The sequence below is a fragment of the Phycodurus eques genome, chromosome 13 (assembly GCF_024500275.1).
Source record: "Phycodurus eques isolate BA_2022a chromosome 13, UOR_Pequ_1.1, whole genome shotgun sequence".
Taxonomy (NCBI): domain Eukaryota; kingdom Metazoa; phylum Chordata; class Actinopteri; order Syngnathiformes; family Syngnathidae; genus Phycodurus; species Phycodurus eques.
The window spans coordinates 18,491,446-18,613,341 of record NC_084537.1 but is presented as its reverse complement, the minus strand read 5'-3'; the positions used below and the strand labels follow the sequence as shown (position 1 = coordinate 18,613,341).

Sequence of the window (121,896 nt, the reverse complement as noted above, 5' to 3'; positions counted from 1 at the left end):
CAGTCAGCTTTAGAATAGATTTTAAAGTTCTGCTATTGCTCTATAAATCACTAAATGGTTTAGCTGAATAAGCTCTTTTTTTTTTTCTTTGTTTATAAATTATTTGAATCAGGTAAAGCACATTGCGTTACCTTGTGTATGAAATGTGCTATATGAATACATTTGCTTTGCTTTGTGTTCAAATCATGGTTTGAAGTCAGGGTTAAGGCTTAAAGGTTTCAAATTAAGGATTCAAGGCCAATGTGTGTGTGTGGGGGGGGGGGGGGGGGGGGTTGTGTGTGTGTGCTGACCTGGCAGTGAACCCGTCCCTTCCTTCATTTCTTCTTCCCTCCGCCCTTCCCTGTTTCCTTCCAACCACCCTACTGTCCTATCATACCATCCTTGTTTCCTTCCCTTCTCCCTTCCTTCCACCTCACCTGATCCAGTGTGTGTGTATATATATATAATTCAGTTACTTACTTCTTATTAGTTTCTTTTCTTGCTACTACTTACAGGCTACCTCCTCTTTTTCACATCTGTGACCAATTCATCAAAGTCACAAGGTGATTATCGTGAGCTTAAATTTCTGTCTGAAATTGTGTTCCACCCAGGTGCGTTTGGTTTATTCTCCGTGTTCCGACACGTTGGCTAAAGGGCTGACAAAAAAAAAAAAAAAAAAAAAAAAAAGCCTGGCAGTTAACTTGGAGGCGTCTACAGCTGACATGTGTAACTCTTAAGCGTGAAATGAACATCCCCGCTGTTCATCTCCGTGCCAACAAGACAATAATAAAGGTGATGTAAGTACAGTGCTCCCTGCCCCTTCATTTTTATTTTTTTTTTCAATTTCCTGCTTCACTGGGCATCCTATGGAGGCAAGGGGGAAACACCTATTCCGGGGAAATATACTCCCCAATGTGACATCACACTTACAGTATAATGCAACACATATGAGTTTGTGCGTGGGAATGTGTGGACGCTGACCAAAAATAAATGAAGTCGTCTCAGGCGGGTCATTATGGGCCATCGGCTGTGAAGAAATGAAATGATGGAGCCGGGGTCATTAAATGAACGGGACCAGATAAAATAACGGCAATATTCCAGTCAGTATCCCTAATGGAGATCATAATTAAAGTTGTGACAGCAACAGAAAGGCCTTTGCACCCACGTTTTCATGGCAAATCCTCGTAACGATCATGAAACTTTTCCCATAAGGGGTTTGTTAAATTACGAGCCCCGGAATTTTTTTAATTTTGAGCATAGGTCCTTGAGACTTTTTCGTGCGTCTTGTCATGACAGACAACACAATTCCGTGTTGATTCAAATTCTCACATGGGTCCTTGAAACTTTTTCATGTGTCCTGTTATGATTGGACATGTCCACCCACTGTCAATTGGGGTTGGGGGCTGAATTCTATTAAACATTCATTCCCATTTTCATGGCAAATCCTCAAAATGATCATCAGTCAACCTTTGATGCCCTGCTCCAACCACATTAGACAGCGTGGACAAAAAAGCTTGGTGCAAAGGAACTATGTCAAAATTAGTTGAGGAGCTTAATTTAGACAAAAGCAGTGGTTTGCCACCATCTTATGGCTCATTCGAGTGGTCCAGTGTGGTCCAGTGTACAATAATCATGATACGTTTACATGAATATTTCATGCGAGCTGAACGGTGTCAATTATTCATGTTTACAGTAACAGCATCTCCACACGGCAGCTTGGACTCCTGGTTGCCATGACGACAAAACTTGTTTATAACGTGCCAAAACTAACATACCTCTGCAAGGGATAGTTTATTTCTTAAATCATAGCTTCCCTATGTTGTTTCGAAGACTTCTAACGCAAACAACCCTGGACTGGTTGCCAGCCAATCACAGGGCACATATAGAAAAACAGCCATTTACACAGGAAGGCCGAGTTTCAAACTCAGGACCTTTCAACTGTGAGCCAGACAAGCTAACCACTTGAGCAATGAACACTTTTTCCATTTAATTTTATTTTTAAAATTTGTTTTATTTTTTTTTATTTATTTTTTTTAGCCACCATCAGTCGGGAAGCTGATTTGTGTTTAAGTCTGTTTTGCTGTTGTTGCCGGGGATTATTTTCCTAATGTGTGGGATTTTGAATGCAGGAAAGGCTGAGTGAGATTTAAAGTGACATCCGTTTGCATGCCGGCTTCCCACACACACAAGCTCATGATGCTGCGTTTGGATATTTAAACTCTGGCTTTTGGCGTCTCTTTCGGCAACACTTTATGCGCGTGGCGTCGCCACAATGACATGTGACAAAGTGCAGTGATTGCTTTTGCCGCATAGCCACCGACACCGTCCCCCATCATATTATTACCACTGCTGCCGAGCATTAACCTTTTCCATTCCTTCTCATACGCTGCCCGTTCTGTGATTAATTCGCCTTTGCTGTTGTGTTTTTTTAAGCAACTTGGAAAAGTAGCGATTTACAGCAAACTTTCAGAAAACAACTCTTTTTGTTTTTTTTTTCCTTTTCTGGCTCCGACCAAGAGGCCTGATGTTTGTGGAAGGTATTCCTGGACCTGTGTTTATTTGCAAAATGCATTTTTTCTTTTTCACAACTTGAAAAATGTTTTTGACATTCCAGCAAAAAAAAAAAAAAAAATCACTTTTCCAACACTTTGTAAACCTGGACCTTAACGTGGGATTTTTAAATATTTTAAAAAATTTTGATTTTGCGACAGGCAAAGCTGTCGATTTTTTTAAGTTAAAATTTTGAAAAATTAAAAAAAAAAAAAAATAGCGTTTTTTCCAAGTTAATGAAAAACGTTTTTGTCCAAGATTGCCATGAAACCTACAACAAACACAACAGGTACACTTCCTTGTCTCTTCTTCCCGCTCCACTGTTAATATAGTGGTTCCACTGCATAATTTACTCCACAGATATCCCGTCAATGTTTTCCACAGGGTTTGATTATCTCTCAGCTGTTTATTCACGCGTCATGCAGGCAGGCAGATTAGTCGAGCCTTTGTACGGGCACGGTGTACAAAACACACGTTTTGTTTTCACCAGGAAATATCTGATGGATTACACTAGCAAAGCCTGGTCTAATGAGCCAGGAAATGTCACACAATAATGCGGCTTGTTTCCTGGTGGTGGGCAACGTGTTTGGTCAGATTAGCAGAGAAGCAACAGCTCGAATGAGGCGAAATCCCCCTGGTGGGATTGCTTATGTATTTATATATGCACATATACCGTATAAGGTGGTGCAATGCAGAGAGATGTGCACAGTGTTGTGTTCATGCAGCTGGTCGCTCCCCTGAGACTGCAGGTGTTCATCTTACTATTAACCATAAGAAAACATGGAAAGTGAATGAATTCATCAAAACTTGATCAATTGTGCAATATAAAGTCAAATTTGAAGTGCCATACAAGTGCAAAAAGATGTTCTTATTCAACAAAAATAAAAACAATATTACTTTCTCTTTGAAGAAAAAATAAATATATGTACAGTATATTTAATTGAGAAACAAAGTTAATTTTAAAAATACAATTGCAGATGCCAGGGTGACAACAGTTGAGAACCGCTGCTCTATAATATTGTACTTTATAATAACAGTCATTACACAATTAAATAGAATGTTAAGAATAACAAACAAAAAAATAATAATTGTTTTGCTTCAATTCAGTGGGCATTGTGCTACTTCATATGATGTGCACACCATCGCGACCTGGAAGCAATATACACGAATATATACATACCGATATACATGGACACATTCACAGCTTCTCGATAAGCCACAGTAATGGTAGTCATTTTTCGCAAAGGATAAAGACAATATGCCTGTGAGTGTTCTTATATAATGTCTACATGTGCTGCTTCACCGTTTGTGTTCAAATACCCTTTGCTTAAAGAGTTCTAACTAATAACACTGTGACACCGACGCCATTCGTTAGCCTGTCGATGGCGTTTTGCATTGAGTGTTAGCAATATGCTAGCATACCTTCTTCTGGCAAGGTTATGTAGGCAGACTTAAATACGCAATGCGTAATTCTCTTTGTTTTATGGTTAGTTTGACAGTAAACCTCAACTGGGTGTGGTATTAAACAGTTTGAAGCCTCTTTTTCAAAGAACTGTTCACTATAAGCCGAACTGCAGCTTGTGGCGGAAGAACATGTTTGGTAGCCTTAGCATCCATCTGCCCTTATATCGCTATCCAACGTTGTGACAAAGGCCACACGACAATTTTCAAGTGGCTGCCCTGCAATTGTCTGTGGCCGTCGCCGTCATGCCACCCCGCATCAACTTCATCGTCCAATTACTTGAACGAAATCGCGTGTGAATATTCATGCCGGGATCATCGGACGCCATCTCGTAACGCCGCATCGTGAGTCACACGAGCGGACGCCACTCAGAACCGCGCCAGTGGGCACACTCGTACTCACTCCGTGTTCCACGTTTTGAAGGAGGACACTTCGATTGTCGCGTCGTCGGGTGAGCACTCATTTTAACATTCAAATCAGACTTTTTTCCCCCCCTACCAAATCAACACAACCACCTGCATTTAGTAGCCAGATTTTAGCTTTAATGTTTTCTGTATGAACATATATATATATTTTTCACTATATTATCATTATTTTGCAAAATATTTTGGCCAAATGATTTGTAAAGCAAGGTATTTGTACCGCTCATTCCCTTCTTTTTTCTGCTACAATGCAAAACAATCAAAAAAATAATAATTTCCAAAAGTGTTGTTTACATTGTAGTTACTCATGCACACCTTTTGTTTTGTGTTCATTTATTTGACAAAGTACACATTTGTTGTACGGTATTTACAGTTTTGTACCATTTGTAAGACCTTTGAAGAGCAAAATTAAAGGCTAAGTGACATTTGTAAGGACAATTCAGGCAATTGTTTCGGCCACTCAGACTTTTTACACACAAGTGTCCGCTGTCGTGACTGATGCACTATGTGTACATTGCAAAACAAGTTAAAATTCCTTCAATTCTTTATAATTTGAAATATTGTTTGCGTGACATTTTAAAGACCTTTGAACAGCAGAATGAAGCACAAAGTGATTTTTTTAAGGACGATCATCGCCTTCTTTTTTGAAAATCCTGACTTTTTAAGACTCGCATTATTAAAGAGACAAATGGGATTTGACTGCTTGTTGTCATGCATACGCACGTTCGTGTGTGCACTGTGGTAGTGTGAGCTCTGGCATTTTCCAGATATTTAGCATTACACGAGTTGATAAATAGCTTCTGTTAGCGGTTGACATTTGACTAAATACTTCCCAAACGTGTACAATGTGTGCGTATGAATGCAGATGGCTGCCGGACACCTCCGATGACTTTTCTCGCTGCAGCCAGGTAGATGAAAATATCAGCGTGTGCGTGTCACAGGAGCAGAAAGTACACGGTTAGGACACCTTGGAGAACCATCGCTGTGCTATTTGTGTCTTGAAATGTTGTTTTTTTGTGCTGCTTTGCAGCCGCCTGGACAGCTGATGCCAGCAGTTAGCCAGTACCGCCATTTCACTCTTTGACATTTAAAAGGATGTGGAATTAACATTTTCCTATTTAGAGTCAAATTAACTTTTTAATTTGTCCCCCCCCCCACCCCACCTCCAAAAAAGAAACCATAACAGAGCCGTAAAAGCCCTACTTAAAAATAAATGACATTATTATGACACAGATTATTTGATTACTAAGAAAATGCACCAGAAGTGCACGTTTACATGTACGTGCGTCCAGGACTCCGTAATTTCCCCTAACAACCCAGGTTAAACATAGCTCCTCACCGGCATCCAAAGATTTGAGTCCCTCAGTCGACATGTATCACTTGAAACATCCTTCATTGACACAACGGATGAATGGGTGGATGGATGACAGCTAGAGATGGATGACAGAAAAAGATGGATGGATGAACAAAGATAGAGATGGATGGATGACAATGAATTGGCGACAGATAGCAAAAAATGAACAGACGGACAACGAGAGATCAATAGATGGACGGCTGCAACCATTCATTACTAGTCATCTTTTCGTCAATATTTTTATTATTATTTTTTTTTTTTTTAGCTTACGGCCCTAATTTTGCAAACTGTGTTTTGTGTGTATCCTGTACATATTGTTTTTGTTTTTTTCGCCACTCCTGCAGCTACATTGTGATATATATTTTGAGCCCACTCCTACATACAGTATAAAATTCAATAAAAGTGGGCTTTAAAAGGTCTTAAATCCGGCTTCCTTTACCCCGCAGAGTATGTAAGGCATCTTATGTAGCCGTGTGTACAATAACACTTCAAAAATATTCAATTAGGCTCCATGTGATGTAAGTATATCACTCAAGCCCTCCCCTCCTTTGGTTTATTTTGGAGTCATTTCCAGCCCATTTGTTTCTGGAGTATTTACTCGAGGTGATCTAATTTGCCCCCCAGCGCCCCCCTCCCCCGCCCCAAACAGTTGCCCATATCTTTCCACAACACATTTCAACTGCTGCCCCGCCACACATCCGTATCCTTGAACAATGCCGAGCTTTTCTTGCTTTTCTTTCTCTCAGGGAGGACGGAATTTAAATTCATAGGCAGCCGAGTAACTTCCAGGAATTTCTTTGTGTGCGTAGGGGGGTAAAAAAAAATAAAAATAAAATCAAAGATGACTTATTTTAATCACATTCTTATTTATTTCAGCTTGACTTGTAAGGAGCTGCTGATGCATGAACGATTTTATAAAGAGAAAAAAAAAAACCTCAGGCCTTCTTGTCATCATGATGCAACAGCGCCATCTACCATGGTAAGTTGAGTATCACCTGGGTTTGTGTTTTTTTCCCCCCCAAAGAACCCTGAATTCGTTTAGTGAGTACTGTGCGGTGGAAAACGTACTTTCCCCAAAGGAAATAATGTAAATAGAGTCCCAGAATCAAAACTGTTGCCATCATACAACTTTTATTAACTCTACAGAGAATATCTTTAAAGGTGAAATCCATCCATCCATCCATTTTCTGTACCGCTTATCCTCACTAGGGTCGCGGGCATGCTGGAGCCTACCTATCCCAGCTATCTTCATATGAGAGAAAATTGACTGTTTAATGCCTCGTCTACAGTTTCAAGATGAAACACTATCAAGCACAGGCACTTTCATGACGAAAAACTAACATCCCCTCAGGCGTGTGACGCCCCTGCGGTTGAGTCAAAGCCAATAGGTAAGGAAAGCCGCAGAGCTTTATTGGACGCATGCATTAGCAACACAATGTAGCGTATGAAGTGCTGCCTCCACGAGTGAAAATGCTTTTATTGTCTATACGGGCTGTCATTGTCAAAAGCATACAGGTGAATGAAATGAAACCTGGATCAATACATGTAATGAAAGAAAACCACAGGCCAGAGCCAGAGGCTGAACTGCACTGTAGTTGTTTACGGAGTAGCCGTGTGGCCCCTACCAAATATGGTCCACGTGAGGAACATGCGTTCTGTGCTGTTGTCTCTCTCTCTTCAATAGAGGTTATTAAAAATGTACACTGTCCCAACAAGCCGCCCCCTGTCATTAAAATTTAGTGGAGGTGGCCTCAGGTGGGTTTCAGGTTGGGAATGAATTTTTTAGGAGCTACACAAGGCATCAGCAGCTCAGGCCTGTGGAGGCCCGTCATCATCATGCTGCTGCTGCTTCTGCCGCCACCTTTGTTATTCTAATGCTGACTTTATGTGTGGCAAAAAAGTCAGCGTCGGCTATAAGATGATGCTCAGGGTGGCCTCACTTGTTTGTTTCCTGCTGCTTGTCGACACAAAGGCGGATCAAAAAGGTGAGTTTAAACATAGCTTGCACACACGCTCTGCAAGGTTGCGCCTGCATCCGTTTGGGATTTTGATGTGAAAGATGAATTCTGATCCTGCTAGAAAAGTGTTATAATGAAGCACTATGACAGAAAAGACTTGGAATTGAAGTGTACAGTAACTATGTTCAATTCAAATAAAAACAAACAAAAACAAACAAAACAAAAACTTAAAGTGAATATTCCGATTATTAGATCACATTTAAAAAAGTTTTTCAGGGTACATGTCTTTTCCCAATAAAAATAACAAATAAATATAATTAGTGGCTCTAAGTAAAATAATATAATACAATTTAATTTTGTCTTTTAAGGTGTAAAATGTGGCGGCATCCTCTCTGCGCCATCCGGCAACCTGTCCAGTCCAAATTTCCCGGGCCTTTACCCGTATAACATCCACTGCTCCTGGCTCATTGTGATGCCGGAAGGTTCCTCGGTGCTGCTTACCTTTCATCACTTTGAGCTGGAGTACCACACCAGCTGCGCTTATGACCATGTGAAGATCTACAACGGCGTGGCCGGCGACGAGGGCAACCTGCTGGGCACCTTCTGCGGCGACGCCCCCCCACCGGCCTTCTCCTCATCCTGGAACGTCATGTCGGTCATCTTCCGCTCAGACCGTCACGTGGCGCACACAGGCTTCAGTTTGGGCTACAGGAAAGGTATGTCAGTGATCATTAGGATTTGACTATTTATTTTTTGGTTGTTTGGGTCAGGGTGTTGAAAGGAAAGGGAAAAGATGGACAGATAGAGATGAACAGATATACATGTAGATATATGAAAGGATGGATGGACAAAAAGAGATGGATGGATGGATGGAGGGAGGGATGGAGGGACATGGATGTCGGGAGGGAGGGAGGGATTGACATGGATGTAGGTAGGGAGGGAAGGAGGGACAAATAGAAATGGAGGATGGATGGATGGATGGATGGACAAATAGAGATGGCTGGATAGATAGATAGATAGATAGATAGATAGATAGATAGATAGATAGATAGATAGATAGATAGATAGATAGATAGATAGATAGATAGATAGATAGATAGATAGATAGATAGATAGATAGATAAATAGATAGATAGATGAGGGAGGGGCGGAGGGATGGGTGGATGGGTGGATGGATGGATGGATGGACAAATAGAGATGGATCAACAGGCATGCACAGATGGCTGGATGGATGGATGGATAATGGACAAATAGAAATGGATGGATGGATAGATGGATGGATGGATGGAGACACAAATAGAGATGGATCAACAGGCATGGATAGATGGCTGGATGGATGGACAAATAGCGATGGATGGATGGAGGGAGGGAGGGGATGGGTGGATGGTGGGTGTAGATAAACTGTATATCCATATATATTGTAGTTGTCCATCCATCCTTCCATCCATATATATATCCATCCATCCATATATAATCCAAATATATATATATATATATGCTACGGATATGCTACGGATGGCTGATGTTGAATAGATGGACAGACGGGCGTGACGGACAGAATGGATGTCGTGATAGTGTACAGCTGTTCCTAATGTTGTGGTTGCATTTTTTTTTCTTTTTTTGGTGCAGACACGTGCGGCGGGGTGCTGACGGGACTGTCGGGCGTCATCTCCAGCCCGGGTTACCCGGCGGAGTACAGCAACGACGCCGACTGCACGTGGCTTATCCACCTGTCCAACAGCAGCGCAGTCACTCTTCTCTTCTTGGACTTCCAGATGGAAAACAACGAGGGCTGCCACTTCGACTACGTGGCCCTGTTCGACGGGCCCACCGTGGCGCACCGCCACCTGGGTACGTACTGCGGGGCCGACAAGCCCCCTGCCGTCGTCACCACAGCCAGCCAGCTGTTGCTCGTCTTCAAATCTGACTTCAACATCGGGGGGCGGGGCTTCAAGGCGCACTACTTCTCAGGTAACTCATGCAGATTTCACAAAAAGGATACACCCCAGATGGGACACAAACCCACAATCCCTCGCGAAGGAGGCCAGTGCCTTATCCATTCGGCCACTGGGGCCACATGTGACCTGTGTACATCTGTGCCTGTCACATTCAGTCATAAGCAAGCTCCGAATGAATATTTGTATATATAATATACATTCACTTCTTTAGAAGTCAAATGTCCATTTTTTGCAAGTGACAGACGAGAGTGAACATGGGGCCACATGTAAACTGTGTCCATCTGTGCATATCACATTAAGTCATAACCAAGCTCCGAATTTGAAAAATATTTGTCAGGCGAACACTTAACATTCACTGCCATTGATGGCTTGAGAAGTCAAATATCCATTTTAACTGGCCAGAGCAATCAAAGAGGTTTCCCTCTGAAATGACTTGGCATGGAATTAATCCACTGTCACCCAAAAACAAAGTTATATTCTTGTTTTTAACTCATCAGGAAGGTTTACCAGAACCGATGCACCCCAGATAGGACTCGAACCCACAATCCCTGGCTTAGGAGGCCAGTGCCTTATCCATTAGGCCACTGGGGCCACATGGGACCTGTAGACATCTGTGCATATCCCATTCAGTCATAAGCAAGCTCCGAAAAAAATTGTCTGGTGAACACTTAACATTCACTGCTTTCGAATTCAAATATCTATTTTTTGCAAGTGACAGACGAGAGTGAACATGGGGCAACGTGAACTGTGTCCATCTGTGCATATAACATTCAGTCATAAGCAAGCTCTGAAATTGAAAAATATTGGTCAGGTGAACACAACATTCACTGCTTTAGAAGTCAAACATCCATTTTAACTGGCCAAAGCAATCAAATAAGTTTCCCATTGAAATTAATTGGTATAGAATTAAGCCATTGTAACCCACAATCACTGATTTAGGAGGCCAGTGCCTTATCCATTAGGCTACTGGGGCAAGTATGAACTGTGTCCATCTGTGCATATCACATTCAGTCATAACAAAGCTCTTGTCAGGTGAATACAACATTCACTGCCATTGACGGCTTCAGAAGTCAAATATCCATTTTAACTGGGAAGGCTGGCAGTGAATGAGTTCATTTGTTCTGACACCCTTTCCAAACTGAAGCAATCAAAGAAGTTTCCCATTGAAATTAATTGGTATGGAATTAATCCATTGTAGCCCGAGAACAAAGTTATATTCGTTGTTTGTAACTCATCATGAAGGTTTACCAAAGTCGAGGCACCCCAGATGGGACTCGAACCCACAATCCCTGGCTTAGGAGGCCAGTGCCTTATCCATTAGGCCACTGGGGCCACATATCAACTGTGTCCATCTGTGCATATCACATTAAGTCATAACCAAGCTCCGAATTCGAAAAATATTTGTCAGGCGAACACTTTACATTCACTGCCATTGACGGCTTCAGAAGTCAAATATCCATTTTAACTGGCCAGAGCAATCAAATAAGTTTCCCACTTTAACTACTTGGCATGGAATTAATCCATCGTAGCCTGCGAACACAGTTACATTCCTTGCTTGTAACTCATCATGAAGGTGTACCAGAACCGATGTACCCCAGATGGGACTCGAACCCACAATCCCTGGCTTAGGAGGCCAATGCCTTATCCATTAGGCCACTGGGGCCACACGTGACTAGTACACATCCGTGCGTATAACATTCAGTCATAAGCAAGCTCCGAAATTGAAAAGTATTGGTCAGGTGAACACAACATTCACTGCTTCCGAAGTCAAACATCCCTTTTTACTGGCCAAAGCAATCAAAGAAGTTTCCCATTGAAATATAATTAATCAATTATAGCCCTAGAACAAAGTTATATTCACCCTGTTTGTAACTCATCATGTAGATTTACCAGACTCAATGCACCCCAGATGGGACTTGAACCCACAACCCCTGGCTTCGGAGGCCAGTGCCTTATCCATTAGGCCACTGGGGCCACATGTGACCTGTACACTTCCGTGCATATAAAAGTCAATCATAAGCAAGCTCTGAAATTGAAAAATATTTGTCAGGTGAACACTGAACATTCACTGCCATTGATGGTTTTAGAAGTCAAATATCCATTTTAACTGGCCGAAGCACTCAAAGAAGTTTCACATTGAAATTATTTGTTATGGAATTAAGCCATTGTAACCCACAATCGCTGGTTTAGGAGGCCAGTGCCTTATCCATTAGGCTACTGGGGCACATATGAACTGTGTCCATCTGTGCATATCACATTCAGTCATAACAAAGCTCTTGTCAGGTGAATACAACATTCACTGCCATTGACGGCTTCAGAAGTCAAATATCCATTTTAACTGGGAAGGCTGGCAGTGAATGAGTTCATTTGTTCTGACACTCTTTCCAAACTGAAGCAATCAAAGAAGTTTCCCATTGAAATTATTTGGTATGGAATTAATCCATTGTAGCCCGAGAACAAAGTTTTTTTCGTTGAATGTAACTCATCATGAAGGTTTACCAAGAGCAATGCACCCCAGATGGGACTCGAACCCACAATCCCTGGCTTAGGAGGCCAGTGCCTTATCCATTAGGCCACTGGGGCCACATATCAACTGTGTCCAACTGTGCATATCACATTAAGTCATAACCAAGCTCCGAATTCGAAAAATATTTGTCAGGCGAACACTTTACATTCACTGCCATTGACGGCTTCAGAAGTCAAATATCCATTTTAACTGGCCAGAGCAATCAAAGAAGTTTCCCACTGAAACGACTTGGCATGGAATTAATCCATTGTAGCCTGCGAACACAGTTACATTCCTTGCTTGTAACTCATCATGAAGGTGTACCAGAAACGATGTACCCCAGATGGGACTCGAACCCACAATCCCTGGCTTAGGAGGCCAATGCCTTATCCATTAGGCCACTGGGGCCACATGTGACTAGTACACATCTGTGCATATAACATTCAGTCATAAGCAAGCTCCGAAATTGAAAAGTATTGGTCAGGTGAACACAACATTCACTGCTTCCAAAGTCAAACATCCCTTTTTACTGGCCAAAGCAATCAAAGAAGTTTCCCATTGAAATATAATTAATCAATTATAGCCCTAGAGCAAAGTTATATTCACCCTGTTTGTAACTCATCATGTAGATTTACCAGACTCAATGCACCCCAGATGGGACTTGAACCCACAACCCCTGGCTTCGGAGGCCAGTGCCTTATCCATTAGGCCACTGGGGCCACATGTGAGCTGTACACTTCCGTGCATATAAAAGTCAATCATAAGCAAGCTCTGAAATTGAAAAATATTTGTCAGGTGAACACTGAACATTCACTGCCATTGATGGTTTTAGAAGTCAAATATCCATTTTAACTGGCCGAAGCACTCAAAGAAGTTTCACATTGAAATTATTTGTTATGGAATTAAGCCATTGTAACCCACAATCGCTGGTTTAGGAGGCCAGTGCCTTATCCATTAGGCTACTGGGGCACATTTGAACTGTGTCCATCTGTGCATATCACATTCAGTCATAACAAAGCTCTTGTCAGGTGAATACAACATTCACTGCCATTGACGGCTTCAGAAGTCAAATATCCATTTTAACTGGGAAGGCTGGCAGTGAATGAGTTCATTTTTTCTGACACTCTTTCCAAACTGAAGCAATCAAAGAAGTTTCCCATTGAAATTATTTGGTATGGAATTAGTCCATTGTAGCCCAAGAACAAAGTTTTTTTCGTTGAATGTAACTCATCATGAAGGTTTACCAAGAGCAATGCACCCCAGATGGGACTCGAACCCACAATCCCTGGCTTAGGAGGCCAGTGCCTTATCCATTAGGCCACTGGGGCCACATATCAACTGTGTCCAACTGTGCATATCACATTAAGTCATAACCAAGCTCCGAATTCGAAAAATATTTGTCAGGCGAACACTTTACATTCACTGCCATTGACGGCTTCAGAAGTCAAATATCCATTTTAACTGGCCAGAGCAATCAAATAAGTTTCCCACTGAAACGACTTGGCATGGAATTAATCCATTGTAGCCTGCGAACACAGTTACATTCCTTGCTTGTAACTCATCATGAAGGTGTACCAGAACCGATGTACCCCAGATGGGACTCGAACCCACAATCCCTGGCTTAGGAGGCCAATGCCTTATCCATTAGGCCACTGGGGCCACATGTGACTAGTACACATCCGTGCATATAACATTCAGTCATAAGCAAGCTCCGAAATTGAAAAGTATTGGTCAGGTGAACACAACATTCACTGCTTCCGAAGTCAAACATCCCTTTTTACTGGCCAAAGCAATCAAAGAAGTTTCCCATTGAAATTCATTGATATATAATTAATCAATTATAGCCCTAGAACAAAGTTATATTCACCCTGTTTGTAACTCATCATGTAGAATTACCAGACTCAATGCAACCCAGATGGGACTTGAACCCACAACCCCTGGCTTCGGAGGACAGTGCCTTATCCACTAGGCCACTGGGGCCACATGTGACCTGTACACTTCCGTGCATATAAAAGTCAATCATAAGCAAGCTCTGAAATTGAAAAATATTTGTCAGGTGAACACTGAACATTCACTGCCATTGATGGTTTTAGAAGTCAAATATCCATTTTAACTGGCCGAAGCAATCAAAGACGTTTCACATTGAAATTATTTGGTATGGAATTAAGCCATTGTAACCCACAATCGCTGGTTTAGGAGGCCAGTGCCTTATCCATTAGGCTACTGGGGCACATATGAACTGTGTCCATCTGTGCATATCACATTCAGTCATAACAAAGCTCTTGTCAGGTGAATACAACATTCACTGCCATTGACGGCTTCTGAAGTCAAATATCCATTTTAACTTGGAAGGCTGGCAGTGAATGAGTTCATTTGTTCTGACACCCTTTCCAAACTGAAGCAATCAAAGAGGTTTCCCACTGAAATAAATTGTTATGGAATTAATCCATTGTAGCCCGAGAACAAAGTTATGTTCGTTGTTTGTAACTCATCATGAAGGTTTACCAAAGTCGATGCACCCCAGATGGGACTCGAACCCACAATCCCTGGCTTAGGAGGCCAGTGCCTTATCCATTAGGCCACTGGGGCCACATGTGACTAGTACACATCCGTGCATATAACATTCAGTCATAAGCAAGCTCCGAAATTGAAAAGTATTGGTCAGGTGAACACAACATTCACTGCTTCCGAAGTCAAACATCCCTTTTTACTGGCCAAAGCAATCAAAGAAGTTTCCCATTGAAATATAATTAATCAATTAAAGCCCTAGAACAAAGTTATATTCACCCTGTTTGTAACTCATCATGTAGATTTACCAGACTCAATGCACCCCAGATGGGACTTGAACCCACAACCCCTGGCTTCGGAGGCCAGTGCCTTATCCATTAGGCCACTGGGGCCACATGTGACCTGTACACTTCCGTGCATATAAAAGTCAATCATAAGCAAGCTCTGAAATTGAAAAATATTTGTCAGGTGAACACTGAACATTCACTGCCATTGATGGTTTTAGAAGTCAAATATCCATTTTAACTGGCCGAAGCACTCAAAGAAGTTTCACATTGAAATTATTTGTTATGGAATTAAGCCATTGTAACCCACAATCGCTGGTTTAGGAGGCCAGTGCCTTATCCATTAGGCTACTGGGGCACATATGAACTGTGTCCATCTGTGCATATCACATTCAGTCATAACAAAGCTCTTGTCAGGTGAATACAACATTCACTGCCATTGACGGCTTCTGAAGTCAAATATCTATTTTAACTGGGAAGGCTGGCAGTGAATGAGTTCATTTGTTCTGACACTCTTTCCAAACTGAAGCAATCAAAGAAGTTTCCCATTGAAATTATTTGGTATGGAATTAATCCATTGTAGCCCAAGAACAAAGTTTTTTTCGTTGAATGTAACTCATCATGAAGGTTTACCAAGAGCAATGCACCCCAGATGGGACTCGAACCCACAATCCCTGGCTTAGGAGGCCAGTGCCTTATCCATTAGGCCACTGGGGCCACATATCAACTGTGTCCAACTGTGCATATCACATTAAGTCATAACCAAGCTCCGAATTCGAAAAATATTTGTCAGGCGAACACTTTACATTCACTGCCATTGACGGCTTCAGAAGTCAAATATCCATTTTAACTGGCCAGAGCAATCAAATAAGTTTCCCACTGAAACGACTTGGCATGGAATTAATCCATTGTAGCCTGCGAACACAGTTACATTCCTTGCTTGTAACTCATCATGAAGGTGTACCAGAACCGATGTACCCCAGATGGGACTCGAACCCACAATCCCTGGCTTAGGAGGCCAATGCCTTATCCATTAGGCCACTGGGGCCACATGTGACTAGTACACATCCGTGCATATAACATTCAGTCATAAGCAAGCTCCGAAATTGAAAAGTATTGGTCAGGTGAACACAACATTCACTGCTTCCGAAGTCAAACATCCCTTTTTACTGGCCAAAGCAATCAAAGAAGTTTCCCATTGAAATTATTTGGTATGGAATTAATCCATTGTTGCCCGAGAACACAGTTGTATTCATCCTGTTTGTCAAATATTCATTTTAACTGGGAAGGATGGCAGTGAATGAGTTAATTTGTATCGAGACTCTTCACAAGCCAAAGCAATTTCCCATTGAAATTAATTGGTATATAATTAATCCATTGTAGCCCTTGGATAAATATTTGTCAGGCGAACACTTAACAATCACTGCCATTGACGGCTTTTGAAGTCAAACATCCATTTTAACTGGCCAAAGCAATCAAAGAAGTTTCCCATTGAAATAAATTGGTATAGAATTAAGCCATTGTAACCCACAACCGCTGGTTTAGGAGGCCAGTGCCTTATCCATTAGACCACTGGGGCCACATATGAATTGTGTCCGTCTGTGCATATCACATTCAGTCATAACAAATCTCATACTTGTCAGGTGAACACAACATTCACTGCCATTGACGGCTTTAGAAGTCAAATATCCATTTTAACTGGGAAGGCTGGTTGTGAATGAGTTCATTTGTTCCCGAGACTCTTCACAAGTTCACAAGTTTTTCGTAAACTCGGGCATTCGTGAGCCAAGGTTCCAGTATACTTGTTAGATTGCTTTCAACGCAACAGGACGGGATACTAGCTCTGTAGGTGCCAAATATATCTGCCTTTCAGACAGCGACTCCAACATTTAGATCATTCAATGATGTCATCGTCCTGTGTGACGTACAAAAGGCTTTGCTTTCAACACGGATTAAGAGTTGGGAACGTCCTGTTCCAAGTATCGATAAACAATTGTATGTTTGACCAACTTCTGCCCCGCCAGGCGAATGCCAGCAAGTGCTGTCAGACGTGGGCGGCAATTTCAGTAGCCCCAACTACCCACAGATCTACCCAAACAACATCAAATGCCACTGGAGTATCTCGCTGGCAGCCGGCTACCGCATCAAGCTTTTCTTCCCCATCATGGACCTGGAAGGCCGCAACAGCCTGACGGACACATGCGACTATGACTGGGTGGCCGTGTATGACGGCGACGGCCAGGAGGCGGAAGGGCTGATGGGACGCTGGTGCGGAGCCGAAAAGCCGACTTCGCTTGTCTCCCGGGGCAACAAGATGCTGGTGGTGCTGAGCACGGACAGGGACGAGGCGCACAAAGGCTTCACCGCTTCTTATCTCGGAGGTAAATCTTAAGCCAAGACGCTTGCTGAAGCCATGTGGGGTCCATTTTGATTCAAGTTTGTGCAACCACGGTTCCTTAGCCTCTGAAATTCTACATAAAAATATAATAACATTTAAAACTTAAGTTAATCTAAAATGTATTTTAGGAGCTCTGTGTCTTTATGAAGATTTAAAACGATCTCTTACTTGCTGATTGCCTTGGAGGTTTTATATTGTTATACTGTCATAGAACGAGGCGAGTTTATCTCATCAAATATGATTCCTTGCCCTATAAAATTGTGACATTGAAAACAGGTTTTAAATATATACTTTAAGACAGTCACACCGTTAAATATGTGATAGGCAACTGCCTAAGGAGTGACATGGTGTCAATTTTGACTTGTTTAAGTTGCTAAATATGGTCCCATACCCTCTAAAACCATGGAAAGTTATTTTTGGAATAAAAATTGTTTATACATACTCTATGTATTTTTAGTAAATATATTTCAAGAATTTGTAACTTTATAAATATCTAGTTTTTTTCTGATGGGTCCGGTATTATTCGGAGACATCTGTCCATTAAGCAACCAGAGTTCCTTGCCCTTCAAATATTTTTTTTTAAACTGGGGCCATGAGTGGTTAACAAGGCCGTCTCACAGTTCTGAGATTGGGAGTATGAATCTGGGCTCCCACCTTCCTATGTGAAGTATTACATGGGCAGATGTTCTCCCTTTGCTTGAATGGGTTTTCTGCAGATACTCTGGCTTCCTCCCACATTCCAAAAATATTATTTCTTCGGTTAATTGAAGACTCTTCATTGAATTGGATAGATGGATTTTAAAAACGATGACAGTGAAAACAAAAAGTTTCTAGTATTTATTTTAGGATTTATTTTACGACTTAATCAATATTTTTTTCTTTCCCGGTCATGTACTTTAGTGGTGCCCATGAACGTGAGCTGCACCAGGTCGGAGTTCACCATCCTGATACCCCAGCAGTCGTTACCGCAGCTGGAGCGCGAGCGCATCTACCTGGGCAACCCGTTGTGCACCGCCCAGCTGACGGCCACCTCTTACAAGATCCTCGCCCAGTTCGTCAACTGCGGCACGGCCAGTCAGAAGCACCGCAACGTCACCATGCTGGTCAACAAGCTCTACATCGACTTCTCCGACGGAGAGCGGCGCAACGTGCAGGAGTACAAGGTGCAGTGCGACGCCATGCGCAAGGTGGCCTCTGCGTCCATCGTCTCGGCCGAAGAACGCCGGCTGGAGCAGGAGGCCATGCGGGGCGACGCCGCCGGCGGAGGCGGAGAAGCGGGGCGTGCCGATGCCAAACCCCGCGACCTCAGCGATATCGTTTTCATAAGCATCTGCGTCCTGGCTGTCATCCTCATGGTGATTGCCATCGTCTGGCTCGTGTTGCTTTAGCCACAACATTAGGTACAATTAGTGCTGTCAGTGTCAGTCAAGAGGGATGCAGTATGAAGTGGAGTGACACGATTGATGAAGCTGTAGTAAAGTGGTCAAACTGGTTAACCGTATTAAATGTCGATTATTGCTCTTTTCAAGTACCGTAAAAGTGTTGAGATGATACACTTGTTATATAATAATCATTCATTTAAAAAAGATTTGGGGACATTATTTCGCTCAGGTAAATGGATAGTTTCCTCAAATTACACTTTTCAGTTGATAATTAACATGAATATTCAAAATCCCCACAAATTGGCTTGCCTTGGGTTCGCAAACAACTAAATACGCCCCTGCCAACTGGTCACAACATTGGGAACACAATCAAATAAGCTCCAATGCAGGGGACTGTATCAAAAATTCTGCTTTTACTCAGGAAACAAAATACAAAGTGGGTCCAATGTAAAATGGTTTCATGTTATTACTTTTACACTTGTTTTCCTGGCATCTTTTCCTTCCTGAAACTGCTTCCTCCCCTCAAGGTTGCTTTTCATTCTTGCATCCTTACTTCCATCCCTCCTTTAATGAAATGACTGAAACATTTTTGCCTTTCTTCTAACATCCTTCCATCCTCAGACCTACTTTTTTTTCCTGGCATCTTTTTCTCCCTAACCTGCCTCCTTCCTTTCTTCCCTCAGAGTTGCTTTTTATTCTTGCATCCTTACTTCCATCCTTCCTTTGCTGAAATGACAAACAGTTCTGCCGTTCTTCCAACCATCCCTCCTTCCTGCATTCCTTCCCCTCAGACACACTTTTTGTTTATGCATCCTTATATTCTTCCTTTGATTTAACCAACTTTTTTCATTCATTCAGTCACATTTTTTATTCATCTATCCTTGCATCCATCCTTTGCTTAAACATACTTTCCCCCCGTCCATATTTACCACCAAGGCACGCTCCCATTGTATACAATTTCAAAGTTTTAATTCACATTTTCAATACAGTATAAAAACAAAACACCAATCAATAATAATGAAAAAAATACATCACCAGTAATAATAAACTGCCTATTTACATTCAATACAATAAAGACAATGCCGACTGGTTAGAGCGTCTGCCTCACAGTTCTGTGGACCAGGGTTCAATCCCCGGCCCCCCCTGTGTGAAGTTTTTTCCCTGTGCCTTTTCTCCGGGTACTCCGGTTTCCTCCCAAAAACATGCATGGTAGGTTAATTGAAGACTCTAAATTGCCCGTAGGTGTGAATGTGAGTGCGAATGGTTGTTTGTTTATATGTGCCCTGCGATTGGCTGGCAACCAGTTCAGGGTGTACCCCGCCTCCTGCCTGTTGATAGCTGGGATAGGCTCCAGCACTCCCACGACCCTTGTGAGTATAAGCGGCTCAGAAAATGGATGGATGGATGGACAATAAAGACATTAGGTGCATAAAAAGCAAGTGTTAACGATCAGAGATTCATCTCTTATACTTGGACACCAGCTGGGCGACCGAGGCGGCGTCCCGCTTCAGCTGAGCTCCGAGCTCGGGCTGCCGTCTGAAGGCAAACACCAGCGCTCGCACCGTCCTCCGGTACGAGCCGCTGACTCCCCGGCCGTTCTGGTGGAACACCTCCCTCTCCGTGTTGTCCACGAGGCCGCAGTCCTCCTGGCAGTCACAAGTTGGGCAAAAGAAAGCGTAGTGAATGTGTATTATACCGCCGTTCTTTTATTTTGAAGGCCTCACTTTTGACGCTCACTCAACGAGAAACAAAGGCAGATTGAGTCTCGAGCATATCACATAGTGCATTAACTACAAAATGAATGTCTGAGTCACACATTTTTGTGGTTGTGCGAAAACGGACAAGATTTTGACGAAAAAAAGCCGAAGAATCATACGAAAACCGAGGTTCCATTGTATTCCCTGGTTGACTTCCTCCCACCAATTCTGTATTGGTGCTATTGTTGAATATCCTTTAACACAGAAGGTGCCCCACCTCTATTACAGCTCTGATATTACCTCCAAAATGGGACAATTCCAGGGTCGACTTCACCACCCGCCCCATTCTGAGCCCTTTATACACGACAGCGACACAGAAAGAAATTGTGAAAATGACAGCTTCTACTTTATATTACTTTGCACCACACCTTGAGCTCAAGTGCCTCGGCCAGGAGTCTTCTGGCGTTGCTCCTGAGCCCTTCCGATTGCTTGTCCGAGCGCACTTCGATGGACGGCTTGTTGGAATTCTCCTCCACGAACGTCCTCCAAGCCGTGTACACCCTGGCGGCCGCCGAGCTCACCTCGGGCTGCGGGTGCCTCCGCAGTTTGTTGACGGTGTGACCTAAGGAAGAAGGCAGGGTACATCATGTCGAGATCTAAAGAAATTCAAGAAAAAAAAAAAAAGAAAAAGTCATTGAGCTCTATCAGTGTGGAAAGGCTCAACCGGTCATTGCTAAAGCTTTGCGGCTCCAGCAAGCCACAGTGAGAGCCATTATCCACAAATGGCGAAAACATTGAACAGTGGTGAATTTTCCCCTGAGTGGCGGGCCGACCAAAACTACCCCAAGAGCACAGTGACGTCTTATCCAAGAGGTCACAAAAGACCCCTCAGCAACATCAAAAGAACTGCAGGCCTCACTTGCCTCAGTTAAGGTGAGTGTTCATGACTCCAACATAAGAAAAAGACTGTGGGGAAAATGGCCCGCATGGAAGAATTGCAAGATGGAAACCACTGCTGAGCAAAAACAACATTTAGGCTCATCTCAATTTTGCCAGAAGACATGTCGATGATCTCCAAGACTTTGGGGAAAATACTCTGTGGTCTGACGAGACAAAAGTCCAACATTTTTGAAGGTGTGTGTCCCATTACATCTGGCGTAAAAGTAACACTGCATTTCAGAAAAAGAGCATCATACCAACAGTAAAATATGGCAGTGGTAGTGTATTGGTCTGGGGATGTTTTTCCACTTTAGGACCTGGAAGACTTGCTGTGATAAATGGAACCATGAATTGTGCTGTCTACCAAAAAATCCTGAAGGAGAACATCCAGCCATCTATTCGTGACCTCAGACTGAAATGAACTCGGGTTCTGCAGCAGGCCAATGATCCATAACGCACCAACAAGTCCACCTCCGAATGGCTGAAGAAAAACAAAATGAATGTAAGAGACTCATTGAAAGTTATCGCAAACACTTGATTGCAGATGTTGCCGTAAAGTGTGGCCCAACCAATTATTACATTTAGGGGGCAATCACTTTTTCACACAGGGCCATGTAAGTTTGTAATTTTTTTCCTCCCTTCCTCCCTTCTTAAAAGTTTGTTTTAAAGTGAATGAACTGAATATTGTTCAATGGCCCAGTCAGTGAAAGGCTTGGGACTCCCTACACTGGTAAGTCAAAATTGTCCGTAATGCATAAAATTACCTATTTTAGTGGACTTCAGCACCTCCTTGGAGGGCATCTTTTTGCTCAGCTCGGCCAAGGCACTCAGCAAGTTGTCACTGTTCTGTCCTGGCAGCTCCAGTGTGGATTTACAGCGCAAAATGTCTTCAATGACGACCACTCTCTAGAGGGGAAAAGTCTCATTAGGTGGCTTATACTCTGCTTTCTTGAATGGAAAGCCCCGTTAAACTCACCCGTAAGGATTCTATGGTGGTTTGCTTGTAAACCTTCTCGGTGCTCCTCGAGGTCTGAGGCGTCTTTTTCTTTGGGAGCCGCACGACAAACTTGTCCATCTCGAGAGTGCTTTAAGAAATGTTATTTTGAGAACCGTTGCCGATAAAACAGAAGCAAAACATCTGCCGCTAAAGCTAGCAGTAGCTCGCAACGCAGAGTTACTTATGATGCATTTAAGCACATCTCGTAAATACAAGTCTCACTAGAGTAGAACGCTCGAGCTGCCCGATAATATTTTTTAGGTTTTGTTAAATTTCCAATCGGAATAAAACAATAAAATCCTTACCGAGTATTTTATATACAACGTTGTATTATTTCATTCTGAGATACAGGTGAAACAAACAGTATTCGATGAAAGACACACATTTTCTGAATTAAATGCCGCGGTCTTTCTGGCTTATTTTTTCATTAACATAGTGAAGACCTACTTCAGGTTAGATGCATATTTGACTCACAATTCGGCTTATCTTGGCACGAAACCTGCAGAATTTGAAAATTTCCGAGCTTTTCCCGAGTTCTTAAAATCGCGAGAATCCTTTTGGTGCTACCTATGTTGCGTTTACATGTTGTAAGAAGTAAAACTTTCACAAGAGTAGGACACGAGATTCCCGATTTTTTAAATTTTATTTTGTTATTTTTAAAGTCGTTTTGTTACATTCTCAGCCTGATTTAAATAACAATATATACATTGCATATTTTATATTCATTCATATTTTATATATGTGTATCCCGGTACATTAAACTGTATATACAACGGACACTGATGAAACGGAGTAAGTATTCGACCCATTCTCTGAATTAAATGGTGGTATTATTTTTCTAGCCAAATAAAATATTTTATTAACATGATCAAAACCTTATTCTACACAACCACAAATTCCCGGGTTATTAAATGCAACAAATGGTAGGTAAATTCTCGCGAGGACTTGATCCGATTAAGTAGGAAGAGGAAGCGATTTTGTTATTTGTTTTGTTTGGGCTTTGTTTTCGTTGCGAACGTAAAATGGGCACCGCTTACGGCTTCGTGTGCTTTTTGGGACTCTTTGGTACTATGGTGGCGACGTCGTCGGACGTGTTTGACAGCGTGTTGGGAAGCACGGCGTCCTGCCATCGTTCATGTGAAATGACATACACTTTACACACGTACCCGAGGGTGAGTGAGTACTAGCTAAAAAAAATTGTCTAGCTTAGCAAAATTATCTGTTAGTTTTGAACTGACGACACGTCTCCAAAGCGCGTGTTAAAGGTACTTTTTGGGTGTTGTGCTGTGTTCGTAGGAAGGGGAACTCTACGCTTGTCAGCGAGGCTGTCGGTTGTTCTCCATTTGCCAATTTGTTCGTGATGGTAAAGACTTGAATCGCACCACAGCTGACTGTCAATCAAGTGAGATAAAATGGCCGACGTTGATGTTATTGTACTTTATTTACTCGGCTCCTTTGGAGACATTTCCTGTCTTGTCTGCCTCTAACCCCTTTTTTAATTTTTTTTAATATAAATAATATAAAATAAAAAAACATCTGTTACAGCCTGTCACGAAGCCTACACCCATGTTAACGAGCAGTATGCGTGCAACCTGGGCTGCCACAGCCAGCTTCCTTTTGCCGAACAGCGCCATGAACAGGTGCACATTGTATATCTTTCAAGAGATTCAAGATTACAAAAATGCACCCCCCCCCCCCCCGTTAATCAATACTATTTTCTTCATTAAAAACAAACAAAAAAAATGTTTTGAGGCGAGGGGTGGAACAGATTAATAGCCTTTCCATGCAATTCAATAGATTGAGATTAGTGATTTGAGTTACAAGTGTGATCATGGAATTAATTATTGATAGTCTCCACGGGGGGAGAAAACCCCAAATAGGTGAATTAGAGGTCTGCACTCTCTTATACTTGTTACATCTAGCTGGAAGCTATGGTGCCGAAGATTCACTTGCTCTTCCCGCTGATGTTGGTGCGAGGCTTCTGGGAGGACATGATGAGTCAGGCGCACAGCTTCATCACCTCCACGTGGACTTTCTATCTCCAGGCCGACGACGGCAAAGTGGTCATTTTCCAGGTGTGCCACGCTATAATGTAAAACCTCCAAGATAACGTAACAGCTTGTAAACAAGATGTGACATTGTGTGTGTCCTTGTTCTGTGCGTTAGACTGAACCCCAATTTAATTCAGCTTTTCTCCCAGTTTGAAACAGAGCAAGACGACGACCAGGACGTACAAAAGATGAGTAAGTGCACATTTACTAGAAACAAAATTAATTTAGGTGATGGCTATTTTTATTTTTTTCGGTCTCCTTTCTAGTCTCTGATGAAAGCAGCCCCATTTACAAAGACTACCAGCGCACGCTCATCCAAGAGAGGGACCGTGACATGAGCGCTGACAGCAGCTACGACTTCTTCAGCTGCCTCTCAAGGTTTAATACAACCACTTAAATACAGAGTAGACCATGAAATGTCAAATAATAGCACACTTGAATCCATAGTACAGTGAACCCTGGCTATTTGCCAGGAATAAGTATTGAGGCCTGCTGCGAATAGTGCAAATCTGTAAGTAATTGACACATCCCAAAAAGGTTTGTAATTGCCCATAGATACCACAAGATGACTGCAAATCACTCCTTCTTTAAATGAAAGTCCTTAACTCACATCAACATAAGTCCTTGACACCAAGATGCCACCAAATTGGTGTGGCCTAAGCACCAAGACAGCAAATATCAATAAAAAAGGATAGGTCACCCCCGAAATTTGAGAATGCTGAACGGCAGATATTCGAGGGTTCACTGTACTCAAAAAAAAAAAATATATATATATATAATTGCACATTTAATACCACTCTTATACAAATTAGGGCTGGGCGAGTAATTGAAATTTAATCGTGATTTCTATTTAGGTTTCTCGTGATTATAAGCCTTTATAATTGAAGAAAAATGAAAACAAAAAAAACACAAAGTAAACAACACAAAAATAAAATGAAATTTTTTTTTTTGTATGTGTGTCGGCAACAGAAACATCTATAACCATGTCTTTCTTCAGTGGCGAAGAGCTGATTTTAGCCAAGGCAATGTTTACAAAAACTGTATATTATATATATAGTCTTAGTTTTTGACATGGCCTGAGTGGACCTTAACCAAATTGAAACATTTGCACCTTAGGAATCCCCGGCTGCCGGGCTGGATTCTCACCACCACCCTGGTGCTGTCCGTGCTGGTCCTCATCTGGATCTGCTGTGCCACTGTGGCCACCGCCGTCGACCAGTATGTGCCGGCTGAGGTCAGTTCTTGTGAGAAATTTGGGGACTGTAAGCCCACTTACCGGTATACGTGCGACAATCTTTTTTTTTTTTTTTAACCAGCGAAATGGCACACAATATTCAGAGGTACCGTCTCATATCTTCATCACAAATGCAGACAGGCTTCAATGATAATAGAAAAATATAACAGCCGTCTGCCGCAACTAAAATCCATATATCTTCCTGAGAACCCCTTCACTGACCAACAAGGTGCCTGAGACATAAAAATAAACCAAGCTCAGCAATGTCTTAGCAATACATGCACAAAACGCAGCAAAAATAGTGAATTTAGAACAATTGCCTCTTCCTAAGAATCCATCTTTTTTTTTCTCCCCACTGACTGTCTTTCAAAACAGAATCATCTACATACTAGGGCCTACTGTCATTTGTTTTTACCCCACTAATTACAGCTAGCTTTTTAAAAAATAACATTGGAGCACTTGTTAGTCAAGCTACTACTGTACTGTAAATACATCATTAAATGTGTGTCAATAGACAATCCCAGCCCATCATCGCATCGTACATGCTTTCATGAAGATAATTAACGGTAGGTATTTAGATGCAAGATGCATTTTTCCCCAGAAATTGAACATCGATGGTGACAGGGATTTCCTCACCGAGCAGAAGCTCAAGCTCATTCCCTATCCGGCGTCCTCCCTGCTTGTCATCACCTCCAAAGGGCCAGGAGCAGATGACGAGGAGGCAGGGCCTCTTCCTCCCAAAGTCAACCTCAGCCAGTCGGACATCTAAAAAACGAAATCTGTCAAGAGTGGTGAGGTAACTTTTGATTCCACTTGTGTGTCTTGTGCAATAAGAGAAACTTGTAAAATGTTTCTATAATTAATTCCTTTTGACCCTTTCAATGCTTTTCAAATGGACGCATTATGGTTCTATAATGCCAGTACAAAACTAATAGGTTTGGGGTCAGTGGCTGTGCTTATTTTATTAAAAAAATGGTGTGACTTTGAGGTGCTTTCATCCTGACACTCAACACTTTTGTGATATATGCAATGCGGTAGCCAAACTCCCAACTTTATGTTCTCGTGTTCCCACCGCTGAACTCTGTAGATGACATCAGAGTTTAACAATAAAAAGATTTCCTCTTAATTCAACGGTGACTGTGGGTGCTTCTGTTCTCAGTGTAATGGATCAAGGCAAGAGCCTTCTTCATTTCAAAGAGTTGTTAAATGGGCAGCATGGTGGTCTTGTGGTTAGCACACAGAGACACTTAGGTTTCAATCTCAGCTCCGGCCTTCGTGTGTGGAGTTTGCATGTCCTCCCCGTGCTCCTTCTGCAATAGGTTTTCTCCAGGTAGTGAGTTCCTCCCACATTTATTACAAAAATAAATAAATAAAATACATGCATTGAAACTCTAATAAAATGAAAAATGAAGAAAAAAAGTTTTAAGTTGACTAATTTATTAACAGAAAATTAAATGAACAATTTTAATAAGACAATTATAGGGGGGGAAAATGCTCAACAGATTAATGACCGGACCATAATTTGCCCACGCCTGCTTGAAACTGTCTAAATTAACTGTAAAAAAAACACTTACAAAATAGCTTTATTCATAAAACATTACTGAACCAAACGACTGTACAAATACTGGTGCTGATATCTCAGTATTGATCCAACAAGTCCATGTCTTCAGCAGTCAGCACCGACGGGGTCGCGCGTTTCGCCAGAGGGCTCGTCCTCGAAACGTCACCGCACTTTTCCGACGGCCCTTTCCTTTTGCTTGTGGCGTTCCAGAATGTCGGATCACAGGCGGCGTTTGTGGCGTTGCCCACTGGAGGTTTGTAGAAGTGCAACCGTTGCTGATCCTCGCTTATTGCGGCGATGTCGTGAGACAACGGCGCTTTGTTCAACACCTCTCGGACAAACCTTTGCCTGCCAACTGAAGAAAAAAGAAACTTTACCAACAGTGAAAGTACTTTTTTAAATTGATTGTTTCTTGAGGGCCGGCACGGTGGGCGACTGGTTAGCACATCTGCCTCACAGTTCTTGGGACCGGGGTTCAAATCCCGGCCCCGCCTGTGTGGAGTTTGCATGTTCTCCACGTGCCTGGGTGGGTTTTCTCCGGGCACTCCGGTTTCCTCCCACATCCCAAAAACATGCGTGGTAGGTTGATTGGAGACTAAATTGCCCGTTGGTGTGAATGTGAGTGCGACTGGTTGCCTGTTTCTATGTGCCCTGCGATTGGCTGGTGACCGGTTCAGGGTGTACCCCGCCTCCCGCCCGAAGATAGCTGGGATAGGCTCCAGAAGCCCGCGACCCTAGTGAGGAGAAGCGATAAAGAAAATGGAAGGGTGGATGGATGTTTCTTGAGGCAAAATGGTGTTCTAATTGGCTGCGACAAGTTTGTGCTTGCATTTTTTTTCTTAATTGTTGAAATGGTATTTTTTAATATAATTTGATCAAAAATTATTCCAAATGTTCTTCGAAGGAAGTGATGTGGAAAAACTTTTATTTACACGTTTTTTTAATCACATTGTAAAAACCTCAATAGTAACATTTAATTTAAACGAAACTTTTCTACCATCTAAAATCTGTTAAAAAAAGGCAATTTTAGTATTTTAGCCATCTGAAGTCAACTTAAAAGCATGAATAGATATAAAACAAGTATATTTTGAATAAAAGAATTACATCTATGAATTAATATTTTAAATGTAATTATTGAAAGAAATCAGTTTCGTTTCTGCCATAAAATTTTTTTACAAACTTGTAAAAATCAAAATATTACATAAATATTCTTCAAATTGTTCTTTTTAATTGTACTTTTTTAAAAATATAAACAAATGATTAAACTTTTAATAAAATGTCCACTTAGTTGATCAAGCACATTTGACAAAATGCCTGTAACTAACTCAGCATTGTTGAGTACTTTATGAATATAAATGAACACTTACAAAAGCGAAGTGCTGATATTCTGGACTCATCAAGTTTCTTCTGTTTTGGCATTTGCGCGCCATTGGTTTCCCACTGGTTTACCACCTGAGAACCACAGACATTTGCATATGAGACATCACAGAACAAACAACAACACAAAAGAATGACACACCCCTATTTATTTATGACCTGTTCCGCCCATCCTTGTGTTTTACATCCGGAGTGGTCAAAGGCTTCCAGCGCTTTCTCAGAAAAAGTCAGGCCCAGCAGCTCCCACATGGTAGACTTCAGTCTTGTACCAAACTGGAGGGAACAAATGACTTTATTTAATAATAATAATAAGCTAAGTGCTAGGAAGAGCTATCTGTGGGCAAACGTCATGTCTTTATTTGCAACTTGTTTAGGTCCTCACTCCTATGTTCACATGTTAGCGCCTCCCACCAGAGATCACATCAAGGAATACAACAGCGAGGGTGGAGGGACAATTTGTTTACAGCACATACTTGTAGGGACTTATGTTTATACGTGTTAATATGTTGCTAATGTATTATGTGGAATGTAAAAATGTACAAACAAAAAACTAAATTGCTGTGGCCAGTTCTGTCTACGATCCGGCTTGGAGGTGGCCATCTTTATACGTCACTGTCAAGGACCTAAAAAAAACTTTTGCATAGGCTATATCAGTGTTCCCTCGATTTTTGCCAGTCCATGGAACCTCCTCGATGCTTAAGACAACTGAACTGCGCCTTGATATGACGGCGTTACAGCAATTTCCGGGTTGCAGTCGAAGTGTCGAGGAGTGGGGAGCGAGGAACCTTGCAATTAACAGAGAATGAGATCCACCCAGTGCGTGCTTCAATCACCTTCATGCCGGTGCCAGATGCATCCAGTTTTTCAAGCTTAGGGAGACAGTTGAGGTAGCGGAGAGCCCTTTCGGAGATAGGGTTGTCTGAATTAAAGAGGAAATTGTTAGAGGTTATCTTTTTATTCAGCTTTTTTAGTAACCTTATTCCAAGATAAAGAAAGGAGAATATACACGGGAAGTTACATCCAAGTAGGCCAGTATCGATGCAAGTATCGGAGGCGATACTCGTAAAAATGCTCCAATACTAGGAGACCGACACCACCTTACCAGCCTGATATACCTTCCCGGCAGATGGAGTAGAAAGCCGTGTGTAGATGCTTTAAGATAAACGCGGACAACAACACTACTGCTGATTGCAAATTATGCTCCGCAAAATGGATGATGAAGTCGGCTTAGGCGAGGGAGGCCGGTTATCAAGTATCGGTACTTGGTATCGGTGAGTACAGTACTTGCATTCGGTCTGATTAAAAGTGGTATCTTTTCACTAGTCCCAATGGGAATAATGGCAACTTACATGAAACATCCAGGCACTGAAGACAGTCCAGTCCTTTCCTCATCATCCTCACAGGCGCCGTCAGTCGTTGCAGGCCGACGTCCGACAGGCCGTTGCCGCCGATGAAAAGCTGAATCAAGCAGCTAAAAGAGGAGAAGGCAACAAAAGCAAATTCGGGGCGTCTTTTCAACACAGACGCCAGAGCGGTGCGTCACCTCGCCAGCGAGGCGGACGTCAGGTGTTGGAAGATCTCGTGGTCGTCGCCCAGTCGGCAGCCAAACAGGTCCAAACGTTTCAAACTATGGAAGGTCTTGATGTCAGCCATGCGCTCGCTCAGTAGAGGAAACCTAAAGGGCGCACGGATCACAACATCATCACCTTATTGCGCTTACACGAGGGGGAGGCAAAATATTAGGAACAACCCTCACAACTGCAAACAACATCCAGTGTTAATAATTGAATAAAAATGAATCCATCAATAAATTAACAAAAAAGATAAACTAAATTATCAAAACATTTTTAAAATAAAATTAAAATCAATCCATAAATTAATGTTAATGGGGGAAACATTTATTGTAAATCATATAAATAATATACATCACTAAAACTAATTAAAAAACAAATCTGAAGCATTAACCAATTATACTTGAAATTTAAAAAACTATAATTGACACACAGTATATTATTAAAATGTATAGAATACTGGATTCGATGATTAAAATAAAGTTTAACAATGAGCATTACAAAATGTAATACAGAAAAACGTATATAAAATCAACATATATTACAATTTAAAAGAAAAAAATACAGCAATAAACAAACAGAAAAAAAAATCCTAATTTTTCCACGTGAAATAATTCAATATATTTTTTGGACAATTTTTAATGGTAAAAATGGACTGGACCTGTTCCTGAGGCAGAGGGATCCGAGCACCATGTCTCCATAGGCGTCGCAGAAGAGCCGCAAGGCTTTGGGGGACACGTCCGGCTTCAAGAACACGCGGTTCTCCTCGGCCGCGGCGAACAGCCTGTCGCCGATCTGCTCCGGGAAGCCCACCAGCGAGTCGACGTGGTGCACGTTGCCGGCCACGAAGAGCAGCGCGAGGTCGAACAGCGACTTGCTGCTGTAGCGCAGGCTGCCCTCCGCGTTGTACGTGAACACGAAGTGCTCCTTACGAAGCACCAGCGGGTTGGTCCGCCGGCACGAACTTGAAGGCGAGGAGGGCACCGGCTTGAGGACGATGTCGCTGCTGACACGACGCAGCTTGCCTCTTTCCCGCACGTACACGCCGCTGGCGTCCATTGTTGCTGTCGACTGTCATAACACCATCGAGTTGATGTGTGATTCTGTCAGAGAGCTGAGCCAACATTCGACCTGAGTGAGATTAGCGTGTTTTCTTTTTGCTGGTGTCAAAATAAAAGCTCCTCGACGAGAAACATCGCTGTTTTATCCTGAACACACGCAAATTCCGAAGCTAAATAGGGCGTATTAAATATAGTACGTATTTAAGTACACCCGAGTTAGCGTTTCGCTACATTTTAGTAAGAGTAAAACACATTGGGGACGATTATTTCGAAAAATCACAAACAGGAAGCCGGGATAACACGTCCGGTGGCATCATAAATAGCATTTTGCGTTTATTTAATTTTTATTTTTTGTGTGTGTCAAAATTAAAGTGCCTCGACGAGGAACATCACTGTTTTATCATGAACATACGGTAAATACGACATTAACTTTTGTATTTTTCCTTTAAATATATATTTAAACATATCTTTGTTAGCATTTGCTAGAGTTTAAGATACCAGCGAGCAGAAGCAGCCCGGCTAACCGACGTGCCTGCGTGGCTGCCATCTTGGAGAGGTCAAGGTTCCCATCCAAGGCAATGCGTGGACAGAGAAATTAAGTCGTAACTTGCTCATTTCTCAACCGATTTTTGGTTGAGAAATTGAGGACCCAGAAGAAGCGGACTGCAATCTATCTGGATGCGCTGGCCGAATCTAAATGAGTTTCGATTCTGAATAAGTCAGTGAAACTTGGACAGCTGGAAAGAAAGAAGAACGTTAGGCGGAAAGATCTTGGAGATGAGCTGGAGAAAAAACAGGCAGATCGAAAATATCCTAAAGGAACTACTTGAAGAAGAACACTGCAGTGAGCGAACTGGCCAGGATCTTGAAACTGGATCTCGAAAAAAAGACCAATTGGAAAAATTGATTCAATTTCTCACAGCAAAATCACTAGTGGTTTGCCCTGTATTTGCCACACTTGGTACAAAGAGATGATGTGCAATGATAAAATAGAGAAACTACAACGATGCAACGTTGACCTGACAGTTGACTTAGGACAATTCATTTTTCTATTTTAAGAAACTGCCAAAATGTGCTCACTTGAAAAATGAAGCAAAGCTTTATTTTATCCACTTTTATACAGTATATCCTATATATATATATATATATATATATATATATATATATATATATGGTCAAATAAAACGTTTGAGAGTCTTGAGTCTGATTGACTTTGAGTCTTGTTGAGGCTTAAATTTAGCGTCAACATTGGTGGATAAGTCTTCATCAAAGGTTTTAACATTGTTTTCAGATATTTATACTGTGAAACATTGCTGCGTGATCTCCAAAACTAGGCTGGCTGGATGAACCTTGGCCCATGATACATGATACATTTTAAGACTTATCTTTACCACCTTTACAAAATTTCAGCACTGAAAACAGATCTGCATCTCAGATGTCATTAAGTTATCTTGATTAACAAGGTCTTTTGGCATTAAATGTCCCGTTTTCAGTCACAAAAGGCTCCTTAATTACCATTTTCAAAAATTACGACAAAAAAAAAGCTTGTCATTTCTTTATTACTCAAGATGTGTCCATAATTTTGATGCCACTTAAAGGGTTTTCCAAGCCCTTCCCAATGGAACAAGTTTCTTTGAAATTGGAGCAACTTGAACATCCATCCATCCATTTTCTGAGCCGCTTATCCTCACAAGGGTCGCGGGAGTGCTGGAGCCTATCCCAGCTACCTTCGGGCAGGAGGCGGGGTGCACCCCGAACTGGTCGCCACCCAATCGCAGGGCACATATAAAGAAATGACCATTCGTGCACACTTTCACAACTAAGGTCAATATAGAGTTTCTAATCAACCTATCACACATGTTTTTTTGGGATGTGGGAGGAAACCGGAGTGCCCGGAGAAAAAACACACAGGCACGGGGAGAACATGCAAACTCCACACAGGTGGGACCGGGATTTGAACCAAGTTCCTCAGAACTGTGAGGCAGATGTGCTACCCAGTTGTCTACCATGCTGACGACTTGAAGATTTTCTACCTATACTAAGTGCACTATTTTATCATGAATACACTAAATATGACACTAAATATTGCATATTTTCCTTTAATCCATATTGAAATACATCCACATTAGCCTTTTTCAATAGAAACAATTATTTTGAATAATATGAGACCGTAAACTGGGCTAACACAGCCGCATATCATTGTAAATAACAGGGGGGACCTGATGTTTGTAAAATATTGTATGTTTTTTAATAAATACATGATCAATTAAAATAAAAACACGTAATTATTTTGAAAAGACTCAAACAGGAAGCCGGGCCAACACACCGCGATTTCAGTGTCAATTACGTGGTGCCAAAATAAAGTAAGTAAACTAAGAAACATTGTTGTTTTATCATGAACGCAGGCTAAAAATTACAATAAATGAGAAATATATCGTCGTTGGCCTTTCATGAAATATGCATTGTATTTACGATTATAGCAAATAATTCATACTTATTTTGAATAACCACTAACAGGAAGTCAGTGTGTTTACAAGGCTGACACATCTGGTTCCTGCTTCCGTCAACGTAAGCTAGTAGCTGGGACCTGATTTTTGGACGCTTTCATGGTTAAAGTGAGCATTTTATTTACGTTTGTCAAATATTTACGTCAGGCTTTCTTGTACATACGAGGATAAGAGTTTCTTTCGCTTTAACATGCTTATGTAACGTAGCGTCCTCGTTTCCGGCATTTAGACGTGCTAAATAGTAGCCAACTTGTAACGCTGGCTTGTTAGCTTAGTTGTCGAGTGTTCCTTTATGTTGACACAAAAGTCACCTATGAAACGTGTTTGTTTGTATTTCCTCACAGCAAAAGCACAACTTTTCTTTCTCCTGAACCGATAAGCCGATAACTTCCTAACTGACTGGTTGGCCCTGTACGTCCGCTTAAATGGCGTCAGCGAACGACCCATTTCAATTTCAAGGTGGGTGACGTCATTCATCAACACTTAGTATCAGCAGTGTTCAGTTTCTTTAACCGATCAGATTTCAAACTCGCCTCAGAGGGCCAGCTAGCTGGCGTGCAATGACGTCAGCTCCCCCTCCCCCCTCCTCTGATTGGTCGGTCAGCGCAAGCTAACTTCGACTAGCGAAATATGTCTGGAGCGGCGTACACACATTAATACATGTAATAATCAGCATGTATTGGTGAGTGTGAGATCTTTGATTAAAAATTGCATTTTTGTCATATTACTAGGCAAATTGTGATTCCAAACTGCTACAGATAATTTACAGTATGTGGCACATTTGCAAGCTGTTATATTGCCTTTTTGAATCGTATTAATGGTTTCTATAATTGCAATGTTATTTATGGTGGCATTATTAAGAGGTGGATTTAGTCAGGTAAATCCCCACTGAAGGCCAAGGTACCAAATGAATGGCCTGCCAATCGTGTGGCTTAATTTTAGTATTGTTAATGTTGTGCTAATGTGTTTTTGATGTCATTATTTAAGAATTTGAAGAGAGCAATCTGATGGCAGATGACAGAGATTCAACCACCATCAACATCGAGGATGATTTTGTAAACCAGAAGTCCCCCGGTGGTTTCACTCCCAATGTCGATAATGAAGACCCCATGGCTGAAGATGATAAAGCTGAGGCAAGATGGTTAAGGTTATGAAATTATTTTTTTAAAAATTTTGATTAAATTATTATTTTTTTCAACTTTAAAGCTTCTTTCTGGGGAGAAGAAAAACACCCCCTTCTGGACTTTTGAGTACTACCAACAGTTTTTCGACGTTGACACGAGCCATGTATGTATGTCTTCTTTTAATTGCAATTTAAAAAGAGCAAGTAATAATGTAAGTAGAATAGGTAACAGACTGTAAAGAGGGACGCAAATGCACCACTTCAGTTACGGAAGATCCAAATCAAAGGCCCCTGTTCACAAAAAGCTTTACTATACCAGCTACAGTTGAGAGTCAAGCCAATGGGAATGGAAATAAAAACAAGTAACAGGTCATATAGATAGACTCAAATGTACAATACCAGTCACAAAAGACTCACAGCCAAGTACTTTGTTGACAAACAAATTTTTCCATGTATGGTCCACTTATATAACGTCTGACAATTTGACATTTTTCTCAGGTAAAGGAAAGAATCGTCGGATCAGTGCTGCCCTGGCCGGGAAAGAACTTCATTCACGTGTACCTTCGCAGAAATCCCGATTTCTATGGTCAGCATGCAAACACACATTCATTTTCAGTTTCTAGGGCAAATATAAGATATTACTAATTGAGCTGATGTTCTAATACACTCATGCCTCCTCTCAGGACCGTTTTGGATCTGCACCACTCTTGTGTTTGCCATCGCCATCAGTGGAAACATCTCCACCTTTCTGGTGAACCTGAACAAGCCAAACTACAAGTATACACCCGAGTTTGGGAAAGGTAAGCGCCATAAAAATGTATTGTCCTGTAAAAATGTAATTATCTATTTTATTTTGTCAGCTAGACAGTAGTGATGGTGAGATGAAGCCTTATGAGGCATCATATATATTTGTGCCAGCAGGCTGTTGGTAGTAAAAAACAAAAAGCCGTAGTCATGAGCAGTCCGCCTTTAATAAAAGGTAAATAGCGTGCTGATTTGGTTTAAACTGTAACTGTAAATGGTTTTAATAGATTTCTAATGCTCAGTGCATCATCACCACCAGTAGTATAGTCATAGTACATGCAAAGAAGTCCTGACTGTAAGTGTCGTTTTTCCCATTAGCATGTTGGCCGGCGTCCGGGTTGACAACGTGATTGTCGAAGGGGAAATCGTTGGAACTGCAACTGAATTTAGCATGGCTTGAACTATGCCAGTGTATCCACTACTTTCTGCTAAATGGTTCAGAAAATAAATAACTTACCCCCCCGGCAGACAGATTGCAAATCTCATATTTGCAAATTTCTTTTGTTTTCATCAATGCATGTGGACGGAGCATGGCAGCGAAGTTTGTGACTCTGTGAGACGAAGGACCCACCCTGAAGCGATTTATAGGTGTCCCCTATTTGCAGAAATGTACATGCTTGTAGCTTTATTCTGATTATTTTTTTTATCCCCCAGTGACCATAGCTGCGACAGCCATCTTCACCTACGCTTGGCTAGTCCCTCTCGCCATGTGGGGTTTCTTGCTATGGAGGAACAACAAGATAATGAACTTGGTGTCATATTCCTTCATGGAGGTTGTCTGCGTGTACGGATACTCCCTTTCTATATACATTCCCGCGGTGGTAAGTTTTCCTTCTGAATACACTGTGAAACTAATACACCGAAGGTCAAAGTCCTTTTTTTAACAAAAAGCTGGTCAATAATATGATATATCTTCTCTCTGAGATCATGTTCCCTCGTTTGTTTTTGTTTTCCCACACAAGGTTCTGTGGATCTTCCCGTTCGAGTGGCTGCGGTGGCTCTCCATCCTGGTGGCGCTGCTCCTGTCCGGCTCTGTCCTGGTCATCACCTTCTGGCCCGCCGTCCGTGACGACCAGCCCAAAATTATCGCGGCAGTCATGTCGGCCATCGTGGTGTTCAATGTCCTGCTCGCCGTCGGGTGCAAAGTAAACACGCTCTCTAACTCTGTTCAGTTATCCACTTGACTCAGTTCTATAGCCGAAATCAGAAATCCTTTAAGAAATGCCCAGCCAGTGTTTTAAGTAGCATTACTGACATACACAGAACTTAACCTGTGTTATATGAACATGTTGAAAACAAGACAACGCTCTTAAAATGAATGACTAATGAGGAGACATAACGAACGTCGCTGAACTGTAGCTACATTGCTGTCTAGCAGTTAGTCGCAAAAAGCTAACAAAACGGTCTACATCTTCACTCTGTACTCCTCATCAAATGTCGACACTGGTCAAAACCACCTCCCACTAAGACTACCATGGCAACAAAAACAGATAATCTACCAAAATCAAACCAATAACAGCACAAACAGATAGTCTCAAATGCTCAACACCAGATAGAAATGATCTCAATCAAAGTCCTTTAGTCCTCAAAAAGCTGGTAAATACCATCTCTGGCTGAAAGTTCTACGAAGGGAACAAAAACAGGAAGTAGAAGCCTACGCCAAGAAAAGTCCAACTCAGAAGGCCTTTTTCATACAAAGTTAGTCTGACTGAGACAACAATGCTGTCAAAAACAGGAAGTGGAAATCCAAAATAAAAGCACAAAAAGATGGTCTCAAAATCAAGCCAGTAAGAGCGCAGACGGATGGACTCAAATGCTCAACAAAAGATGCAGATTATGAAAAGTTAAGTCTTCTTCCACACAAAAAAGACAGCTCAAAGTCCAAATGTCAAATATGTATATAGTCACTGACGCATTGAAGCTTTAGATTCATTACACTTGGTTTGTGCGGAAATGACAGTGTCACGCTGGTCATGGGGAAAATGACGATGTCCACTGTCAAGATCCCGCGCGAGGGGTGTCGCGTGTCCGCTCCCATCGGCGTAATTGGTCTCCTCCGTTAATGCCGATGTCTGCTTGGTTGACCCGCCGTTTACTTCTTTGTTGTGTTCCTCCATATTAGGCGTATTTCTTCAGCGAAGCAGAACCGGTGCCAGCGCCCGACAAACTGACGGCGACAGCAGTGGTCCACCCGCACACGACATGAGAAGGTGTTTCAAGGTACATACATAAAAAATTTTTTCACCCCCCTTTCATGCCCCAGCGGCCTACTGTTTCACGTCCTTAGTGTTTGAACACGCACAACATCCGACACGGCACTTCCTCGACATGATTTCTCCTTGCCAAAGCAAGTGTCCACTATGTGTTGTGTTTCTTTCCCTCTCCCAAATTGCAGCGTCTCCTGTTGCCTTAATCGAGAGAATCGGGTTGCGGTGTGGCGATGAAGTCATGGGCCGTCTGGATTTCACCTCATAATCTACTGTGAGGGGTGGGCTTAGTGCACCGCTACCAAGTATGTTCTTTCTAATGGGGACGGGGTGTGGTGTGACAATATGGATTTCCATTTATAGCCAAAACGCGACAAAATAAATTTTGGGTGAATATTATGGTTGCGGGATTTGGACAGCAGACCATGGAATTGTCCATACTGAATGGATGTATTTAATTTTCTTTACTAGTACTATTAATGTCGACAAAAGTATGGAAGTGTATTAGGGCCACACTGAAGCAATGACAAGTGTAAATCGGAATTATAGAAAAAAGTTGTCATAACTTTGAGGAAAAAAGTCACAATGTTGCAGAAAAAAAGGTTGTGAGAGTAAAATCATATTACCAGGATAAAGTTGTAATTTTTGAAGAATAAACTTGTAATATGAAGATGAATGTCAAAGTCGGAATTCTACAAGGAGATTTTTTTTCCGCACCTTTATGACAACGTTATCCTTCTAATATTTCAACTTTATTCTTGTAATGTCTTTTTTTTTCTTAAAAAATACATAATTTTTTTTGCTTGATTATATTCTCTGTACTTGACTTTATTGCTTTATAGTGGTAATATTCCCATTATATAAAGTCAGAATTACAAGAATAAAGTCCTAATTTTACAAGAGTAAAGATGTAATAATACAAGAAAGATTTAATTTTACATTAATTAAGTCATAATCCGACAAGAAGTCATATTATTACGGTGATTTGTAATTACAAGAAAAAAAGTTTACTCAAATTTAAAACTGGGAATTTTTCCTTATATTGCGACTATGTTTGTACATTCCGGTTTTGTTTTTTCATAAAAATACAACATCGTGATCCATTATTTACTTATTTTTTGTAAAAAAAAAAAAAAAAAAAAAATCTTTTATTTTCTTACTTATTTTCTGTAATATTACAACTTAAGTCTTGGAATATTCTGACTTTACTCTTGTAACATTGACTTTTTTCAGATTTTTTGTTTTGTTTTTGTTTTGTTGTTCTTTTCTGTGTTGGCCTTATACATGTTCACACGAAAAGCAATTGTAAATTTGCATCTTTTATTTAATAATTCACATTTGCTGATTGAAGGACTACATTTTTTTAAAAACATATGGACTAGCTAATGGAAATGTTCAATTTATAAATCAGAAGTTACAAATAAATATCTATCATTGTGACTGCAGTTTTAGACACCAGTGACTTGGACAGTTGCATCAAATAAACACTAAGTCAAATGAATAACAGGCTAAGTGACTCGTCCTTGTTAATCAGCAGCAGCCGAGTGCATCTAAGACCGCAGGGACATTTCAACATTTTAAATATTTAGGCGAGCGCCTGTAAGTCGTAGCTTATAAATGTGACATTTGCCGGTTGCTGCTTGTATGCTCATCCATCTTAACTGCCAACGCACCATCTGAGGGCATGTGGTGTGTGCCACAACAAGGCTTCCTGGAGAGAATATTTTCACTCTCAGCCATTGGATGCAATTAAATGTTTTGTTTTTGGTGAGCAAAAAAAAGAACAACAACAACAAAACCTACAAGAATTAAGTCAAATAGCATTTTTAAAGAATAGTCATTAGTTTATCTGGATTTTTTTTTTTTTTACTCCGTAAATAATGATAAAATGTGCGAGAACAAAATGTTTAATTTTACAACAATACAGTTAGCATTCTATGAGATTAAAGTAAACATTTTACAAGAAAATATTATGACTCGTAGCGGAATGAACTGAAATATGAGAAAAAAGTGACATTTTTAGGTGTAAAGTCTTAATTTTGCAAGATTAAAAAAAAAAAATTAAAAAAGTTATTATACAAGAATGCCGTTGTAATTTTACAATTGTTAAGTATTCATTGTACAGGAATACAATTGAGAATAATATGAAGAATATTTTTAAATAAGAAAACAGTTTAATAGTTGTCACATCATTTTTGAATTTAGGTAATTTACTACAAAAATATTAAAGTTAATTTAATTTCATTTTTATAATTTAAGGTACATTTCATGAGACTAATGGAAAATATTGTATTATGATGAGAAAAGTCACAATTTTTATGTTAAAGTTGTAATGTTACAAGGATTAAGTATTCATTTTAAGAAGAAAAAATAAGTAATTTTACAACAATATTTGTAATTTAATGAAGAAAAATATGAATTCAACAAAAACAAGTCTATGAGATTTAACAATTGTCATGGTGCAAGAATCAAGTTGTAATTTCTTATTACTTCATGGAAGAATGTTATAATTGTTATGTTGGATGCTCCCTGTGTAGAAGAATGTCAGCACTCTGAGGCTCCCAGACCTGCTTCAGACTAAATTTAATAATTTTTACGTTTTTGGGCTCCATTAGGCAAATAGGAAAAATAAATGGTGTGACTGGAAACGTCAGCGTAGGAAGCTGGCGGCCTAATTAGCGGTCATCCTAGCCACCAGCTTTGAGTTACACACGGCAGCTCGGCACAAACCCCGTGAGAGCAATCCCAAGCGCCTCTGTGTCGAGCTCGCGGGTGACCACTTGAGGAGTTTTTGTAAGAAGCAAAATTTGTACTACAGAAGCTCAAGACCCTGACGGCGGACAACAAGGAGCTGAGGAAGCAAGTCAAGGCCCTCCGCAAGGAGATCGGCCTCGAGTGCAGCACCAGGTTCCACGGCAAGACCACCAAGGACGTCGTCAACGACCCGCACGAGAAGGAGCGGGCGTGCGACGTCCTGATAGAGAAGGCGGCCGAGCTGAGCCTGACCGTGGACGAATTGACGTCCGAGCTGGCAAACGCCGTCACGTCCAAGACGCTGCTGGAGGAGTGGGTTGCCTCTCTGCAGCAGAACCGCAAGGACATGACCAATAACCAGCGGCGTCTGCTCAAGCTGTGGGAGGACAAGAGGCTCCAGCGGGAGCAGCAGGCCCTGCCCGCCATCCCGCAGAAAAACTTTTCACCCAGAAGGCTGTTCAGACGGATATGTCCATCAGTGCCTCCCAAAAGCTTCCGGTCGATGCCTTCGAGACCAAGACTGGCGACGCAAAGACCGCATTGGATAGACCGAGCTTTGCCACTTATCATAACGACAACAAGTCTTTAATGCTTGATGAAAGTACAACTAATTCATAAATAGTGGGGATGCTTGATACTACTTTTTTCAGACTGATCAGTACGAATATTCACTTGAGTACTCGCCCATACCCAGTACTGGTATGATTACTTGTCAACTAATCCATTTTTAAATTAATGGAGAACTATTTTGATAATGAATCATTAGGCAGCATTGCTGAACTTTAAATTGTCCAAATCCTCTTCATTTCAGCCTCTCAACAGTAAATATTTTCAGATTTCTGTAGTGAAAGCAGACTGCATCATTTTCTTTGCGGTTAATAAAAAACAAAAATGCAAACATCTGCTTTTACTTTGAAAAACAAAGATCCACTTTTTGGTCTATTTTCTGACATGTTACAGACCAAATCGGGAACTAGATCAAAATCAATTTATGATTGTTCATTTTCTGCACTGACTTCTGTTTGAATAAAGCGGTGGAAATGAAAAATTCATCAAAATAATAAACAGAATAATCAATATGAAAACAATTGTTAGCTGCCGCACTACTTGTGATACATAACATTTCTATTAACACAATGACAGGCAATTGAACAAAGACCGTGTCTATAAACCACCAGCTTCTGTGGAGGGATTAACCACTGATTCATGAATAAAGCATCTCCCATTGTCTAGAAATGTAGTAAATTGCCTTATGATTTAAACAGCAGTTTTTATTTGTGTATGCTTTTCGCGATGCCTTGTGTAAAAAGTTAGTGAAATATCACAAATGTACCGTTACTTGTAAAAACTATAAAACACTTTCTTCAAACTGGTCTCGACATGCCTCAAGGTAGTCCTTACATCATCCTTATGATAATAAAAACGGTATTTAAAGGTCGCTTTTAAGCAGGCAGATATGTGGAAACCTTCGCGGAGATGGGGTCCTTCTGGAGGTCCTTTGAACGAAAGTGGCGCGGCGGCATGATGGAAACTTGGAAGTTTTGATGAAGAAAGAAGAAGTAACTTAACGCTCTCCGCAATGTTTTCTGCGGGTCAAAGTTGTTGGTTTGTTCGCAAGGTGAGTCGCTTTGTGTCATAAAAAGCCCAGCTTTTGTTTCTTAATACGAACCGCGTTCGCTAACATGCTAGCCAGTAGACTAATGTATGTGTTTTTGCTAGTATAGGTGAGTTATCCGAGTGGAAGCTCAACACTACAGTCATTTCGCGTCTTTTAAGTGTATATTTCACCGCCTGACATTGCAGAAATATACCAGATGTCGGACAGTCTTTGACGGTTTTGCTAGGAAAGATAATTTAAGTAAGTAGCGTTGCACTAGCTGTCATGAAGTTGTCAAGTCAGGTTTATGTATACTAAACCCTCAAGAATCTGAAACAAAAGACATCAAAGACCCAGCGTTCGCTAAAATCAACTCTGGCCAACAACCCACATCCGGGCAAGGAAACACTCAGAAAACCTATTTGAAACCTTATCCATTGTTTACAATCCTAACCCTGGTATGAAACCATGGTAACCCCAACTGCTAACCTCAAACCAGGCTAGAAATCCTGTTTTGAAACCCTAATTCCGTCACCAATCTGAAAACCTATTTGAAACCTTATCCATCATTTACAATCCTAACCCTGGTATGAAACCATGGTAAAACCCAACTACAAACCTTAAACCAGGCTAGAAATCCTGTTTTGAAACCCTAATTCTGCCACGATGAAATCTTAGAATTAAATTTAATAAAAGAAAACATTTTTACGACTACTTTTGGTGAACCCTGTACTGTATATAGGTGATTTGTTGGAGAGCTGCAGCCAGCATAGCCTGGACCGTATTGCTGTTGCCGCCCACCACAGCAGTTTTTGTCATCCTCAGCAGATTCAGTCCTCTCCACCCCATCCAGACACTATCAGGTGAGTCAGTCACCATTTATTATTATTTTTTAAACATCCCAGCTGTCATTTATAACCTCTGTAACATCAAAATGTCTTCCCCGTTCAGAATGTGTGTCCTTCATGGGAACCGCCAGCGGCATTTTCTCCTTCATCCTGCTTTGCGGTGTCACCACCATGGTGGGCTTCTTGATCTTTGAGTATTATACAGGTGAGCGGGGTTCAAATCTGACAATGTGATGTGACAGTGTGAATGAATGTGAATTGTGTCTTGTGTATGTGTCTGTTTATCAGACATCTTCTATTGGGGTTTGCAGCTTAAAATAAAATATAAAAAATATTCACCCTCTGAAGACAGACGCTTAATGGAAAGGTCATTTCTATGCTAGTTTTAGCTTTCGTATACAAGCTAGTTACGTTGGCATTCACTTAGTAATGTTGATCTGTGTATGTAATGGAATTAATTGTGCTTCTGGAATTATATTTCATGAAAATAAATTATGGTGTAATTTTCCATGATTGTTATTATTTTTTTAATTGTACGGAAATAGTTGTAATTCTATGATCGGAAAGTCATTTATGAAAAAAAGTATCAATTGTAGAACTATTACTTGGATAGATTGTAGTGTTAGTTTTTTTTTTTAGATAAAATTGAGAATTTTTTTTAAACTGAACAGCTACATTAGTTTAATTTTAGGACAAAAATCAATTGTACATAAATTACATAATGCTACACTAAGGTTTAATTTTGAGGAAAATGTCTAAATTTTAATGAGAGAAAATTAGAGAAAAGTTCAAATTTCATGAGATTTAGATTTTTTTTAAAACTATGTAATAAGTTTAAAAAAAAAAAAATATTGTACAGGAATTGTCATTTTGAGAGGAAAATATTTTTCAAGAAAAAATTATTAACTGTACAAGAATGAAATGTGTAGTCACAAGAGTAAATACGAGAATAAAGTCATAATTTGACTGAAAATAAAGTTGTGATTTTATAAATGTCCTCAAGGGTAAAAGTATTACTTTTAGATCGATAAAGTAATATTGTAAAAAGAAAGTTGTAATATTTATGGCCCCAAAAAAAAACATTATTCTACAGTAAGTAAGTCATATTTGTTGTTAGTATTTTTACAATGATCAAGTTGTAATATTGCAAGAAGTGATAGAAATGACTGAGAGAAAAAATGTTTAAAAGAAAAAGATTTTATGAGAAAATTCATAACTTTACAAGGATTTTTGTTGCTTAAAAGATAAAAAAATGATAGGTTTAAGTTTTTGGGAGGAGGAAAAAACGTAATTTTAGCGAGAACGGTTGTCATTTTTTAAAGTTTTTCAAATCAATTATGTGAGAAAGATTATTGTAGAGAATTAGTTATCATTACACTTTTTTCGACTTGGTTACCATCACCGGTACGCTCCTGTAGTAGTTTCTCACACACACACAGAAAAGAGCGAAGACCAAAAAGCCAAAGAAAAAGCAAAACGTCCTTGTGGATGTCGATTTGTGTTCCGCTTGCTCTTAGTCATCCCCACCGTCGCCTGCTCCAAAATCGCCTTGTTGGGTCAGCTGCTGCACCCGCGTCATGTGGCCAACTCCCTGCTCCACTGCGTAATGGGCATCATCGTAGCCTGGTGTGCCGCCGTCACCATCGGGGGGCGCTACGAGGTTCTGGGCTACCCGTGCGGCCTCAGCGACGGGTAGGTCAATCGCACCGCCACGCGTAAGCTAGCCGCTAACACGTCACTAATAAGCGTCCTTCAGTCCCCCTCAGGTGTGTCTGAACGAATACCACCTCATCCTGCTGCTGGCGGGCGCTTTTGTGGGCTTCTCCCACACTCTGTTTGGCGTCGTCCACAACATGAACTATGTGTCGTTCCACACGGTTCAGGTACGTGTACCGTTGGACAAGTCTTGACAAAGTTTGTATCCACTATTTGAATCCTCCCTTTGCTCTTCAGCAATACAAGTACCTTCGTTTTAAGGGATCCTTGCCGCTGGTGGTAAAGTGCAGCGCCACCCAAGCGCTTTACTCCATCAGGAACTACATTGTCGCCTATTTCTTTTTGGGTAAGTTACCTCTCTTCACTCATTGTGTGAGTTTACAACAGGTAAATGTAATTCTCTGAACACCAAACTCCACCTAAATTCAAAATAAGTGAAAATTATAAATATGTTTTTGGATTAAGTGGTATTATTTTAACTTAATTATTTCCACTATGATACCTTTACTTTATTAAAATAAAAAGTATTATTTAACTGACTTTGTCTTACTCCTTTTGAGTTATGGTTATTATGATATATGTATTTTTTGTATTTTATGACATAGAATACAAACTAAAAACATTTTTAATTAACAATCCTAAATTTGAAAACAAATTAAAATGTTGCATTTAGTGGTAACACTTTTGTTTTTTATTGGTAAAATTATTTCACACCCCTGGTCCTGAATTTAATTGTGGGATTTTGTGGGTGTGGTTTTTTTTCCCTTTTAATTTTCTTATTATGCTCCTATTAAACACATCATAATAATAATGTATATTTAACTGTACACAATAATGTTAAATGTTATGTTAAAGTTCTTTTTTTTTTTTTTTTTTTTTTTTTTTTTTTTTTTTTTTTTTATAAATACCTGAAATTACAGAAAAATAATTTTTACCGTTTTTTTAAAATGAAATGTCCCTCAAAACTTGTTGCTTCGGCACCATTCTGATATAATGCCATTTTTTAAAAAAGTTATTTTTTTTCTTTTCTTTTTGTAAATAACAAACACTTTATATTGTCACTGCCTTGTTCTTCTATTTGTTGACAGGATACATCCCGAGAGAGTGGATCTGTAAAATGTTTAACCTTCACGTGACCAGGTCAGCGCATTTTCTCAACGGTCGCCCTCGCACAGTGCTTATTAATATTCACGAATCTTCGCTTTCCCCCCTTCAGTTCTTCCCACCTACTGGACACCATCGGTGGACTACTGGACTTGTCCCTGCTCTACCACCTGTGGATCAGCGCCACCTTCCTCCTCTTCACCTGGTACATCGCCCTGCTCCTCTTCAGGATTTTTATCACTGAGGTGTGTGTATGTGTATTTGGGTGCCACTGCATTATTCACGACATCTAATTATCTGATGGCAGGGTGCCATAGTGGCAGTACACAGTCCTGCCTTCACTGGGTTCTATGTAGAAGGCACAGGCTGTACTTGTTGGTCCAACCACACAATAGTGCTGCAAAAGTTCTTAGGGTAAAGTTCCTGTTTTTGTTCAAGAGGCTCTTGTCATTTGACACTGGGGGTAATATCAGGCAATGTTACAATGTTCTGCCGTAGTCACCTTAATGATTGAACAGAAATGACATGAATCCCACTTTATTTCCTCTGTGCTTGCAGGACTACAGTTTCCCAGTGCAGTCATCTTTCACAGAGGACGTGCGCCAGTGTCTTCCCAGAGTTCTGTCTGACCCACAGCCGGCCATATTAAAAGTATCCCATCAGCTTTCCTCCAGAAGCCCTTTGGCATATTTGGAATTTAACCTCAAGTCTCTCTGCCAAACAGTTCCTCGCCCTACAGGACTTGGCGCTGCTCTCTCAGCATTCACCATTACGACGCGGCGAGGTGTTCAGTCTGAGTCAGCCAGGTTTGTTTCTGCACAATGATTTATTATTATCCCCCCCCCGGCCCCCACACACTTTTTTTTCTAGTTTTTAACGTAATCTACCATGATGAAAATGACCATCCTGTTACCTCTTTCCGTCAGGTGGACATCCACACAACTGGAACGCCATCAGCAAGGAGTGTCAGTCGCTTCTGACCGACCTGACCCAGCGACTCGTGGCGTACCACGACAGCGTGGCCACCAACGGCAGGGCCAAGTCGCTTTCGTCGGGAAGCGAACTGAAGACCTCGTCCGGCTCGTCGTCGGGTACGTCGTCTCTTGGCCTGTCAAGTTTTTTTAGGGCCATTTATTTTCCCGAAAACTTTCACCATAAATGATAGTATTGTTGTTGTTGTTTTTTATGCCACTGATATAATGGTATTAGAGCACAATAATTGAAGCACATCCTTTTTAAGTACAGTTCACTTTGAACTATAAAGCATATTGAACATTGCCATTAAAATGTAGGACAAAACATATATATTTTAGATAAATTAGAAAAAAATCTAAGCTTGCCAAATTTAAATGAATAAAAAAAAATCACCATGTATGTAAAATAAGACTCTGAAATCATGACAAATAAGGCCCGCCTTTGAGCAGGAGGACAGTTTGTGTCGTCCTGAACATTTGTAGTTCCAGGAAACGTTGGAAGTTTCAGCGATTTATTGTTCCAAGAACTTTTCATTCTTGGTACTTATAGTTCCATGGACCTTTTGTTGTTAATACTTGTGGTTTCAGGGAGTTGTAGTTCATTGTATGTGTAGTTCTTCAGTCTTTTACTTTGTGGTATGTGTAGTTCTACTCATAGTTACAGGGATTTTTTTTTGTAGTTCTAGGGACTTTTAGTTCTTGGTACTTGTAGTTCCTGCAACTATAGGGTTCCTATTTGATGTGTTCAGTGTTGTTGGGCCTCTCTAAAGTACTCCTCCCTCCACTGGGGTCTTCTTTTGGGCATCCATTGGACATAATCTGTGTAAAGACTTGTACTTGTCTTCTTTTTAAACTGTAAAAGTTTCTTCTGGTGTGGAGGATCTGATAAGTCCAAGGCCCACCAGCTTCCTGGTCAAGACGCCAGGGTCGGTCTTTGCCCGGACTGCGCCGAGCCCCCTGACTGCTCCTTTCACCCCGCCAATCCTGGACAGCCCTTTCGCCTCGCCCGGTCTGCGGCGTCTCACTGCGCCCGTGGACCAGGGCTCGCCGTGGCACGGTGCCGTGCAAAGCCCCCACGTCATGAGGAGGGCCCCCAGGCTGTGGTCCACCTCCACAGGTAAGGGGATGTACACGGCGGAGCTCGCGGTTAACTTGTATTCATTCCGCCACCTTCTCCGTCCAGATTCCCAGTCCAACAGCAGCCCGCAGCTCTGTGCAGCCCCAGCGCCCACTCCCAAGCAAGAAGCCCCCCAACCCAGTCTTTTGGCCCAGTTCCTCCATAACAGGAAAGAACAGGTACATACTTTAGTTCTTCCTTGCATTCTACTGGGGCCACATCACTTTAGATGAGTATAAACGTACTTTAGCAAATCTTCACTGCCATCACCTTTTCACGTAGTTCCCCCCCCCGTCCGTATTTGTTACTGCCTTTCCTCCGCTGTAATTTATGGAATTGGCAGACAAGGTATTTATAAAATGTTGTTGTGAATCACACAAAATGGCTGCGGTGACCTTTTTATACATGAAAAGCCATTACATCTCCATTTAAACGCTAATCTTGCCCCATCCAGATTAAGATCTTCCTGTCCAAGCGTGTGCTGGTAGCATATTTGTTCAACAAGGTGAGCTCAGGACATTACACCACTATTCACTATCTTTCACGGGAATGCTGAAGGTTCTTTGTTTTGCAGCTTCCAGAAGCCTCCAGTGAAGCGCTCTTTGCCGACAGCCAGGCCCACATTTGGGCGTTGGAAGGTAAACGATAACGTTTTCACCTCCCGGTCAACATGGATGACACACGATGTTTACCATGTGATTGATCGCTTTCCAGGACTGTCCTACCTGGTGCAAGCCTCCTTCTCAGAGGACCACTTTGGCGTGGTGCAGACGACGTTACCCAGCATCCTTAGCTGTATGCTGCTCCTGCAAGAGGTCAGCTTTCTAGCTACTAGACGAGGGGCGTTCTTTAATCTGGCATTTACATTGTGAGTCTTGAAATATTTGTTGCATCATTGATTTAGCTTTTTTTTAATTAAAAAAAAAATTTTTTTAATTAAAGCTGGTTGCTTAAAATGTATTCATGTATAAAAAAATATTGGAAATAAAAATACAAGTTAAAAAATAATTTTACAGAAACTTTGAATTTACTTTTTTTAAATAATAAGTTTGTTTATTGTAAAGAATAACATAAAGCAACAAAGTAAACAATTTTATGTACTGGACATTTAATATTTATTTGCGGTCATACAAATGTAAGGAGAAGGTAATCGCCTCATTGTAAAACAAAAACAAAAAAAATAAAACTACTCACCCTTTGAAGAAGCCTGAGAGACATGGAGAGAGAACACCACTGGCAGTTTCTGATATGTGCGGCCGCACAAGGCTGCATCCCTCAAAACGATTTTTATAGGTTTGGCATCGTGAAATGTGAATCATTGGCATTTGTCCGGGGAATTCAAGAAAACAGCACTTGAGTTTCTAAATCACTACTCTGCATTACATATAAAATGTCAACGTTTCTGTCACACAGGTGTAAAGCTAGGACTTATTTTATTTATTTAAATAGAAACAAGTGTCAAAAGCAACCCCACGATTTGTCCGCAGGCAGTGGACCGACACTTTAAGCTGCCTCACGCCTCCACTAAGCCCGTGAGGACGGCAGGCGGCATGGGCGAGCTGGCCTACAAGACGCTGCGCTTCGCTCTCAGGGCCGCGCTCAAGACAGCCATATACCGAATCACCACCACCTTCGGAGATCACCTGAAGTGAGTCGCTTTTCTGTCAGTACTGTAGTCTTTCCGCACGTACATAGTAACGTGTTACTTTTGCGCCCCTTCAGTGCCATTGACATGTCCGCAGAGCACCGCAAGAGGTTGCAGCACTTCCTGCACTACAAGGAGTAACTTTTTAATATTCATCTATCTCCATCATGCTGTCAAGGAGCACACGTTGGATGCTTTTATTTGTACGAGAGAGCAGGGAATAGTAAGCTCACAGGTCAGACACCTGATTGTACATACTAGCTTAGTTGTTTTTGATTTGTTAAATAAAAAGGATGTTAAAAAAAAATGCGTTTTCAGGTTTCATTGCAAATATTAAATGAGGTATGGGGTCTTAATGGTCCGTGTTTCAATAAATTGATTTTATGTTTTGTTGTTTTTTTTGTTCAACAAAGGGAAACTGGAGGTCATTTCCAATAATACCAAATCTAAAAATATAATAATAACTAATTGTCTCAGGAAAACCCCTTTTTCATCACCAAATCTATTAACGTCCTAATGCGGTCGACTTCATAGTTTTTCACAAAATGTATACAATTGGTCTGTCCACATGTCATCTGTAGCCATTAACCAAGTTAGTGGTAAAAATAGCTTGAGGACAAAATTATTAACTGTTGAATGCGTCGGTGTCTGAAAAGTGACCGTAACAGTGCAGCATTTTGACGCCTCAAGATTGAAAGTCTGGATGGGTTTTTTTTTGTTTTGAAGACAATAGTGAACAGCTAGATTAGAGACCACATTATCCTTCCTCTTGGCCAAGTTACAGCACTCTGGACATTAGTGGTAGTGCACTGGAGTGGTTTAGGTCCTATCTGGCGAACAGAACTGCGTATGTGTATGAGTTGGTAGTTCCACACGGCTCCACTGCCCTATGCAGCTCCACAGGGTTCAATTTTGGGTCCACTCCTCCTCATATTTGCTGCCCTTAGGTTCCATCCTGAAAATGTGTGGATTTTCCTTTCACTGTTATGCTGATGACAGATTTGTTCCATTGAAAAAGAAATATGCTTTCTCAGTAATAGTACTTCTATTATGTCTCGAAGACATTAAAACCTGGAAGGCCTTGAAATTTTAATGACAAAAAAAAACTAAACTGAAGTGGCCCTTGTGAATCCTCGCTAGTTGGCTTGGGGCCCTTTGATGCAATATGCAAAGCTAACAGTCTCAAATTTGGGTTTTGAAACTGGATCGGCAAATTAGTGCAGTCGTCAAATCCAGCTTCTTTTATTAGGTACCTGGCAAAGGTAAAACTAGTGATGGTGAGATGAAGCTTCATGAAGCATTGTAACACTTCAGCCATTGGTTGGACTAATGGTTAATTTCTTGATGCTTCATTCCAGAGGGTAGCGGTCAGCCACAAAGGAAAGTGCGTACAGATTCATGTCTGCATATCACACAACTTTTTCACCTTCTTAATTTACTGCATCTATCATGGCTTTTTTTTTTTATTTTTTATTCTGAATTCCTTTAAAATAACACCTAGCAACAGGAATCTCATCACTATTACATCAGTCAGTTTAATGAGACATTTGTGTAATACCAAACAGGATGACAAGTAGCATCAAGAGTACCGTTTTTGTTTTATTGCACAAATTCTTCAACAGAATTCCAACAGAATCAGATCTATGATAAGCCTGTGGATGGGATAGTTTGAATTCAGTTCTCAAAATGAAACACAGTACTGTTTACAATGGAACCTTTCTTTAATACTGTAAAGGACAGTTAGAACATAAGGGTGCATGTTGGCTCTGTATCCAATATAAACATCTGCAGTGTTAACCAATCAACCTTGTGTGACATCAAACAGCGTCTTCTAAATGTTTATTTTTTTTTATACAGTTTTCATATTTATATATGTACAATTCGACTAAGAGTTCTCAGAAAACGAGAAAAAAAAAAGCCGCGCTTCAATCGCTCTCACACCACAAAGAACGGGCAAGCACACTGTCCAAAGAGACCACCTCCCTCCCTAAAATCCCCTGCCCCCAATTCCAGCCTATCAGCTGCTTGTAATTTAGCAACTGGGGGCCGTACGTGACCCACCTTCTCAAGGTTTACCAAATCCGATCCGTGGTGTATGCAGTGAAGGAGGCGAGCGGAACTTCCTGTCAAAAGATGGAGGCAACAGGAAGAAGCTTAAGTAGGGGGAAAAGAAATACAAGTGTTGCGAAACAAAAAGACCCCCGACAAAACAGAAAAATCACTCTTTTTAGTGCATGTGTCAAACTGCAACATCCCTGATTCAAAGTGCACTCAGTAGTTTGGGGGGGGGGGGACAGCAATGTGGCAGGGATCGAACTTGATCACTCCGATGGGAAGGAGGGCGGCTACGTGCTGGTGAACATTTGGAGGCAGCAGTCAGAAAAACGAGACATCGGAAACAACTTGACGTCTTCGTACAGCGGCCAGCGTCCTGCGCCATCACTATGGCTGATTTGTATGTGTGCCAGTGTGTAAAAGAGTGAATTTATGTATCATGGTTGTCCAATGAAAAGCATGTAGCGCCCAAGTTTAGTGGGGGGGGTAAAAAAAAAAAAAAAAAAAAAAAAAAAAAATTCCATTGTCCCAAATATGTGTGTGGTGATAAAATATTCCGTCTCCGTCACGCCCCCCTTACGGGCCGAAACATTTTTGGACAAAAATCACAACCATTTTTCTGTTTTGTATTCATAAATTGCCTGAAACATTATTGTGTTTTTTGGGAGTGGACTCAAAATCTAGACATACATGATTTTAATGGACAGCGACGACGATGCAGTAATCCTTGCCTGTGTTCAACAATTTCAGGGCAAACGAAATTGCACTGTATAATCCAATATATGTATCCTCACTGTCAAATGAAAAACATGCATCTCCAAATTTAGATTTTTATTTATTTATTTATTTAAAGAGAAAAATTACAAATTCGAGATGCAAACTACCATATTTGGACAGCAAATTTTGTCTTTTTTTCCCCTCTTATTGCCCAAAACATTCTTTTGGACACAAAATCACCAGTCCCCCCATTCCTTTCTTTTTGTAGTTTTGGATTCAATAAAACAAAAACACAAAATTTGCTAATTTATTTTCTTATTGTCTAAAACATATTTGTTGGGGGGTTTATTTATACACAAAACACTTTTTTCTGTTATGTTTTTCTCTTAAATCTATGGTCTGAAACATTTTGTTTTGTTTATACGGACAAACAATTTGTCTTTTTTTGTTTTTTTTAAAGACACAATCAATCACAAAATTTGTACACCAAATTTTGAATTGTCTTCATTGTCCAAAACATTTTTGTATTTTTTTTCCTGACCCAAAAATCACAAAATTTGTTCAACAAATTTGCTGGGGTGGGGTTCTACTTGTCCAACTTTTAGTGGATTTTTTTCCCTTGTTATCAAAAGCATTTCTGTTGGGGGTTTTTTTTTTTTGGGGGACACAAAACGTGGACATACCTGCTTTTTATCGGACAGTGTCTGTAGTATATATGAGCGTGTGTGCGTGTGTGGCTCATGAGGACATGCACTGGACATGGTCCGGACCCCCCTCCTCTTCATCGGAGGTGTCCGGCGAGCTCCAGGACTCGTCTGTGTCAGCGTCGGCCCCCTCGCGCCGGGTCTGGATGGAGACGAGACGACAGAAAGCGAGCCGGGTGAGCTCATTTATACGGATATATGGACATTTCGTTAGGTACACCAGTAGAACGTGGCAAAGAATCTCCTCTGGCTCACCCTCGGGGGCCGTCGGTTCCTCATGTGTCTCATCAGGAACCACAGCAGCTGGGTGTCGTACTGGTCGCCGTGCCGCACGCTATCCTCGTCGCGCTCTCGCTTGTTCTTCTTCATCACCTTCAGGTGCGCCACAAACAAAGCCCCGTTTGGGTTCAAGTGCAGGTGGTTAAATGAACCTCAGGTGAGAAGCCGATACCTCTTTGAGGCCCTTGAGTCCAGTGGGGCTCTCGGCGGTGGGGGCCCACAGCTTGATGTCGTGGTCCAGGCCGCTGGTGGCCATGCCGGGCAGGTGGGGGTGCGGCTCCAAGCAGTTCACCTGTGCAAAATCGCAAAACAAAAAAATTGGGGAAAACTGAACCGTTCTTATCCAAAACATTTTTATTCCTTTAAACACAAAAATTGACATTTGGACAATATATTTATTTTGATGTACCTTTGTAACAGAAACTTTAGGGGCATTACTTCGGAAACAAAATTAAAAGCAAAAAATATCTTTTTTTTCATTATTGTCAAAAATATTTTAGTTTTCTTCTTTTTTTTTTTTTTGGACACAAAGATTACAAACTTTGGACAACAAATTTATGTTCTTTTCCCTTTTTATCCAAAATTTTTTTTGCTTATAAAAGTGAATGAACTGGATGACAAGGATATATAAAATATGCAATTAAAAATAACAAATACATGTACCTTTATGAAAACGATATAATTAGAATTTATAAATTAAAAATAGAAATATTGAATGTATATGTTCATGTTAAATATATTTGAAAAAATTCATTTAAAATCAAATTAAATACAAATAACATTGTTATTTGATGAAATTAAAAATATAAAATAAATCCTCATTTATTCAACATGACTTAAAATGATTAAAAAAAGCTTTAAATAAGCAAAAAAGCTTTTTTCATATAAATATTTAAAATTAAAATTGAATTAACTCCAATAAATTCAACTAAAAGAAGAAAATACATACATTTAAAAAACATTAAAATTAAAATAATACAACTTATTGAATTGAAAAAAATAGTATTTTTTTTAATATAATCATATTAAAAATGTATGAGTCAAAGTTATGAGTCATATTTCAAAATGTAAAAATAAAATTAGACGAATGAACGGATGATTTAGCTTAAGAAAATATTAATCTACGGATGTTTTTGTATTTTAGCTCAAATATATTCATTAAAACCTACGACACTAATGAGGAGAATCAGTTTTACAACAGTAAAACTGATGGAAATAATTTTACAAAACTTAATTTAAATCTACAAAAACAAACAAAAGAAATGCTCTGGTAATGGAGTGCTACACGGTGCTGCCTTTCCTGCAGGTGCCGTGAATCCCAATCCTGCATCAACAGGTGGGCTCCGTCAGGACGGTCGTACCGAAACCACCCTGGCGTTAGTACTTTAATATAAACAGCATGGTGCGACTTTTACCCATAATCCCTCATGGTAATGGGACAGGCTATGCTCACCACTCCGCCTCTGTCGCCTTCCATGAACTGGACGATGCGGGCCGAGTGTTTGTCCCACAGGTAAATGTGTCCGCAGTCGCTGCCGCTCACCACAAACTCGCTGCACGGCCCGTAGAAGTTGACGCCCTTCACTGCAAAAAACAACAACAAAAACAAAATGTGAGTTGAAGGCTACTGATACGCGTTTGGGTGGACGTGTCGCCTCACCTGTGGCATTGTTGCGGTGTCCCTTGTATCTTCTGCAGTAGTCTGCGCCGTCGCTGTGGTTGGAGTCAAACAGATAGATGTCCTCGTCGTTGTAACTCGTTAGCAGCTCTAAATAAAAGATAATAAAGTGTGAAGCCCTGCATATTTACTCTTCGGCATTCGCAGATTTGCTAAACAATACTATTGATGAGCCTTATGTGAAGGTGGTTTGTTTGTCTTGAATAAGTGAACTACTGAATACAGTCATTTATGTAACATAGGTTCAAGATCGCGTGCATGCTAGATGCATGGTGTTGATGCTTTGCTGATAATTCTTTGTGTTTTTATAGACCACAGTAAATAAATCAATCCAAACGGGGTTCAGTGTAAAACCATCATTTTTCCATTTACATACTGTACTGTCCGTGTTTTTTCGGGGTGTGTACCTGTGCCGTCGTGACTGTACACCAGACAGGTGATGTTGGTTTTGGACTCGCTGGACACCAGATGCGACGGGCAGAACTTCTTCAGCACGCCATTGTTGTCGTTCTCGTTGATCTTCCTCTGGTCGTAAATCCTACGGAACAACAATGACGTCGAGGGCAGTGATCCTAACCACCGTGCCGCGGCACATTCGTGCGTGAAAATGATCCAGTTACAATTAATTGGTCTGAAAAGGATTATTTATTTGCTACAAATAATATATCTTTGTTCCTTTATGGATCTAAAGCACTTTTTTTTTCGATTAGACAATTTTACAGCCTGACTAAAAGAAAACTTCAACATAGGTCCTTGTCACCAAGTTGCCACAAGATAGTGCCAAAGCAATATTTTTACATTAGACATAGCTTTGGCCTGAGCACACTGGGCTAAGGGCTGCATTCTTACATCATCATGGCAGCGTCCAATAAGCATACGTACCGGACATACTGATCCCTCCCACCGACCGCAAAGTGCTGCGTCTTGGCCGGGTTGACGAAGATGGTGTAGAGGCCCACTTTTTTGTCACCCTCCTTCACCACCGCAAGCTTGCTGTCAACCAAAGCGAAGGGGAGGGAAGTTTTAACAGTTGTTAGCCCATCAAACTCATTCCTTTGCCTTCATAAAGTCCTTTAGCTAAATGCTAACAAACAATGTAAAACAACATAGACGGGCTAACAAATAGTATCGGTGTCATGGCATTGTAACAATTTAGCTAACAGCTATTTGAACACAAATGGTGGCGCAATATATGTATAGTGGTAATATAGCAATACCCACAGGCATACAGTATATTCTTTATCCATTGCAAAAAATGACTAATAATATTACCGAAGCTTACCGAGTCAATTTGTGAATCTCTGTCTGTATTATACTGCCCCAAGGGGGCAAAGGCGCACACACCAGAAGGAGCAGCATAATGTCAATGTTTAATTCTTTACATTCTATTTAATTATGTCATTACTGTATGTCTTTGCAAAGTACAATAATACAGAGTGTTATTTTCCTTATTAAAAAAGACATGACCATTTTTTTTGGGGCGGGGCTGGAGTGAATTAATGGCATTTTCCTTCATTTCAATGGGGGGGGGGGAATCATGTCGTGATGAAGCTTTTTTTTTTTTTGCTCGTGGGCGACACGAGAAAAACACTGTTTCAGATGACACACCAGCACTCACTTGGCGGGGCGGTCGAGCCGCAGATCGATTCCGAACACCATGGCGTCCTCTCCCGCAGACAGGAAGGAGCACGGAGAGTCGGGCTCCAGGGCCAACTGATACAAAAACAAAAGAAACGATCAGAGACAACGTCTTGTCGGCACGTTCCGAAATGTGGGCGGAGGTGCAACTGGACCTTGTGTGCGGCCCCTTTGTGCTGCGCCACCCTCTTGGTGTTCTTGCAGCGCTGGGTGGCGGACAGCTCTGCCACACGGATCTGACCGTCCCGGGCGCACATGGCCAGGGTGGAGTCGCCACTGTGAGGTAGGAACTTCGCCTGGAGAAAAATAAATAAATAAATAAATAAGTACGTGCGATGTCCAAATCTGAGACTTGACTAAGCATCTCTAAAGGATTAACTCTACAAGTACTTCTTTTTCTGCAACGCTAACACAATAAGTTAGCAGTGCTGGAAACGAGGACTTGTGTCATGATAATATAAACCCAGAAATGGAACTTGTCCTGATGTAGAAAAGTCTCTTCAAATGGCGAGCAGTGTTGCTTTATATTAGTCTGATAATACACCACACAACGTATTCTATAAATACAGATAAAACGCCTCTAAGTGAGCTTCCTGTTCCCTCTCTATCATAAACACACAACAAAATAATTACACACATTATATATTTAAACACAACACTACATTTTAGAAACATTGCCAGCTTAATGCTAACACGTAATGGAAAACCCTATAGACAGACTAACAAAAATGTTGCATTAGAAGCGATGAATATTTGGGTTTACTAATCAGTATTGCAATTTTTCTTATTATTTTTCCCGTAATCGTCCAGGCATAGATTTTTTTTTTTGGTAATTGAATCATTGTCAAATCAGTCAAGTTTTCTTGTAATAGTTACAGCCCGACAATATACTACATTAATTCCAGCAACAGCTATAAAACACTACTAGGTCACATTATCACTCTGCAAACACCTTAGTGGATGTAGAAATAAATGAATTACATGTAATTTACCTTAAGAAATATTAGAATACAATTTAAACTATATTAAAACAAAAGTAAAATGCTATATGTGAAATTATAATTGAGTTAAATGACAATCAAAATGTACATTTTAAAAAATTGCAACATCTGTCAAAGGGCATGTAGCTTTGCTTTATTTTGGTTACTTCTATATCGTTATACAAATGTGGCTTTTGACAGTCTTGACATTTCTTTGCTCTCCTTACCCAGCACAGGTTCAAGACACCCCATGTTGGATTTTTAGAAAAGCAGCACCGGAAGCTAACGGAGCCTGCAGTTTGTTTCACAGTAGGCACAGTGTTCTTTTCTTCGTACACACGGCACAGGCAAAACTGTTGGTACTCTTTTGTTGAAGAAAGAAAAATCCACAACCGTCACAAAAACATTCTCCCAGAAGAATTGCGGCTTTTAGCAAATTCCAGTCTCGTCAGTTTCAAGTTACTTTGTTGAGGATTGTGGGTTTGACTTTTTTTAAAGGCATGTACTATCCAGAGGTTACCTCCTGTTTGTGTTCAATTGTGAGCCTTGTGTCTTGTAGAGCCAATGAAGGTGTTCCGCCCCCTCACCTGAAAGACGTTGCTCTTGTGCCCGCTGTCGAACTCCAGCTCGGCACGCCGGATGGCCCAGTCCCAGATGACCACGCGGAGGTCGTCGCTGCCGGACGCCAGGCGCGTGCCCGACGGGTTGAAGTGCAACGTGTTGACGCAGCCCGAGTGCCTCTCCAGCCGGCCCTGCAACTCCAGCCTCTGCACCAGGCCGCGGGCGCCGCACACGCGCCTCACGAACTGCCGCGAGTCCCGGCCAATCTCACGGCAGCGCAGCGAGGGGATGGCGCGCCACGCCGGCCCGCGCAGGTCCCGCAGCTCGGCGCCCAGCCATGCCTCCATCGCCTCGTCGTTGTCCTCCTCGTCCTCCTCTTCCTCCTCGTCTTTCAGCTCCTCTTCGTCGTCCTCGTCCGAGCTGGAGGACCGATTGTTGTTGTTGCCGGCACCACCGCCGCAGGGTCTGTTCCTCTTCCGGGCGGCCCTTCTTCCGCCATCCTTCGCCCTCTCTGGTCCGCCTCCCTCGCTCTCTCGTTCGCCGTCCTCAGTCAGGGAAAAGAGGCCGCTGCCATCCATGCTGTCTGTCTCTTCCTCCTCCTCGTTTTCCTCCTCATCCAGCTCGCTTTCTAGCGCGATCCCGTCACCCGACGCCTCTCCATTGTCTTAAAGTAAAACAATACAAATGGAGGTTAGTGCTGCATTCATGAAAGTTGGACATTTCAGTGTTGGGCTCAGAAAAGAAACGCAGTGAAAATATAGTGGTGTGTGCCTGGGAGATGAGTCTCTTTACATCTGCACTAAACACAGCTGACTTGGCAGTGTAGTTTTTGCTTGTTTTTAATCTTTAACGTTCACGGTTTACCTTTGAAATGTGACGTTCTTACTATAGAAATACTGATTACTGACAGGGCCTAATATCGGCCAATATTCTGCATTTTTTTAATACGAAGCCCAATAAGAACTCAATTTACAACTGGGTAAACTTCAGGGAATTATTGATTTAAAGTCTCAGTTAACTTTATGAGCAGTTGCTAACCTGTGGCACTCCCTACGTTTTTAGTTTTGTTTGAATTTGAAATTGAAACTGAAACAAAGAAAAAGTAAAACTTCAGTAATATTGAATTTTTGGGAAAACCACTGGAGAAAACTTTAGGGAGCTATTTATTGGTTTATGTTTTCATTGAGCTTTATAAGACGTGCTCCTAAGATTGGGAACTCAGTGTACTTTTTGTTTCATTGTGAAAACAAAGATGTTTGGTGTTTATTTATTTAAAAAAAAAAAAAAAAAAAAAAAAAAAAAAACATTTGCAAATCCGAAAAGCTGTTTAAAAAAACATACGCTTTAGAGCATTTAAATGAAGTTGGGAGTTTGTATGTCATTTGTAAATTGTAATTTGCAGAAAAATAGGAGTCCAATAAAATGGGATTTACCAGTGTGTTTGGCCCCATCTTTGCTCCCACAGGCTTCCCCGTCTTTCTGTTGATCTCCCCCGGCTTCTTCCTCCCCAGAGGCCCCTATAAAAAGGACCAAAAAGCGGTCGGAAACGAGCCTAAAAGGCCACCACAGGTGGTTTTGCAGTCGACTTACCGTTGAGCGCTGCAGATTTGCCTTCAGTTTCCGCCATGACGTCCGTGAAGGCGAGTCTGTTACACACGTCAGAGGAGGGCAAAGTCATCCAGGTGTGTCAAAAGTGCTCAAGTGGACTTTAAAAAGTCAAGCATTGTCACCCCCGTTGTGTGTGTGCGTGTGTGTGTGCGTGCGAAGGCGCATGCAGTCTGCTAGTCGGGCTAACCAAGCGGGCTAATTCCATCCAATTTATCCTCGCACTCTTTGTGACGGCATCGTTAAAACTCGGTTTGACGTTTTCAGGCCCGCTGATGTTAGCATGTAGCTAGTTAGCCTCCGCGCGGGTGGCAAAATAGCGACTAAAACGCAGCTGTCATTTCTGTTGTTGTTGCAAACACCTGTTTGGTCACACAACACGCACACGCTGCAGCTAACTTAGCTTTAGCATTTTTTTTTTTTTTACCTCGACTCGCAGGCCCGACAGCGTAGTTCTTCTTTTTTTTCTCTCTTTCAGCTCAGTCCTTTTAATCTTTTATTTGGCAGCTTAGCGATCGTCACACCGCGCCTCGGCCGGTCAGAATGTGGCACAAAAGACGCCGCATTGTGCGTCAAGTTCTCAGAAAACCAATGAAGCGGCGTTCAAACAAGGTCGACTGCTCTGTTTATGTTTTGACGGTTTTGCTTCTATTTTGAGGAGCGGGGGGGGGAGACTTCCGATGACGTAGTACATGATGTTTTGCCTAAACCCGGAAGTAGCAGCTGCGAAAGTGAAGGAAAAAGACAAAAAAGAACCCGTGGTTTATTGTTTTTTTTCGGTCTGAATTTTATTTTCCACAACATAAAAAAACCTAATTATTTTTATGTTTTGGTAATTCAGCGTCTATTATTGGAGTTGTTTTTAAACCCGGAAGTAGCAATTGAAAAGCGGAAATCCATCGGTTACTCTTTTTTTCCTCATTTGATTTCATCGTAAAATGTAATAATTGATAGTATAAATCCAACGTCGCTGCTGTGGGAAAAACATATAAAAATGTAACACAAACAGGAAGTGATTAAATGACTTCAAACTCGTGTAAAAATCGCTAACAACTGCAGTTTGACGTGAACACTTCACTTTAACTTTTCTTTTTATATTGACTTTTACACAAAAAAAGAGTAAGTTATTAGATTAAGAAAACCATTTCAACAAATCTTGATAATAGCTCACGGTTACTTAGTTCTTTTTCGCCTTTTAACTACGTTTATGATCACGTGTCATGTTTAATGCACACCATTAGGTCGCGGTATAACTGCACGAGTATTTTTTAATTTAATTTTTTAATCGACTTCTGTTCATGTTTTGAAAGTTCAGTTTTCATTTTATTTTGGTTGGTTTCCGGTTACCGACTCAAAATGTTTCTACCCGAAAGTAGCAGCAGAATACATACGAGCAAGTTTAAAAATAAAAGCTCTAGTATTGCTAATTCTGGTTTCCTTCCCGTCTCTTTCTCTTTAAGTCATTTATTTTGTATACGCTCGCCTGTCACAACACTAGATACACACGCGCGAGCGTTTGTTTAGTGACTTCTGTTTTGTTTTGACGATTTAGTTAATTTTATTTTGGTTGGACTTTTTTTTTTTTCAAGGGACCCCAAAACTTTGAGCAATAATTAATGGGGGGGGATTACAATCTCTGTGTGTGTTTGTGTGCTCATGTTAGAGAAAATACGTATTTAACAATAACCATATCTCCTGGGACAGCCCCGACCGTTATCTGAGCAAATCGAGGAGGAAAAATCACTCTGAACACGCCCACACCACACAAAATCTCAACTCACGAGACTTTATTTGTACAGCGCTTTCAAAAGCAACTGCAACTGAAACAATGTGCATCGTAAAACACATCAATAAAATAGAACTTGAAACACCAATAATAATATGTGTTAAACAAATAAATGAATGAAATATTCTTTCATACTTATTTTTATTTTTTTTAATATAAAACCAGTCGCTGTTTTTTGACCAAACTTTCTTCGTGTGTTTCGACCAAACTGTCCACATGTTGGCCGCCTGCTGTTCCACCAACGGCCTAATGGTGGTCCCAAGGCGTATGAAGTTGTGATCAGATTCCCCAGAGGACGGAGAGAAGAAGAGCCGTATGCTCCCTTCCATATTTGAATACAGGAGGCCCAGAGTTTTATACCCTCTGCTTTCACAGTCTACATGGGTGAAGTTGTCATAGATGAGGGATAGGAACATGATTGACGTCTCCACTGACCAGCATGAAGGCACCGGGATGCTGAAATTCTAATTTTGGCGATGACAGATCGCATGATATTACTCTCGTCGGCTGCAGCATTTGATGGTTGAATGTAAACCAACAAATGCGTTTTCGAACAGCCTTCGGTTTGTCGGTTGGCGAGTAAAGCTTGGTACACACGATGATTTAAAAATCCTAAAAAGATCATTTATCTATGACAGACTCCACAAAATGACATTAAAAGAGGAGGAATGTAACAGTTTTGGTTGTACTGTGTGTAGTGCGCTCCGATAATCTCAACACAAAACACCACACACATAAAGATTCTGTTCCACCGATGATCTCGAATCTAATTCTCCAAGACAGAAGTCATGCGTGCGCAAACATTATCTAACAAAAAAAAATTAAGAAGAAACACTACTGCATCAACACCAGATTATTTTATGTTTTAAAAGATTATCCTATGAAATTATCTTTTGATCGGAGGTGTATTAAGAGTGGATTTGTCGCGATAATAGAGTTCGAAACGGGTCGGGGCTGACCATCCTAAATATGAAAGAATTTCAATATTTACGATAATATAATCATCACGTGTGTGGGGAAATCGGACTAATCCTGAGTTAAGACTCCGTGAATTGTGATTCCAAATGGAATGTAGCCAATCAAGAAGCGATCTGACAGATGAACAAGGAAGTGACCATAAATAAAATCAAACAGGTCCTACCCAATTTCATATTTTGTATAAGTGGATTTACCAGAAAGAAGTACTTTTCAAACCAAGTCTTTATTGACGAGATCACCATTCTAGAAACACTCCCGACTACGATCCCTTCGACAACACTTAGGAAACATCAGCGCAACAATTATGGTAGTGTTTCTTTGTCATTTTTGTTGTATCAATTTTGATCACGCAAGATTTCTGTCTTGGACTAGATTTGAGATCGGCGCGGGAACAGAATCTTTGTGCGTGGTGTTCTGTGTTGAGATTATCTGAGCACACCACACACAGGATGACCAAAAATGTTAAATGCCTGATTTTTCATATTTTTTTTATTTTGAGTTCTGTAAGAGATTTACCGTCTTTTAAGATGTGAAAAATTCTTATATGTGTACCGGGTCTTTTACAAAATACGGCATCGGGTAGGACGTTTGTTTTGATTTACGTGCGGTTCCTTGTTCCTCAGTCAGGTTGCTTCTTGATTGGCTACATTCCGTTTCACATCACAATGCGAGGAGTCATTTTCCCAGACACGAAGATTTTTGCTCGTAAATATTGTACACCTTTAATATTTAAGATGGTCTTCCACGACTCCTATTGGACCCTATATTATCAGTTCAAATTCACACTTAACACACCTCAGACCGTTGGATAATCATTTAGGATAATCTTATAAAACATAAGATCGTCTGGTGTTTGACGTCTTTAGTTGGGAAGGGGAAATATCGGGACCAAAACAACCCGATTACACTGGGGAACAATTTGAAAAAAATTAAAAAATCTGTTGAGTCAGATTTTTATGCTGTTTAAAACTAAAATTGGCATGCTGATTCCAAAATTGCAGTTAGTTTTTTTTCTAGGACGTCAAGTTTTTTTCTCCACGGCTTACCCTCCAGATAAGCAAGATTCCATTTATTAGCTGTCGTAAGAATTGCCATCTGATTACGATTGGACTCATCTATAGCTACATGGCAACTTCTTTGTGCAGTCACAATTGAGACAGTGCGGTAAGAGGGGTGTGCAGCTCCCAATAGGTCAGTAGTATCAATATCTGCATACAGAAAGCTAGCATAGTAGGAATTAAGAGGATTTGTGCAGGCTTTTCTCTTAACCTTGTAACCATAGGCATACCATTGTAAAACGGTATGCTTAACGGCGTGTAACTATTCCATCTGTGTATGGTATGTATGTATATGTATACCTATGTTTTATTTACTTAGGTATACATATATTTCCTTTGTTCCACTTTGTTCAAAAACTTGACGTGATAGAGAAAAACTGAAATTGGATTCCGCACCCAAAAATGAGTAAAAAATAGGTGTCAGACCTAACGCAACAAAAATTGTGTTCCCCAGTGATTGTCTTTGTGTGTACCAAGCCACTTTCCCCATACTGATCAATGGAAGGTTCCAATCTCTTGTCCCGTTTAGTCCCTCTCTTCACTTAAGCCTTCTGCATATCTCCTCTTGGATGCATTCTTCGCCGAGGTGAAAAACGGCAGTAGCTCCTCGCGGTTGGAGGAGAAGCATCGTAAACAGGAGGGAGCAATGTCTCCTAGCGTTGATATATTCTCTGGCAATGCATCTTGGACTAAAAAAAAATAAAATAAAAATTATGAACAGGGATTGTCAGCTGTCTCTAAAAGGTTGTTCTGGAAGATTGTCCTCTGGGGTGGGGTGTGTTAAGCATCATTTGTTTCTCTCTACAAAAATTAAATCTGGTTTGACCAGGAGACGAAAATAGCAAACACCAACTAAATAATATTTCTCGAATAGTTGTGTGAACGGGAAATAACCGCACGCACTGTAATGGTCATTCATTCCGATGTAAATACTAAAACATCCGGTTTAAGACAAGATGGCTTCCTTCCTGTGTTTATGTCAGGGTCTTAATGATCCCACCGCATGGGGAACTCTCTTTCTTTCCTGCATGCTTACAGGAACTCAAGTTTTATCTCACTATCAAATATGCGTAAGGGTAAATAATGGGTTAAGAATTCTGAGCGGAACTTGTGCATATTCTTGCTTGAGCGTTACTGGCCCGTCTAGGTGCCAATCATTACACAGAAAAGCCAAGTAAAGTGCAAACTACATTTGTCCTTTAAAATAATAATAAAGAAATGTTAGACAGGAGATGAAACATCACAAATTTAAAATAAATTCAATGCTGACACTTGATTCCTGGTGAACATTTTGTTCTTCATTGCAAAAAAAGAAGACACATATACACAAAAAAGAGGAAAATGCAAAATAAACATCCTTTAAAATGAAAATTAAAATGTTACACAAAAATAATCAAAAGAATTAAAAAATGATTTAAAAAATATTCTATTCTATTCTACGTTAATGATTTTAAGTGTCCTTTGCTATGTAAATTACAAATAAACATTATTAAAATAAAAACAATTCACTTTTTTTTTACTGTAAACTAAAAGTTTTTTAAACTGTTGACATTGTTAATTAAAATGTAACATTTAAATAACATTTTAGTTAAAAAAAAGTAAAACAAAAAATACATAAAATCCGTTATTCTTTGTAGATGAGAGAGAGAGAGAGGCACATGATAGAAGTCTTTTTTTTAAACAAACCAAATGTTAAATATATAAAATTTACCTATGTACAAATGTTTTCAAAGATTAGATTGAGTCATTCCTTTAAGCCAAACCTATGGTTTATTTGTTTCCATTTATTGCCATAACATCCACACATACTGTAAATGAAGCATAAACAGTCCTGTTTAAAAAAAAAAGAGTCAGTCAGCAAATTCAACAAATATGAATAATTAATACAAGCACATTTTCTTGTAGTATGTATAGCTTGTCATCTATAATATGTTTGTTCTTCCCGGAGAGAGACGACCACCTCCGTGGAAATATCACTTGAAGATGGAAGAACGGGGAGGGGGAAAGCTTTGCCCACTTTTGACCCACATCACTTAAATTGCGCCTGTCGTGCGTTTCCTCCTTCCACTTGCGCCGCTGCCGGTTCGGCTGTCGTCATGCGCCGCTTTTCTTTCTGCGTGTAAACTTTGTCTCTTTCTCCCCCCCCCCCCCCCCAACCTCCGTGCGTCATGGAGTACTGGAGGCAGTGCACCGCGTGGCTCATCGGCTGCAAGGTGCTGCCGGTCAACCATCGCGTCACGGCGGACACGGCGCAAGTGTTCGACCTGGCGCAGACGCTGCGCGACGGCGTGCTGCTTTGCCAGCTGCTCAACAACCTCAGGCCGCGCAGTTTCGACCTGAAACACATCAACCTCCGGCCGCAGATGTCCCAGGTACCAACACAGCAGCCCACTTCATTATAGCACCAAAGCTTTGGTCTCCATAGAAACAAGAACGCTGTTATTACCAACGTATTTCACGGACAAGATCGATAATATCACAATACAGCTATTGCACAGTAATCGATAAGAAAACCATTCATATATATGCATACGGTATGATAAAATCCAGTCGTTCGTCGTTTATCGCGAGGGTTCGTTTCCAGGCCACCCCGCAATAGATGAAATCCGCGAAGTAGCGACCCCCCCCCCCCCCCATATTTTAAAGCTTAATGAACCTCCCCAGACTCTTATTAATCTTCCCCACACTCCTCTTATAAACACTTCCTATACTCTTAAACACCTTTTAAACTCTTAAACATACATCAATGCACAGTAGTACTGTACACTATGTACATTTTGTTCCATGTAATATGTGCTTTAATTACTTTTTGAAGTCGTTTTGTTTTCATTTACCACACACACAAAAATTACAGCATACACTCAAAGTCCTGCAATATGACAAATTATGTGCGGAAATTCTGCAATGTATTTTTGAAGTAACATTTAAAATAAAATATGATACTGTGATATTTTTCTAACAATATTGAATAGTACCATGTTGCAGCGATTGCAAGAAGCCATGACATGATATACACGATCCAGTTATATTGATACTGTATGATACGATCTGATATTGTCGCAGTTCTTCCCAACGATATCACTAGTGTCACGATGCAGTGATTGCTCGATAATTGATATATTGCAAGAAAACTATGATTCGATTCATAAAAATGTGTATGATGCAGTTGTATCAATGCTGGAAAATATATGATATCACAGCACTTGCATAGTGCATAGATAGCACTTGCGCAATAATAGATATATTGGAAGAAAGACAAAATATGTATGATCGAGTTGTATCGTTACGGTACAATTACAATATGGTATTGCAGTATTTTTCCACCAATATCATAGTATCACAGCGCAATAAATACATGGAAATTATGGGACACATGATGTCTCAGTAACTATGAAACTTAGACAGAAAATGAGACGATACTATGACAAGCATCACAGGCTGCTTTTTTTAAGACGCCCAAATACTGTATAATACATGATCGTGAACAAATTTCCAATGTTACTGATATTATCATGCTGTCATTGTTTGCATGATAATTGATATATTGGAAGAAAACCAAAAAAAAAAAAAAAAAAAAAAAGTCAAATAAAAAGCTGGTATTGGCCACCGTATAATATAATACAGTTATGTAGACATAAGAGTTTCATTCGACGACTGTAAGTGACTCAGCAATCTGCATTAATATTAGTTGTTTTTTGGAGAATACAGTATATTCCCTTTGAGTATTTTTATATTGTCTGTCTTCATGTGTTGGAGCAATGTTTGTGTTCAAATATCCGTTGATTAAAACGTCATAATGCCGCCACATAGATGTTATTTTTTTAGCCCAACTATGGCATTTCGCATTATGTGTTGGCTTTAACAAGTCAAAATCCTCAATGTCAATAAGGTGACTTCAAGTATAATGTTGTTGTTGTTTTCTTGAAATGCCCAGTTTTTCAACTGGATCCCTTCTACTTTGTCCCGCGGCCTCTCAGGGGGTGCTGATAACATCCTGACTTTGATCCACCAGTTTGGAGGGAGCTCATAAAATCTCTTAAAGAGTCAATCCTCATTTGTCGCAGGGGTTGTGTTCCAGAAATACGTAGAGACCAAGTAGAAACCAAATGATTTATTATATTACTACATACATCCACAAATTTCATTTCTGTATTTCAATGCTAATTTTTGAAACTGCACTGCAGAGAGAGATGCAGGTATTTTATTTGGACACTTGAGGTCACCATCCACACATACAACAAAAGCACATTCCTAATGGGCATGTCTTGCATAAATGACATGCACAACATGGTGTGAACAGGAGATTTCCTGATTAAACTGTTTGCACCATTCCTCACACTGACGGTCCTGGCAATTTAGTCAGCAAAAAGCATTATGGGTACCCAGATTTCATTGCGGTGAAGTATTTTTTTTCTAACTACAGTACTGTAGTTGTAGAATATCAAGCTAAACATTGCTCTTTACTTGCATTTGTTCCTGCCAATATTGTTATGAGTGTGTACATTAGCTATTCATTGGGCTAAGGTTGGTGCTTTTGAATTTATTTATTAAAACTCTTGACTGTGGCTTGTGTTTGAAATGGGTAAGATACTGAGAGATGTGCAATAAATCTGCGATGCACTGAACCAGCAGTAAATTAACCGCAATTTAGCGAGGGATTTTTGTACTTCCTATGAGCCGGCCGTGTTAAATGGGATATGTGCATTTGTGCGATAATTAACTTGTCAGGAGATGACGTGAAATCGTGTGGTCAGTTAAATGGACGCCGCGGCAAGGTTTTTAGTGCGGCCCTGTTTGTGTGTACCCACTAGACTGTGATGGCAAAACAGTAGGATAGCTCGCAGCTGTAGGTCAAAAAAAAAAAAAAGCAAACCTGCGCGGCCCCTTTTCACGGTGACCTGCTGACCCGCTAGCTCCCTGCGTGGAGAGCGTGGCATCAGGGTCAATGGAGCGCAGTATTGTGGGACAAACAAGCCGCCCTCCGGTGCTGTTTTCAGTGCGCTGCGTACGCGCAACGCTGGCACTTTTCTTTGTACGAGTCCAAACATGCGCGCAACTATGGCAAGCTGTTTATTCGAGATTGCTTCACTCGTACTGACATTATAAAATTCTCTTAGTTAAGAAGCATTTGTACTACTAATCTCACAGAGGTCTATATAGTGGCAATAATTTCTACAAGTACTACTACTGCTTCCACAACTACTAAAATGAGTTACTATTACTAGTTATACCACTACTTACTAATACTTCCATTACGATGACTACTACTACTTCCACTAGTACTAATATTAATACTACTCCTGCTATTCCTACTGGTTCTTATACTTCTATGACTGCTACTTCCACTACGACATACCACCACTACTACTACTTCTACTACTACAATTACCGCTACTTTGAATACAACTAGTAACTACTTGCAGTTGTAGGCTACTACAACAGGTGTAGTAGTACACCCAGCTACTTCCACTGCTACCACTAGTAACTACTACTAGTTGCTACTACTAGTAACAATACTTCCACTATACACTAGTTCCACTACAACAACTACTACTACTCTATTACTTTAGTAGTCCTGCTTGCTGCTCTGCCTCACTGAAGACACTGGAATCAAAATTTGTGTACAAATATACTATTGGTGCTATGATGGTGTCACATGGATGACATCATTTATTACATGCAGCACATTTGATATTTTTCTATTTAATTTGTATTATGTAGCCTCTTTATAAAACTTTGATTCTCTGCACTGAACTCTGAACACTTTTGTCATATCAGAAAATGGAGACAACAATAAGATCCCGAGTTTGGGATTTCACCATTTTATTGTGTGTTTTTTAAAAAATCTTATTTTTTTTAATCTCCTGGTTTTCACCGTTACAGTTCCTGTGTTTGAAGAACATACGCACCTTCCTGACGTGCTGCTGCGACGTGTTCGGCATGAAGAAAAGCGACCTGTTCGACGCCTTTGACCTGTTTGACGTGCGCGACTTCGGAAAGGTGACATTAAGATTTGTATTTTTTTATATGACCACCGAACAGCATGTACAGTATCTCCAAAGGGTAGTCACGGCTTTTAACGCTGAATGCTATAGCATGTGGTTCCCGTACAAACTATTTTCTTTCAGTTGAAATGAGGTCCAAAGAAGCTTCCACTTAATCTGATAATCCCACACATTGCAAATATGAACTGTACCAGGCATCTTGTACAGGACTGTATAATCTCAGTCAAACAACCTTCTGGCAAGGCATCAACAACACTGTCACCATTCAGTGTGTCATGTTCATCGTGGATGGATGAGATCCAGCCCTTCTTGTTTACAACTTGAAGAAGTGGAAATGTTTTTTTTTTTTTTGGTCTCCAGAAGGGAAGATGCGAAAAATCCGAGTCAGGATAATCCACTTTTTGTCACTGGTGCCAACTGGAGGACGAGAAGATGCAGCATTACAACACTGATAACAAACATGACTAACCTACATTACACTGACCACTGAAAAACATGCTTCGTTCTCTTACTAACTAACCACTGCTATTACCACTATTACAACACTCCTACACTATAACTACTACTATTACTCCTACAGCTATTCCAGCTACTTCTACCACCACATACTACTAATGTACGGCAACCCATTTGAGTATTTATTTGTAATGCTTGATGTCCAGTTTAAGGTCCAATGCTATTACACATTACAATAACTGCTTTAAATTTGTATTTTTTTTACTATATGACATTTCTACACACTGGTAGGACAACATGAACGAAAACTCCTGCACTGCAAATAAGTGCTCAAATGGCTTTTGAGGATTTATTTAATACCCTTGATGTCCAGTTTAAGGTCCATGTTCTAGTACGCCCTTTGTGCTCACTAGTAGGACTAGTTCGGCACACTAGTATGAAAACAACTACTGTACATGTTACTTGTGAGGCAAAACATTTGGAGCACACTAGTTTTCATTCAGAATTCAAAGAACATACTTCATGTGACAACTTCTCTGACTATAACAACTCCTTCTCCTACAAATATAATAATAATACTATCACTACTACTACTCTACACTACCACTTTTACAGCCTTTACTACTTTTTGCTATATACTACTACTACTAGTGCCTACACTACTACTACAACTTATATGACTATCACTACTGCTGCTACTATTACTAGTACTGTACTATCTACATTCCTTACTCCTACTGCTAGTACTTGTACTGCTACGACTGCAGCAACAACTACTACTACTACACTCCTACATAACCATTACAGCTTTGTGTCTTCCCATAAAATGGAGTCATTCCCTATTATTACTGCGTTTGTGCATGTATTTTTCGGCGTGTGAGTTTTACATGAGGCACCTCGTTGGGCAGCTAAGGGGTCCTCGGAAAGAGATTTTGGTTGTTTGTGGCAGTTATTATTATTATGGTTTTCGTTTACACAATTATTGTATAATTATTTACAAACGCAAAATTTTGTATTTTTAGTGATTTTTATTTAAAACATTTTTTTCTGTTTACAAAAGACAACGGGTCACGCTCCGCCCCTTGACGCGTTAAACGCGTCATTTCCCTGCCGTCGTTTGTGCTACGTCATTCTCTGTGCGCCACCAAGTGGGCTAGTGCGGGAAATGAATCGGGCATTCGCCAAATATATTTATATATAAATAAAATACTTAAAATGAGGCAAGACGTTAGATGAGCTGATCAGCATAGTAGTACTAGTAGTGGCTTGGGTGAAAAAAAAAATTGTTACATAGTCCAGGTTTAAAAACATTCACAGCAGGGGGCTGACTTCACTTCTTTTGGCAGTTTATCCCATTTATGTGGCGTATAACAGCTAAATGATGCTTCACCACTACCTCCACCTACTACTACTAGTACTACTATTTCTACCATCCACCAACATCACTGATAGTGACACTATTACTACTATTCTTACTACTCCAAACCAACCCTTTCATTGATGAATAATCCATTAAGAGATGTGTCCCAATACTTTTGTGCGCACAGCGATGGCCTTGAGAGAAGAAGTTCATCCAGATTGCTGGTAAATAACATTTTCTCACTTCACAGGGGAGATGCCCCTCCCCAATCCCACCCTCTGTATTTAATGAGTGTCACACCGCAAAGAGGACACACTGCAAGTGCACCTGGTGGACAAGAAGCCACGGCGGTATTCACACAGGAAGCTGCACGCAGCCAGCCTGTTAAACGTAAACCTCATTAACCGCCTCTTCAACTCAGCTCTTAGTCTCTTCAAAGTTTGAGAGCCTTTGAAGAAATTTAGCAGAAGACCGTGAGACAGACTCCGGTTAATTTTGTTTTCGAATGCTACGGGTTGACTTTTTTCGAAATTGATGCTAATATTTATTATTGAAGTTGCTGTGTCGTGTGAATTATAATATATATATATATATATATATATATATAAACTGTTATTGAGGGTTAGGGTAATTAATTCACTCTACAGCCCCCAAACAATATTTTTTTACTAAGCAACTGTCCTTTTTTGCATGAAATCCTCCTAATTTCTGTGATGTTTTAGTTGGAAATTGTACAAAAATGAAGGGATCCTATTTGGTAACTTGGTACCAAAAAACAGTCATGATGAAAAAAAATTCAATGAAGTAAAATTTATAATATATAATATAACATTGTTGAAAATGTTTCAAATTCCAATTTTTCGCAAAAGTAAAAAGAAAATATTTTAACGTAGTACAATAATCGTTTTAAAAAATACATTATTTGTACTAATTAGCATAGTAAATATTATCAAAATAAGCACCATATTAAATTACTATACTGTACTGTGGATACTGTACTTAAGTACTCATACCCACACTTGAAAACAATACTCCGATACTACACACACCGATATCAGTTTACCAGCCTGACAGATACCTTTGTTAGCTGTGTGAAGACATTTTAAGGTAAAAATTGTTACTCGAAACTTGCACAACATAATGCCATGTTCAAGAAAGGTTTTGTTTTTCTGAACAATAGTTTATTAATAAAACATTTTCATCACAATTGCAAGATGTAATGGCATTATGAAGCATTGGCGAGCACTCAAATGTAAGTAAGTACTTGTACTCATAATTGGTCTGAAAAACGTGGTATTGGTGCATCCTTATCAAACAACAACAACAATTGGACTATTTCACAATAGCATGTCGAAGCGCACAAACTCCTGCTGCAACATACTATTATACAAAACTAAACATAAACAAATCAGTATTATGGTGTTATCACCATCAATATTTACATTTGAAATTTTATTTTATTTTATTTTTGGGGTCAGGGTCATTCATTCATTCAACACCCCTTGAAATATACAAATGTTAAAAATATTACTAAGCGAAATGCATTTATTTGCATGAAATCCTGCTAATTCCCTTGATAGCATGCTTGTTTATCACATAAGAGTACGGTTGTAGTCCCCCCCCCCCCCCCCCCCCCCCCCTTAACAGTTCTTTTCACTGATGATAACAATCCCAGTATTGCAGGTAGTGCACTGGAAAGCCTACGTATTTCCCCGTACTTTGGTTTAAGAGTTTGGTGGTTTTCAAGTACAAAATGTGACAAAAAACAGTCCTTCTTCCAACTTATAAAGTTGCTAGCTATAAAGTTTTTTGACTTTAATTTATGTATTAAACGCATTTAAAAACAATCCATCAAGGAATTAAGTGTTGTTTTGATATTTTTGAAAAACTGCTGGGTCAAAGTTTTCTGTTACATTTGATAAAGCAAATAGTTTTGTTTTTTTTCTTCTGGTTTTTGGGGTGTATCTCACTCGAATAGATTTGCCGCTGAGCAGCATCCGAATCCCAAAATGAGCAATTTCTAGTAAGCTGACACCTTTTGAAGCTGTTACTTGAGGACCAATAATGTGATATGTTTACAAATTGAAACTTAACATGGAGCAGAAAGTGTAAGAAACCATTTTTGCTTCTGAAACGGAATTAACTTTATTCACCGTTCTGGAGGAAATGTATTACTCACTGCTCTGACATGATACTTGGTGTGTTTCACCAGGTGATGGACACTCTATCCAAGCTCTCGTACACAGCAATAGCACAGCAAGGAGGATTCAAGTAAGTTGTCCCGGCACTCATTTTCCCTACTACACCCTCACCGCATATGGCTTGGATCTCACCATCCTAACTCACGTACACATTTTAACCTGCTTCTCACATAGTTTATGGAAAAAACATTTCCCTTTGCCTTGAACGTTTTCTTTGTCATTTTCAGGCCTTTCCCCACAGAGGAGAGTCTAAAGGACGAGGATATTTACAATCACCTGGAAGACCTGATTGAGTATGTATGAGGCGTCTCCCGGCTCTCTCTCTGAGGGTCCATTACTGCTGTTGATAGAACATAATTATGTCAGCGCGTGTCAGAACCGGCTCGGCCCATCATCTCGGCTCTCCGGGGCTCTGCTGTGTTTATCTGCTATTATCAAAGGAAATTAATGAGTTTGCATGACATACCTATTAAAAACCGTCGATCAGTGGGGGTGGGCGACCGACGGCCCACCGGAATGTTTAATGCTTCTTTATGTCCAGTTATGCCAGTAGGGGGCGCACACGACCTACTTCATGGTTGGACGTTCCTCACACAAGTTTTGTCAGGGTCTCTGACCTTATGCAGCTTGATTTAGTTTTGTGTTTTATAGCGAGACATCAGACTCGCACAATTACAAAACCTGTAATCACTTGTAATTTAGCGTTATCTATGTGTCTGGTATTTGTAGCTCACATTTGGTAATAATATCTCTAGGACAAGTATGTCTTTGATGGACCCCTGGAAATGGCTGAAATGACCCTAACCAAAATGGCCGACTCGCTATGTCTTTTCGTGCATGGCTTCTTGAGACTTTTCAGTGGGTCTACTCAAGATAGACATGCCCACCAAATTTCATGTTGCTAAGTAAATCTGGCTTCAGGGGTTGAATTAAAAAAAAAAAAAAAAAAAAGAATCCAGCCAATGTGACCAAATTTAAAATTTCACTGAAATGGCCTTTAAAAGGCTCCTTCCAACTAAAATGGCAGACTTCCTGTGTCTTTTTGGGCTTGGCTTCTTGATACTTTTCTGTGGGTCTGCTCGTAATAGACATACCTACCAAATTTCTTGTTGTAAATTAAAACTCGCTTTGGGGGCTGGATTTCCCCAAAAATTCCAGGAATACTACCTAGTGTAAATGTTCATCAAAATCACCCTAAAATGGGCACTTTGAACGAAAATGGCAACCTACCTTTTTTGCTTCTCAACCTTCTTGAGACTTTTTTGTAGGTCTACTCATGATAGACATGCCTACCAAATTTCACGTTTCTTAGTAATACTTGCTTTAGGGGCTGGCATTACAAAACATTCAGGGATACAAACAAGTGTAAATGTTGACCAAAATGACCCTAAAATGGGCACTTCGAACCAAAATGGCAGCCGTCCTGTGTCTTTTCAGGCATGACTTGTTGAGACTTTTCTTTAGGTCTACTCATGATAGACATGCCTACCAAATTTCACGTTCCAAAGTAAACCTTTCTTTTGGGGCTAGATTTTAAAAACATTTATACATTTTCACCAAAAGGACCCTAAAATGGGCGCTTTGTACCAAAATGGCAGATTTCCTGTGTCTTTACACGCATTGCTCCTTGAGACATTTTTCTTGGGTCTACGAATTTTGTGTTGCAAAGTGAATCTGGCTTTTGGGGCTGAATTTTCAAAAAAATCCAGCGTAACACTACCAAATTAAAATCATAAGGATTGGTTTTGTGTGGGTCATAGTGAAAATGCTTTGGAGAATGAGGAGGATTTGTATGCAGCGCTGTACAGCCTAGAAGAAGACTATGTAGGCGGAGAGATTTACGAAGACCTCATGAGGACCGAGCAGCAGGTACGCACACACACAATGACTATACTGTATCACTGTATTAGAAGCTTGCTGAAAGTACTTTTTATCCCTTCGTTAAGATTCACAGCGAGACACGTTTATTTCCAGAAGCAGGTCGAGATGTCAGATGTTCGCAGCTGCTGCCTCTCCGAGATCAAGCAGACGGAGGAGAAGTACACGGAGACGCTGGAATCCATCGAGAAGGTACACGCGCCGCCATCTGATCTCGCAGGGACATGATCAAACTTCCCAAGAGCGCTATGTTGACATCAATTATTGATTGGCGGACACAATTGAGACAATATTTTTGATTGACTTGAGACTTGTGGAAAAATGGAAGTATTCCACTAGATACAATTACGTTTGACATCACATTTCGCCTACTTTACATCAGACCGCCCCCCATACTGAGTTTCTCCGTCCATGACTTGATAGGTAGGCCGGGCGAAAATTTGCCATTTTCAAGCCACAGCCGGACAACACTTACGGGATTAATAAAGTGTCCGTCTCTCTGACCTGACCCTAGCTACCTATCCACTAGGGGTTGAACGACACAACTGCAGGGTCGCTACTCGTTATAATATAAGATCATAGTATGAAATTAAGAAAAATACTAAAGGATGCTTTGCAATGATGTGTTGTAGCAAACCTGCAGTTGTGTTGCGTGGATTGTTGCAAGAGTTTTTATAAAATCCGACCGTCTGTGAGACCATGAAGTTATCTGAGTGTGATTTGTGATTGGCTGGCTGAGTTGGGGGATGGAGTGACTGGAAGGCGGAAGAAGTGGATGTCTTTCCGGATGGGCGTTCAGAGCACTTGTGCTTTTGTTATATTTGAGGATAGACTTGCATATTTTGCAAGGGACTGTGCCACTGGTGTCATTCTTTTAGTCACTTGAGGAACTGCTGCTAGTTTGTTGCGCGGACCGACCACCGTGTACAAGGCCTTTCACGCGCAAGTCAGCTGGGATAGGCTCCATTTCACCCAAGACCCAAAGCCGTAGAAAATTAATGTATGGATGCTAACTTTGTTGATGTTTATTGGATCTATTGGTCTATGACCGTGCCTTTCTATCTATGGCACTTTTTCTGTCTTTTATGTAAATTTCCCACTCTTGCAGCCCCAATTTGCAATTCCACCGCCCTCCGTTTGAGTCCTGTTATGAATTAACACGCATTAACATTCATATTGTCGCCAGGAGGTTGCATAATGACATCCGTGTGTGTGTCTTCTCACAGTATTTCCTCAACCCGCTCAAGAAGTTATTCTCCGTGGCCGAAATCGACCAAGTGTTTGTCAACATCCCAGTGAGTTTTCATCTTGTGTATTATGATTGTTATCATCTTGATGATGATGATTCTTGTTCATATTATTTTAAACATTTTATTGCCTTCATACTCACCGCAGGACTTGGTGAGGGTTCACAAGAGCCTAATGGCGGACATTCAGGATTCCATCCTCAACAAGAACGCTTTAAATCTCTACCAGATCTTCATCAACTACAAAGAGAGGTATTCAACTTTCATTTATTTATTTATGAGTCATTTTTCCCCGCAGTTTAAAACTGTTCCCAGGTGTCTTAATCTTAATCTTATTCACTGCCATTGATGGACTTAGAATCCAAAATATCCATATTAACTGGGAGGGCTGGCAGTCTTTTTTTTTGTCGAAATACCCCAAGGATCAAGAAATATGTAACACTTCATGCAGCCTATTTCTTGTCTTGCTAACGTTAGCCTGTTTAGAGGGGGCGGTTCTGTCACGTGCAAGTGAGCAACTGCTAACCCCGCTCCATATACTGCTGGGCCAATGGGGAGTCTGACTTCTGTTACCCCGACGACCGGGGTTAACGGCTAAAGCTGTAAAGATGATAAAACCGTTTTAGCTCATGAAGGCAGTAGTTCATACCCTTCGCCATGTGTATGTGGCGCAAGGACATATCACCAAACACAAATACCCTCCTCCCCTCGCGTAGCCACCACATCAACAACTTTACCCGGAAATCAAGTAATTTCACACTTCAAAAACATAAGTTTCTGTGGTCTCGCAGACTTCTCATCTACGGTGTCTACTGCAGCCGAGTGGAGATTGCCATCGCCGTGCTGGACCTCATCTGCAAGGAGAAGGAGGACGTCCGACTCAAGCTGGAGGTCAGGATTTCACAAGCTCTCCGAAATAAAAAGTAAAGTCAAGTCAAACCACTCATCCAGGTGGCATGTAATTGCATTGCACTAGAAGGTTCCAGAAGCTCCCTTTCCCTTTCTATAGGTATCATCAAGCTTATTTTTATCATCACTCCTGTGTTCCAGGAGTGTTCCAAGAGGGCCAACAACGGCAAGTTTACCCTGCGGGACCTGCTGGTGGTCCCCATGCAGAGGGTCCTCAAGTACCACCTTCTGCTCCAGGTATGACATTTTCAATGCACCTTTTTTACTTCCTGCAAGGAGGTGATGTTTTTGCGCACTCTCTTTAAGCAGGGTATGTACTGTATACTATGTCAGATGAGTACATAGGGGAAAAGGAACCACATTTGGTGACTTACACGCTTCAGTATAAGGCAGATAAAAGGTGACTTCACAGCCAATCAACTGTCTAATTTTACCATCTTGTTCACTTTTACTTTATAAAATACTACTATTACTACTACAAATAATAATATAACAAAGTATATTCTACAATTTTATATTTATTTTATTTTATTTATGAATTTATTCATGTATTGTTTCTGGGCAACCTTGGAGACAGTACAAAGCATAAATAACGACACTAAAACTATTAAAAAAGAACACAAAAAAGGTCCATAAAATTGATCAATAAAAATGCATAAAACACCAATTTAAAAAAATGTAAGTATTTATTCACCCTATTTTCTGCAGGTTTTTTTTTTTTTTTTGAATTTTTTTTAGATAAGTGCCTAAAAAATTCAATATATTATACATGTATATATATACATATATATATATATATATATATATATATACATATATATATATATAATGAGATTTTTTTTAAAATTATGTTTTGAATAAAATATGTAAAAAATGTCAAAGACAATAGTGAAAAAAAGCAAACAAGGCAGTGGGTGTAGGTGATACCACTCTACCTTTAACCACTGGGGGGAGACTTTCTCCGCATTTTGGCTCACGGTCTCAGTAGGACCGTATACATGCAAATGTACGTTTTAGTATTGAATACCTGTTTGTCCTTCAATAAATTAAATGCCATAATTCCATGCTATCCTCTGTTGATCCATCTGCCATTTTGTGTAGCCGCGATGTTTCTGTAAGAAACCAGTATCGTCCAAGGAGGAGCTTTCAAAGTGCAAGAAAATAGAGTAAATTCTCCCCTGGTGGGCTCGTTCATTTGCTTTGCCCTTCACAAAGTCGTCCTCAGGTGTCGTCAACAGATGGCCGCCCCGCCTTCTGATTGCTCGAGAGGACGGCGCGTGCACGCGTGCACTTAAATGCTATTTTAAATGCAAATTCCCTCCGCATCTAAAGGATTACCTCCACAAGTGTGTTTTGTCTTGTTTTTGGCTTTTTGGGAGAACGGTGTGTATTTTGGAAAAGTTTTAATTTTAGCACATTCAAGTAGAGAAAAAAACCTTTTTTTTTTTTCTTTTTTTTTCTTGCGTAAACAAAGTTTTATGAGTCTTTTTTTGTGGGAGAAAAAAGACATCATTTTATGAGAATTGTTTGTTTGTTTCATCCTTGGAGAATATAGTTGTTTTTATGGAAAATTTCCATGCAATTACAAGAATGTTTTTTTTTTTTTAATTCATTGGAAAAAAAAGTTTGTCATTATAGGATATTGAAGTTGACATTTTTCTGGAAAAAAAGTTGTAATTTCATGAGCATATATTTTTTTAATTTATCTATTTTTGGGGAAAAAATAAAGTCAGGATTTCAACAGCAAAAAACGTAAGAAAGTTGGAATTTTAGGAGATTAATGTCAGATTTTCTTTCTGTAAATTTTTTTTTGCAATGTTAGGGTAATAAATTTGCCTTATTTTTTTAGATAATAATAATAAATTAGGACTTTTATTTATAATATTACGAAAAAATATTTTAAAGGAAAAAGTTGTGATTTTGGAGTTTAAAGTCAAGTAAAGAAGCCCTTTTTATTACAATTTTGAAAAAAAATAAAATATAATCCTAGCACAAGACCCAGGACCGAGAAGAAAGTCAGAATTTTAGGAGAAAAACTTGGAGGGGGGGAAAAAAAGATGATGTTTTTGGGCGTTTAGAGCGACGGCTGTGTGGTTAAAAAGGGTTCCACGATGACCACGGTTTGACCCTAGAACAGATGAATTGTTTCCTTGCTCCCTCAGGAGCTGGTGAAACACACTCACGACACCACGGACAACAGCAACCTGAAGGTGGCGCTGGAAGCCATGAAAGTAAGTAGAAAGATGGACAGATGGTGGGATCTTGGTGCCAAGCAACAATGTTGGACTGAGGGGAGGATCTTCATTCAATCAGGCCACAGCCTTGTCGAACAAAAAAATGTGCTTTGCCGCCATCCTGTGGCATCTGTAGGCAGTTATAAACCTTTTTTGGGTGGGAGTCGATTACTTACGGATTTTTCGCCATTTGTTGCTGGGCTCTGTCAAAACAGCTGTACCTAATATTGTGGCCGATGTCATCATTTTGGCATCAGTTCATCCTCTCCTGCGGTTAACACCAAATACGCTGTGTCCTGCGTGTGTACGCCTTTCAGGACCTGGCTCAGTTTGTCAACGAGGTGAAGAGAGACAACGAGACTCTACGCGAGATGGACCAGTACCAGCGCTCCATCGAGAACCTGGTACAACGTCACATGAAACATTTCCATAACATCAATTTGTATAGTGGAAAAAAATACAAATTGCGCTCAGGGTCGCTCTGTCAAAATGTTTTCATCGAGAAAGTAACCATCAGCTGATGATAACAATACTGTGATTGTTGCTGGCAGCATCTAAGGAGACAAAGGCCAGCGTTCCCGGCAAAGGCATATCAACCAATTAAATATTCATTATAGGATGTTTCTTTTAATTATTATGTGTTTTAATTATGCAGAGGAATGTCAGCGCCACGCTGAAAATAAAACAAAACACTAAGTAAGGTCGTAGGAATATTTTTTTTTATTTCACTAGAATACAATTAGATTTTTTAAAAATAGAATAATAATCCTATGAGAATAAAGACATAATTTTAGGAGAATCTTTTTTTAGTTTTTTTCAGAAAAAAGCCTGGGATTTTTTTTCTGACATGAAAAGTTGTAATTTTACAAGAGTAAAGTCAATTAATTTTTTTTTTTTATGAGACTAAAGGCATCATTTTAGGAGACAAAAAAGACTTTACGCAATTAAAGTCACGAGCAAAGTAGTATTTGTGTTGGGAATTTAAAAAAAAATATTTGAATGAATGTAGCTATTTTACAAAGGAAAAACATAAACAAATGTTAAGCATAATTCCACAAGAAAAAGGAAAACAAAAATTTTGTCGGGGAAAAGTCATAATTTTAGGAGAGGAAAAAGTCAGAATATTTTGAAAAGAGTAATTTTAATAGAATTAGGTTTTCTGAGAAAACAAAGTTGTAATAGTATAAGAGTTCACACTCACTAAGGTTTTAAATCTTTTTAAAGAAAAAATAAATGTTTCGAAAAACTTCAAAAATATTTTTTCCCAAATTTGTTATTAAATGAGTGTTTTATTGTTTTTGTTTTCATTATATGTAATGTTTATTGTTGTTCTTGATTTCATGTATTATTTAGAATTTTTTTGTAAATCATAATTTTTCTTTTTTTTAAATTGTTGTATTGCGTCACAATTTACGACTGTATTTTATGACTTAATGAAACCACAGCAATTTTAACAGACGCATCAGTTTTTGAGTAAGTCTGTTATTGGTATCTATATCTTCTGATAACAACCAAAATAATCTGATGTTTTTCCTCAAAGAATCAGCCTCTAATGCGCTACGGTCGCCCGCGAGGAGACGGAGAGGTTCGCATGGTGTCCAACTTTGACCGCAGGAAACTGGACAGGTTCGGGAAGCGGACATTTTGTCTGCATCGGAACACTCGCACCCACTTAATTGCCATCGGCTGGTTTTCAGACACCTGTTCCTGTTCGACGTGGCCGCCGTGGTGTGCAAGCGACGCGGCGACAATTACGAGATGAAGGACGTGCTCGACCTCAACGTCTTCAAGATCACCGACAACCCCGTGTCGGACAAAGAGGGCAAGAAGGTGGGCTCCAATTCAGTTTACAACGTGGTCATTTGATTAGGTACACCTGCACTATATAATACAGTCAAGAAGAATGAGAATGGGGGTTGTATGGAAATTTTCTGTGTAGACCGTGAGGACCATGTTTTTCACCAAACAAAAAATTTAATCACTGCATGTAGTGTAGTCTGTTAGCTGGTCAAATTGGCGTTTTGCATGATTGCGTCCTCATATGTGGCATTTTATCAAAACTAATGGCACATCTTGTAAGCCCTCATCAAGACCTTTAATTTGAGGTGCGACACGAGGGGGTTTATCATGTATACATTTTTGACTAACGACCTTCGCCAAGCCTCAACCATTTTATTGGCCTGACTCCCAGCCATCTTCTTTTTTGTGTTTTTTAGAGAAAAAAAAGCATAGTCAGATTTTTTTTTGTGGGGGGGTGAACTTCATTTTAATAAAGCCATAATGTTGCGCAAACAAAATATTTTACAAAAATAAAATTGTCATATGAGGACAAAAAGTTATATTTCATTAAGTTGTAAAGTTGGAGATTAACGTCTTTGGCAAAAAAAACTTTGTAATATTACGAGAAAAAGTTATCCTTGTTTTTAATCTCGAAAGAAAGTTGCAATCTTACAAGACTAAAGTAATTTCATGAGAATGCAGAAAAAAAGTTGCATTATTGTGAGGAAAAAGTCTTTTCCAACAATCATTTTTATTATTAAAATAAATTCAAAACTAGCAAGAGGAAAATATTTCACAAAAAGTTGTAATTTTAGGAGATTAAAGTAAAGAAACAAACTGTTTGTCAGGCAAAACAGTAGTTTTAAGATGATGAAGCCCTATTAATATATATATATATATATATATATATATATTAATAGGGCTTCATCATACCTACCTTCATCATCATTCCTACAGGCATAAAGTCAAAATTTTACAAGAATTTTTTTTTTTGGTCTTAGTCCCTTTTTTTTTTTTAAATTATGACGTGCCGCGCTGTAGCTGACCCCTGGTTCCCAATTCTAGTGCACCTTTAAACGACCAACGCAGTATCACAGAAAAGAAAAAGACCAAGCTTGCCTGCCTGCCTTCCGCCAGCACAGCACGCCGCATGGCCGCCGCGCTAATACCGGGTGATGAATGCGCGCGGTGGTCCGAGGCTGGTCACAGCGATGTATCATTCGCCGCTGAGCTTCACAGCGCGAATGCGAATGCGAAGTAGCGGCGGCGCTGAGTTAATGCTTGGCGGAGCTCTAAAACACTTGTGGAGTTCACGGGGGCCGCAAACAATGGCGGGCGGCGGCGAAGGTTGATTTGATCAGATGTGACACGACAAGCTGAAGTACATTAGGGCTCGAGAGAAACCTTGCGCTTTGGGAACACCTTGGAAATTGATCCTGAATGCGTCTGTTGGGGGGGACGTGTTGGACCACACTGGAGAACCTTCAGAACGTATCTATTTTTTGTTCTTTAAGTAATGTGTTGAAATTAGGGTGGCGCAATACAGCACGTGTGCACAATAGTCACATCGCAGGGTCCTGCACAATCTTGCCGCCTTGATATACAGTCACTGAACTGTAATATTAATAAGTGACCAGCAAAGGGACCTGGTTGGACATGCTAATGAGATTAGCACCGATGTTATGCTAAATTATTACCCATCAAACAGCCCAGTGTTATATACCTATTTTTATATGATAACTATTAAGGAGGACACAAAAAACAGTTACATGCCTGCATTTACTGGATCTCTCTTCAGAATGTGCCAAAACAATGCATGTCGCAACAAATTACGCTCGTGGGGGAGGGGGTGAGCCATGGCATTATTGAAGGGACAAACTTCATGAGTGGTTTGCTTAAACTAATGCACTCAAATATAGAAATACAAGTGCATATGTTAAAACATACGTGTAAAATAACAGATTGATTAAAAACAAATGAAAAGTGTTAGGAATGTGCTAATGACTCTGCAGTATAACTAGGCGTGAAAAGAAATGATTTTAACTTCATGTCTCGCTGGACAGGTAGACTTCATACAAATGACTCCGTATACTTTTGTGCTAGATCTACTTAGTATACTTTTTCTCGAGAGGGAGGAAAAAGAAAAATGTGTGCTGGTTTTCACATGTTACAGGCACAGTTAGCCTGTGTAAACACTTGTTGCCACAATAGAATAGTGTGTTTGTGTTCATTAGGTTTTTCACACTCAAGGCAATTTGTGAGTAAATCCAGACAAGATCGTAATTATTTCAGTAGACAATAAACTCTTGTTATTTGTAAGTAACAAAAAATTTAGTAATTGACACGACCCTAAAAGGGTTTGTAAAGATGCCACAAGATGGCAACAAAGGACTACTTTTGTTTAAATGAAACTTCAAATTGTTTTCTTGACACCAACTTGCCACCAGATAGCGCCAAAGCAATACTGTTATGACGTTCAAAAAAGCAAATAGGTGAGTTTTCTGTAAATTACAGAGGATAAATTCCCCCCAAATCTACAAATAGGCATAGCTGCAAATGCCGAATTGTGAAAAAAGTGGTAATTATCATTAAATTAAAAAACTATAAAAGTATTTTTATTGCATTTTTGTAGAATGAAAAAGGTAGGAAAACTGTTTAATTGTATGAGATTAAAGTCATATTTCTTTCAAGAAAAAAGCCGCAATTTTATGAGAAAGATGGCAGCTTTCTTTTTAAATAAGTTTCATGAGAATAAAATTGTAATATTACGAGATTGTCTTTTCGGAAAAAAAACTCTAATAGGGTATTATAATCCAGAATAAAATTTTTGCCATTTTAGGAGAACAAAGTCACAAATGTACAAGACTAAAGTTGTAATACTGCAGCAAAAAAAGCTTTCTTTCTTTCTTAAACTCAACTATAAAGTAATATTTTCTTCAAGAAAAATAATGTTTTACAAGAATAAAGTAATATTTAAAAAGGAATAAACAATCTGAGAGAAAAACAGCATATATATAATAATATTTTCTTTTTCAGAAAAAGATATACAGTACACGTGAGTGTTGGTTGTGAGGAAAATGTCATATTTTGGGAATTTAAAAAAATAGTTATTGTTAAGTCAGTTTGTTACAACAAAAACAAAGTGGTATTTTGAAAAAAAAATTTTTTTGTGTGTGATTGTGTTGTTGTGTGTTGCGCTCACTCAGTGGTGTTACGGCTTCTACGTGACACACCAGCAGGGTCACATGGGCTTTGAACTCTTCTTCAAGACCAAAGAGCTGAAGAAGAAATGGCTGGATCAGTTTGAAATGGCTGTGTAGGTATTATTTGTTAAATTACATTTACGTGTGCGTGCGTGTGTGTGTGTGTGTTTGACATTGTTTGCATGCTGGCCGAGTGTATGCGTTTGTGTGTGTTGACGCTTTCATGCACACTGTGTTTGATCAGGTCTTAGCTGTAATCAAGCGCGGACACTGCTGACAACAGTGCGATAACACACAGGCGCATATACACACTCCATATACATACACACACGCACACATCAGAAACTACAAACAAGTAAGTCACTTCCTCGGTTTGTTTTATGGGTTTTCGTTTTGTAGGTTTGGAAAAACCTTTTATCCGCACTCAAGCTGTGTGTGTGTGTGCAAATGTGTATGTTTTATAATCATAATAACTTTGACTATGAGGTACTCCTATGTGGCCCCTATTTGATGGCGCTCTGCTTTTTGACTGTTATGTATTCAGACCTAAATTTTATTTATTTGTTATATCATTTATTGATTTAGATTTTTAAATGTTATTTATTTGTGATATTTGTCAAATGCCAGCTCAACAAATCCGCCTCACCATTACTTAGACGAGTGATTCTCAAAGTGTGGTAAGGGTACCACTTGTGGTACGCGGGCTTCCTCTAGCGGTACGCGAAAGAATCCCTGCCAAGTAGTTCAGTTGTATTTAACTTTTAAGTTTAATGCATTTGTGTTTAATCTTTAAAAACGGATGAATCAAAAAAACATATATTTAAGTACAATTTGTATTCAATTTCAATAATTAAATAATTAATCTCTATTTATATCTAAGCACAATGTTAATATTCAAACCGTGTATAATGTTTAACTTTTAAGTTTAATGCATTTGTGTTTAATCTTTAAAAACGGATGAATCAAAAAAACATATATTTAAGTACAATTTTTATTCAATTTCAATAATTAAATAATTAATCTCTATTTATATCTAAGCACAATGTTAATATTCAAACCCTGTATAATGTTGCAGTATCTTACAATTATATTAAATATACTTTTTAGGAATACATTTTTGTTTTTGAAGAACCCTTGGGCTTACTACACCACTATTTAAATTGTAGGCATGATAGTGGTTCTGGGAGAGCCATTTTTTAAAAAAGTGGTACTTGGTGTAAAAAAAAAAAAAAAAAAAAATCATAAAAAACAAAGTTGGAGAACCATACAATTTGAAGGGTCTCCATAGAGTTACTTAAATGAAAAGGATGTTTTTTTTTTTCATGATTTCTTTATTTTTTTTATTTTGGTAATTCAGATCTAACATCCGACCGGAGTTGGCCAAGCACAACGGTCACCAGTTCAAGATGCACACCTTTGACAGAATCTCCTCCTGCAGCTTCTGTCACCTGCTGCTCAGGTAACGCTCACACTTTTCTAGTCGCGTGCTCACACGTGACGTGGTATTATACATAATCACGAAACATGTTGTGTGTCTCCACACAGGGGCGTCTTCAACCAGGGCTACATCTGTTTCAAATGTGCGCTGGCTGTCCACAAGGAGTGCCTGGGTCAGCTGGGACTCTGCAGGAGGATGGGTGAGGCACACTATTAAATATCATGTAATTATGGCACATAAGCTCTCCGCAGACTATATGTTTAAATATTGTATATTAGAACTGCGCATACTATTCCATATGGTGTATTCCATATCAGACTATTAAATAAATCCACTAGTCGTCAACAACAAATTTATTGTCTAAGATTTTTTTTTTTTTAGCTGATTGAGGACAAATTTTAGCTTTTGTTTACATGTACAGCTATTTTCGCTTTATATCAGGGGTTCTCAACCGAGGGGTGCGTGAGAAAAAAGATGAGAAATATTAACAAAAATCAACCGATAGTGTTACAAAAATTAATCGATTTAATAAGAAAATCAGATAAAAAAAAAAAAAGCTCAATCTAGTATAAAAACCTGACCTGAACAAGAGAAACAGATGTCATTTTCGGATTCAGTGATGGAAAATAGTTCTAAATCACTGACAAATAATTTTTTATTATTATTTTTTTTTGTGTAACCCAGTGATATGATTCAAATAACTTGACGCCCCAGACAACTTTTATGTTCTATTATTTTTATTCTATTGCTTGAGGTCTTTTATGTTTGTATGGTTACCGAGGGTGACTAGAAAGGTGCTTATAAATAAAATGTATTATTATTATTATTACTATTATGTACTCAGACTGTCTTCTGGTCTCACTGCAGAGTCATCCAAGCATCGCTCCAAGGTAAGATGTTTTTGTCTTCTTTAATGGAAGCTCTTAACGTTACATTCGACGATAATACGTTTAATTGTATTTCCTCAGAGATGAAAGCCCCTTAAGTGTTGTTTTCGCTCAGTGTCTGCCCACCATGATGACTGTGACTCATATTGTTTAGGTCACGCTGATCCCATCTTCCATGTCTCCTCAGGAAGGCGCAACACCTTCAGACCCAGGTGAGTTGGCTTTACTGTGTTTTGTGTGAAAAGCTCATTTTCAGAATATGAGTGTGTCTGTGTGTTGGGGGGAGGGTAAGTTAATAGGGTCCTGGGGGGCGGGGGGGGGGGGGGGGGGGGGGCGGGGGTCTGGACGTAGGCGGGAGACGAAGCGGCCGTGTCGTCCACCCTGGCAGGTGCGCTTCGTCTCTGCCTCAGAGCCCGACGCCGGCGGCCATGTTTTGGCGGCGCTCTGAGAAAATATTGCTTCTGTGAGCGGTCGAGAAGGACGAGGAGGGATCTGGTGCCAAAGTGCACGGTTGCTTTGGAGAAGGATGACTTTATGTGGGAGTTTGAGGGGTTGCACCTCAGCTTCAGTTTTTTTTTTCTTCTTCCTTTTGGGACAATCATCTGCTCCTGAGTGTGTGGGAACACTTTGGAGAAGGCAAGCGAGGTCCGTAAAGGCTTGCTTAGATGAGTTCGGTGTGAAGCATATAACACATCTTCACGCTCGCAAAATTACATTTTAAATACCTTTTTTTCTTGAAAAATTGTCTTTATTCTTGTGAAAATGACTTTAAAAAAAATAATAAAACAATTTTATTCTCGCAACATCATGACCTTATTCTCTTAAAATAACCTTTTCCCCCCCAAGAAAATGTCCCTTTTTCCGTGTCAAATTACTTTTTTTTTTCAAATGTAATCACATCAAATTATTTTCTTTCCTAAAAGTACAATAGCTTTTGATGTCCTAAAATCTTACCCAGTAGAATAATGTATTTCTTTCTTTTGCTATATTTAAATATGACTCTATTCATGCAAAAATACCCCAAAATTGTAGAAATATGGCTTTATTCTCGAGTTTAATCTCCTAAATTTCTGCCACGTTTTTCTTCTAGATTACTTAGCTACTTTTTTTTTCTTTTTTTGGAACAAATTTATTGAATCAATGTTAATTTCAGTTTACATTTTCCCGAACGTGTAAGAGAATTAAAAAAAAAAAAAAGCAAACAAACAAAAAAACGTACCAACTCGGCAGTAGTCACAAATACCAAAAAATAAATTATACATATACATACTTTACATATTTTTCTCTTTTTTCCTTTATCTCCCTTTTCCTTCCTTTTCTTTTTTCCCTTTCTCTTTTCTTCCATTTTTCCTTTTTTCCTTCTTCTCTCCTTCCCTTTTTTTCTTATATTTTTCCCCCTTTTTTCCCTCTCCTTTCTCCTTTTCTCCTTTCCCCCTTATTTATTTTACTACAATCACATCCCATAAAACATGACAGAATAGTCATCTGACAATATTCACGAACACCTAGTAGTCTAATTTGACCACCCAAAGTGGTTGCATATTGTTGCCCAAATGTCAGTAAATTGTTCAGTATTCAAGCCCTCCCGCCATTGCTCAAGTGTGGGAGGTTGAACCTTGAGCCAATGTTTCATAATCATTTTTCTTGCCACTAACAATGGAATTTGTATCAATTTAACATATTCTTTTTTAAAACCCTCTTTTCGTGGAACCCCCAATATACAATGTATCAATTCCAACGGCACATTGCATTTTAGGATGATTTGGATTTCTCCCACAACTCCGCGCCAAAAAGGTATTTGAATGGGACAGTCCCAAAAAATGTGAGTCGTCTCCTGCATAATTGCAATTTCTCCAGCACAAATTCGATTTATTTTTGTCAAAAATAAAAGTGATAGATGGAGTTCTAAAAAAACCTCATCATCACTTTCCAACCAAATTCTTTCCAAATAGGACTATTTGTGGTTTGGTGACAATTTTGACAAGCTCGTAGTCATTTTTCGTCTTCAATTGCAATGTTTGCTTCCAATTCCCACCTACCTTTTATATCAAGGGAGTTGTCCGTTATTTGTGTTTGTAAAAAAAAAACCATACATCTTTGATACAACCTTCGCCTTATTTTTTTCTTTGATCATTTTAATAAGATTCGTTTCAACGTGTCCAATTCCTCCTTTGATTTTATGTAATCCCTTATCTGTAAATATCGGTAAAAAATCTTTAGAGCAAAGCCCATATTGGTCTTGTAATTGTTTGAAAGATTTTAAAACTTCCCCATCGAACAATTCGTGTGCAGTTATTAACCTTTTTTCTGCCCAAATCAAAAAGCTTGAAAGTCTTTTAACTTAGCAATTTGAAGAGCACGCCAAGTTTTTAAAGGCATTTTTTCCCTCCCAATTGACCATATGCGCAGTGTGCAGGCGATCCATTCATTTTCTATTTTAAGATCCTTCCATTTCTTTTGTTCTAAGAATATTGCGGTCGCTAAGGGAATCAGTGGGCTTGAATTGTTCTCCAGTTCTATCCAATTTGTTTCCCCACCCATTCTACTAATCCTCGTAACTGAGCTGCTCAATAATACAATTTAAAATGAGGTAAACCTAGGCCACCTTCCCTCGTAGAACCGCGTAGTACTTTCTTCCGGATCCTAGGTTTCTTCCCCTGTCATACAAATGTTGAAATCATTTTATCCATTTTTTTTTAAACATAGACGGAGGAATCCATATTGTCCATGCTTGAAAAAGGTACAAGAGACGGACGGGGGAGAATATTCATCTTGATTACTTCTATTCTGCCAAGTAAAGACAGGGGAAGAACGTTCCAGCGCCCGATGTCCGCCTTTAATTTAGTAATCAATCCGCCAAAATTTTCCCTGAACAATTGGAAGGAGTGCGGTGTAATAGTTACACCTAAATATTTGAATCCCTGTGTAGGCCACTTAAGGGTTACGACTCTGTCCAGTTCTATTGGTTTCTCCCCGACTAACATCAACGCTTGTGATTTGGCCTCATTAACTTTGTACCCGGAAACCAAGCCAAACTCTCTAAGACAATCTAACAATACAGGAATGGAGGATAATGCGTTAGGAATGTAGAACATAACATCGTCGGCATACAATGATATTTTGAATTTTGTTCCGTTAATGATTATTCCTTGTAATCCGTGTTCTTCTCTAATAATTTCTGCCAATGGCTCTACACTAATTGCAAACAGTAAAGGGCTGAGGGGACAACCCTGTCTGGTCCCTCTTTTCAACTGGAAATCTTCAGAGATATAACCATTTACTCGTTCTTTGGAAATAGGCTTAAGGTACAACGTTCCAATCCATCTAATAAATGTAGAATCAAAACCGAATTTACCTGAGTTTATGGTGTTACTTGTCATAAAGATGGGTCTCTTGGAGTAAGACAATTGAGCAACTAAGTTTTTTCAATTGGGACAATTTTTTTTTTTCCTTTTTATGGGATGATTAAGACCATTAACATTATAACTAACAGCCTTGAGTACACCCATACCGTAAACTTAAGTGAACTAAAAACAGACAAGACACGTATGCCGGGAGCCACATAACACTCAAAATCAACAACAATGCAAACAACACTCTTGAACCTAACACGTCCTTATGAACTTCCACTTAACCAGTGGTTAGCCCTCGCAATAAGAACGATTGAATACAAGTTAAGAGCGTTACACCCCTGATGTCTTCTGGGCAAAGAGCAAATGCTCTCCGGGTGAGGTGCACTTTTTGCAGTGGAGACTATCTCCCAGGAAGACCCGTGGTTGGGTTCAGATCATCCAAATCCGAGCTCTTGTTAAACAAACAGTGGTACATCCACAGTCCCCGACAGACTTCACGTAATACATCTTAATGTTTTACTTGTAAGCCTCAAACCAAAATGTACAAACCATATCTTCTGAAAAACGAGAACAAGCCCAAACGATCACTTTACTCACGACTTGTAGTGTTCTAATCATTCCCCTCCTTTCCATGAATGAATCCTCTGATTTCTGATATCTTCAGTTGGCGTGCATTGTTTCCTCTTCCGCGGGGCTGTGTTGTCCAAGCATCTCCATCTCCAGGACCTCTCTTTCATCCAGCACCACGTTCACTCCCAGTTGTTTTAGTGTGGCTTGTGCCTCCAGTAAAGAAGTGAAAACTTTGGTGCCAGAGTCCAGAAAAATCCTCAGCTGGGCTGCGTAGGGTGACTGACATCAGTAGAATAATCCTGGTCAAAGTAGATGGCATGCCCCTCGAACTTAAAGTTGGGTTGTTTCCATGCCTGTTGCAGCACTGCTTGTGTCACCTGAAAATCCAAGAAGCGGATAATAATGGACCTTGGTGGGGCGGTGCCTTCTGGTCTCTGTCCTAGCACACGATGAGCTCTTTCCACTTTGATGTCGAGCCCATCTTGTAACTTTAGCGCGTCCTTCGAAAAAACGCTCCACAAAGTTTATCATGTTATCCTTTTCAGACTGCTCTGGTATACCGCACAGGTGTACGTTGTTACGATGTAGACGATTTTCCAAATCATCACATTTATTGGTAAGGTTGATTTCTCTTCACAACAGGTAATTTAGCAACTTCTCGTGTTTATTTTGTCGGTCTTCCGTGGCACTCGCTCTGCATTGCGCTTCAGTCATTCTGTGGTCCAAATCCTCTATGCGTGTTGCAAGATCTGTCAGTTTATGCTCCAATCTGGTGAATTAAGTTTTTAAGTCTTGGAATGACTCGGTACTTTCCTGTCGAAGTTTTCGTAGTTCCGCGAGCACGCCATTTTCAGCATTCGACCCGGAGTTAGTCATAGTGTTAGCTTCCCCAATAGTTTTCAATGGAGTCGCTTCAGCTATCGTTAGCTGCTTGGGTCCTTGCTTTCCATCCCCTATTTTACTCACTTTCCTGTCGTTCCTAGATGTTTTTGGATTCAGCATACTCTTTGCGTGATCTCTATCTCGAAGTCTGGTGTTCATTTATGAAGAAACGTTCTCAAAACGGCTTCAGTTAATAATTCTGTCGGAGCTGAAACGTTTACCGTCCTCACTCGGCCATAACGTAGGCCGAAGTCCAGATTACTTACTACTTAATGATTAAAAAATACATTATTCTTGTAAAATTGTAACTTTTCTTTTCTTGGAAAAAAATAAACTTTATTCTTAACTTTAATGTCCTAAAATAATTCAGTTTTTATTTCAGTTCTTTCTCTTGTGATATTCAGTTTTCTCATACTACTGACTTGCTCATTCAAAAAAGCAAAACCTTTTGTAAAAGCGTAACTTTTGCAAATTAAAAAAAAACATATTCTTGACTTTAATCTCTTGAAATCTTGAAATTAAATTTAAATTGAGAAAATGAAATGTATTCTTGTAATACCATTCTTTCTTGTAAAATTATGCCTTTATTCTTGTAAGATTGCAATTTTCTGATTTAAAAAAAAAATCTGACTTTACTCATGTAAAATTATATATATATTTTCCTTGTAATAATAAAACTTTTCTAAACAAATGACTTTTCTTTTATTTTTCATAAGATGTTTCCTCTTATTTCGCTCAAAAATCAGTCTCTCATTTCATTGCTGACAACTTTACGTATGCAATTATGCAGATGAACACACTTTGTCCTGAGATTTCACTGGTCTGGATTTTATCAGCAAGCGAGAACATGCTGTTGCGTTCAAGGTCTTCCCAGGATGCTGGTGATCCGAGACTACGACGGCGCCCCCTGCCCGCCGTGCGGACTCCCGCTGTGTGCCCGCGTGGGCGACGTGATCGAGCTGATGTTCGCCAACCTGCACAGCTCCTGGTGGCAGGTGCGTGTCACTTGCGACTCTTAAGGGACGGATGTCGTGTCACGGCTCGGCGGCTCGTGTCGGCCCGCACGCCACGTCCTCTGCAAAGTCGTCGGTTTGAGTCCGCGCGGTGCGTGCGTGTCGCGGATGATGTCACCTTCAGTTGAAATAAAACGCTTGCAAATGTAAAAAGGAGGACACCGCAGAGCTATTGAAAATAGCTCTGTTTCTTACTACTAAATCGCCTTTTGGTGGGGCTTTAATTATTACTATTACTATTGTTTTGCGTTCATTTCTTTGTTGTTTTTATCATCATAAATCAAGCACGAGCAAAAAGATTTTCATGAAAGTTTCAATTGAAATCACTTTAGTTTTTATTACTTTTGGGGGGGTTTTAAGTCTTATTTTTACAATTGCATTTTGCCTTCATTTGTTTGTGAATGATACAAAACTACTCAGTCGATTTACACAAAAATGTCTACTTTGCTTTGTGTTATTACTGAGTTGCTTCTTAGGAGGCTTTAAATATTACTGAGCTTTTACATTCATTTATTTGTTGCTTTTATCGGCATAGGTCAAAAACTACTTAGTTCACTGGTGTCAAACTCATGGCCTGTGGGCCAGATCTGGCCCGCTACATCTTTTATGTGGCCCGCGAAAGCAAATCATGTGCGTCGACTTCATGCTACTTGCTAAAATACCAAAATTGCAAATTGTCTTCACTTTTAATAATGTTGAGATATTGCAAGCATTTTGTTTTTGTTACCAATCCCCATTTTTTTTAATATATTGGAAAAATAGTTGAACAAAAGTTATTATTTTTTTTTTTTTAACTGGATTCTGATTTCAAAACTAGTTACTCTTAATTTTTTTTGTACATGTGATGTAATAATTAGACTTGATTATACATTTACTGTATATGGAGTCACACTCATAAAGGCCCCCCGAGGCAAACCGTAACTACGCGACAAAAATGAGTTTGATACCCCTACAAGTTCCAAGACTTGTTTTGTATTCAAATTGCTTTGTTTCTTATTATTAGGAACTTACTTTAATTATTGTCGTTACTATTGTTTTGTTGTCCTTTCCTTGTTTTTATTAGCATAATTCAAAACCTAGCAAACCAGTTTACATGAAAGTTGCTCTTAGCATTGTTTTGTTTCTTAGTGCTAAGTTGGCTTTGGGGCAGGGGGGGGGGGGGGGGCTATATTATTATTGTTTTATATTTTTTTTGCCATTACATTTCTTTGTTTTTACCTGCATCACTCAAATGCTAGCTAACCGATTTCCATGAAAATGTCAATTGAAATCGCTTTGTTTCTTAGCGCTGAGTTGCCTTTTTGGGCTGGGCTTTAATTATTATTATTTTTGTAACCTTCAGTTCTTTGTTGTTTCTATCAGCATTGATCAAAAACTGCTTTGCAAATTTCCATGATTTTCTTTTAAAATTGAAATGGCTTTGTTTCTTAGTGTTAACTTATTTTTTTTTTTTGAGAACTTTAATTCCTATTACTACTATTATGTTTTTGCGTTCATTTCTTTGTTGTTTTCATCATCTTAATCCAAATCTAGCAAACCTTTTCCCATTCAACTTTATGAGGGGTATGACTGATTTATAAACTAGGTCGGAAAATTTGATCAGTCATTGTTTTTCTGCCTTGGTAGAGGTCTGCACTCTCGTCTGTCACTTGCACCATGACGCAAAGCATTTAGTGTAACACATGACACACGGGTCATGCGACTCTCTCTTTGCTCAGTCAGATGAAATCATACCTGGCGACATAAGATAGCAGCGAGTTGATGAATTTAGAGGCTTTGGCCAGATAATAACGCGCCGGACGTTGCAGCGTGCGGAGGAGCTTTTAATGGCGGTGCACCACCTTCTGCTCAGTGAGGCCGATCTTAGCGTTTGACCTTATCTGGTTTTCGAAAGGCCACTGATTTATCCCGGCTGGTCGCGGTGGTATTAAAGCCTCATCTACCGATGTTTGTCTGTGTTGTGACGGAGCTTCACCAGATGAAAAAATACACGCTTTATTGATCACAGTTTCTGCAATCATCAGCGTGTGCTTTGACAAGAACAAGGCAGTAGGTTGCTATTTAAGTTTGTCAAGTCACACACAAAACACAGTACTGCGAACAGTCAGTTATGTCCTGGTGTGATGTATTATCAAAAAATATTAAAACAGTTGAAAGTAGACTATATCTTTGTTGATTATGGGATGGAGGGACTGTATCATTTGAATTCGGAACTATAATGACATAAAAAATGAAATGATCTATTTTGTTGTACAATACAGTGTCAAAGATTTTAAAACTACCCCCCACAAAATCTCTTGATTCAAGAAATGGCCAAATTAATGCAACAAATATCGCAGAACGCTTGATAATGTAAATGGTCAGTGGGCTGGATTAAAGAACAGAGTCCACACAATGTGGTCCGTAGGCCATACTTTGTCCACCCTTGCCAAAGAAAGGTAGTTAGTAAGGTAGTCCACCCTTGCCAAAGAAAGGTAGTTACCCCCTACCATTTGTGGTAGGGGGTAACATTTCCATATTGACACAGTTGTCAAAAAGAAAAAATAGACCAGAAAAACACATTTTAGATTGTCTTCTAAATCCACAAAGGTTACTGCGGGAGACTTCCAAACAGAAGCACTTGTGATGACAATTAAAACTCCACTGGGTGCCCTTAATCTCGGGCGTCCCCGGCGGCGCCACAGGATGGAATTACCTCCACCCCCATCCGCCCTCCCCCGTTACCCAGAAGGCAATTATCTCCATCCCGCTGGCACAACAATACAATCAATCACAGTGATTTCATTTGATCCTTCGGCGGGTGCCGCCTGTTTATGCTGCCCGAGTAATGCGTTTAATCTTTTTAGCACACGCGTATCCAGGGCATAACAAATAGAACCAAAAGATCTTGGATGAAATGTTATTGCGCAGAATGAATCACTGAGACTCCAATCGAGTTAACCCGCCAGTTTTTTTGTTGCTGTTGTTGTTTTTGTTTTTTTTACACGCTCTCGCCCAAAAAAATCACGGTGGCCTAATAGAGGAGACGAGTCAGGGAGGGAGAGCGAAAAACCGTCAAATGGAGTCAGCCGGAGACTCCATTTTCTCAATTAGCGCTAACGACGGCTGCTTTGTTGACTTAAACGCCTACAAATGAACTCAATCTGCTGCAATGAAGTGCACGAGATGGACTAGGGCGTGACTCTGGAGCGCAGAACTCCACCAAGGACGTGTGGCACATCATCCAGTGGAAGCCGAAAGTGCTACCGCACCTGAAAAGGTCGAAACATTTGGCGTTCAAACCGTCGTCATGCCGGTGCAATGTCGGCAAATCTTGTGAGACCTCAGTTTAGTGAGCATCTCAATTAGTGGGTTTCAAACTAGCTTGGGAGTCCGCAAAATCATTTGCAATGAATAATTAATTATATTGCATCCTTTTAAAAAGTGGCCAATAAAACAAACATACCAATTACTCATCCCTACCTTAGCTTTAGGTCCATTAAAAGCTTTGATAACTAATAATAATTGACAATAATGAAAAATTGTGACATCACAAATTTCACATCCCTGGATGAATAAGTTTTTTGGTTTTTTTTAGAGCAAAAGGAGTATTTCTTTCTGATAATATAGCCCTATTTTTTTTAAAGGATAACATTGTCTTTTTCAGAATAAAAGGTGTAATATTCCAATAATGAAATATTATTTTGTAATTCATTCCTTAAAATATGACTGTCTTCCCTTGTTAAACATTGTAACATTGCACGACTTCAGTGTGCAGCGCACTAACCTGAGCACCAATGCTAATGCTAACATAACATGAGCATGTACTGTATACTTTACAGTTTTAACAAGTTTATTATAACAGTTTAAATAATTTATTTTTAGGAAAATCAAACCTTATTGCTGTTTGTCTTTTAGTATACCAGCAATTGAGCGACATCATGTCAAACGAGTTTTAACAATTTTGACGTACTGTGCAATCAAATAATAATAAAAACAATTTATATTATATCATATATAACAACTTAAATCTTTTCTTTTTAGGACAGTACATTATTGATGTTTGTCTTCTTTTTAGGCTATACCCATTTGTGCGATTCCGAAGTTTAACGATCGCTAGCCTGGTGCTGCGCTGCTCTGTGTTTGTTCACGAGTGTAGTCGTTTGGCTACGTCTCATGGAAATCGGTTGTGTTTTTTTTTTTTTTTTTTTTACATCATCTAGCAAACGATCAGTCAAATCAATCTATCTGCATGCAATTCCTACACTAAATTGAGATGAACAAGTGTGTTAGTTAAAATACAGTTTGTTTGGTCTCTGCGCTGTTTGGGTATTCGCCGACGCAAACGAGCCTTCATTATTCCGGGGCCAAACGAGGGCCTTGTTGTGATGCGCTACAAATCAAACTGCCGGCAGAGTCGCCAGCGTAATTAAATGGGGCTGCAAATTAGACGCGCCGCTTGTTGCGTGCTAATAGCCGAGGATTTATCCGTGGCGGCGAGGGAGGGAGGGCGAGGGAGCGGCTGGGAATAGAGGGGAGGTGCGGGACGAATTTAACGCAATTAACATCCCGTTGCTTTTCCAGGGCAGAATCCCGGCGAGCGGCAAGATTGGCTTCTTTCCCAGTGACGCCGTGAGGCCTTACCCCTGCGTAAGTGTGCATATTTCCTTGGTGATCAATACGCTGCATTAAGTGTGAGCGCAATGCATTTAGCCCAGTAATGGCTACTATTGACGTCTGGAACGAAGAGATGTGCTTTTCCATTACATGCCTCTGCTCCTGTCGAGGTCTGATTTTAGCCCCCCAGTGTGGCTCCAATATCACATTAATGGGCATCTGACCTCCAAGCCTTTCAAGTGCGATGAATCGCAAAATAACCATGCTGCTTCTTCTTCTTCTTCTTCTCCTATGTGCCAGCTACCCAAGCCTGTCGATTACTCCGCACAACTCTGGTAACAACACGTCATTCTCAATTACGTCCAGCCGTTCACATTCACAATGACCAGGTGGGTTATTTTTGCAGGTTCGCAGGGCCCATGGAGAGGTGCCAGGCTGAGGAGGAGCTCCAAGACCGCGGGAACAGCACCTATCTGGTTCGGCATCGGAGGAAAGAGTGCACAGAGTACGCCATTAGTATAAAGTAAGTGACATTGTAGAAGTTGTTTAATTTTTTTACTGAACCTCCTTTAAGGATATGCTCTCGATTGGACTTCCTGGATGGGTCGGTGTAGTAATTCCTTGATGGATTCAGAGGATCTGTTTTTGTTTGAACTTCCTGGATGGTTCAGTTTTAGATGGCTCCAGAGTAGAAGGAACTTCCTTGATGGGTCAGGGTTCGGCTGCTCCTGATTGAACTTCCAAGACAGATCTGTGTTGGAGTGGACTTCCTGCTTGGACCCATGGTTGACTCAAAGGGTCTGTTCTTGATTGAACTACCTTGATAGTCTGGGATTGGATGGATCAGTAGTAGATAGATCAGGGTTCGACTGAAGATCTGTCCTCGACTCATTTCCTGACTGGATCACTGATTGTGTTTTCATTCACCTTCCTGGAAGGAACTGCTCCAGATTAAAGATCAAAACAGATCCTTTTTAGGATTAGAATGTGGATTCATAACAGATGGAAGTTTCTCGACTGATCCGGGCTTTGTAGAAGTTCTTTCCTGTACTCAACTTTCTCGAAGGATCATTGATGATGGTTCGATTTAGGATCTGATCCAGACTCAACTTCCTGGATGGATCATTTGATCAAGAGTTTGATTGAATTTACTCTTCTGTTACATAGCAAAACTGTTCCAGCATAATAGGCATACAGAGCTACCATTTTGCATGGCCATGCAGCTGGCCAAAACAGGTTAAAAAAAAAAGTTTGATTGAAGTTCTTGGACTTTCTTTGTCTGTCATTCTCAGATGAATCCATAGTATAGTAGACTTTGGTTTGCTTGAGGCTCTGTTCTCGACTCGGCTTCCGCTGATGGGCCTTTCTTATGGAATTTTTTCTTCATTGGACATACAGGTGGGATCAGGGAATGAGAAGGATAGAAGGCTATGTTCTTGACCCAAGAGAGATCTGCTATTGAAGTAACATACTGGATCACTTTCTGAATGGATCAGGGTTCAGACGTCTGTTCTTGGGTGGACTGAAATTTTCAGACGAATCTGATCCTGACTGGACATAGCAGGGTTTGACTGGATCTCTTGGGACCATTCCTCTGTCTCCTTTCATAGAACTTTTAGTAGATGCCACTGTACCCATAAGGCCTAAGTAGAATGTTTAAAGGTTCCAAATCACTCACTAAAACTTTGAGTTCCATGCTAATTCACAATAATGTAAGCCTCTTTTAATGGATTGAATGCAAATACTGAATTAGTCATGGTTAGCACATGATGCTGCACCCGTACGCCCTTTACGTGGCGCGGTATTATGCAAGCACAATAGAAACCAACTGCTGGCTGCTCAAGGTGCTCGTCGTGCAATCTTTGGATGACACACAAAGGAAAATCCTTTTAATTTCCCAGTCATTGTTTTGTGTCTTCTGCCAGGAGACACCGGTGTGTGTGTGTGTGTGTGTGTGTGTGCGTGTACATGTACACGTATGCGCACGTGCCTGACGGCTTTGCATACTGATGATGCATGCATACGTGCGCTCAAGATTGACTCTTGAATGGCAATGATATCAACAGTGTGGCTGATCTTTTAAATCTAAATCTCTGGAACCTTGTTTTTTTTCAGTTTAGTCTTTTTAAAAATATATATGTGTAACCATGCACCAAAAATCACACTGCAGTACATAGCTTGGTTACTAGGGCCAGACCGATAAGTATTTTTTGGAGCAAATCAGTAATTTGGCAAAATAAATCTCTAATAACCGATGAATCGGACGATTAATTAAAAAAATACATGATGAATAAAATAACTTCTTTTTTTTTTTTTTGTCCCTTAACGCTTACAACAATAAAGACGAATTACAGCTACAGGCAGAACATTTGACTGTGTTATAATACTTTGTCATTTAGTCTTAAAATAGGCAAAAAACTGCAAATTTGTTCTGATTTGAAAAGGGCTAGTACCGGCTGATTAAATTGATCAAACAGTTAATCGGTCGGGCCCTTCTGGTTACACTTTGGTTCCCATTGTAAAGGGACAAACAGTAACGCATAAAAGTGATTTTCTTTGTGTAAGCAGGAACAGATTTAATGTAATTTAAAATGAAATGTATAAATATATAATAATCTGCAAACTACTGAGAGTAAATTGTCCAGTAAATCGTTTCTCAAATAGACAAATTAATGTATAAAATAAAATACAAAATGCACATTTAATCATACATAACATCTTAAATCTTTTATTCTTAGGAAAGTGCAACATCAATAGTTTGTCTTCTTTTTAAGGACTAACACTGCAACTGTAAATAGTGTTTAAATAGTGTTTAAATAGTGTTTAAATAGTGTTTAAATAGTGAGAATCGTTACACTACAAAAACAACCAGTAACATTTTTTACTGCTTTGGCTCGGTCGCCAGCCAATCGTAGGACACATAGAAAAACAACCATTCAATTTACAACTATTGACAATTTAAGAATTGCAATTAACCTAACATTTACAGTATGTTTTTGGAATGCAGAAGGAAGCCGTAGTACGGAGAGAAATCCCCCGAGTACGAGTAGAGCATGCTACCTCCGCACAGGAAGGCCGACACCGAGATTCTCCCCGGTCTTCTGCCGTTTGTCACGTAAACCAATGCACCATTTTAATCCCTTTTCAGTCGGAGTGGTCAATTTGTGCAGCGAGCAATACAAGCCACCTGGATGTAAAGGGAATGGGAACATTGCCTCTACGTGTTATGTAGCATATGACCTCATACACATGAATAACGCATTCCACCTGCGTGTATTCATAATGTATCAGTGAATCGGCAGCGTGACCGAACGCCTCTCATCCGCTACGCTGAGAGATTTTACAATGCTCAGTCAACATATGGGAGAATCACAGCGCTCGGTGTGGTGCCGTGTTTGTCATCCTCAAGGTTGGCATAGTGTTAAGCATTCTAACAAAGGAAACATGGGAACATTCCACTTGTGACTTGTTGTCAAGGGGGACTATCAGGGAGCTAGGTCCCATTTCGCGTTGAGATCACTGCGTCATCGTTGAGGAGCCCAATATTCACGCAACAGTTACCAGTCTTAGCCATCACCTAGAAAGATGGGAAACACCATGGACTGGTTGGGTACATATAGACAAACAATCATTCACAACTATAGACAATTCCTTCGGTGAACCTAACATGCATGTTTTTGGAATGTGAGAGGAAGCTGGAGTACCTGGGAAGGCTGTAATAACTCCACACTAGAAGACCGAAGCAAAAATAGACGATTCTGATGTCAGTGATGTTAAGAGTAAGACTTCAAACCCATCAAACGGGTAGCATCCCTTTACTTTAAACACTTTGTAAATCCCACTTTTTTTTTGTTCTTGAAAATGATATACAGTATTGGATTGATCAAAATTCAGGAGCAGTTGTGCAGAGCAAAGAATGCAGTATACAAGTTACTTTAAAATGAATAAATACAAAAAAAAAGACCATGTTGTTACTTTTGTTTTTATTTTATTAAGAACACATTTGAAAAAAATCTTACAAATTGGTAAATCAATATGTTGTATAAAAAAAGAATGGGTAAAAAAAATTTCATTAAAAAAATAAAAATAAGTCAGGCCTGTTGTTTTAACCACTCTACCAAATTTTGGATCTCATCTTTTAATTTTAACAGTTTTTTTTTCATTTCATCAAAGAAAGAACCCTATTCATTTTGAGTCATATCCGAGATGCCCGAATGTTCTTTTCCCATCTCTTCAAACCCGTTGCAGTTTTCCCATTATCAAATTCAGGTGTCACAAAACATAGATTTCAAATCCAAACCACGAATTCCAAGTTTTCCTTTGGAACTAATCTCCTCAGAGTCTAACATAATTTCCAAGCCTTCTCTGCTACACGTTCATGCACTTCTTCAATTCTCCACAGCTCTGTCATCACAGCCATCTTGATGCCATCCATGTCTTCAAAACGTGTCCATTTGATGATGGCCCTTGGGCTTAAAAAAATCACAGCGAGCCAGTTTGCTTCAGTAAGGCGGTTGCTCCAGCACAAAGACATTGTTCTGGGCCAAGAACTGTCAGATGCTCAGAGCGTTGTGAGCAGGCACATTGTCCTGCCGCAACTCTCGCTTCTTCTCGCGTACTGATTGAAAGAAGCAAACGCTTCAGAATCTCTTAGATGTGCTTCTGTGACACAAGTTCTGTCATTTTCTGACAGACTTCATAGATCACAGTGACATTCGGCACTTCATTAGGATTGAGCGGCGTGGGTCGTTGTTACCGTTGTCGTTCTACATAGCGCACTCGTCAGGCTCACCGGTGTGGCGATTTTTGCAAGATAGCAGTGGAGGACGACTTGAGTCAATAGTTTACTCCGCACTTCACAAACAACAACAACAACTGTTACTAACGGTTTGATTGATATATATTTTTGTTATGTTGCCCGGCAAACCCGCTTAACTCCTCCAAAACCCGAACCGGAAGTCTCCACTCTCATCCCAGAAGTGTAAGTCATGCCAAATTATTTTAAGTCATCGGCAGAACGACAGCTAGTATCTTGAAAAAACTTGTAAGTAGTGCCATTCGTAACTCAAGGCACCACTGTACCTGCATTTGTAAACGCAAAGTACCAGGAGCGTTAAATATGACAGCATGTTGACGTTCCTCTCATTTGATATGAGGGAATGTGGAATGTTCTAAAGTGGTCTTGAGTGTGCTCTTGCAGACCTTCGTGACTTTCAACACGGGAGGATGGGCCTGCCTGACGTTGCAAGCGTGTCGAGTTGATTAGCAGCGCATGTCTTATTCATCCCTACGCAGGTTCAGCGACAGAGTCAAGCACATTAAGATTCTGACCAAGGACGGCTGCTTTTACATCGCCGAGAGTCGACTCTTCAAAACTCTGCTGGTGAGGCTCCGAGATGCTCCACAGTGCGTGGAACATGAGTGGAATATTTTTTTGATGTTTTTTGATGTTGTTCTGTTCAGCCTCTTTTGTTGTCAATCATTGCGGAATAACGCTGTCATTAAAACATGCTAACTAGATGAATAAATCAATAGAATAAATGAAGTACAGTGGAACCAGTGGTAGGTAAAAATAGGGAGTAGTTAGTAGTTAGGTAGGTACAGTAGTTAATGTAGGTACAAATGCTATAAAAGTGCAGAGGGGAGAGTGTGTACTATGTAGCTTCACGAGATAGGTAAGTACAGTTCATCAGGTGGGCAGGTAAAGTAAGTAGTCATAGTTGGAAGGTAGTTACAGTTGGTAGGTAGTAGGTACATTAGGTTGGTAATTTAGGTAGGTATAGTAGGTAGGTACAATCGGAAGGTAGATAAGGAGGTAGGTAGGTAAAGTTGGTTAGTAAGTAGGTTGGTCCTTTATGTAAGTAGGTACAGTAGGGAGGTAGTTAGGTAGTAAGGTAGGTAGGTACAGCACTTTGGTAAGTACAGTGGGTAGAGAAGGTAGGTAGGTCGGGTGGCTAGGTACAGTAAGTAGGTTAGTTGAGTAATGTGGGTAATTCCAGTTGCGGGTTGGTATAGGACAGTAATGAGAATTAAGTGGTAAGAGGAAATTGCTTGCATGCATGTCACAATAACACCTGTAGTTAGCACATTCGATTTATATGTCATGCAGTGGCATGTGTTTTGGTCTCGTGCAGGACCTGGTGGAGTATTACAAGCAGCACTCTTTAAAAGAAGGCTTCAGCAGCCTCGACACCAATCTGCGCGTCCCTTACCGGGAATGCTCCGACGGAAACTCGCCTTGGGCTATTAGCAAGACTGGCAGCGGTGAGTGCGCCCTCGCAAAAGACTTCGCCGGAGAGACTTCTGTGTCTGACAGCTGAAGATGCTCCCAGCTTAGAGCGGATATGGTTGCTGGGAAAAAAAAAGTTTGAATTCTTTGGATGGCCCTGTCGTGTGTTCATTTGTGGAGCTCTTCGGTTTACCCGCAAAAGTCCATCTGTGGTGTGTCCATGCGGAGTCTTTGATAACAAATGTAGCATAAGAAGTTGCAGTAATGAGGTGGGACGTAGCAAAGAAGTCGTAGTATTGAGGTGGTTAGACGGACAAGAGGCCACATGGACAGAAAAGGAGAGATGGGAAAAATGGGATGTGATAGACTTGAATGAGCCGCAGGTTGTTGCATCTGCTTAGGTAGGTAGGTAGGATGGTATAGTTGGTTAGTTGGTACAGTAGGTAGAGTAGGTAAGTAGGCAGGCAAGTACAGTACTTAAGGTGTGTAGGTGCAGTAGGTTGGTAGGTAAGTACAATAGGTAGGTAAGTACTTTAGGTATGTAGGCAAGTAAATTATGTAGGTAGGTAGGTACAGTCTTTTACTTGGTAAGTAGGTAGGTACAGTAGTTAGAGTACTTTGGGTAGGTAGGTGCAGTAGGTAGATACATTATGTAGGTAGGTACAAAAGGCTGGTAGGTAGGTAATTTAGGAAAATTAACTTGATGCTTGGTAGGTAACGTAGGTAGGTAGGTAAATTATGTAAATCAGTACAGCAGATTGGTAGGGAGGTATTTTACAGTATACCTACAATATTTAGGTAGGTACAATGTGAAGGTAGGTCGGTAGATAGGTAAAGCAAGTTGGTAGCTAGGTAGGCACAATGGGAACGTAGCTAGGAGAGTAAGTTGGTAGGTAAATGCAGTGTGTAGGTTTGTACAGCAACAAGGTGCAGCAAGTAGGTACAGTAAGAAGGTAGACAGGTAGGTAACTAGGTAGGGAGGTACCATAAGTAGTTGTGTAGCAAGGTAGGTACAGTATGTAAGTACAGTGGGTATGTGGGTACAATAGATGGATAGGTTGGTAGGTACAGCAAGGAGTTGCAGCAGGGAGGTAGTTGAGAAGGTACTTAGTCAGTCGGGAATTTTACAGTAGCTCAGTAAGTACAGGAGGTAGGTAAATAGTAAATAGGTAGGAAGGTATGCACTTTAATCTGGTACAGTAGAAATTTAGGTAGGAACACTGTACAGGGAAGGTAGACCACCTCCAATGGTGATTGGCGCACAGTGTATACTAGTTGATGCAGGGATTAAATAGCAAAAAAAAAAAAAAAAAAAAAACTTGTGAAGATGAAAGCAAAACGAATGGTGAGGAGACCTGGCAGCTCAACAGGAGTCGCCAGAGTGCTCCCAGTTAGAGGCCGGTGCCCCAGGCGAGCACCGGGAGCCTTCCTACTCGGGAGCATCACGCCGCTCGCCTCTGACACCCATGCACAATTTTGCTGACGGGAAATGTCACTTGCGCGACCAGCCAAGTAGAAGTTGAAGAAGAGTGACTGACACAAACCTGGGGGAAACCCCGCGTCTGGCGGCGGGAACACAACCCAGGGAAAAACGTTGGCAAATAAAAAGCACGACAGGCAGCTGGAGTGAAAATACGTAAACAAGCACCACCGCAAGAACAAAGCTAACGTTAGCCTTTTGTGTGTGTGTGTGTGCATCCTCGTCCCTCCTCATCCCCCCCCCCCAAGACTTAGATCCAGAGAGTGTGGGCACCGGCTTCCGTGGAGAGACCAAAGCCATGCCAAACAACAACATAAATAATATAAAACAATCAAAAGAAGCAGTGGTTATAGGCTGAGAAAAAAACAACCCCCCCAAAAAACAAAAAAAAAACCAGATGCCACCGCTGCTGCTGTTGAACGACTCAAAAGACAAGAAATCTGAAAATAATAATGCTGACTTTTGATTGACAGTGTCAGAAAGGCATTCATTTGACAAGATGCGTGTGCACCTAATGAAATTTGCCTGGCCACTTGTTGTTTGGCAGAGTTCATACGGCAAAAATGTAACTGCCCCATAGGCCAATGGAAAGAAATGATAGTAATCTAAACATAATAACAAAATTCATTTATACAAATTTAAAAGGCCAATCTCAATAGATGCCTGCCATTTGTTGCTAGGCAGAGTTTAAAGGGCAAAAGCGCGTCTGCTCCATAGGCCAGTAAAAAAAGAATTATACAAATCTCTGTATAGTTTAAAAAAAATAAATTAAGACCTCACCATTACAGATAATTCTCACAGACATTTGCCTAGTCACTTGTTGCTAGGCTAAGTTCATAGGGCACAAGCACAACTGCCTCAAAGGCTAATGAAAAAAATAAATAAACCATCTTTAATAATAAAATGTGATTGTACAAATGGAAAGGTCTCATCTCAATCGACGCTTCGCCTCGACATTTGCTTGGCTGCTTGTTGCTAGGCAGAGTTCATAGGGGACAAGCCAATGAAAACAATTACAGATCTATACATAATAACAAAATGCCTTTGTACAACAATAAAGACTTCACATTCATAATCTCATCCAGATATTGGTCTGGGCCGTTGTTGCTAGGCAGAGTTCATGGAGTACAAGCGTACATCACCATAGGCCAATGAATGAAAAGGATACAAAACTATATATGATTTAAAAAAAAAAATCAATCCTAAATAAAGGTCTCACTTTTAGTAGACACTTGCAGCCCTTCTGCAGTTGAGTAATTATCTTGTTCATAAAAGTAAGTACAGAAGTTCACTTTTCATCTTGGCCAGTGTGAATAAAAATAGACGTGTAAGGACCTCCTCTCACTCGTCTCTCCCACTCAGCGTTGTTTCCTTTGCTTGTTCTTTGACTTTGCCAACTTTTTCCTCTCTCGCTGTTTCTCCTTTAACCCTCTCTCTCTCTGTACTCTCTCTCTCTTTCTCTTTTGGCTGTTTTTGTGTGTGTAGTCGCTCCTGGTGGTTGCAGCTTTGTTCCTCCCTCCTCCTCTCCTTTCTGGTCAGGTACAGCTACACGGCCTTTGTCTGCTCTCCGGTCTTGCCGCATGACATTGTGTGTTTTTCTTCGCTTCACTAATAAATAATGCAAAAAAGAAGAAAAAAAAAATATTTCGATGCTCGCCAGACAGCCGGTGGCACCGTTCGAGTCAGGATTAGATTTAAAATGACATGGCGAGGAACAATTGTTAATAGCAAAAGAGGGCTTTCAAAATGGAACCAGACAAATGAAAAAATAATACAAAATTAATGATATTACTGTGTATTCTGAATTATGCACGGTGTACAACTGGTTAGAGCATCTGCCTCACATTTCTGAGGACCGGGGTTCAATCCCCGGCCCCGTTTGTGTGGAGTTTGTATGTTCTCCCCGTGCCTGCGTGGGTTTTCTCCGGGCACTCCGGTTTCCTCCCACATCCCAAAAACATGTATGGTAGGTTAATTGAAGACTCTAAATTGCCCGTAGGTGTGAATGTGAGTGCGAATGGTTGTTTGTTTATATGTGCCCTGCGATTGGCTGGCAACCAGTTCGATGACAGCTAGGATACGCTCCACCACTCCCGCGACCCTTGTGAGGATAATGGATGGATGGATGAATTTTGTTTACGATGGCGTATTGATAAATAAGCATGAATATGCATTCGTTTTAAGTGCGACGGGACAAAATATCGATGTTGCGATGTGTCGTTTCCGTTTAAAATTATCAATACAAAGCATTATGTATCACTTTTAACTATTTCAACCTTGTCGCTAACCAAAACATTAGCACCTACTCAGCCGTCTATGTGGTATCTTAGCCATATTGTAGACAAGTTCCCTCTGCAGTGTTAAAGATGATCTAGCTGTTGATCCGCAATGTTGTGTGCATCCCCGTTTGTTAGAAATCGAGACCACCCCCTTATTAGAAATGCTTGGATGTTACCTTTCCTGCATGTTTTTTTTCAATGACATTTTCACTCTTGAAACTGTTGCACGTTTCCATTCCCTTTGTGATGTCCGCAACTCTGTGGTCCGCCAGTGTTTTCGCCAAAGGCGGTGGCCGTGGCCGTTGCTCGCTACGACTTCAGCGCCAGAGATTCTTGGGAGCTGTCTCTACTGCAAGGAGACGTGGTCAACATCTACACCAAGACGTCCAACGGCTGGTGGAAGGGGGAGGTGGCGGGCAAGGTACAGTAGTACCTAGTACAGTTAGCTTTATTGGCTAAATGTTTTTAATGTGGCATTTGTGAAGTCGCCAAATTGCTTGAGGATACAAAGAACATGCCCAGAAAGCCACTGTTTAAACACAAGCCACAGTGAGAGTTTTATGATATAATTTAACAAATATCAACCTTAGCCTGACAACTAGCTAATGCATACACTCATAACAATATTGATAGGAACAAATGCAAGAGCAATGATTAGCTTGATTTTCAACGACTCCAGTACTGTACCATACACACAATTAAGAACTTTGTGGAGTGGCAGTCTAGTATGATATATATATTTTTTTCCACACAATTTTTTTTACTAATAATTTTTATTGAGAAAATTTACTGTATCTAGTACCGGTCTTGCTATATGTGTCTCTCGCTTGTGTTAGCTAATTACTTAAGCCTGAATCTGCTGTTTAAAAGCCTTGAAAACGGCATGCACACAACAGACTAACACATTTTTTTCTTTCAGAATTATCTGGGGAGGTGCATGAAATTCAAGTGTAATGGTTTTGTTTTTGCCATTTTTACTCTCACCAAATCCACAAGGAACAAATGTATTCATTAAAAATGCTGTCAATATAATTTAACCATATCGGTACCAGTCTTGTTCTGAGCGCCAAGCTTGTGGTAGCTAATTTTCGTCAAATTTCGTCACGTGCTTTGATCACGTTTGCATGATTAATAATACATAGCAACATGAAAAGTGGCCGCCGTCTTTGTGGAATTGTATTAAAAGCATGGAATAAGTGCTTCAAATGCCTCTAAAATCCTCCAAAACAAATACATTCAGAAAAAAAGTCATTCCTAAAGTATATGACTTCTTCTACTGCCCACTCTGCTTTTCTTGCAAATGATTTTCCTTTTGCTAAATTGTGAAGCCTTTAAATGGGCTTTGTTTATTGTTTATTTATTATGATTATTATTAAATTTTTTTTGTCATTTTTTGTCTTCTATTTTTTAATAAAATGTCTGGGGGTGAATTAGTGACAGATTAAGTGTTAAAAAAAAACATATCCAGTTGAAGTCTTGCCATGCACGTCTGAAGTTCGACATTGCTCCATTCCTAATATAAAGTGTCCACATCGTGTGTGTGGTTTCTTGTTCCCAGGTGGGTTGGTTTCCTTCCACCTACGTAGAAGAGGTGGACTGACTCAGCCGGGTGACGGATGTCCCGTCCATGTGACCCTGACGCTGTGTCACACCCCCGGCACGCCACATCTCTTTGATGGTGCTGGGAAAAATTAAACAGGAAGGGTCCGCACCCTCTCAAACCTTCTCCTGCCTAACCCCCGCTGACAGGACTCTTATGCAAAGCACATGTCAAGTCACAGATTCGCATCTAGACCCCTCCCTTCGCTCACATACCCCCACACTTGTTCAGTCCCCTTCCTTCCCCGACTCACCTTGTCTTATTATTGATGACTCGGTTGGCTGGTGTGAAAGTTGCCTTGGCTGTCGTCATGTTGCGTTAGCGGGGAAGGCTCAGTCAGCCGGCTGGAAGGCTGGCACGCGCCACCAGGCTGAAGCTGGAACTCACTTGTGGTCACAAGTCATGTAAATAAACGATTATTTAATTGATTCAGTCATCAGTTAAGAGGTGTGTCTCATTACTTTTGTTTACGGAATAGGGGCAGGACTAAAGATTCATATTGTCATGTAATCGCTTCTGGTTCAGAAATAGTACAAAAGTGCCAATATCATCGGTTTTAACCAGGGGTGGGGACAAAATAAAGATATTCGGATGTATCATATTATTTTTTTATGATTGTTTTGATACATAAGTGTCAAATATTGATCAGTTTTAACTAGGAGTGGGATAAAATACCAATATGGTGATGTATGGTTTCCGTTTACGATACCAAATTGAGGCATCAAATATCAACTCAGGATGGGACAAATTGTCAGTATTGGAATGTGGCGTTTCTGTTTATGGTGCAGTATTGATACATAAATGACAATTATCAATCCGTTTTAACTGTAGACCTGGGACAAAATATCAATATTGCTACAGTAGTTTCCGTCTATAATACATCGTTAATATACAAGCATTAAATAATTTAGGGCTGGATAAAAGAATCGAATAACTTGGCTAAATTGACTTCAAAAATAGGTCGACGCAAAACTTCTGCCTCAAAGCGCCAACCCCAACAAATCGTTCCTCCCGGAACTCATGTTCGCGGCGTCGGAACCCATATGTCGTATGGACACATTGCAGACGGATGCACTGATAGGACACTGATAAACTTTGCCAAAACGACAGAGTAGCGTCTGTAAGTGATTTCTAAAGACACTTAGATGTGTAATGCACATATACCATGATGTATGAGTGAGGTGGATGGTGTCTTTATTTTTTTACCTAAACTGGTAATCGCTAGCGCATTAATGCTAATCGCGATTGCTAACCGTGCAGGATTGACCAATTAGTCGACTCAAATTCTGTACACCGAATATATACCATACACTCATTACCAACGTATGCAGTGTGAGGATAGAAGTAAATACCTCATAAATGATAATAGAATGCATGTTTGTAGTAATATGGGGGTTGGGTGGGGGTCAGGGGGATTATTATTTGAATAATTATTTAATAAGCAATAGAAGAATCGATTCTAAAAAGACACTATAGCGACAGCCCTAAAATAATTATGAGTTTGAACTAGAGGTAACATATTGTTTTTGGTTATGATACTGTGTACAGACATAATCGTCAAATATAACTCCGTTTTAACTAGGGGTGGGACAGAAGAACAACATCCTGATGTATAATGTAGGATTCCGTATCGATACATAAGAATCAAATATCATCAACTAGGGATAGGACAAAAGATTAATATAGTTTGGTATCCTTTTCGTTCGTGATGCAGTATTGCTATACAAGGCACAATTCTTGATCAATTTTAACTTCAGGTGGGATGAAATATTGATATGGAGATGTATCGTTTCTGTTTACAATACTGTATCGATACATAAGAGTCTAAATTTTCTTATAAAACAGTATCGAAGCGTCAAATATCATTGAGTTTCAACTGGAATCATGATATTTTGCTATATTGTTTCTGCTTACGATACAGTATCGAGTATACACAAGCGTCAAGTAATGATGAGTACATCTCGGGGTTGGACAAAGTATTAATTGTGTGATGTATCGTTTCGCGTCACTGTACAATATCGATAAATACGTGTCAAATAATGATTACTTTTCACAAACTGAAGTGATCCATGTGGGTATACGCTGATTCCTCTATTGATTTCTGGGAGTAAATCCGTCGCGTTACTACAGCATCCATTGGTGACATTTTATACTATACTCACTATCAATATTATTATATATCACTATAATATATACATAAATAAACAGAAATATTAGGAAAAGACTACTAAAATATTGCTGGAGAAATTATACAAATACAGTGTTCGATAGAAATAAATGAAAAAAATCATTAATACAGAAAAAATCTCAGAAGAAAAATATACAAACATTAGACAAAACGCAACCAATCTTCTGCCATGATGGCTTTGAAGGTGAGTCCAATTTCTAATGTATTTTTTAAAGTGTTTCTTCACTTGATATTATTAATATTTAACGTCAGTCTGCCGACTCGACAAAAAGCCGGCGGTTTCTTCGAATAAATGCATAAAAACAATCATTAAACAGCAAGCCTGGTGTGACACTTGAGGACATTTGTCAATCCCGAGGGAGTCGGTCATCATCCGTATGACGAAATGAATATTGAAGGTGAGTGTGTGAGGTGGATTGTGTTCTTTGATGTTCAGGTCTTCATTTGAACCGCGGTTGGGGGGGGGGGCTGGGCTTCGTTTGATCACCCCAAAGCGCTTCGGTGGAAAAACCAAGCAGGCTTCGCGCTTTCTTCGGATTTTGTTTGCCTTAATCTTTGTGGTTCTGCAAGGAATGATTCAAGGGTGATGTAACAGCTGTTCACTGCTGTGTGCAAACGATGAGCAAGCGCAACGACGTTTAGCGACGCCGTTCTATTCCACACGTGGCAAGTGACTTTCATCAAGAATTTCTCAAATAATCTCATTTGAATTGTGGTTTCGAAATGTCAGATTGGATATGCGCACAAGGTCCTACATCGAAGAATTCCAGAGTGACCACACGTCCTCTTTTTTGTTTTAATTTTTTTTTTATTTTTTCCCTGGACGCATCCAATTTTTCTGGATGTACATGAAAAGAAATCTGATGGGATGCGCAAGGATTTCATTCACTCAGCTGTGATTTGCGTTTCTGTTTAAGTCCCACCTCCCTTTGCAGCCTCACGTTCTCTCTTTACAGTCATTGGTCAGCTTTTCAGTCACTGTTGATGCAGTGATTGGGCGCTCTACTTGTCAGTCATTATAGCAGCACCAAAGATTGGTTGGTGGTGATGTCACTCTATGTGGATGTGACTGACCAAAGAAAGTGGACAAGTGGTATATATTTTTGGAAAAAATAAATAAAATAATAACAAAAGTAATACATATTAGAAAAAAAATACAAATATATTAGATGTAAAATACACAAATATTAGACAAATATTCCATTCAAATAATAATACATGAAAAATTAAAGATTAGAGAAAAAATAGTACTTAGGTGTTGTATAGTATTAGAAGAAAAGATAATTTACACAGACATGAAAAAATAAAATTAAAGTACAATAAAAAAAAACAAATACTTCACAAAAATATTGGATGAGAAATACAAAATATTAAATGAAAACTACCCGAATGTTTGATATGCATGTAATTTGAAAATAAAAGGGGTATAAAGTAAAAAAATGACCCAAACTATTGGGCAAAACTAAAAATATTGGACAGAAATATAAAAATGGTGTCAAAATAGAAAAGAAAAAAGAAATATTAGACAAATATATCTGCTCAAAAATATACAAATGTCGTAAAAATACTAAAAGGAAAAAAATTACAAATGTTGGGGGACAAAAAAATACAAAAATGGCCCAAAATATTGGGGAAAATTACAAACAACAAACAATTTGATAGGCCATAGACTGGCTAACAAATAGCAACTATGGTGGTGTTATAACCCTATAAACAATGGCTATTTGAACACAAAGGGTGCATCAACATATCCGGGAAGACAATATAACAGCACTCAGCAGCTTCTTTATCCTCTGTGAAAATCAACTAATATTACTGTAGCTTACTGAGTTGCAGTAGTGATGAAACTCTTCTTCGTTTGTGTCTGCACAACTGTATTATACTAAGTTGCAGACGTCAGGAGTCACAGTGAATTAATCAGAATGCACTGTCTAGTTCTCTACATTATTTTTAATGAGGTTATTACTAAATGTTTTTATCAAACACAATATTTGAGAGTGTTTCCTTATTAAAAATGCATTACTAAAATTGTTGCTTTTTGGGGGTAGACTGGAACGTATTAATGGCATTTTCATTCATTTGAATGGGGAAAGATGATTTGAGATGCACATGTTTTGAGTTAGGAACATGGTCATGGAACAAATTCAACTTGTATCTCAGGGTACCACTGTATTTCACTTTGTACTGGCTTTAATTTCCAAGATGAGCTTAAAGAAGAACCGCCGCATGGATCGCGAGTTTTCATTTGTGCGGTGGGGTGTCGAGCTATCAGTATTCTTGTAATGTAAACACCGCCTGAGGCGTGCTTTACACCCGTAGCTCCACAGCCTCTCTAATGACCAAACTCTGCCGACTGAGCGCTCTGCTGTGCTTTGGCGCTCTGTCACACAAAGACGCAAAGAGAACGGCTCCCCCTTAAAACGCCTCTTCAACGTAATCTGGCTGTTCCTGTCTCAGCAAGCGAGATGAAAGGCGGCGACAAGGAATTTCAACTGCCACCATGGTGAGACTATTCCATAGTCTCACCATATTTGTGCAGTAGATAAAGCACGTGAGAGCATCTAAAGCAGGGACTACTCAAATACAAATCTGAACAAAATGTTTTTGAAATGAGTCAAAGGTCCATTTCTTAAGGTCGGTCAGGCCACATGACTGTAATATTCAAATGGCTTAATGCTAACACATGATGCGCTAACAAATAGCAACACTTCAAGCAACGGCTATTTGAACACATTCAGAATCTCTGAATTCTTTTCGATTTCCATCCCTACTGTTCATTTCCCAACAACCTCCTTTATCTGGACACCCCCGATCCGGTATGCATCATCACATGCTACTCATTTCATATACAGTACATAGAAGACACCAGACCGACCATCAAAGCACCTGTTTAACATTTCCAGAAATATACTTACTACAACACTTGAAATTACACGACATTACATACTTTGACATCTGTGGGCTGGAAGGCAATTATGGCTGCACTCATGTCCAATGGGGGGGGAAAAAAAAAAGCAGAACGTCAATATTGAGAAATTGAAAACAAAAAATGTCTAAATCAATTCAATTGAAGTCCCTAACAATTTTTCCTAACCGGTTATTCACACATCACACAATCCTAACCCTACTTCTCATCCTTAATGAAAGCATGTCTGCCTTTTTACGAACGCACGCTAACTCAATTAGCATCTTGACTTGGGGCAGGGGGTATTAAAAATACCCTTCATTAAAAAAAATAAAATAATAAATCAGTCAGTCAGTTAGCCGAGTTTCACAGTGCAGCCCTGCCTTTGATTTCCCGTTTGTGCCATTAGATTCACAGCCTCAAAAGGGCATCTGTCACTTCAGTAAAGGTTGTTTTGTTTTGTTTGGATGCCCATATTCCTGAGCCTATCATCTTTCTTCAAGAACAGCCACTGCTGTGCATAAACAGCATCGAGTGGCAGCTTGAAAAAAACCAAACAAAAAACAAAACAATAACGGCAAACAGTGCGATGGGTTCACATGTGGGGAGAGAAAGGGACAGGTCCTCTGGTACTACACCCTGCTGCGTCTCTTTCGCCTGCGAATTAATATAACTCAGATCAAAAGAGTCCAAATGAGCAGATCCTCAGAAAAACGCTTCTTCGTTCTCTCTCGCTACCGCCTCTGCACCCTCGTTACTCGCGTTTGACGTCGTCTGTGCGTGTGCACTTTGATGCTTGACAGAGGCCGCGCTCCTTAAATGGAAGTTCGCGAAGGAATTTGTATTAATGGCCGACACTTTTATATATTTAACACCAGTTCAGGCTTTTGGGGCATTTTCCAAGCATTCCAAGACAGGATTAAGACTATTATCTGGTACAGACAGGACTCGAGAAAAAGTATTTTGTGAATATAAAGCAGTGAATCTCTAGAAAGCAGTGAATCTCTGTTGGAGCACTTCTGTGGGTTTTTTGCTATACGTGACCACAGGTGTGAACGTGAGGGGGAATGGATGTTTGTCAAATGTGCCATTCAATTGACTGGTGACCCATCCAGGGTGTACCCAGTCTCTTGCCAGAAGTCAGCTGGGATGGGCTCTGGCCTATTATAAACAATAAGACAGTTGGACTCAGTTCATCACATCATTGTGGAAGGTGGGGTGGGTGAGGATTGGGGGGTGGTTGTAATCGTCAAAAAGTGACTGTGCCCTTCCGAGCGTGGCGAACCGGCACCGGCGTGAACGCGAGTGGCAGCTCCGAGGTCAAGAGTCGCTTCTCGCTGCTAGCTGATTAGCATCATCCTTACAGAGGCCGAGCAGCTGCCCGTGACTCTCGGGGACAGGTTTAACAAGGTGGCACTGCTCTTCACGGGTGACGATTTGGAATAAGCTACCAATCACCCTCTCCAACCTGCGCCGCCCTCCTCGTTATATAATGTTGCTTTTTCTATCAGGGAGCCATGATTTCATGGGGAGTTAACTTGAATAGTGTACTTGAAGCATTTATTTACTCAGATGAAGATTTGGGAGTGTGTATTATAGGCCTCCATTTGTAGGCATTTTGAGGACTATTAAACAATATTAGTGGTGTGTTCCATTTATGTCAAGTAAAAGTGGACGTTGGCAGCGTTCACATTTGCCTCACCGATCTGAGGTTTGATTAATTTTGGCTCTGGCCTTTCTGTGTGCAGTTTTGCATGTTCTGGTTTTCTTCATCATCACCACCATCATCACCATGTTCAGCGGTTGATCCTGGAAATAGTGCAAACGTCGAGACGCTGATCAGAGATCGTAGAGTCACCATTGATGACGTAACCCTCATCCCATGCAAGAAATTCATTCACAGCTCTTTGCTTCTGACAGGCATCCAACAAAGATGTAATTTCCAAAATGGCTGACTGAAAAAGGAAAGGCTGAAACAACTTTATTTATTGTTATTATTTTTTTAAATAAACCTTTATAAATTTAAATAAAGTATTTAAACTAGAAAACGGTGAACATTTCAGGGGAACAAAATATTATTAGTTGATTAAAATTAAATTGGGGTCATTACTTTTTGACTGCCCCTCTTAGATATGCCATGTGATTGGCTGGCAAACTTTACAGGGTGTACCCCGCCTATTGCCAGAAGTCAGCTGCGATGCCAGCTCACTCTCCACCCTAAATAGTGCTATCGAAAATGGATGGATGAAACTGGAGGTAAATGCTAATATATGTTGTGGAACATAATGTTGACGCTCACAACATTGTGGAGCAACCACATGTTGGATGTCATTAATACTGCAAAGTCACATTTTAATTTGCACTTGTGACTGTGAGCATGGCCCAGTAGAATATGCTGTTTTGGTTAGCAGCATAGTATTAATTAGGCTTTACACGATCAGGATTTTTGGGGCCGATCACCGAGTTTAAAAAAAATGATCTCCGATCCAATCACAACCTGGAGGAATGTGTCTATTTAAATGACCTGTTCATTTACTGTCTATACTTGTGTACTTAATTGCTCCAAAAATTATATTTACAATAAATAATGTATCTTTATTCATCTATTTATGCCAGTGAGGCCTAGTGACAGACAGAACAAATGAATGGTCTTCTATTAGATGGCAGGAAGTACATATAGTAATTAATGTATCCACTTTTTGTGACATTTTTGTTTCTTGGGGTGCCGTGAGATTTTTCAATTGTGAAATATGTTCTTTTGCTCCATAAAGGTTGGAAATCACTGCTCTCGTCAGATCGTGCATTCTGATCAGCCAGGTCAAACGAACATTACAACATGACAGAAATAATGGGTGCGAACTTACTGTAATTAAAATACTTTATGGTAATTAAATTACTTCACCCACACCGAAACTTTAGCGCATGATTTGACAGAACGGCGGCATGTTTACGTACAACCGCTTGCTAGGCTACATAACGTTTTTGTTGCCTGCTTGCGTTTTTTTTTAAATAACTTTATTGGCCGTCAGCTATTTACAGTACTTTGTCAAAAGACACGCGACACGGCTAAAAATAAAATAGCTTTTGGATTCAAATATACTGTGCAAGATGGCGACGCGGCGTAAATGTCTTTTGCAAATTATGACTGAATGAATGACATTATAGCCGATCAGCATAAAATGCTAATTATCGGCCAATACCGATCAGGCCGATAAAATCGGTGTAAAGTCTAGTATTAATGGGATCATTACTCTATTGACTCGGCTGAGTGTTCTCTGTCAATTGACTGCCTGTTGTCGTACGAGAGCGGCTCCAACTACCGGAGACAAATTCCTTGTGTGTTTTCTGGACATACTTGACAAATAAACATGATTCTGATCTGATTCTGATTCTGAGAGATGGGAGGTGTCCATTTGAAGCTGGCATTATTTTTCTTCAGTAAGCGTTACTTGGGCGTGTATTGTACATTACCGAGTAGCTAAACATAAAAAAAAAAAAAAAAAAATACAGAAAACCCTTGCTATTCATGAGGGTTAAAGAAGTGGAATTACTGTATGTTGGGACAAGCTGAGTCATAACATCAACAACAGCTAGCGATCACCAGCTGATCCGCTATTCACTTCCACCCCTGCCAATACATTATCTAACCATTCTTTGCAGCATCTTGAGAAGTTTACCACTCTGTTTTCTCTGGTATAAACCTCACAAGGATCCTGCCCTGCCTATTTGACCTTGACTGGAGTCTTATATCAGAAACATTGGCAAGTAGTGATTTGTGAATTGGCAGGGGGCTTCTATATTACAAATTTACCAAAACGTTTTAATATCACTATGGCAGCGTCAATCAAAGATCAATGATGAGATTTTTTCTTTAGATTCTGCATGTCTTCCTAAAATATAGGTGAGCTTTGGAGTTATTTAAATGTATGTTCTTGTCTAAAATGCACTCGTTATCCTGGCTGTACATCCCCAAAACACTGTGTACAAGGTGCTTGGAACATTTTGCAGGTATAGATGTTATTTTAGTTCCACCCCACCTATTGCCTCCCCTTCCCAGTTCAACTTGTTAAGGCAGAGGCAAAGGGACCATTAAACCTCACCACAGCCACCACATGAAATAAATGAGGACAAACGGATCTCTTTCCGAGCTGCGGGACGCGAGCAGAGCGACTCGCTAACGGTATCCTTTATTTATGGATGCCGTCAGGAGCAGATACACATTTGATTCCTTTAACGCGGGAGGGTGTCGGCAATCCCGGCCGGGGCTGATTTGCAATCTAGGTGTGGCACCGGAGGCCTGTAAAGATTTGATGGCATTGAGGGATGACAGACAAGAGCTGTGATGGTGTGGGATGCTGAACAGGATTGCCATCTGTAGCTAGAGAGCTGATTGCATTGTATTAAAATGAGGAGACATGCGATTGGGTTTTCCGTCGTGATGAGAAAGCTGATTTTGTTTTTTTTCCAGAAGGGGGGGTCAACTTCCTCGCTTGAAGCTGGATTGAAAATGTACGCATCATGCCTTATTTCCTGCAGTTGTTGTGTAAGACATGTATTACAACTCCAGAGGTTATGATTGTGTCGTATCGCATTGCAATGCAATCATATTGCATCATGTCACATTTTTGAATATTTCTGGGGGCGCTAACACCCCAAGAAAATCGTCCTAACTACAAACAATAAAATAGGCTTAGCGACGTCACTGATGCATCGTATTGTATCATGTCATCAAATCGTATCACATTGTAATACACCGCATCACATAGTATACAGTGTTCACTCACTATTTTGCGGTTCACCAAGTGCGGTTTCAGTGCGTTGCAGATTTTGTTTAATATTCATATTGCACATAGTTCGCCACATCGCGGGATTTTGAGTGCATGCTATAAATTTGATGAGAGATGTTCACGTCACATTCACATTTTGGTGACCATTGGTTGCAGTTTTGTGACATTAAGCAACGTTAAGGTTTTTGTGTACAGTGAGGAGGAAAATGCTGAATGCCCATAAAATAAAAAAATATCAGGGATTTTGTTCTGATATTTTCCGATCTGGACAGGGGTATAAGGCGAGATGGCCACATACGTACATTTTGTTGACGATCGGTCGCCGTTTTGTGACATAAAGCAACGTTAAGATTTTTCCCATGAAGCTTGGACTGTCCCGACACACAAAACATACTACTTTTGTTCGGGGGTGGTCTGGAACATAATCCCCGCAATAAACCTGGGATTACTGTATCATGCTTTTTCCCATTTTTCCCATCACAGCCACAACCTGTGTTAGTAAAGGCTTCCTATGTGTGATGCATGACACTTTCTCTTTGCCTTGCGTTTTGCCACCACCAACAGTACGGACGGACATGTTAAGACACGCTCGGCCTCGGTGAACGTCTTTTATAATTTCCTCTAAAATAACTCCGACCTCTTCACATCTCACACTCGTCTTACAAAGCCAACAGCCTCCGTCTTGGTATGGCAGCGGTAATATTTTTCACTTTGCTGGAGCCAGTGAATGGAAAGGTGTTTACACTTTGCGACTTGGCTCTTTGTCCTGTCTATCGATTTCAACTGTACACCAGTGGGCTTTGCGTGTGTTGCGAGCCAGCCGTCCGCCCACCAGCCCTCCTTGCCATGCCTCTACAGACATGTTGCCAACTAAACTCTGTTGATACACTTTTTATTTGTGGAGCTGGAAAAAATGAAAGCAGAAGCTTTTCTCATTTTCTCTGAGAGGAGACAAAAGAGCAGCAGGAAAATAGGCCAGTGCAGCAAAAAGGAGACTGTGGCGTACACGATAAAGAATTATGCATAAAGTGGAATGAGACCCGCTAAGAAACAACAATAATAGAGGAGAATGTGGTACTCCTTTCAGCATGGAGGTGTTGGCCATGATAAAGAGAAAACATTTACCCGAGAGGAGACTGAAGGCAAGAAGAGAATGGGCTGCTGCTGCAAAGTGGAGACTGTGGCGTATAAACTTCAAAACGTAACCCCTGATAGAGTAATAAATAGATGAAGACTTGTTTCTCGGTACTTTTGGCCACACAGTGTACTTATATGCGTTCTCATCTTCGGTGTATTGTTTCAAAATGTTCTCTTATAAAGACATAACCACGGGCGTCCAACTCAAGGCCCGGGGGCCAAATCTGGCCCACCACATTATTTTATGGGACCCGCGAAAGCAAATAATTTGTGTCAACTTACATCTGTACCAAAACTTCAAATCATCATATGTAATAACTAATGATGTTGAGATATTGCAAGCATATGTTTTTCTGACAAAACTCCTTTTTATAGGAAGTTGAGTGGGAGGGTTGAACAGTAACCCTGTTTAATGTTAAAGAGCGCTGGAATTCAACGCTTAAATCCAACGCCCTACCTTTGTTTTGTATTTCACGAGGACCCACTGCGCATGTCAAACATTTAACGAGAGTCAGTGGGGAAAACGTCGATGCGCCCTAAACCAGAAGTTGCGTCATAAAATGAGCCGAGCAGAGATAAAAGAATACCTTTACTCATCATTAACTGCATACTATTTACTACTGATCTAAAAAAAAAAGATATACATATAATTTGTAATATTTTCGTTCTATTTGATCTTCTTTTTAATTTCCTTTTGTCCTTTTTCAAGGTTGACTCAGCAGCGGTGGGACGGGGCCCTAGCACCTTTTATTGATGAGCATTTATATGGTTTCACAGTCATAACGCTCTGAGGGAAACCATCCCAACAATCTGCCCCACGACACAAATGAGTTTGACCCCCACATAGGCAATCTAAACTTGCGCCCTGACAAGCAAATAAGTAAGCACAGCATCTTTTGTCAGGCAGCAGGTTGCTTATGAGCATTGTGCTCAAAGGCTCTTTATGCTAGTTGTCACTTTCTGCATGAAGTCACACTTTATTTCTTTTGTTTCTGAGACAATGGTGTGGCAACGGTGACGGGTCAAGGATGATTCATTGTTCATAACAATGCGCCGCGGTTGCGTGAGCTCGGCACCTGCCACTTTGACCCCCCCCGGATTGTGTTTGCTCAACTTTAAACATCCTTGAGAGTCGGGAACCCCACAGAAGCCAAAAGAAGGCTTGCTCAGTTACCGCCGCACCTACTGATTTTCATTGAATTGTTTTATATATCTGGCCTACAAGTGTTATTTATACAAATATTAATGATTATATTATTATGACTTTACCGCCAAATCAATGTAGGTTAGTTCTAGACTATACAGCACATTCAGACTAAAACATTTGGGCTACGTTGTGTTGATCTTTCTCTTTGTGGACATTTTGACTGACCCATGTCTGTTATTATCAATGTCCTCCTTCACATTTACCAAATGTCGAAATGAACTTCAGGACTTCCTCAGTTTATGAAAAAGTTCTGTTCCTACGGCGGTGACGTAACTCTTAATTTTGACGCTATTCAGAATACGGCGTAGTTAAAGTCATACTTACAGTAAAATAATTGTAACTTTTGTTTTGATTTACCATATTTCTTTGTATGCACTGTGGATTTTAAA

At 40.2% G+C, this 121,896-nt stretch overlaps 9 protein-coding genes and 14 non-coding genes across 32 annotated transcripts; 6 read left to right on the top strand and 17 right to left on the bottom strand.

Annotated features, from left to right (window-relative positions):
• Positions 1 to 7,070: 7,070 nt before the first annotated feature.
• cdcp2 (CUB domain containing protein 2) lies at positions 7,071 to 18,866 on the top strand (the record flags this gene model as incomplete). Its single annotated transcript, XM_061694414.1, has 5 exons — positions 7,071 to 7,155; positions 8,094 to 8,441; positions 9,355 to 9,696; positions 17,006 to 17,362; positions 18,280 to 18,866. Coding segments are annotated over 5 exons (1,620 nt in total), but the record flags the coding sequence as incomplete, so codon positions are not given.
• On the bottom strand, positions 10,202 to 10,274 carry trnar-ccu (transfer RNA arginine (anticodon CCU)). Its single transcript has one exon. It is a non-coding gene; the product is annotated as a tRNA-Arg (tRNA).
• trnar-ccu (transfer RNA arginine (anticodon CCU)) lies at positions 10,943 to 11,015 on the bottom strand. Its single transcript has one exon. It is a non-coding gene; the product is annotated as a tRNA-Arg (tRNA).
• Positions 11,274 to 11,346, bottom strand: trnar-ccu (transfer RNA arginine (anticodon CCU)). Its single transcript has one exon. It is a non-coding gene; the product is annotated as a tRNA-Arg (tRNA).
• trnar-ccg (transfer RNA arginine (anticodon CCG)) lies at positions 11,585 to 11,657 on the bottom strand. The gene has a single exon. It is a non-coding gene; the product is annotated as a tRNA-Arg (tRNA).
• Positions 12,194 to 12,266, bottom strand: trnar-ccu (transfer RNA arginine (anticodon CCU)). Its single transcript has one exon. It is a non-coding gene; the product is annotated as a tRNA-Arg (tRNA).
• Positions 12,525 to 12,597, bottom strand: trnar-ccu (transfer RNA arginine (anticodon CCU)). The gene has a single exon. It is a non-coding gene; the product is annotated as a tRNA-Arg (tRNA).
• Positions 12,836 to 12,908, bottom strand: trnar-ccg (transfer RNA arginine (anticodon CCG)). The gene has a single exon. It is a non-coding gene; the product is annotated as a tRNA-Arg (tRNA).
• On the bottom strand, positions 13,445 to 13,517 carry trnar-ccu (transfer RNA arginine (anticodon CCU)). The gene has a single exon. It is a non-coding gene; the product is annotated as a tRNA-Arg (tRNA).
• On the bottom strand, positions 13,776 to 13,848 carry trnar-ccu (transfer RNA arginine (anticodon CCU)). Its single transcript has one exon. It is a non-coding gene; the product is annotated as a tRNA-Arg (tRNA).
• On the bottom strand, positions 14,095 to 14,169 carry trnar-ccg (transfer RNA arginine (anticodon CCG)). The gene has a single exon. It is a non-coding gene; the product is annotated as a tRNA-Arg (tRNA).
• trnar-ccu (transfer RNA arginine (anticodon CCU)) lies at positions 14,706 to 14,778 on the bottom strand. The gene has a single exon. It is a non-coding gene; the product is annotated as a tRNA-Arg (tRNA).
• On the bottom strand, positions 15,017 to 15,089 carry trnar-ccg (transfer RNA arginine (anticodon CCG)). The gene has a single exon. It is a non-coding gene; the product is annotated as a tRNA-Arg (tRNA).
• On the bottom strand, positions 15,626 to 15,698 carry trnar-ccu (transfer RNA arginine (anticodon CCU)). Its single transcript has one exon. It is a non-coding gene; the product is annotated as a tRNA-Arg (tRNA).
• trnar-ccu (transfer RNA arginine (anticodon CCU)) lies at positions 15,957 to 16,029 on the bottom strand. Its single transcript has one exon. It is a non-coding gene; the product is annotated as a tRNA-Arg (tRNA).
• Positions 18,867 to 19,714: 848 nt separating the features above from the next.
• tceanc2 (transcription elongation factor A (SII) N-terminal and central domain containing 2) lies at positions 19,715 to 22,571 on the bottom strand. Its single transcript, XM_061695157.1, has 4 exons — positions 22,374 to 22,571; positions 22,162 to 22,303; positions 20,887 to 21,080; positions 19,715 to 20,407 (listed from the first exon to the last, which is right to left on the bottom strand). Exons 1-4 carry the CDS (start codon positions 22,470 to 22,472, stop codon positions 20,219 to 20,221), a joined length of 624 nt encoding a protein of 207 aa, XP_061551141.1. The 5' UTR covers positions 22,473 to 22,571; the 3' UTR covers positions 19,715 to 20,218.
• A 767-nt stretch (positions 22,572 to 23,338) lies between these two features.
• tmem59 (transmembrane protein 59) lies at positions 23,339 to 26,810 on the top strand. 2 transcript variants are annotated; one of them, XM_061694043.1, is made up of 8 exons: positions 23,339 to 23,566; positions 23,691 to 23,796; positions 23,940 to 24,034; positions 24,317 to 24,469; positions 24,595 to 24,637; positions 24,712 to 24,823; positions 25,562 to 25,679; positions 26,281 to 26,810. In XM_061694043.1, exons 1-8 carry the CDS (start codon positions 23,417 to 23,419, stop codon positions 26,446 to 26,448), a joined length of 945 nt encoding a protein of 314 aa, XP_061550027.1. In that variant the 5' UTR covers positions 23,339 to 23,416; the 3' UTR covers positions 26,449 to 26,810. The 2 variants fall into 2 exon arrangements, with proteins under 2 accessions (XP_061550027.1, XP_061550028.1); XM_061694044.1 differs by lacking the exons at positions 23,691 to 23,796; positions 23,940 to 24,034.
• A 436-nt stretch (positions 26,811 to 27,246) lies between these two features.
• lrrc42 (leucine rich repeat containing 42) lies at positions 27,247 to 31,328 on the bottom strand. Of its 2 annotated transcripts, none has more exons than XM_061694247.1 (7): positions 30,850 to 31,328; positions 30,161 to 30,292; positions 29,967 to 30,088; positions 29,451 to 29,536; positions 28,777 to 28,890; positions 28,608 to 28,692; positions 27,247 to 27,595 (listed from the first exon to the last, which is right to left on the bottom strand). In XM_061694247.1, exons 1-7 carry the CDS (start codon positions 31,245 to 31,247, stop codon positions 27,318 to 27,320), a joined length of 1,215 nt encoding a protein of 404 aa, XP_061550231.1. In that variant the 5' UTR covers positions 31,248 to 31,328; the 3' UTR covers positions 27,247 to 27,317. The 2 variants fall into 2 exon arrangements, with proteins under 2 accessions (XP_061550231.1, XP_061550232.1); XM_061694248.1 differs by lacking the exon at positions 27,247 to 27,595 and adding an exon at positions 27,623 to 27,974.
• Positions 31,329 to 33,766: 2,438 nt separating this feature from the next.
• Positions 33,767 to 40,789, top strand: yipf1 (Yip1 domain family, member 1). 2 transcript variants are annotated; one of them, XR_009769704.1, is made up of 11 exons: positions 33,767 to 33,864; positions 34,101 to 34,215; positions 34,744 to 34,889; positions 34,963 to 35,043; positions 35,378 to 35,465; positions 35,563 to 35,679; positions 36,338 to 36,504; positions 36,646 to 36,828; positions 37,806 to 37,903; positions 38,079 to 38,195; positions 40,709 to 40,789. XR_009769704.1 is itself a non-coding variant. In XM_061694718.1 (10 exons), exons 2-9 carry the CDS (start codon positions 34,182 to 34,184, stop codon positions 37,887 to 37,889), a joined length of 900 nt encoding a protein of 299 aa, XP_061550702.1. In that variant the 5' UTR covers positions 33,767 to 33,864; positions 34,101 to 34,181; the 3' UTR covers positions 37,890 to 37,903; positions 38,079 to 39,685. The 2 variants fall into 2 exon arrangements, 1 of the variants encoding a protein (XP_061550702.1); XM_061694718.1 differs by lacking the exon at positions 40,709 to 40,789 and having other exon boundaries at positions 38,079 to 39,685.
• Positions 38,562 to 42,003, top strand: zgc:113691 (uncharacterized protein LOC503529 homolog). Its single transcript, XM_061694413.1, is given in 3 exon segments — positions 38,562 to 38,573; positions 40,709 to 41,075; positions 41,078 to 42,003. Coding segments are annotated over 3 exon segments (564 nt in total). The 3' UTR covers positions 41,263 to 42,003.
• A 145-nt stretch (positions 42,004 to 42,148) lies between these two features.
• Positions 42,149 to 49,933, top strand: ndc1 (NDC1 transmembrane nucleoporin). Its single transcript, XM_061694717.1, has 18 exons — positions 42,149 to 42,262; positions 42,984 to 43,104; positions 43,193 to 43,294; positions 44,607 to 44,781; positions 44,846 to 44,972; positions 45,043 to 45,151; positions 45,894 to 45,945; positions 46,022 to 46,154; positions 46,468 to 46,560; positions 46,634 to 46,715; positions 46,836 to 47,000; positions 47,746 to 48,000; positions 48,067 to 48,179; positions 48,455 to 48,505; positions 48,575 to 48,638; positions 48,715 to 48,815; positions 49,488 to 49,648; positions 49,723 to 49,933. Exons 1-18 carry the CDS (start codon positions 42,224 to 42,226, stop codon positions 49,784 to 49,786), a joined length of 2,007 nt encoding a protein of 668 aa, XP_061550701.1. The 5' UTR covers positions 42,149 to 42,223; the 3' UTR covers positions 49,787 to 49,933.
• Positions 49,934 to 51,224: 1,291 nt separating this feature from the next.
• dcaf8 (DDB1 and CUL4 associated factor 8) lies at positions 51,225 to 60,512 on the bottom strand. Of its 3 annotated transcripts, none has more exons than XR_009769717.1 (13): positions 59,848 to 59,935; positions 59,691 to 59,774; positions 58,284 to 58,921; positions 56,872 to 57,012; positions 56,697 to 56,791; positions 55,961 to 56,071; positions 55,486 to 55,616; positions 55,061 to 55,168; positions 54,854 to 54,984; positions 53,573 to 53,692; positions 53,377 to 53,493; positions 53,101 to 53,263; positions 51,225 to 51,768 (listed from the first exon to the last, which is right to left on the bottom strand). XR_009769717.1 is itself a non-coding variant. In XM_061695002.1 (13 exons), exons 2-13 carry the CDS (start codon positions 59,882 to 59,884, stop codon positions 53,156 to 53,158), a joined length of 1,821 nt encoding a protein of 606 aa, XP_061550986.1. In that variant the 5' UTR covers positions 59,885 to 59,903; positions 60,290 to 60,512; the 3' UTR covers positions 51,225 to 53,155. The 3 variants fall into 3 exon arrangements, 2 of the variants coding, with proteins under 2 accessions (XP_061550986.1, XP_061550985.1); XM_061695002.1 differs by adding an exon at positions 60,290 to 60,512 and having other exon boundaries at positions 51,225 to 53,263; positions 59,848 to 59,903; XM_061695001.1 differs by having other exon boundaries at positions 51,225 to 53,263.
• Positions 60,513 to 65,771: 5,259 nt separating this feature from the next.
• On the top strand, positions 65,772 to 109,711 carry LOC133411468 (guanine nucleotide exchange factor VAV3-like). 5 transcript variants are annotated; one of them, XM_061693897.1, is made up of 28 exons: positions 65,772 to 66,056; positions 69,568 to 69,684; positions 73,718 to 73,776; positions 73,934 to 73,999; positions 75,467 to 75,575; positions 75,681 to 75,776; positions 76,811 to 76,879; positions 76,980 to 77,083; positions 77,623 to 77,722; positions 77,882 to 77,977; positions 79,903 to 79,971; positions 80,292 to 80,378; positions 81,515 to 81,600; positions 81,672 to 81,804; positions 84,960 to 85,069; positions 86,314 to 86,415; positions 86,502 to 86,593; positions 87,262 to 87,284; positions 87,436 to 87,493; positions 92,951 to 93,081; positions 97,663 to 97,728; positions 97,996 to 98,030; positions 98,102 to 98,218; positions 102,991 to 103,078; positions 103,830 to 103,959; positions 106,890 to 106,943; positions 107,956 to 108,104; positions 109,242 to 109,711. In XM_061693897.1, the coding sequence occupies exons 1-28, from the start codon at positions 65,853 to 65,855 to the stop codon at positions 109,281 to 109,283; spliced, it is 2,592 nt and encodes an 863-aa protein (XP_061549881.1). In that variant the 5' UTR covers positions 65,772 to 65,852; the 3' UTR covers positions 109,284 to 109,711. The 5 variants fall into 5 exon arrangements, 4 of the variants coding, with proteins under 4 accessions (XP_061549881.1, XP_061549882.1, XP_061549879.1 ...); XM_061693898.1 differs by lacking the exon at positions 106,890 to 106,943; XM_061693895.1 differs by lacking the exon at positions 106,890 to 106,943 and having other exon boundaries at positions 75,467 to 75,776.
• Positions 109,712 to 121,896: the final 12,185 nt, after the last annotated feature.

Excerpts from the sequence above, each read along its gene's own strand:
- tceanc2 (XM_061695157.1), bottom strand. The coding sequence starts at position 22,472 with ATGGACAAGTTTGTCGTGCGGCTCCCAAAGAAAAAGACGCCTCAGACC. Across the intron at positions 22,304-22,373 it reads CCACCATAGAATCCTTACGG|AGAGTGGTCGTCATTGAAGA; the intron begins GTGAGTTTAACG and ends TTTCCCCTCTAG. Across the intron at positions 21,081-22,161 it reads GCTGAAGTCCACTAAAATAG|GTCACACCGTCAACAAACTG; the intron begins GTAATTTTATGC and ends CTTCTTCCTTAG.
- tmem59 (XM_061694043.1), top strand. The coding sequence starts at position 23,417 with ATGGGCACCGCTTACGGCTTCGTGTGCTTTTTGGGACTCTTTGGTACT. Across the intron at positions 24,470-24,594 it reads GCAAAGTGGTCATTTTCCAG|TTTGAAACAGAGCAAGACGA; the intron begins GTGTGCCACGCT and ends CTTTTCTCCCAG. Across the intron at positions 24,824-25,561 it reads TTCTTCAGCTGCCTCTCAAG|GAATCCCCGGCTGCCGGGCT; the intron begins GTTTAATACAAC and ends TTTGCACCTTAG.
- lrrc42 (XM_061694247.1), bottom strand. The coding sequence starts at position 31,247 with ATGGACGCCAGCGGCGTGTACGTGCGGGAAAGAGGCAAGCTGCGTCGT. Across the intron at positions 30,089-30,160 it reads ACGTCCGCCTCGCTGGCGAG|CTGCTTGATTCAGCTTTTCA; the intron begins GTGACGCACCGC and ends CTCCTCTTTTAG. Across the intron at positions 28,891-29,450 it reads CATCTGGCACCGGCATGAAG|TTTGGTACAAGACTGAAGTC; the intron begins GTGATTGAAGCA and ends TGTTCCCTCCAG.
- yipf1 (XM_061694718.1), top strand. The coding sequence starts at position 34,182 with ATGGCGTCAGCGAACGACCCATTTCAATTTCAAG. Across the intron at positions 34,216-34,743 it reads CGACCCATTTCAATTTCAAG|AATTTGAAGAGAGCAATCTG; the intron begins GTGGGTGACGTC and ends TCATTATTTAAG. Across the intron at positions 35,044-35,377 it reads TCGACGTTGACACGAGCCAT|GTAAAGGAAAGAATCGTCGG; the intron begins GTATGTATGTCT and ends CATTTTTCTCAG.
- ndc1 (XM_061694717.1), top strand. The coding sequence starts at position 42,224 with ATGTTTTCTGCGGGTCAAAGTTGTTGGTTTGTTCGCAAG. Across the intron at positions 47,001-47,745 it reads CTCGTCCGGCTCGTCGTCGG|TTTCTTCTGGTGTGGAGGAT; the intron begins GTACGTCGTCTC and ends AAACTGTAAAAG. Across the intron at positions 48,001-48,066 it reads GCTGTGGTCCACCTCCACAG|ATTCCCAGTCCAACAGCAGC; the intron begins GTAAGGGGATGT and ends TTCTCCGTCCAG.
- dcaf8 (XM_061695001.1), bottom strand. The coding sequence starts at position 59,935 with ATGACTTTGCCCTCCTCTGACGTGTGTAACAGACTCGCCTTCACGGAC. Across the intron at positions 57,013-58,283 it reads ACAAGAGCAACGTCTTTCAG|GCGAAGTTCCTACCTCACAG; the intron begins GTGAGGGGGCGG and ends ATTTTTCTCCAG. Across the intron at positions 53,494-53,572 it reads GACTCAAGGGCCTCAAAGAG|GTGATGAAGAAGAACAAGCG; the intron begins GTATCGGCTTCT and ends GCGCACCTGAAG.
- LOC133411468 (XM_061693895.1), top strand. The coding sequence starts at position 65,853 with ATGGAGTACTGGAGGCAGTGCACCGCGTGGCTCATCGGCTGCAAGGTG. Across the intron at positions 85,070-86,313 it reads GATCAGTTTGAAATGGCTGT|ATCTAACATCCGACCGGAGT; the intron begins GTAGGTATTATT and ends TTGGTAATTCAG. Across the intron at positions 86,594-87,261 it reads GGGACTCTGCAGGAGGATGG|AGTCATCCAAGCATCGCTCC; the intron begins GTGAGGCACACT and ends GTCTCACTGCAG.